The sequence below is a fragment of the Echiichthys vipera genome, assembly GCF_963691815.1.
Source record: "Echiichthys vipera genome assembly, chromosome: 3".
In the NCBI taxonomy this organism is placed as follows: Eukaryota; Metazoa; Chordata; class Actinopteri; order Perciformes; family Trachinidae; genus Echiichthys; species Echiichthys vipera.
In genome coordinates this window covers 23,591,369-23,735,547 of record NC_139828.1, presented here as the reverse complement: position 1 = coordinate 23,735,547, position 144,179 = coordinate 23,591,369, and the positions used below count along the sequence as shown (strand labels likewise).

The 144,179-nt window shown below is 40.4% G+C and overlaps 2 protein-coding genes across 2 annotated transcripts; one reads left to right on the top strand and one right to left on the bottom strand.

Annotated features, from left to right (window-relative positions):
* Nucleotides 1-38,223: 38,223 nt before the first annotated feature.
* On the bottom strand, nucleotides 38,224-48,484 carry oma1 (OMA1 zinc metallopeptidase). The gene is made up of 8 exons (XM_083940573.1): nucleotides 47,726-48,484; nucleotides 46,896-47,124; nucleotides 46,031-46,204; nucleotides 45,795-45,902; nucleotides 43,261-43,389; nucleotides 42,924-42,998; nucleotides 42,225-42,374; nucleotides 38,224-39,699 (listed from the first exon to the last, which is right to left on the bottom strand). The coding sequence occupies exons 1-8, from the start codon at nucleotides 48,103-48,105 to the stop codon at nucleotides 39,361-39,363; spliced, it is 1,584 nt and encodes a 527-aa protein (XP_083796699.1). The 5' UTR covers nucleotides 48,106-48,484; the 3' UTR covers nucleotides 38,224-39,360.
* A 5,845-nt stretch (nucleotides 48,485-54,329) lies between these two features.
* On the top strand, nucleotides 54,330-138,041 carry LOC310945491 (ephrin type-B receptor 1-like; the record flags this gene model as incomplete). Its single annotated transcript, XM_083911591.1, has 20 exons — nucleotides 54,330-54,423; nucleotides 85,745-85,809; nucleotides 86,427-86,717; nucleotides 89,188-89,406; nucleotides 89,520-89,700; nucleotides 97,781-97,936; nucleotides 101,169-101,431; nucleotides 104,556-104,631; nucleotides 106,064-106,188; nucleotides 115,143-115,308; nucleotides 115,597-115,702; nucleotides 117,429-117,490; nucleotides 117,577-117,774; nucleotides 124,655-124,902; nucleotides 128,012-128,079; nucleotides 128,549-128,696; nucleotides 129,801-129,950; nucleotides 134,625-134,821; nucleotides 134,945-135,103; nucleotides 137,930-138,041. The coding sequence occupies 20 exons, from the start codon at nucleotides 54,330-54,332 to the stop codon at nucleotides 138,039-138,041; spliced, it is 3,084 nt and encodes a 1,027-aa protein (XP_083767717.1).
* Nucleotides 138,042-144,179: the final 6,138 nt, after the last annotated feature.

Sequence of the window (144,179 nt, the reverse complement as noted above, 5' to 3'; positions counted from 1 at the left end):
AGCCATCGGATTAGAACACACGTACATACATGCAAACACACACACACACACACACACACACACATATATACTGTACTCCCCCATTTATGGCAAGACATGAGAAACCAATTCCCCTCCGTCACACCCACCTACAGGTCAAAGATAATCATAAAAATTAATTGGTACACACTCTTGAATATATTAGTGTTTGATTTGGGCTCCATCGAACTCCCACATATTCGCTCTCTATACCATCGGACTGGCAATACGGTAAAGTATGTTAATCGAGATAGTCTCTTTTCCCAAGATATTCCCAAATGATTTCCCTATGGGGAAATGTATAGACAATCATATGTCAATCATCATGTGTCTATTTTAATTCAGAATGTTTTAGACCTAATTTGTAAACCATTTTTTGACATTACTGTGATTCAGTTGCATCACTGCTCTGATTATTCCGACATGAAATGATGATATGAATAAAAATGGGATATTTTAGAGTACTATTGTGTAGGATTTTAACTCTGATTTTAACTCCCATGTGCGCAGGATGGCTACCTTCCATTCAATCTGAGTGTCGGTTGTGTGTTTCCTCAGAAATAAATGCCATAGCAAGCATCTGCAAGTAAGCCCATAAGCAGTGGGGGCAGTATATCAGTATGTGAAGTAAGAAAGTATGTGAAGTAAAAAAAGGATGCATGTGCATGTATTTCGGGCCTGTGTGTGTGTGTAACCTACATGCAATTAATGGAGAGATGTCAGAGCGAGGGGGCTGCCAATGGAATGCCGAGCAGTGGGGTTCAGTGCCTTGCTCAACATCACCTCAGAAGTGGCCAGAAGATGAACTGGCACCTCGCCACCAGTCCACGCAATTCGTGGTCCACGCAGGGACTGTAACCGGCAACCCTACAGTTTCCAGCCGAGTCACCTACAGACTGAGCTAAGCAACAATGGCAGAGACACAGTGTCAAGAGACACTAATACAGCTTGTCGTCACCACTGCCATGATCGTAACTTCAACCACAAAGTAATCTTCTTAAGTGTCAGCATGTTTAGTTGTGCACATCTGCATTTTGCAAAAACCTAAATTCTTAAGGAGGATAATTTCAGTTTTGGCCACTGATGAATCAGGCCAAATGTTTTTCTCTGAAGAATGTTTAATTTACCAGATGCACAAATTATGCAGGAACCACAATGCCACTTACATTGCAGCCTTGTATATGCATATGTGTGGATAAAAAGAAAGTAAGTCATGTGCTTTACACCAACATTTTAGTCTGGATATAAAAGTATACTTGTATTTATGTCTACTTCATGCAGCATATTAAAACAAATAAATCATCAGCAGATTAACTCTGAGCCAGAATGTCTGTTAACAAATACTACCATCACCAAGACACCTATACACTGCATTTTATATTGCATGGCGTCAAGTCTAATTTTGCAGAAAAAGGACGACTTTGAAGTACAAAGGGGACATTACAGAAGGAAGTAAAGGTTTAAAGACATTTTTGTCTTATTTTGAGAAACACTAACATTTATAATAGCAACCATTTATTTATGTCAAATCTACCAGGGAATCACAACACACTTGCCAATGATATATTCTATGTGCAGCACATTTAAGTACCTCTCAGCAATAACTCCCTAAAAGAGCATCTCTCTGTTTCCCTCTATTTAATCTCCTCCTTCCTCTCTCTACTTCCCTCCTCCTCCTCCTCCTCCTCCTCCTTCTCCTCCCAGTGCCTTCTGTGATGTCTGGGTGTCATTAATCTGATGGTGGTGGAGTAGTACACATTACAGTTGCACACCCTAAATCAATGACTGATACATGAGGTATGTATGTGTGCCTACATGGCTGAATAATGCAGTGAAGAATATTAGGATGTTCCTCTTAACACTGTCTTTGATTCCTCTCTCAGCATTGCTGATGATCTTACACTACAGGAGGGCCTAATGAGCTGACGGGCCTTCATGAATAAAGAGAGCAAACCCACATACACATATGTGTACGCGCACACAAACATGACTCAGACCGTTTGTTTAAAGAATGAACAGTGGGATAAATCACAAATGCTAGTTAGAAGTAAATATTTGCATGTGCTAATTGTACTCATTAATGGCAGAGATATGAGTGGGGGTAGGGAGGGAAAAGAGATGAGTGACTACTTAAATATACACCACTGATCAGCTATCTAATTGGAGCTTTGTAATGCACATGCACACACACTCCAACTGTGTGGTAGGCTGTTTAATGATTAATACCTTTTTTAGACATAGACGCAGATGCGCGCGCGCACGCGCACACACACACACACACACACACACACACACACACACACACACACACAGGCGACGACTCTTCACTGAAGCTCCGTCTCCAAAGAGGCTTTTAAGTAAATTGAGTTTGGGTTTAGGGTCCTGTTTATATTAATGAGTCCACTGCCGGTTGAGTTAGACCCAGTGCTCTGTGTTATTACCTGCTTGATAATGAATGCCAGCTTGGCTAGCAGCAGTCAATGGAGGCTGCCACACATAGAAGATAATGCTGCAACTTGCAAGAATAATTTAGTTGCAATCTCCCTAGACTAGCAATGATGGCAAATAGCAAATGCAGAAAGATACTGTGGCCGACCTTGTGGCTTGAAGGACTTTGGCAATTACTATATACTAGACCTTGATCAAATAGCAAAAGCACATAATTGAACACATTTGTTTTAACCTTCCTGGAATAGCAAATTGGTGGCATTTGTCACACAGGACAATAAAATGAGTGCCTGGAGGTTTAAACTATTTTAGAGGTAATTTGGTAAACACTTCAGAAATTAACTTATCCCACTATAGAAAGACCTGCTCATCACTAATCCTAATACAAAACATTGTTACCTCTCTAACTCTCTATGGGTCAATGCCAGTGTGCTTCATTGGTATTCACTCTACTCTCTGAGCAGGAACACAACCAATCTGGCCTATAGGCATCACACTGTTGCTCAGTGCTACAGTATGTACATATATAATAACAAGAGCATACACAAGGGTTCAAATATATGTATAAGAGTCAGGTTGTCACAGATGTAAGTGATAATGAATAGCCCATGAATCAACTTAAATAAAAGATGGTTGAAGGATGGGCATTTTCAGCCTGCAATGCAGCAGTGGCCAACATTGCAGGCAAATAGTAGATGTATGGAGCTGGGCGTTTAATAGACTAGACTATTAAATAGACTACTCAGTTATGAGAATGGGTGTGTAGATGGCACTTAGAGGAATCACCTGATCATCAGCTCATCTAGGTGGCACAAATTACTTCATGTTTCTGCTTTAGACCTACACTCTGGGCTCCATTTTAGCAGCTTAATTAAACCACTGGGCATGCTAAATCATGGCTTTATTCTCTCTGTGCTCATTGTATCTCAACTGGAAGAATTTACTAAAACATTTTTCTAGTGATTGCTTTTTCCACCTACATGTTTTTAGCACAGAGAGGGTCTCATACAGTGGCAATAGCTCAGCTTTCCCTAAAATGTCACCAAAAAAAAAAAGGTTGAAGTATACTGTATACTGCTGTGTGTACATTTCATTGACTAAATACACGCTAGAAAGCCTTCATATTTCGTTCTGAATCAGCTCCTTATCAAAGGTAACTGGCACAACTTCCTTCTCATTCATCCCCACAGCACCACAGCCCTTTACACAGTCAGATGCTCAGCTTCTACTGACTTCAATGGGGAAGCGTAGAGCAAGTAGTTCCACTGCAGTGAAACTAGACGGTCATTGGTTAAATGCTGAGCTTTGTCCCGCCCATCGGACGCTCAGTGTGTCTGGGGCTCTATGGGCAGTGGGCTGGCCCGGACGCTCGGTGATTGGATGAGCTGTCTGAGGCAAAATCCTTTTCTGATTGACAGCTAAATGAGCGAATCAGCGATCTTGAAAAATAAACATCCAACAGAACATTTTCCACGTTTCTCATTCCGTTGTTCTGCACTGATCCGGAGACTTTACCGATCCCCAGCGACTTTGTCTTTGTTAAAAACGACTAGCGTTGTGTTTGGCGACTCTGCTCTGTCACTCTGCGGTTTCTTTCCCCAAAGAGCAGCAGCAGTTTTCATGCTCACGAAGACGATACTGTGTTGATTTGAGAATGCAGGAATGTTAGATAATGACCAAAAGTCAAGGTAACTGAGATTGTAGAGGTAGGAATGATTCAAATCATGTCAAACAATTACCTGACAAATAAGCCACCTTTTATCCTCAACTCTAAAGCGATCATGAGCCACACTAGGAAGAATCACACTGTGTACACAGCTATGAAGAAGGAGTCAGGCAGATATTTGTAGAAAGACTCACTGGGATGGACAAAGAGGCTCTATCTGGTGGATGCACTTTTTAAGAAGCTAGAGATTTTATTTCTTCTGGCTTTGCTGCACACAGTAGAAAAGTGCTGTTAAATCTCCAAGATTAAATTTCTTCAACTTTAAATAAACCCTGCATGCACTGCATCATTTCGCATTCAAATTTATAACAGCCGACATCAGTATGTCACTGTACCAATTATTACAGAGATAGGTTACTATTCAATTCTTTCCTATTTATATTGTTGATCCACTGTTTATCTAATAAAGCATAAATGCCAATGAATCTTTAAAAGGTAAGTGAATGAAAGCAGCAGCAGCTCTTCATAAATCTTGTCTGGCTCTTGAATTGGGTTTAGACTACAAATGCTTTGGTTTATATTTTTCCTCCTGTAGTGAGCTGCCTGGCATAACCTAAGACTACTCACAAATGCTTATTAGTCTGGGCCCCCCTCAGCTCATGTTCGATTTCTACTGCCTGGTTTGACAGTTTGAGCTCTGGTAAGGTGCGCTGGGCTGAACTTACAGACTGGATGTTGACCCTGTCCGTCATTGACCTAAACCTGCCCCAAATGAGATAAACGGTTGTGATTGGTCTGCTTGATCTCAAGCTGCTGGAAATCTGTTTCAATAGTAGAGGGGCCGGACATATCTGCCAGAACAATCTATCTATTTATCTAGGTATCTATTTTTTCATAACTTCCTGTCATTTCACTGGGGTATATGGTATATGATGGTATTTGTGAAACACAAAACAACTGAGCTGCTGGTGATAGAAGGCATTGTAGCATGTATGCCATTGTTTACCCTACAATGCTGTGTGTTTAATTTGCAATTGGCCTACTTACACAAGTCTTGCTGGGCTTAAGTACTTATGGCCAGTATTATAATAGACGAGAAATAAGCATCCCTCTTTCATTGATTCTTGCTGGATGTGTAAGTGTGGCGCAAACGCACTGTCTGTATTCAGTACCTAAGTACTGTAACTACGTAACACATGTACAGTATATTGTTGGTTGTCTCTATAGGCGCCACAGATGGACCACCATTGGCTGGGATTGGCAGAGCAGCGAGCTAAAGCTCTGCACCTGGCTACAGGAGGAGCCGCTGCTGTCTATCTCTCAGCTGCCTCCTGCCAAAGCTCCAACTGCAGGTCAAAAGCGGCAAGCCTCGACTATCTTGAACCAAATAGTGCACACAGCTTTGCCCATGTTGGTTGGCTCACCTTTACTGTCAACCCAAAAGATCTAAATAGGTGCAGTGGTAGGGCTTAAAACCAATTAATGAATTGAATTTAAATAAATTTCATCATCAATTAATTGGGTCGATGTTATGACACACGGCATCATAAATGTTATGCTGAAAACACACCTGTCCTGTGACTCCTGTGATATATTAACCTTTGTTTACAAAGGATTTTTCCTTCCTGAAACCATGAAGATCAAAATGTGATTAGTATGGTGACAGGCACTTTGTCGCTATTCGCTGTGTTTTTGGCATAGTCCAGTGTCTCTCTCCTCCGACCTCATGGACAAATACACAATTAAAGGTCGATATGAAAACAAATCTAATAGACTGCAATGCCTTCCATCTGTTTTTTCTCTCAGTTTTGTGATGGATCAATGTTGCCGGGCCCATGATAAAGCTATTTTAAAGTTAACGCTTGATAAAGCTACGCCTGGCTACAATGATCCATCGCAAAATGAAGAGAATAAACTCATTCCCTGCTGCTGCAGACACCATGAGGATTGCGGACTGCAACAGCCGACAAGTAGTCTCTTAGCGGCAAGGTGTGAGGGTGTGGGACTGCGGACCCAGCGTTCCTTCTGGTCCCCAGCCTGCTGTTCTGCTCATTTTCTGGCTGCTAACTAGCAGGCAGCTAGCAATTAGCTATCTTGCTAATTCTGCCATGCTTTAACTTATCTTTAACTTTCGTGAATCAGATTCGTCTATGAACATTTTTAGTTGGGGACACCCCTAAAAAATAAAATACTAAATACTAAAAAATACCGTGGTTCTAGTAATACCTTGGTATTTCCCGAGCCTAAGATTCAGTAAAAGTAGCCTATAGCTGGATGTTTGAACGGCTACAGTAGTCCATCTGCAGTTGCAAACAGTAAAATCCACCAGCTTTGCTAAGCATGAGCAGTCAACATTCTTCATGTTGCAATTGAGAGTATGGTTCCCCGTGGGTATTACATTGGACTGGCCTCACAGTGTACAGTATGTGTGCGAGTTGTAGTGTCTCAGTGCTCTGCTGGTTCTCTATGAGTGAAGCTTCAGCAAGCTTTAATAATTCACCGGTCTCTTTTAGCTCCCAGACAAACTGAGTTTTCACCAACAGGGGATTCAGAAAGCAAGCACAGAGGCAGCTTTGATTTAACTGGAGTCCAGTCTCAGACACACACACACACACACACACACACACACACACACACACACACACACACACACACACACACACACACACACACACACACACACACACACACACACACACACACACACACACACACACACACACACACACACACACACACACACACACACACACACAGGCTTATACAGTTCTCAGATATGCTCCTACAAATACTTGCTGCAAGAGTAGCCTATGTAACCCTGGTGAAGAAAAATGCCATTATCTGTGGCAAAGTCTGTATTTCTAGGCCAAACGCGTTATAATGGGCAGACAATGGCTTGTCTAGTTCCTAGTTCCTCCAAATGCTGCCTTCTTTCACTTGACTTTTTAGGACACAAACATTGCTCACCCTCAATATCCCACAGTAAAATTCAGGCCAGCCACTTGTCTAATACCGTAGTGCATTCAGGTGTTTGATTTGTGTCAGATTACTGTTTGTATTACTGTACTGTTTTAACAATTCATGGTTCACAGGTCATGTTCACTAATTTTTTTCCCAGAATATATTTTTCATGCCACTAAATTAAATGTGACACTACAGTCCTCATCAACACCTTAATTCTTGAAACATCACATGACCATGTTGTATTTACCATATTTCACAGACTCATGTTGTTTGAAATATATGGGGGGGCAAATTGATGGGCTTTGTAATCAAAATTCTGACTAAATATTCAAGACTTTTCTTTCTAGTTTTTCATAATTTCATTAAGGATTTGCAGTTTGGTCACAACTCACGAGACTGGAACATTAACTGCGTGTAAAAAAAAAAATATAACAATGAGCAGAGATCCAACAGAAACATTTGGTAAAGCTAAATATCACAGGGCTCATAAATGCGACCTAACTGTGGCCATAGACAGTATGATCAGACACCTCTGACGAACTCTTTCTGCAACAGTGGAAGCTGTAAAACAAAATAAAAACCTTACCACATAACATTAAAATAACAAGAGCTTGACACACTCTCAGAACAAATCAAAATTCAGTATTTACTCATAGAAACAACCGACATTGACAGGGAAGAAGTAAAATATGTCAGGGAATGTGACAACCAATGTGTCTATATTGAACTTTAAAATCTGGTTCTCCTCTATGGCTCTCAACATTTCTATTTAATTCAATTGTTCAACTCTTTCGATTCTATTTTGAATTATATGCTTTTAACTATCTGTTTATCTTTTATTATTTTACACTGTATTTTTGGTGCCACTCATTCCGTCTTTTTGTAACTAGGCCTTCAAGGATCGGAAGATAAAAATGTGAAGCACTGCTTTTTCCCATATAGACCTTACAAGACAGCACATATTATACAAGCTATATTTAGCTATTTTGTAGTAAACTTGAATGGTAAATGTGGTTTGTAAATGGATGGCTCGCTGACTGAAAATAAAAAGAGGTTGGAGAGCTGTTCCATCTTGGCTAACAGATTCTTTTAGGCTTGAGGCAGTCCTGCATGAAGGAGCGTATTGGCTTTGAGCATGAGGCAAAAAAAAAAAAAAAAAAAATCATGTCTTGGTCCATAAATATACAGTATATTAGGATGGTCTCCTCATTTGCAAACCCTGAATTAAGTAATACCACAGAAGCTCACTGCCTGCTCACAAAAGAACTTAACAAAAAGAAACAGTCTTCTTTAACTCTCCAGAGTAAAACGTGCACGCACACACACACACACACACACACACACACACACACACACACACACACACACACACACACACACACACACACACACACACACACACACACACACACACACACACACACTTGTATGACAGTGATCAGTATTGAAAAGGCTACATTGTAAACCCATGTCTAATTTCACAGATGCTGAACAAATTGTCCTCTAACCTAAAGAAGAATGTGTTCGTAATTTTGTGCAAGTGTGTACGTGTGTTTGTTCGTGTCTTTGAGTGTGTATGCATCGCAGATTCAGACAATGAGAGAAAGTCAGGGAGGCGTGACGAGAGCTCAAGTTGCAGGGGGAATATCTATGTGATTGTGTCTGTTCGTACATCTTTACACTTTGGTGTGCGCGCGCACACACAAGGGTAGGGGGGTTGCAACCGATACAGTACATCTCTGCATTAGGCTGCAGTGCAGAACGGCCGACAAAGCTACACACACACACACACAAACACGATCCCCTGCAAGATTCAGAGGCTGTCACGTATCTGCTTGATGCAAGTTGACAGTTTCACTTCTAAACCGATTTACAGTGAAATGACACTCACACAGCCTCGCTCACTGCTGCAGAGCCAATGAATAGCCAAACATGTCATTTCTTTCCCTTTAACATCAACATGCTATAAAGTTCATTGAATGTGTATGTATTTGTGTATAGGATCAGTATCTTTCTCACATTCTGTGGACCTTGGAGCATTTATTGTATCTCACTCTTTGAAAGCCTATTTGCCTCTTGGAAATCCCAGCATGAAGTTCACTGAATCAAAGAGACATCCATACATTACCATTATAATATTCACAGACATTTAAATAAATCAGCATTTTAGTCTCCAGGATAAGATCATGAAAGCCCTACAGAGCTATCAGGTGACAGAGTTCAGGTGAAGGTTTGTTGTTTTTGAAAACTGGGCGTTTATTTTTTTCAGCCCAAAATGGGTAAATCTATTTAGCGCTGATAAGAAAATGACAGCTCAAGAGCTTACCTCAGTGACTACATCCAGGGCAGAGTTTAACCTTCTTACAAACAACAGCTATCTGGCTGGGTGTGACACGTTCTTCTGTGTGTGAGCATGAGTGTGTGTTTGTTTCCTCTTTATAGTGTGTATCTCTGGATATACACCTACACCTCACACACATCAATCTACCTCCCAATAAATGAGCTGTCAGAAAAAGTTGTTCAAAGAGAGGCCAGAACGGAAGCAGGAAGGAAGGGGATAGAGTGTGTGTAGAAAAGAAACAGAGCGACAGAGGTCGAAAAGAAGCTGTGAGCGTGCGGGAAAGAGGCAGGAGATTGTGCGTTTTGGGTTTGTACCCCATCTATAGGATAAGTGATTCCCACTTTATATTTATGAAATGATCCTGGCATTGTTTTCTCAGGAGAAAACAGTTATAATAATTTGATATTAACTGTGCGGATTGGATTCTGCTATGACATACTTGATCCAATCTAAACTGCCAGATTAAACTAATTTCTTCATGTGTTCTCAATGCAAGATGGCAACACATTGTGACAGGCTGATCTTTCCCAGTCAGTTTCCATCACACCCACACATTCCATCTGTAAAGAGCACAGAGGCAGTCATTGAACATTACAGTCCGATGACATTTATGCCATGACAGGAAACTTTTAACATATTCTACACTGAATGCGTGTATGTGTGCACATTTATGTGTGAATGTACGTGTAGGAGTAGTATGTGTCGCTGCCCGGATAAATGTGACACTTCCGTGATTAGGGCTTGTAAGGACGATGCCTCATTAAAGGTTATCTGTTAATTACGAGGACAACTTGAGGTCAGTATTGAGGTGACAATCCCCCTCTCTCTCTTCCTGTTCACACACACACACACACACACACACACACACACACACACACACACACACACACACACACACACACACACACACACACACACACACACACACACACACACACACACACACACACACACACACACACACACACACACCACACACACACACACACACACACACACGCACGCACGCACAGACACAGACACACACACAGACACACACACACACATAATAGTGGCTTGTTTAGCCTGACCCTTTACTGTCTGTAAAGCTAAGGGGGGCTAAAAGAAATCGCCACAGTAATCACACAGTTGCTTACCTCAATGCTCAAACACATTGACTGTACACATATCCATTATACCCTAATACAGATAAGGATATAGAGCCAAACTAAAGATGGTCTCAGTATAAAGCTGTATTGTAAACTTGTTATCTGCTCAGCGAGATCAGCTGTAGCAACATCCCAGCTCTCAGACAGAGAATAGGAGGCCACCAGCTTCACCAGCCTTTCTACCATGCCCACAGAGAGCACCACCAAGACGGATATAATCACAAAACAATCCTGGAAGCTTCAGTATGGGTCGGCAGTAGCTCAGTCCATAGGTGACTCAGCTGGGAACCGGAGGGTCGCCAATTCGAGTCCCTGTGTGGACCATGAATGGAGCGTGGACTGGTGGCTGGAGAGGTGCCAGTTCATCTCCTGGGCACTGCCGAGGTGCTGTTGAGCAAGGCACCAAACCCCCAACTGCTCGGGGGGCTGGTCCACTGGAAGCCCCCTCGCTCTGACATCTCTCCATTAATTGCATGTATATAGGTCCTGTTTGTGCATGTGTGTGTATTTCGGGCCTGTGTGTTTGTGACATGAATAATAATAGAGTGAATGAAATCTAATTTCCCGTTGCGGGATTAATAAAGTAATTCTTCTTTTTTCTTCTTTCTTCTATAAATATTCGAAGATGCACTTTCAAACTCCCCTATGCATGTTCCCTAGACTTGGTTGACAGTGGTGTTATTTAGGGATGCTCCAATTTATTGGCCTAACATTGTCATCTGATATTCACCTTGTTGACTGCAAAGGGCATATTGGCAAATAAGATGACATTCACCGATGGCAGCGGCCGATGTTTATCTGTTATGTTGGATCCATTTTGGGCTGGCTAAATGTTGTGTAAAAGGGGACCTATTATAATCACTTTCAGATTCACACGTGTTTTTCCTCAAACATGTTACCGTGTTTAAATGTTAGAAAAACACTATTTTTCTCATACTGCTCATGGCTGCTGCACCTGTATTCACCCTCGGTCTGAGACGCTCTGTTGCAGCGCTTGTCTCCTTAAGACCCTCGCACGAAAAGCCCACTCTGCTCTGATTGGTTAGCACTTCCTTGTCTTTCGGTACTGCTGCAGAGGAATGACTGCCACAGAGTTGGATATTCTACCGTCAGTAATCACCAATAAAGTCTTTTTAACCAAACACTACATAACTGAACATGTTACGGCCGGAGTGTGATCTGATGGTTGAAATAAAGCCATTTACTGTATCTGACTGGGTGCACAGATGTACTGTATGCTCATGTGCAAATCGCCGTTAGCAGCCTATGGATGGGGCTTTGCTTAGCTGTACTTTGTGTCCATTGCCGGCATACTGTGCCTGGAGCAGAGATAACCATATACAGAAACTTGCCATCAATTCACGTCAATCAGAGCTGAGAGTAAAAAAAAAAACTTGAAAACAGCGAGTTCAGGACATTCTGAAATCTGAGTTTTTGTCGCACAGGGATTACTTTTGCATACGCTTTCGTTTAATACAAACTGACATTTAAATATATAACGTTTAAATGTCATATACATATATATAATGTCAAAATGTTTAAAAGAGGTCTGGTTTTTTTTTTAATGACGATTTCTTTGTTTCACTGGCACAAAAGGGTGAATAAATAACAACAACAAAAACTCATCGGTATGGGCCCCAGAATTCCACAATCTGTGCATCCCAAGTGTTTTTGGTGAAATTTCTGGAGAATGCTGACTTAATGTCTTACAGAAGTGAAACAATAACTGCAAACTAAGAAGGTAATTTCTCGGATACTAAACTTTTATGATCTCTGTGGGTAAACTGGGTCATTGCATCAGCAATTAATAGGAAACAACAAAGGAACAAAATGGGAAAAAATAACAATAAAACAACTTGGGGTATCATATATTAAGTAAAAACTACATCAAATCAAAAGTATACAAATAATTGATAGATAGTATGCTAGAGAGAGGGATATGGTGGGTGCACTCAGCACAGACAGGTGATGAGAGCAGAGGAGAAATTAGCAGTAATGGTGTCAAGTAGTAATAAATGAACAGTGTAAGTTTCAGTCTGTTTATGAACAAATGCTGCAGCGCCCCAAGACCAAGTAAAGTTCCTGTGTCTTGCTTCCCAACTGCTGGGTAAAGGGAAGAAGTTTAGCCCTGAAGTAAGCATCAAATACAGGCCTGGAGGCAAAACAAAGTCTCCCCTTTGCTTCCCGACCACGGTCTGGAAGCTGAAGCAGGAACAGTTAGCAACATGTTTATAGCAAGGCTATTGAGAGTTATCTCAATATTTTAAAGGGGAAGAGACATGCTGTAGTCAGTGTGCACATCAGTTTGTTAGATTTGTTCCAATACTGTTACTGACAGGAGAACAGAAAGATTCATATTTGATTTTTAATAATTAAATTAATGTTAATTACACTGAGCCTGTGTGCCTGTCTGCTGTGTTAGGGGAGAAAGGGTTAATGAACATGTTTGCATACTACCATTAGGCTTTAAGTTATAAAAATATGTTTTGAGTGACAGAGCCATAGTCTGGTGTGTTTTTTTTAGATTTCTGCACTTTAATTTGTAGGAATTGTTCCTGTAACTGACTGGAGATCAGGAAGATTCCCATATATTTATCATATATATGTTTAAACCAGGCCTTTTGCTCTCTAGTGTAATTTTAAAATTGTATCTAATTTAAGTCGTGATGATTGTACAGTATTTACAAGGTTCCAAGGTTTTTAAAATTCAATATCTGAATAAAGATATGTTATTCTCATTCTTCTTATTCTAATCTCATTTCATAACATGTGGGCCTGGCCTACATCAAAGTGAACTTTATAAGGTGAATGGTAAATGGACTGCATTTATATAGCTCCTCTCTGCATTACCAGACAAAGCGCTTTACATTTTGCTCTCATTCATGCACACATTCATAAAACGGGGGTGGCAGAGCTGCCGTGCAACCCATTGGCCTGCCCACTGCGAGCAACCAGTGTCTTGCTCAAGGTCAATCCAACAAATAGACGTGAGGAGCCAAGGATTAAACCATCAACCTTGTTATTAAAAGATGACCCACTCTACATCCTGAGCCACTGTAGCCAATGTATCCAAAATTGTGTGTGTTGCAACTGCTATGGTCTAAATATAATCATAACTGAATAAGTCTTAGATATCAAATATTACGACAGCTGAATGGCTATGCATTAAACAGCCGGCATCGCTGCTTTCCTTTCATGGTTTACTATAATACTCTGTAGTGTCCTGCAGTGGTTTGTATAATATCCACAGAGCTTAGGAGGGAATTTTGACAGCCTCATTTCAACCCAAGCATTAAGAAAATACAGATGTTCAAATTCAGAACATTAATTTTGAACTACAACAAAAGCATTCAGCAAAGTAAGATGTGGTGCACCTGGAAAATGTTGCGACGCAAAAGAACCTCAACTCAACATGCTCTGCACACATTGCTTGTGCACAATGTCATATCATGATAGCAGGTTATTTATTTATAGAAAAAAGACAATATATAATAACATAAGAAAAAATGCAAAGGTGAAAAATGGAAAAAACCCTGAGGGCTTGTAAAGGAACCTAACTAAATCAAAACAAATAAATTACTTAATTCTAACGTTCAGATGAAATAATGTAAAATTATTTCTTTTTAAATGTACATGTTTTCCTAAACAAGTTGATGTGTGTACGTTTCTGTCTCACACGTTCAGTCAAGTCCTCATTGACATAGATCATACTGTCCTTAAGTTTTTTTTCCTCTCTTAAGGATTTCTTCTTTATCCTTACATCTTAGCAATGAGATTGTCAATAGAGGATTCCTGGATTGCACATGCAGAGACCTGTCATAGACGGTCTTAAGATTAGTTATCACAGAGCTTTTTGTTTGACTCATCCATGTCTTTCTGAGAGTACTGCAGGCTATTTTTAATATCCTGTAAATCTTTCAAAATGTTGACAACCCTTTGATTGGTAGAGTCAACAAAGATTTGGACAAATTATTTGAAGTTTTCTTCTTGTTGATCCATCAGGTCTTTGAAGAATGAATTCTGTTGGGCAAGCTCAAGATCTTGACAGTAAACTTTCAGATGAAACTATAAGATGCGACTATACAGTGGAGATCAAAAATAGAGAACGCATTATAAATACTTGGTTTCTTTTGATATACTGTTGTGTTTTTATTGTTCAGAATTTGATAGAATATCTACTGTGGCTATACCACTGCTGTACTAGCATGTTTTCTTAAATAACCAAGACACTTCAACAAAAACCTTTATTTTGTGAAAAAAGCAGTGACCATTGTGTCAGAAGAGAAGATTTAAACAATGTTACTTAGGTTTATAGGATTAAAAAATGAACAGGAAGTGTAGAGGCCCTTGCTTTGAATGAGTTCAGCACATCTGCACCCACAGGACATCACTAGTTTCTCACACTGCTCTGGTTTGATCTTGGTCCATTCTTCTTGCAGTGTCTACCACAGTTTGGTAACTGCAGTGGGTTTCTTAGCCATTGCTTTGTTGCCACTGATTTTCGAGGGATTCTCCAGAGGCTTCAGAGAGACCTGCACTGCTGCTCACTGCAGCAGGTGAGTTAATAAGGGTGCTAACAATGTCTATTACTCTTACCTTCATGGTTGCAATGTGCCTCAGTGGTAGTATCATTGCCTCCACTACATTTGGGCCTCAAGAATTGACCTGAGAGAATCCACAGAAAAACAGAACAGAAACAGGTAGTTGTAAAATTGTAAATACAAAGACAAAAATAAACTACTAAGCTCTCGTTTGACAGTGGAAGATGACATTTGTGTTTGTCTCTATTGTTAAATGCAGCGAAACAGCCATTCAGGGAGAAGCCTGTTTGATTTGAGCTTTCTAGGAGTATCTGGCTCCATTCCTCCATGTTACTGTAATCATATTACCGCACAGGAAAGCTATTGTCATATGCTTCTGTCAAAAGAGTCATGGAAATGCTAGCAGGCTTTTTATAAGAGGGAAAATGGGGTCTTGCATAAGAGCAGTAGCAGTAGTGTAAAAAGCCCATATGCAGGACCTAATTTCACGCAATCAACAAAGCCACTTTGTGTCAAACCTTTGCTGTTTTTAAAATCCTCTTACGGAGCTTCAGGCCTTTTAAAGCCAAAAGTGGCTTTTAAAGATTTTAGTTCCCCAAAACACTCAGCGTGTGGGTAAAATGCGAATATGAGGATGTGTGTGTGAGTTTATGTGTGCGTCATAGGTAAATTTCTAAAGAGAGAGAAAAATAATTCATAAAATGGTCATGATAAAAATCAGCCTTCATTCTATTTTACTCGCAGATCAGTCTGTTAACTTGTGGCAGAGAAAATTTGGAGAAGGTTGCCCAGGCGACCGAGCCAATCAGCGGTGGTTTTGAGGCGGCTCGAAGTGTGACCAAAAGAGAAGCTGCTGTTCAGTGTAAACAACGGTGGCTTTCACGGATGAGATGAGCGCAGCTATCAAGCAAGCTGCTTGCTAATGCTTTTTTCTCTTGGATCCTTCTGTTGGAATATGGACCAGGCACATGAAATTGTGCCTTTTATCCGTAAATTCTGGTTACACAAACGGCAAATATCCTTTACGACATGCTGTCTACTTTGCCTAGACGCTCTGTTAGCACGTCATACGCTTCGTTGCTCTAATTGGTTGATTTGCACTGTCTATCACCAACATAGGTGGTGATATTGAGCAAATGCGATTTATGCAAATCCATCCATCTGGCGGAGTCAGGTTAGATAAAAATAGCCTTATACTTTAGAAAATGACCCAGTAATGCTCCACTGCTGGATCGTCCTTTAAATAAAACAAATATAAACATTTATTTGTTCCCTTGTCCATATCACTGCTGAATCAGCACAGGAAGGCAAAGAAGTGACAGTTACCCCCCAGATTATTTATGACCACTCCTTCAGGGCTGGACCACCATAATTCATTATTCATCGTTGTTGTTTATGTTTTTTATTTATGTTGTCTCAAGTCTTCATGTATAATTGTTAGAGCTTGTGTTGCCAGTGAAATTTCCGTGCAAAGGGACAATAAAGTGTTATCTTATCTTAATATGTAATTTCATCTGAAGCCAAGCGTTTCCTTCTCACCATCACTGCTAATAGAGTGTGCCTGAACATCGGAGACAAACAGATGGATGAACCAAGCAACAGATAACTACCTCACCTGCTTCTCCCTGTCCACTTGTTTGTTTCTGTTTTACTTTTTCTTAATCCTCTATCCATGTGTTTGCGCTGCCTTAGTTTTAGTTGGAAAAGCAAAGTTCAAGTTTGACATGGAGCACAGAGGCTATGTATTTGTTGATTGTGTTGTTGCGGATGTTGTAATTTACTTTGATGACAGTTGGCAAGGATACACGCTTGTTTTGAATGTTTTTTTAAGTCTGACTTAATTTCTTAAACTCTTGTTTTTCGTATTGCATCTATCAGCTCTTCTCTCTTCCATCTATCTCTTCCAGCTATTATCCATAGCGAAGCCAATATATTTAGAGAAGAGAGGATAGAGGGAAGGAGGACAGAAAGCCAGGGTTAAAACAACAGAGGGAGAAACAGGAAGTCAATCCTCTGTGTTTGCTGCTGTGTGGTCCTGGCTGTGGTCCAGGAGGGCCTGAGGACCCAATGTTGCAGTTCTGATGAAGAGAAAGCTCTGCAGCCCACTCTGCTCTCCCTTCTTCCCCACTTTCACACATACACTGCAAACCTGAAATGATCTAGACATTGCCCGGAGGAGCTGTATGTGAGAACACAAATGTCAGAAACTGTTGAACTGGACATTAGACAGACTTTACCCTGCCAGCTCCCTAGTACAAATTCTGATCAATGTCTAATTGAGCCCATGTGGTGAATGGAGCAGAGACTTCACAGTGATGACATTTCTATCATGTGGCTCACACAAAACTGGAAGAATACAAACATCCGAGGGTTAAGGAGGGCCATTTGCACATACACACCAACGAAAAAGTCTATCTGGAGAGTCAAGGTTTTGGAACTTCTATCGGTAAGAGCCAACACCAAAATCGTCAGACATATTCAATGAACCGCAATAAACTCGGTTTATGCAGAACTATGAACTGGCTACCTTACCACAGTATAATCTGCATCATGTCCAGCTCCTCCTCTTCCTATACCATACCCCTCGCCTAAACCAAACGGAGTATTTCCAGTAAGTGAGAACACGTCTGACACAGACAATCTCCTGTTGTGTGCTGCATGTGTAAAAGGGAAACTTTGGAATCCTAACCGGATTCTCCAGACATTGTCCGCAGTTCATATGAGAGAACAGCTTTACACTCCACTCCTACATTTCTCCAGTCCCCACAGCTTCTCCCTACCTCCCCTCACATTCGCTTATACTTGTTAGCTTTCTCCACATCCCCTCACTCCCTCCTTGCCTGTACCCTGCCAATGTGATCCATGTGTTGTGCTCCAGCAGAGACTGCTGAGGCAGCGGAAAGAGGGAATATTTACAGATCAGTCAGATGGGGTTGAGCTCTGCTCCTACTGCACACTCACAGTTCCTCGTCAATCACTGCTACAAGAGCTGCAACACACAGGCAGACACTGCAACACACATATGTTATGTGTGTATTTTCCTGTATGCATTTTAGCCAAGCTGAATGTAAGTATATCTGTGCACTTACCCATACGTTCATATAGTATATACAGTACATGCATTTTGACATATGCACTCAGACGCAGATGAAACTGAAGAAAGAAAAAACACTGCAGTCATCCAAATTAGATTTAAACTATTTCAAATAATATACTACAAATAATATTTCAGTCCATTAGGGCTTTTGATTGATTCAATTTATTAATATAAATGTTGACATAGATTAACAACATAAATTAGCATAAGCATGTAATATAAAATGCAAAAATCAAGGTTGGAAAATACTTTAGAATGTTTTCTATAAAATCCTTTTCAAAAAAAGTGCTCAACTTGTGTTTTAATGTCTTACACAACTTTTTCTATATGAAAAACGGTCTACAGTATAGTTATTGAGACTAAGAATCTTACCCCCCATTTGCTTCTAACTGAGAGTTTAAAACTACTGTAAATTTAATACAAGGGTTGCTGTAAAAATGGTGCTGTGCCACATATCCTGGAAGATTTCAATGTCCCGGACAAATGGAAGAAATTCCAGTGAAATATAATCTGTGTTTATTGATCTTAAAAACAATTGATAGGTAGACTATAGAATGATACGATGGAGGCATGTAGATTCAAACACCCCAAAAGGTGGAACACTGTGTAAAAGTGAACAGAAACAGATTGTGATGATTTACGAAAGATTGAAACCACATATTTATTTGAAAATATCACAAAGACAACAAATCAAATATTGGAATTGAGTTCACCACTCTGAAAGACCTGTCATTTGGTCCTAGGGGTCAAAATTTGAAAAATCTTTTTGGGAGTCATGGACAAAAACTATTTGAAAAAAAAAAAAAAAAAAACCTTAACCTATGCTGGCTCATTTCATTTTAGATCTAACCTTTTTCTCAACAGTGTAGCGTGTAACTTAGAGGTAATTATTTACACCGGCCATAATGGCCGGAGAGATTAAATATGTCGGATTTCAAAAGATTTTTCCAGTCAAAAACGGCAATTATCGGTAAACGGAAACCCCTGTTAGAACTGAGCATGGATTGAGCTTCAATAAACTAACTGTCAATGCTCTGAAAAAAAATCTGCCTCATCCAACACAAGACTAAAAGGTTGAACCTGCTGTCTGAAAAAGAGGAACAACACATTAAACCAGTAATACAAACATTTGCAGGTTAACTCTGGATGCTCTGTTCACAGCATAATGGATTATGCATGTCCAACTAAACTATACCTGCATACATACAACTTGTCAATTTTGCTGTTAGCAGCTCAGTTCAAAGACTGAATAAATTCAATCTCTGCACTTTTAGCCAATGCTGTTCTCCAAGATTCCTCTAACATCCACTGAATGCCTACGGCAGACAAACTGAAGATCTACTGTTGCTTTTTACCCTCTTTCTTCCTCTTCTCTTGTTTACAGGCATCCATTCCTCAACTTGTGGGTATGTAATGGATGAATCACAGGGGCCAATGGGAGTTTAACCAAAACTACACAGGCAGTGCAGACATACACAGAACCTGCATTGCTCTATGCAAACAGATGATGCTGCCAAAGAGAGGTGTTGCTCCTGCTAACTCTGTCAGCCCAAAAAGGTCAACATTCAAAATAAAAGTAGTGTGTGTGTGTGTGTGCGTGCGTGCGTGCGTGTGTGTGTGTGTGTGTGCGCGTGTGTGTGCGCGCGTGTGTGTGTGTGTTTGTGTGTGTGTGCGTGTGTGTGTACATCTGTTTGTGTAAACAGCATTGGAGACCTTGGCATCCACTCTCTGAGTTCTCATACTCAGCTGGGGCAAATCTCCTGCATCCCGGTCACCATGTTGCTGCGCTGAGGTCCTGCCAACACCCCGTCAATCACACTGACTCAGCCCACCCTCCAGCTACACACACACACACACACAAACACACACAATTTAGCACCTCTTTGCCCACCTTCTCCTCCAACATAACTCCCTCACCTTCTGGTGAGGTCAACTGGAGTCAGCAATCTGACTGGCGTCATAGTTACTGCCCAGTGATTGCATCACTCACGGATATACAGTCACATTGATCATGACCATATTCAAAACTTTATTTTTATGCATGCATTACACTTATAGAGATACTTTACCCATTTTAATCCAGGTCTGTGTCATGGCAATGTGGGCATTGTGTTCAGATGAAGGTTGTTTGGCGTGTCTCAGAAGTTCCCGCAGAACAGAGAATCGGAGATCTACCGAAATCTGCCAGATGACGAGTTTCACAGCAAATCTCCGATGCAAACCACAACACCAAACACCATGCATCTGCACACAATGCCCACATTCCCATGAGACAGACCTGGATTAAAATGGGTAAAGTATCTCTTTAAGGTTGTCAGCTCTCACATATCTGATGTGACACTCACACGCCCAGGTTTAATTTAACGCTTTAATGCCTTTAAATAACACTTAAAGCAAATTGGAAATGACATGAGTTATCAGTCATTTTAATGGTTATCCTTCAAACAGCCTGTGTAATTTATGTGTGGCATATCACCAGTGTAGCCAGTAGCACATAGGTCGACAAGGTCATTTTGCCTTCCCTGACACAAGGATTGACTGCGGTAGAGTAAAGCCTGTTGTGACACCAAATAGCCCCTACCTCACAGGTCAATGCACTTACACCTGTTGCATAGCTGACTCACCCTGACCTACACAAGTTCCCCTTACACAGTTTCTATAATGACTACTTAACATTTTATATTATTATCGGGGTTCGGACTTTGAGATTGATAGATGATGGCCCAGTCGACAAACTTCAGTGTGGTGATTTTTTTATTGACACCAAAAAAGCCCAAAGAAAAATATCCATAGGTGGCAAATCAAAAGTAGCAGGATTATTTACAACAAGAGGGAGGAAAACTATTTACAACAGGACACAGAGAGAAAAAATATTTACAACGGGATTTCACAGACGCAATCAGGACCCACATGCCTCCCAGCCAAATGCTCTCTCCCCAAGTGAGCAAAGCTTCCTTTATATATACCCTTTGGCCCCTCCCCCAGGCAAACCAATTATCCCAGCACAGGGGTTTCCACACATAAACAGGGAAATAGAATACCCAACCACAAAAACCCCCATTAACTTTCATGTCAGTGTGTGGCACTAACAACCCTCCATACGGCTGAGCCATTGTTCACACAAAACATCTCAATTCCCCATACATTCATCTTAAATCATAATATTAGTATAGTCCGTGGTCAGCTGACCCATGGAAGCGCGCCAACCAGCGCTATTTAAATCAGGATCCGGAACTGCCTCGGTTCGGCCGTGAACCCAAGACAGACCTCTACAGCAACAACATGTGAGCGTGTGTGTATGCGTCTGTGTGTATGTGTGTGTTGCGTAGGCGCCAAGTGTGCACCCTCGACGACCTACGGTGGGCAAACAGAGTTCAGGGAAATGGGCGAAAGTTTGTGTCACTGTTGGACTGCGAGATGCGGTCTGTGAGCGGACAGTTTGGGTGGAGCATGGCTCCACCGGAACAATGAGAGCGCAGCGTGCGCTCCCAGCACCGGCACTCTCTGAGAGAATATAATTACTATGGACAGAGACTCAGAAATACTATGCATGTAGCCTACATTTTAAACCAACACTGTCAAACCTTTTTGAACCTGATATACCCCAAGCACCATTACACCAGTTTTGATTTTCAAAAAAAGACCTCCAGCTGTAGTTTCTTCTTAACCCATCAAAGGGATTTAACATCAACACAACAGTGAAAACGCAATATTACAGATATCTTGGTATCAAACATGTTGCCTCAAACTAGAACGGTCTGGCACTTCTATTTTTAAGGGCGCACTCACACTGTCCTTCCGTATGGTGCCCAAACAGGTTTTACGGGTAAAGCCTAGTTCGTTTGACCAGTGTGAGTGCAACCGTTCCGCGCCTAGCTGCGGCCAGCTGGCCGTCCACGGCCCGTGTGAGAGAGGTGGGCTTTTGTAGAGCGTGTTTGCAAATGTACGAGCACGAGCGTGCGGCCTACGGTGGCTCTGACGTCGTTTTATATGCGCGTGTTCGGACATAAAAAAAGACGGACCATGTGCGGACATTTAACAACAACAATGGCAGCGAAGGTTCACGTTGGTGTGATGCGGAGGTGGATTCTTTACTGCAGATTTGGTCGATGAAAATATTCAATAACAGTCGGACAAGACGCACAAAAACTCTGAGGTCTATGGAAAGATTTGTAAACAAAGCGACTAGGGATGTCCGATAATATCGGCCCACCGATATTATCGGCCGATATTGAGTTAAAAATGTAATATCGGGAATTATCGGTATCGGGTTTCTTTACAACCGATGTTAGTTCTGTAGGCTTCAGCATTTCCGAGTGTACCTGAATGCAACACGGGCCGTTTACAGGCGCGTGCTTGATGACGTATAACAACAACAACACGCTAGACTCGTAGGTTGCTAACCGTGGCTAACAAGCTTCAGCTCTCCCGGTGCATGAGATGTCCGTGGTTTGGAAGTATTTCCAAGTGTCACCTACTAACAGTATATGTGCGCTTTGCAATGACTGCAAGGCGTTAGTTATGAGAGGAGGAAACAAGGCGTCTTCCTTTAATACATCAAATTTGATAACCCACCTCAAGAAGATTCATGGGGAGTTATACGCTACATCTGTGCAGCAAAGTGATGAAAAGAAGCAACAGCCGACACCGAGAAAAAACCTTTTTCTATCGTTCAAGATGCCGGATTCACCAAACTTGTCTTCCTTGAGCCACGTTATGTCTGTATAACGCCCAGGCGCAAGTGTTTCTCAGACCAGTGCTTACCCGAATTGCACAGCATTGTTTACAGTCACGTCGAGAAGCTAATTTTTGGTGCTGTATCCATTAGATCCAATACAGGTTAGCATGTTGAGCTTAACTGCTAATTTATTGATTGTATTATTTGCCAAGTTACGGCTCAGTCGTTACTCAGTCTGGAAAAAGAGGACTATGTTTGTTTACTACTCTGGACTGAAGCTATGCATCTTCCTTGTTGTGATGTTGTCTGTAATTTTGTTTGAGGCAAAATATTCTCTCTAAAAACACAAACAAATAAATGAATGGCATTTTTTTCAATAACTTATTTTGTACAGACTGTGTTTACATTTGAAAAGCCATGTTGCATTTATGTTTGCATCCAGTGGGGCATCACATAAAATTAGGCATAATGTGTTAATTCCATAATAGGTGATATGTGATGAATTTTGGTGTAAAAAGGCTGCATATATCGGTATCGGGTGATATCGGTATCGGAAATTAAGGGTTGGACAATATCGGAATATCGGATATCGGCAGAAAAGCCAATATCGAGCATCCCTAAAAGCGACGCATCGCGATGACGTCATCAATGCGTGTGACGTGTTACGCCGTGATGACGTATGGACAGGCAAGAAGCATTTGTGCGAGGCCCAGGCAGTGTGAGTACAAACGGGCTGGCCAGGGGGGGAAAGGGAGGGGGGGACAAGTACCCTAAAGCCCGGGGCATGGTACGGATGGACAGTGTGAGTGCACTTAGCTAATGACTTAGCTTTGGAGAAAAAAACGTTATACACACAGACATGCATGCTCTGAACTTGGCAGCCTGTATATCTAAATCTAGTAATAAAAGTTATGAAAATGACTAATATTTGTGCAGCAGTTTGTAGAACACTGTGATCATGTCTATGGCGGATGATTAAGACCTTTACTTTCATTTGGATTGTTTGCATTGACAATGCATAGCAGAAAAACAGTGAACTGAACTTCGCTTGAAGAAATAAACTGAGTACGAGTATGAGTAGATTAACCTCATCTCATTGTGCTCCCTGCACGCTGGGCCGTACATCTCTCACTGTATAGTGGGCTCTTTTTATTCCATTGTGCTCATGCCTCTTTGTCCATCTGTCTGTGTTTCTCACTTTTTTTCAGGAGTAGTGGAGAGGCCTCAAGTTAAAGTTGAGCCAACTCTGAGCCATACATTAATAATTGAGGAGGGCAGGAGGAGAGAGAATGGCTCCTGCAATATTCATATGTCATATTGACTTGACTGCCAGCCACTCACCCATGCACCCAGTCCTTAAGAAGTCTCACAGATGACTGAGGATGCAATACTGCGTCATCCTCCATTCTCCTACAACACAGGAACAGACAAAAGTAACACATGCACACACTAGACACACCCAAGGGTTACAACCACACATACCAAGACATGCACATGCAGAGGCCAACAGATATGCACAGTTGTGTGACAGTGTGGAAAATCAACGCAAATCATTGACAAGAAAATGGACTGTCATTCAGGTCATTTCATTTAGGGACGGGTTTTAAGTAATTTCCATATTCGAGCACTCTCAAATTATAGTACTATAGTAGTACTATGGTAGTATTAAAGTACTTGCAAAACATATCAAACATAAGAATAGGGTCCAAAAATGAGTCTTTGATGATGTTGTAAATAGCATGAGATGATGAGAGTTGTTGTCTTAATTGTTAAACAAAAACCATTGCTGATGAAATCTATCCAATATGACTCATGCAGAAATAATGTTCACAGGCGAGTTAAAATATTTAAGTTTTATTCACATTACATTTCGTCACGGTTGTTTAAGCTATATAATTTCATTATATGTCAGAAATGTAATCCAATGTTACATTAACTTACCTTTAGATGAATCAACTAGTTATCATAGCAAGCTATCATTATGTGGAAAATTCAATCGCAAGGTAGTCAAGTGCTGTTATCCATGGTCAAAACAATACTAATACTAAAAATAACTTACATTAACTAGCATTATTACATTACCACATGCATTAGCTTGGTGCCGGGAATCAGCCAATTGCCATAGTAGCACATTGAAGTAAAAAGCGGACAATTAAAAAGCAAAAAATCTCGACCTCGAATATAGCCACTTCCCCAAGTGTTACATCGCTGATAGCTGAAAGCTTTCCCACTGTTGCTCACTAACAACTCTCTCCATCACTCCAGGCCCCATATGCAGTCTTTAATTAGCCATGGTAATGGTAACATAGCTGTAAATAAGTAGCCAGTCGCTTGACTGGTCCAAATTTGACTGACAAAATCTGAAGAATTAGACAGTAAAGGGGGGAGAACCATCGTTAGTACCAGCCGTCTGCATTTTAACATCAGCCGTAAAATATCAAATCTTCAAAAAGAGTGTTTCTGGGGTCAACCAATTATCGAGCGCTGCAGGCTACACTGGCTGCCTTTCAACGTGATTAGATCTGAACCCACCAGAGGACATCCGGTCCACTTGTTCTCTTGTACAGAGAGCTAAGATTAAAAAGCTCAAAATGAAATAAAAATATTTTTTCTATGCTGTGAATTCAACATTTGCTACTCTTTAGCAGGAATATCTGGTCAAAGGGGAAAGAGGGATTTGATGTGAGAGTCCCCTGCATCTTCCAAAACAGCCTCAGGCTGAAAGCGAGAACCACGAGCATGGAGATGTAAATAATACCACTGCTGTTGTTAAAAATACAATTTTGGTGATTTGCATGTTTTTACTTGAAGGTCTTTAAAAAGCAGAGCAATTTTTGTGATCTCTGGGCTAATTAAATTCACTCAAAACCCATAATAACATTTTTTCAAATGCATAAATTGAAAACAAGAGCGCTTTCGCAACATTCCTTAAAACCTGACTTTTTAATAATGCAGGATTGCGTTTGGTAATGGAACATTGGAAAACAAAACAGTAAAAGTTCCTATGTCTGCATGTAAATATGTTACCTCATAATCATGTGTGAGAAACAGACAATATATTTTATATTTTTTACCAAAAGGCCACAGAAACCATCTGGTAGACCAGTTGTTTCTGGAATTGACCTGGGTGGCATGTTAATGGCTGGTAAATGCATACACAGGGGAAGACACCTCTAGTCTGCATAGGTGTGTGTGTGTGTGTGTGTGTGTGTGTGTGTGTGTGTGTGTGTGTGTGTGTGTGTGTGTGTGTGTGTGTGTGTGTGTGTGTGTGTGTGTGTGTGTGTGTGTGTGTGTGTGTGTGTGTGTGTGTGTGTGTGTGAGAACGTGGCAGGAAGTGGTGGTGGGTGGCAGGTGTTGCAGTATGTCCCCTCTGCTCTCCCTGAGGATAGATTAATAATAATTCTCCACCAAGGTGAATAGATACAGCCTGAGGGCTCACACAGTACACAGGAACAACAAACAATTCTCTCACACACACACACACACACAAACACACCAACTTGAAAGAGCCATAAACCACCAGCTGCCCACACTGTCCTCACTGAACAACACTGGCCTGTAACATTACTCTGCACCAACACCCAGTTAATCACACACACAATATCAATTTGTGGAGCACAAGCACAGCGCAGTAATAAATATGTAAATAACCCCACAATTTGTGCCTATATGTATGCATGTGTGTGTGCACTGGAGGAAACAAACAGTTCCCACAAGGAGAATAGGTGTAAGCTTGTATCATCCTGTGATGAGATGACACACCCAACAATGCACAAGTTCACGCCAAACACAGAAAACTCACAAAATGACCTATCCATGACAGGAACTGTGTACAAATGAATCGACAAATACAAATGGATCAATTCGATACTGCATCCAACAACCCTTACACACACACACACACACACACACACACACATTACATTGTATTTTCACAAAAAGTATACATGATCAAACACTCTGTCCATACACATGCACACCTTGGTACTGGGTATAGCCTGAAGGTGAGGCTTGTGGTTGAGATGCAACACAGCAGTTCTGTCTGAGAGGGCACATCCATCACAGAGACAGCTTTAACTCTGTGTGCATGTGAGGGAAAGAGTGTGTGTGTGTGTGTGTGTGTGTGTGTGTGTGTGTGTGTGTGTGTGTGTGTGTGTGTGTGTGTGTGTGTGTGTGTGTGTGTGTGTGTGTGTGTGTGTGTGTGTGTGTGTGTGTGTGTGCGCGCGCGCGCGCGCGTGTGTGTGTGTGTGTGTGTGTGTGTGTGTGTGTGTGTGTGTGTGTGTGTGTGTGTGTGTGTTTTCAAAAGTTAGTTAGCTGTGATTTTGTTGATAGAGCTACCAAAGCCAGGCAATAAATTGACTGAATAACTTATTTGAGTATTATATTGTTTGTCAACATTAGGCAGTGGGTAAATGTCACAAACAAAATGGAGACATAGACAGACGAAAAAGAGGAGAGAGGGAGGGTGATATAGGTTGCAAAGTGGAAAATGTCTTCATGTCTGTCTGCAGCAGATTATTGCAAGCAACACGACAAGGACAGTAATTCCAGTCCCACAGTGTCTCATATACGCACTACAAGTACAAGAATGAGTGACACGCACTTCAAAGTGTACACAAACCCAGGAGAAAGAACACACTCACCTACACTCACCAGTTGTCAATCCAACTTTTTGATAAATGGCTTTTCTTCCACTCTCCCTCTTATTTGTCATGTTTCAATAACCAGGAGGCATTGCTTTCATCTGAGAAAGGTACAAAGCGAGGAGGAAAGATGGTGGCATTAGGAGGTGTTATCTGTCTGGTAAGCACCTGAATTTTGCTCATCATTTTACTTTTGAATTATTAAACACTATCAACAAGCAGTCAATCAATCGGTCAGTCGTCCAATACAGAGAAATGAAAGGAGACCAGCCAGAGGGAAAATGGAGAGTGGGTTTGAAGTATTCCAGGTTTAGGACTGTGCATCAAGAATTTATGGGATCTAACTGATGCTGGTTTGAGATTACAGCAGGGGAGGGCTTCACTCAGCTGTAGAGTGATACTGGTGCTTGCGGGGACTGCTGAATTGTGGGCACCATTTGACAGTAGGGGGTGTTTCTCAGTTATACACACATACAGGAGGAGGAGGAGGAGGAGGAGGAAGCACAATAGTGGGGGGTAGACAAACTATTGTTGACAGAAAACTACTTCTACCCTTTATTATATTGTTATTTTTTGTGTCTTTATCTTTTTATGTTGCTGTACATGCATACAGGCATTCCGTCTTTGCAACCTACGTTACCCTAAGCCTGTGAATGTTCTCATTCGTCCAGGTCATCGTTATCCTCAAAGCAATTTCAGTCAAAAACAACCAGTCCAGTTGTTTTTGACTGAAATTGCTTTGAGGGCTACGTTACCCTACTTTTCTCCTCTTGTCAGTCTGTCCATGTCCCCATTTTGTTTCTGAAATATAAAGAAATAAAGAAACTACTCCACCTACGTGAACAATGCCATGAAGTTGGGTCATAGTGGACTGCGTGATGATTTCAGCAAGTGTAACGGAAATTTGGGGACAGGTGACAAAATGTTTCGATTGTACGATTGAGACATCATGTTTTTGTACAGGGATAGCATTTTTATCAAGCCATACACAATCCAGATGACTTTGACTACTGACACGGGATATAACAGTACTCAATTGTATAATATAAATAAACATGAATAAAATACTGTTAAGAAAATATAAGATATTTAAAGAATGAAACTAGTTATACCAGCATGAGAAGCTTATGGAGTACACCTGCTCTTAAACGTTAAAAGAAGAACAGTCAGGAGATTATGCACCTGTACTCTTGCACCCTGCATACAGAAAACACACTTGCTCACATAACATGTCTGGTTCCTTAAACAGCATGTGTCTGCTTCCCAAGCCCTGGAGTAATAGCAGTCATTACTGTGCACAGGCAACATGAGCGCACACACTAGCACAGATTGTCCAGCAGGTTATTACAGCAGCAGTGTAGCTTATTACCCGGCCTCAGCACCACTCAATTATTCAGCCAGAGTCCACGGGGATAAGAGAAGCAGCTCAGTGTGCTACTTACAACACGCCTAAGTAGGCCAAAGAGACTGAAACTAAAGTATGACACACAGACGCACCATAGCGTCACCATGAAGACAGTGGAAACTGGGAACTCCAAGCACAGATAAGAAGTTTAAGGAGCTGATTTAGTGATTCAACGTGTGTGCACAAGGGGTTGACTCGCTTTTAAAGGAGACCAAACATATCACTGGCTGGAGGGACAATTAACAGACTAAGTCTCTACATGGCCTTATTCTGACTTCACCTGATTTTTACATTTCCAGTGGGATTGTCATCAGGTCATAGATTCATGACAAAATATGTCCTCACCATCTGCCCTTCATAGCTATAAAAACCGAGGCGTTTCATTTAAAAACATTCCTGTTGATCCTTCTTCATAGAAAGAAAATTGGCTCATCCCGTCATATACCTTTGCTAGATTGCCTACACACAAACCACAGAGGACGATACAACCTTGCTTGATCCCCCAGTAGTGTATTAAATACTTTTACAATCGTGTGGAGAAATACAGACAGAGCAGGCAGAGGGGCTGAGAGTAAGAGAGTAGAGAGAGCAGATCTATTTTAGAGTGAGATTAAGCAGAGCTGTGTTGAAATAGAAGCCCTGACCGACCAAGCCATGATCTGGGGACTTATTAAAGACTCTTATTAAAAGTTAAGGAAGGCCCTAAGAACCTTACAATAAGAAAGAGAGGGGGGTCACACAGCGAAGGGGGTGATGAGGTGGTGAAAGGATTGAGTTTAAGCTCACCCTTTCCTCCCTGTTTTCATCAGCACACACTCCATGAACATCTCCCTCCCTCCTGAATTGTCTCCACTTACTCCTCCTCACTCTCCAACCAGGTCAGCTAAATAAAGTCCACAGATTTAGCCTAATTTCTGACAGTCTGAAGACTTCACACAGGCACACACCCAAATGCATGCATTCACAGTCAGTCAAGTGACGTATTGCTGCATACAGTGTGCAGCACATTCATTGAGCATAACACAGTCCTGGTGCAGGCTGATTTGGTTCTGTGCGGTCCAGTGTGACTGCAGTCTATCCCATAGGGAGCAGAGGGAGTGCAGTACCACCTGCTTATTGATCAGTTAAAAGATAAGACTTGCCAGAGCTAAATATCTGAAGCCAAAGGGGGTGTTGTCGTAGAGCTGCCTTCCTACCCTCTCTGGAACCCTGGAGAGGCGGATCGAAGAGCACAGTCTGTGTGTGTGTGTGTGTGTGTGTGTTTGTTTATCTGTGTTTGTGTGAGAGATTACACAACCAGTGACAAAAAAGAAAAAAGTATATCATATTCTACTTTATTGTTTTGCCTCTTTCTCTCTCCCTCTGTATCTAAAGACTACCCATAATCAGCGCTTTGTCCTTCAAACTAGAGCAGGCAGGAAGCATAATGGAAACCATGACAACGAGACAGAGAACAGACAGCACTGCTTAAGCTGAGAGAGGATGGATGGATGTAGGTGGGAAGACTACTTAAGGGGAGGGTGAACTGAGAAGATATTTGGGGGAACAAAAATAAGGATTCTCAATGCTAGATTTGAACAGTCTCCCTCTCTTACAGTACATGCAGGTTTGAATAACACCCCCCCCCACACACACACACACACACACACACACACACACACACACACACACACACACACACACACACACACAAACCTAATTTTCTTCTGAAATCTGTAGGACTTTGAGGCATAATGTGAGTCAGTGCTTTGGTTGAGGCCTAAGTGGGGTTTTCTTTACACTTTCTAAGTCTCAGCTATCAAAGTTTGTCATTAAACAGGCACAGCCCACAGAATTAAGCTGGACTCAAACCAATGGAAAGCCTGGAGTCACTAAAGTTTTGGCACTAAATCTGTTTTGTGAACCTAAGCAAATAGCATGTAGTGGCTGTCTGGCATTAAGGTTTCCTCAGATGCTATGCTGGCTTCCACCGACAATAAAATGGATTTATGATGTCAAATTTAAAACAAACGTCACAGAAACAAACGTACATGGATTAATGTGAAATTATTGTAATTTATTCCTGGCTTAATCCCTCATAATACCTCTGGTAAGTAGCTGTAAGCAGGCAGTATACATACACTCGGTCTCCCATACACACAGCCAAACTACTGTTAAGTCCCCTTTCCCTGACTAAACACCATCCACATCATTTATACAAGGTTTAGCCTAATAACTATGACTTTAACTCATAGCATTTTTCTATCCTGAAAAACTTTATTTTCTAGCATGTTTAGCATGTTTTAAGTAAATGGTAGCTTGTAGCATGTTATAATAATAAATGATATGAAGCATTATGTTTTAGCCTGATGCATTTTAACTTGAACATTTGTTTTCAGCCTAGCCCAATAAATGTTATAGTCCCACTCCAGACATGTGACATGTGATTAATATTTAGTTTAATATGGATTTCCCACATAGAAAGTCTGGCTGACAGCTATGATGGCAGTCCTACGCAGTGGAGGCTTCAGGTTTCTTTGCTGGTGTTGTGCCGAAGTTTGTCTCCTGTCAAACAGGGTTTCACATATTCACAGTGATTGGTATATTTAATAGTGAATTCCAACTGAAGCTTGCCCAGAATCAGAATACTGTTGAATCTCAAATTTCAGAGAAGTGCAAAGACATGTCCTTTAGGAGAGTAATGTGAAAACACCTCTAGTGACAAAATGTGCTCATTTACAAGTCACTAAAGTCAAGGTCAGACAGTTTAGAGGAAAGAAACGGAAGAAAAACACTTTGTTAAAGTGAAGGGCATTTTAACTTGCAGCATGGTTTAGCTAACGTTAGCTCCATAAACTAAGTTAGCTAGCTAAGTTAACTGTAGCCTACATTTGAACCATTGACTGTATTGTTTTAAAATGTTTTGCAAGTAGCCAAATAATGTTTTCACCAAACTTGTTTCAAACCATAGACTATACAGTCGTTGTTTCAAACTCACTGAGTCATCATTCTGTAAGAATCTTGAAAATATTCAACTATTTTTACTTCAAATAAGGCATAAATTATCTTACCTGTGGATAGTTTCTCCAAGTACCATTTTCTAACGTCGTTTCTGCCTCAATCTTACTGCAAAGTCTTGGTGAACTCTCTGGTGCTCCCCTGTGTTCAGTGTGGGGAAATTGCAGCTATTGCTAATCAGAGTTGGAAGACGAAAGACACCAAGGCTAATGGAAGGAGGCTGGGTAACAAAACAGAAAAAATGTCAGGGACAGCAAGTCACTATAATCTTACAATTTGCATATGATTAACGATGAAAAAGCTTCATCTTTCTTGGTAGGCTATATGGAGTTATGTGCCTAGAATAGCTCTGCCAAACTTAACTGCGTGGAAACACCTGTGTCACTGTGCAGGGCAATGAGCTACAGGTTGATAGAGGTATCTATTAACAAATAAAGCATTTTTAGTGGCAGTAAATCCATGCAAATGTAAGTTAAAAACTATTTACTAACTACTCGGCTGTGGCTCAGTGGAGAGTGGGTCGTCCTCCATTCGAGAGATCGGTGATTCGATTCCCAGCTCCCCCGGTCTGCATGTCGAAGTGACCTTGGGCAAGACACTGAACCCCGAATTGCTCCATGTGCTGCACATGGTTGTGTAAATGTGGTGTGAATGGTTAGATTAGATGGTATGTAGATGTCCGCCGCCACCTGTAGTGTGAAAGTGCCTTGAGTAGTCAGAAGACTAGAAAAGTACAAGTCCATTTACCTACCATTATAGACCATGGTGTAGGCTATTATCAGAGTTGGCTGCTCTGTGAATGCTCCTATTCTACGGCCATTACAATAGGCCTTATAGCAGGCCATTAAAACATACCTCCTTTGCTTGCTAGTTGTACAGTAGGCTGACAGCGACAGTGTTTTTGTGTGAATTCTTCTCTCCCATGTTGTCTTGTTGGATTCACAGGGATCACAGAGGAGGTGAGAGGAATAATTTAATGCACTGCTGCACTGAAAGATAGTTAGAGGTTAGAAAAAAGTCTGTGTTGATTTTTGTTTAGTTTATGCCAGTAGAACACAAATTTCTCAGCTTATGGCGGCCAATCAAAAGGGCTATAACCAGTAAAAAAAATAGTAAGAGTTAAATGCAATGTGGCAAATGGAGGTTCTGAACCAACAACATGCATTAAAGTTAAATTTTGATGATTCATTGTCATCAATCTTTAATCTGACTTTTTCCGCCAGCTGTCCTTAGGTAAACTGTATCGTTACATGCTGTTCATTTTTCTCATAGGCTCAAAAAAGAACTTGCTCACTATCTTTATACGCTTACCCCGAGTTGGGACTTGATGTATGCGCTTAAACACTGAAAGCTACCAGTGTCAAAACAGCTGAGGAAGACTGATTTAAACCATTTCATCTCATCTCATTTCCACATCCTCTAGTCCCCCTCTGCTTCTGCAATCTTCCTTCCCTCTTACCCTTCATTAAATTCCACCGTCTCCTTGTTGAAAGACGAGGATGAACGCTCGTTATTCAAATTCAAATCAACACTGACAGAGAAGCAGATGTAAAAAGAGAGAGAGGGGTAAAGAGAGCTACAAAGCTTGTACCTGACGTTGTTAGTATTAATGTGATTCCACTGCGAGGGCTGGGATCGATGCAGTCAGATGAGGGACTGTGTTAACATCCTAATCTCTAATAGCATCAGAACAGCCAGACTATAAAAACCTCTACCAGTTCAACCATGAATACACACACACACACACACACACACAGACAGACAAGCGCAGATCAAGATGATAAGACGGGGAAGACACAAGGAGCCATTAGAGGAAAACCTGTATTGTGTGTTGAAAGAGAACACACCCAGATAGCCTTGATGACCCCATGCCAGACAGAACAGTTCACAAGGAAACCACTGACCAAACCAAAGACCATGCAGATTTATAAATCATTTTTAACTAGAAAGTGGAAATCAATTTTTCATTGGGCGCCTCCCTAGGGAGGTGTTCCAGGCATGTCCAGCTGGGAGGAGGCCTCGGGAAGACCCAGGACTAGGTGGAGAGATTATATCTCCACACTGACCTGGGAACACTTCGGGATCCCCCAGTTAGGGCTGGTTAATATGGCCCGGGAAAGGGAAGATTGGGGTCCCCTGCTAAAGCTGCTGCCCCCGTGACCCGACCCCGGGTTAAGCGGTTGAAGATGAGATGAGAGATGAGATTCAGGGTTGTGTTCATTTTCTGCAATAAAATATGTAAGCTTCTCTGAGTGAAGCCTGGCTCTCTCAGGCTAGCACTGGATGTACTGTAAGACCAATGCAGACATTAGCTCACACATTAGTTCACATTAAAGGTCCCGTACTGTAAAAAGTGAGGTTTCCGTGTCTTTTTTATAAAGCAGGTCGATGTGCTATATAAATACTGTGGAAGTATCAAACACTAAATTCACAGAGAAATGCACACAGCCTGTATTCAGAAACTGTCTTTAAACGAGCCGTCAGGACTTCTGTACAGTTGTGATGTCACAACTATACTATATAGAGAGGTGAAGTCCCTCCACTTCAGCAGGCCCACAATAGGACCCGGCTGGAAAAAAATATGTAGGGCAAATATGTCTCGGAAGGACAGAGAGAGAGAGAAAAAATCCTATCACCTTGGAACCGCTTACCTTTCACAACTGTCATTAGTGACAGATGAAAATATAAGACATTTGTTTGACAGTTTTGTAAAATACAAAGGAAGTTTACATTTTACACTTAGTCGAATGGTTCTAAGCTATTATAGACACTGATATGCAGTAATAATATAGGGCATTTCAGAATGTATGTAAACAACAGGCGTCAAGACCCTTCCGGGTGGCAGAACGCGAGCAGCTTCCACTGACCTGAAGAGATCCAGCTTCTACTGTAAACAGTGTTACAGAGTTAAAAATTAAAATGTGTTGTGTTAGTGGTTGAGCCGCCCGATATAGAGCAAAAGGTGCAGGGTTTGTATTGATTTCCTTCAGTATAAAAAAAATTATTTATCCAGCGGGACCTGTGGGTGAGGAGGTTAAAGACTGCCTTCTTCTAATGGGGCAGACTGGGAACCAAACCTCCATCATCGTGTTTGTGGAGACATTTTCTCACAGAGAACGGATCTGTGTCACCAGTCGGACAGTTTTTGTCTAAATTCTATCAAACTTTCTGTTAACCTACAGATATAAATGATGGTGTAATGTTTCGAGTTAATTTAATGTCTATCTTCTTATATTTGTTTACAAGAGGGGTCAAAAGGACGCTAACGGATTAGCCGTCTGCTCTTCTCGGCCCTAGTGGGACACCCCGATCTCCTCGCTGTAAACACTGGGAGCTGCTGGTCGTCCACATTAACATCAATGCTGTCAAAACATCTGGAAACATACTTCAGTCCTTCACAATAGAATGACATGCTTTAAAAGCTCTAAAATATACCGTAGAGTCTTAAGTCATTTTTAGTGTAAACCACCATCAACGTAACTTTCATTTACTAATTTTACATGTAAATACCCATGTACAACTATGAAATTTCACTTGTAGATTCTTAGACGTGTGTAAATAAATTCTACTTCCACTTTGGTGCAGATCAACCAGTAATTAAAGCCATTTAGTCTGACACGGTAGGGCCTGTTTACTATCGGTGCCATCAGAGAACGCTTCGGCTTTTGCCACCCGGAAAAATGTATATTATTGTTGTGACGTCATGGTGAATTGACGTATACTGTAAGATTTAACTGCAGCGAGCCCAACACTCATCTAACCATCACACAGCTTAAAGAGGTTGTCTGTAGTTCCTGGCCTGTATGAAAAGCTTTTTGCTAATCAGAGTTTGACAAAAGAAATCTTTATTTTTCTGTGGGCCCCATTGATTCTAAACATTCCAAATCTAATTTGACTCATTAATAATCCTCTGGAGTGTTTCCGTCTCATACTGCAGACACAACCTCTGAGACTTGCATGTGTGCATGTGTGAGACAGCATCCTTAATTATCCAGGTAACACAACCATATGCTCCATCACTCTGGCAATGGCAGTGATTAAAAGCAGTAAAATATTCATTTCAATCAGACACCCACATGCCACATGTATAATTAATGCTGAGCGGAAGGACCCAGCAACTTTTACCACAACTACACACACATTTCCATCACCATATTCCCTCTACACGTCACAGCCAGCTGCTGAATATATGTATGTGTGTGTGTGTGTGTGTCGGGGTTGATCCAAGAAATGGAACTGTGGATGAGCCACTTCGAGCCACACTCCACAGGGAGGTCCAGGGGGCAGCCAGACTGCATTCTGGGACATCATTCAGCCACCTACACAGCAGATGTATTGGGTTGCTCTCCCACTGCCCTGATTCTCTCTGGGAATGTTTTGGTTGGGGAAACAGCATCTTGAGTTTGCCGTCTATCGTGCATTCGGCTTTCTCTGTTGTGGGTGTGCTTTTCTTTACCGTCTTCTACTTTTCAACACTGCTCTGCTTGTCAATACTTTGAAATACCTGCGAGCTGTTTGTCAGAGGTCTCGGAAGCAGTCTGTGATGTCTCTAGTGGGCGGAAGAATATACCAAAATGAAACAATCTGAGACTTGAGGTGAATTTGCAGACATAAAGCAGACACCTGATTTCTGACTATCTTCCCAAGGCTATGCATTTATAACACAGAGAATAGGACTTTCCCATCCAGCCAGAGTTAAAATATGTTAATAATCAAATGTTTGATTTAAATGTAAATAACACCAAACATATGCTCTCTTTCACATACCTGAAAAACATCTTTTCTCCCGTCAATCCCCATGGTTCCACTTTGTCTGCTTTCTATTTCTGTCCTTTCAATCCCTCTGACTGCTGTCTCTTTGTTTCCCTTGATTAAGCCCTCTGTCGCAGTATTGTTTAGACTCCAGCAGTAGGCTACAATTACTCAGCGCAGTGTGTTCGTGTGTGTGTATTGTATCACGCTCATTACAATTACCTCTGGGTGTGAGTGTGTCATCTGTTGCCTGCTCATGTTCCAATTTCTCTCTCAGTAGTGAGGGAGCTGCATCCAGATGCTTCAGCATGCACACAACAATGTGACCAGGAATTGGGAAGTCCCCATTAAAATGAATGAGAGCTGTGGATCCAAAAATCCTGAGAAGGGTTAAATCTGTGACCAGGAAGAGCAACATCTTAATCAACCTCAGTTTTAAGTAGACATCTCAGAGGTCCATGCTCAAAAGGAAACTTGGATATTGCTCCAATTGTTTTTAATAACTCAAGATTGATCATGTATTCAGAAAGCACTGTGGTGATGATGACAAATGGTTTTTCTAGTAGCTTTCATTTAATTACTGGCTGGGGTGATCTTGTGCATATGATTTTGTATGTCTGTCTGATCAGCTGAGGCCAGCAAGGGTTTCCCCAGCAGCCTGGCATCAATAAAAAACTGCTGTTCCAACCACCAGCAGGTGATTTGAGGGGGTATGCCAAATGCATGCCCCTTGTTAACCTGCCACCTCCTTTCTCCATCCCCTCGTAGTAGGGTGCAGGAGCAGAGGGGTTGATTAGTTGAGTATGTTGGTCTAGTCTACCTTACTCATTGATCCTTTATATGACTGAGATTTGTGCAAGTTAGAATATATGGCCCTGACCACGGCTCTGAAATGGCGGTGGTGGCTTTTTGTCATTGTTTTCAACGAGTGAAACGTTTTACTTGCTGCTGTTGAGTTGCTGAGTACTTCACATTTTTGAGGGAGTGCCCTGGACAACTCAGAGTGGAAAAGACCCTGACGTCTTTTACCTTTTTTTGACTTTTTCTCTCCGAGGTCTCACCCTTCTGTCAGTTTCCTCTTGGATCCATGATCTTCTTACTGTTTAGCTGGGTGGAATTAAAAAAACCCAGAACCCAAAGAATCCTTCATGGGGCGGTTTGCTAGTTGTGATGTAAAAATGAACTGGATCCATCCCCCCGTTAAAAATAAACAATGATCCTACTGGCTACCACACATTCACACACATATAAACACTAGAACCCACAGTCTTTACATCGACTTGTACTTACTATCTAATTGGTTGGTGTGAGAATAAGAGGGTTTTGATCTTATCCAACGTCACAAGCTGATCATTTTCTCTTACTCTCTCACAGTCAAACCCACACAGAACATATTACAATGCGTTTCCATAAACATAATTGCTGCTGTTGATATATTTTTTGATTTCAGTGGATCTTGCAGGGGAGGAGGGGGGCAAAATAACATTTATTTTCTACTGATGTTTTTATCTTTTTGCCTGCCCCTTGTGAACAGAACACGGTCGTGTTCAGTTATTGATGAGCAAAAAAAACATATTCCCGTGGGTTTTCATTGCTTATTTTTGTGCAACTTGTAGACAGACTCTAATATAGGCCTTCCCTGTTTATGAAAATAAAACATCCACAGAATGTGCAAGGCCTGCTGTCTGATATTTTTTAAACTGATGCGTACCCTGAACCTAAAATGCATGACACAAATAAAATGATTTATTCAATATGAAAACACAGCAGTACTTTTCTTATTTCAGTTGAACCAAGTGTGCTATTTGGTCACACACATACAAACCAGGATACGAAACATAACTGATCTCCCCTCTTCATTGTGCGATGGCTCCTGCAGGGTGGTGTTGTACATAAGAATGTTTTCTCAGTCAACCCGGCTTGTTAAATGAGATTTTACAAAATCCCGTGAAAGATTTCTCAAAGCTTGACGGTGGATATTGGCCTTGTGCAGAAGGCTGTGTTTTAAAACCTGCAAACCACCCGGCATAAATTTACACCAATAAGTCCCTGAGGGCAGAAAATGCATAAAGTGCTGTGTGTGTGGCATGAGAATAGTACTCATAATTAGAATGTAGATGTCCTAAGCCTTCCGTGGACGAAGCCTTCGACATGCACACACAAAGTGCTTACTCTCGTCTGTTGCCGTGTGCTGATGAATAATGCACATATTAATCTGCCAATGTACGGAAGCTTTACCAAGATTTCCTCGTTCGAGGTTATCTAATTAATGTGGCATCTTTGTAGTCACCCGGCATGAATAACATTCTCTGAAGCCCACTCAGCAGGACGTTGTAGATGAGGCAAAGCTGCTTTTTCTAATTTTTTTTTTTGCTTCTTTTCACAGTACCATCCCCAGCTCCACCCTCCATTGTGTTGGCAACCAGAATGAGCCTCTGGTGCAGGGAAAAGGACTGACCCTGGGTCTCTGTGATGGTAAGTTGAAGGCCCCAGTATCACCTTTGCACCCAAGGTCTCTGAAATTTAATAGACGATGAAAACAGACTTTTAGCAGCTGTAAAGAGTTCGATGAATATGCTAGTTGACCAATATACCAATCATTCACTCACTCATAAAAAGCCATTCTAAAAAACTAGAAGTTTGTGAGGATTTAGCACCCCTGTCAGCTAGTGCTCTGCGCCATAGACTGGGATTCTTCCCCCTCAGCAGGGGCAGGGACAGAGGCTGCTACACCTGTCTCTGCAGCTACAAATGGGATTGGGCCTTTCATTTCTTGATTTGAGGAAGGAGAGAGGGCATTTTGGGCGAGCAGAGCTGCAGGCAGTCCAGTGAGGAGTGAGACCGGGCTGTGGGTGAGATTGGGTTTGCGTGCCCCTTCTGGCCCTCCTCTCTCCTGGTGCTTAGAGGTTTCCAGCAACACACGTACACTTTTTGAAAAGACAGCACGGGGATCTGTAGCAGGTAGGGAAGGGCAGGCGCAGCTCTCCCTTAACTCCAGAGCCTGGACAAAGACAGAGTGAAGAACAGACACATAAGTCACACTAACTTCAAACAAGCAGTACACAAATGATCAGCCCTATGATTAAAGTCTGTTTTTACAGTGGTGGGCTTTTTGTTGTTTTTGTTTAAAGAGACGTAGAACAAGAAATCCGTTACTTTTTCTTTTTAATTTTTGACAGGTAGATAAGATATTTGATCAAAACTGAAATGAATGCAACAAAAAAAAGGCAAAGAGACTGAATGACCAAAGGCAAACAAAGACAAACACACACAAAACACAGAGTTGTTCCAGTGTGAAATGCATTGTACTCAATATTCAGAACATTAATATAGCAGCAAACAAATATTTCCTATGGATGAAGTCACTCTCCCTCTGTGTGTCAGCATGTGAATGTTACGGCATGTGAGCGCCTTGTGTGTCAATATCAGATGCCAAAGGATGTCCCACAATGTTGGTAGTTGGGGTTTTGGGGAATAGTCGGTGAGAACCGTGTAGAGGCACCCTTTTCTTCACTATTTAGAGTACAGCACCTTTACGCTGGCAACAGAGACAACAACAGAGCCGAATCGAACACTGTCTCACATCTGGGGCAGCATTAAAAAAGCAAAGCTGGCATAACAGCAGATCTACCGTATATATCCACTGGAATATTGCGGAATCTCGTCGTGAAATAGGCTTAGTTAGCATTCTCACATTTACTCATTTACACTATACACAAAGTACAGCAGAGGATGATGGAAATGTTTATTAGTTTTGCAAGTATTTGGTCATAAACCAAAGAAAAGCACAAGCTAAACTTTTGACCTGATGATGGTGCTAGAGGATATCAGGCAGTCACAAAAGTCACACTCTGGGGAACATGAATAACTGTACAAAATGTAATCTTAATCTCTTTAGTAGTTGTTGAGATATTTAGGTCTGAATCAAAGTTGTGGGCTGAATGAAGTTGCCATCCCTAGTGGCATACTGTGTGGTTAGAAAAATGGCTAAACCTCTCTTATTTAAATTAATCCCATACAGGTTGAATGAGCACAGCTGGTACTAAATACAAGCACTCCCTAATAGTTAGAGATACTCTCTCCGTCTGTCTAACACATACAGCAAACTCATTAATCTCTCACTTACACCTACAAGACTCATGCATACATGCACTTGGCTTCCCACTCTAAAGGCTCTCCCTCTCATGCTACCAGTGGACTTAATGCTCTTTGCTTAAGGATGATGAGCACACTAGTGGAGGCGGAGTGCCCTCAGAAGAGTAGGGTTAAGTAGCTTGATGCTGTCACCTATCGCAAGGTTAAAAACATCACATTATGCACCACTTTCACCCGAGTGAGCTCAGCTGTTAACTGGCTCATATGTGCTGCCATGCTGGATTGAGCTGTTTGAGGAGGGTATATACCGCAGAGTTTTCTCAGCACACACACACACAGAATCCCCAAACAGTCTTCATCACTTCACTGCCTGTGGGGTGGGCTACCCTCGACAACGACTGCTGTTAGAGGTCAATCTACCACACAGGGATATGATTTCTCTCACACACACACACACACACAGACACACAGACACAGACACAGACACAGACACACACACACACACACACACACACACACACACACACACACACACACACACACACACACACACACACACACACACACACACACACACACACACACACACACACACACACACACACACACACACACACACACACACACACACACACACACACACACACACACACACACACACACACACACACGATGGACAATTAGTGGTTTACCCATCTGTTCCATCTTTCGTGCCTAGAGCATCTGACGGTGTACCAACAGTCAAACTCACACTCAAGGTTAAATCTCTCTCTCTCCCTCTCTCTCCTTCCTTCCCTCTCTCTCCTTCCTTCCTTCCCTCTCTCTCCCTCTCTCCCTCTCTCCCTCTCTGATTGTTGATGCTGACGCTTTCCATAGACGTTGCCGTCTTAACCGCATGTTGGTTTCCTTCTAACCTTAAGATACCATTGATTGTCTCGCTACAGTGCCGGCCCAGTATATGAGCCTGTTGAGATTGAGCTGCCACTTTGGGGCCGTTTTCTTTCAGGTCCTGAACTCCAAAGCCTCAAAGACATTTAATTAAGCAGGCATCCAGACCCCTGTGTGGCAAAAATGTTTTTCCTGTCTTCCTAAAACCTTGCATCTTTTCCCTCTCCTTCCTGAGTCTCTTCTTCCTCTCTGCCCTTCTTGCCAAATGCCTGCAGGTGGATATATATCTCTCCCCAGACGCTTCATTAGTTCCATTAAGACTCCTTCCAACAGCTTCTAAAGCAACACTGTTTCTTCTAACAACAGACAGGTGTAGGCCTCTCTCCTCACACAGAGATCAAAGAGTCTTTTAATTTAGACAGACACTTTAATCAGAGCATCAAGGATGTGTTTACTTATATAACTGAGGTAAAAAAAAAAAAAGAAACTAACCCCTGCTGTTACTTGAACTGAGCAGGAAATCATTATTGTGTGTGTCTGTACCTGTGGTATGAGGCGGTCCAGCTGAGTGAATCTGTTCCTGTGCGTCGGGTGTGTGGATAGCCATTCGGGCATGGTGGGCTCTCCCATCAGCTGGTCTCTGATTTCCATTTGCTGCCAGAATACAGGTCCTGCTCGCACATCTGCACACGCCTGGAAAGGATGCACACACACACACACACATCCCGTCTTGTGTTGAGATGAAAATCCTAACTGACAAATCATCTGAGTTTAGTTTAGTTTGACAACAGTGCCATCTAGTGCCCTGCAGACAGCTACAGCTACATTAAAAGAGCATAATTTTTACAACATTAAAACACTGATTACAAGGAGTAAAATGGTTTCAAGCTATTAGTCAATCATGACCCAAAAATGCACTAATGTCTTTAGTATTGTCATATTATATTAAAGCAGTACTCCTATGAAGTTGGGGAACTGAAAAAAAAATGGCCAAAGTCCATTCAAAGTTTGTAATGTGAGCTTTCTGTTACATTTTTTAACATTAAAAGCCCAAGCCAAGATGACCCAGATGTCATTAACATTGACATTTTTTTCAAACTTTTGAGATCTCCTCCAGAGCCACAGAACACATTATACAACCATTTCTCTTGCTGTATTTTAGTCCTTGTGATGATTAAATGGAACTTCATACGCAAGATCAATGGAGTGTTCCTTTATGTACTAACAAATTGGAGATGATACCTTTGCAGCCAACTGCAGTCCGACTTGATCTGCCTCAGTTTCCAGTTTCCTACTGAAGGGACGGCTGAACATCAACTGAGGGAGAGACAAATGATGTATGTATGTGCATGAGCTTGTACAAACTCTGAGTTACATTTCACACATTTAAAGTCTAAGTCTATTCCAGCGCTCTTATTTTCAGACTTCAGACGGATCTACAATAACAATGGCCCTACAATAACTTAGTAAAACTGTTGTCTGTTGTAATGACCATTGTATGGAAAATGTGATTTGTCTGTGCGTTTCCTCAATTGAGTGACAACCGAGAAAAGTGTGTTATACAGTGTCTATGGCTCACCTGGGAAAGCTTGCCCTGTACCCACTGTCCCAACAGAGCCAAGCTGTCTCGAGGACACACAGCCCAGATGGCTGTCAGCAGAATAAAGGACAGGAGGTCCACGACATGAGACAGACTGGCCTGTTCTGCCTGGGGAGAGACGTGAGATGACAGGGAGGTAACAAAGGATACAAGGAAGGAACGTAGAGAGTAAAGAATTGGGATAAAAATAAAGAAGAGAATGGGATAGGGAGAGAAAAATTGAGATGAAAAGTGTCTGGGAAGTGAACAAGGCAGCTGGAACTTATTGATTGTTCCCATCTATTTTAGTGGAATTTTTACGCAGTAACAGATTTAGGGGTTTTAACAGCCAATCCAATAGAGCACACCTACTGGGTAATACCAAACCTATCGATGCTCATGCCCTTCATCTAATTAAAATCTCCTTCAAGCATTTCCTCAGAGGACATTTAAAGTTTTGAAATACCACAATTTCATTAGGCCCTTTTTTAGAACAAGAAGAGGGCTTTTGCAGTCAGAGTATAAAACAGCCATCTGTGGAGAATTAATAAAGCATGACAGTGCCCTAGGTCGACAGGACTCTGGTCGTCATCACACGGGATTAGTGAGTGTTTGGAGTCGATTGTCAGTATTATCACTGGCTGATGCAACAACACGGCAACTAGTGCCATTTCAGCCATTAATGTACTGGAGAGGGGAAGAGGGTGGTGGTGGTGGTAATGATGAATAGTCAGGAGATCTCAGATCTCTCTGTATAATGCACACACCTATAGGAGGTCCACATACATATTTTATAACCTTGTGTGGGAGAAACCTGGAAGACTTCCAGCTGTAACATCTACTCTGTGTACCAAGGGCCTTTAAATGACTAAACGTTGTTCTTGAACATTATTTGCACTTTAAGTGTTTCCAATGACTCATCCATATGCACAACAATCTCTGCAACTAACAACTAAAGGGCATTTTTGAAGGCAGGAACTTTCCCCAGGGACAGGGGTACTTTTTGAGGAATTCATTGCGTTTCCACTGCAGGGACCAGAATCTAAATGAAGTTCTGGGGACAAATTCTGGGGCTATTTTACCCCCCAAAAAGAACCCGATCGGAGGGTAGTACTTTCTGAAAGTACAGGAACTTTCGAGATTCGGTTTGCAGCAATGAACCTCACTGATTGGTCAAACACACTCTCTACCGCTTCATTCATAAAACAAGAAAGTACTCTGGTATCAATCTCTGACTATTTTAGGCAGAAGAAGAAGAGGAAGAAGAGAGGGAGAGCATTGCTCTTTGTTTTATAACATTAAAAGCAATATTATGGCCAAAATACATGCTGCATAGCTACCGCAGCATGCCAGCTGCAGGGCGAGTTTGTTAAACCTAACCATAGCTGAAGCCGTGTCACTAAACTGCGAGTTAGAGAGAGACAGCAACTGCGACAGCGCAGCAGTGGTAAGAAATAAAAAAGCCAGTGAATGAGAGAAATAAAATGCTATTTTCTGATTGTTTCCCAGCAGTTATGTTCAAAAGCATAAATATATGTATAACCAACAAACACTCAACAGATGAGGTACTGTGGAAACAGACGCTCTTAGTTTAATGTTCTTCCTCATTTTATTCATTACACCCGACACGCAGCAGTAAATTACGCAGCAGTAAATGTCATCACAGTTTCTTTTTGTTTTTAGATGAAAAGGGCGGGCGCACACACTGAACTGCAGGCTGTAGAGCATGGGTGTCAAACTGATCCAGTAAAGGGCTGTGTGGCTGCAGGTTTTCATTCCAACCAAGCAAGAACACACCTGACTCGACTTACTCAATCACCTGAACTGCCTTCACACAGTTGACTTGTTGGACCAGGTGTGTTTTTGATTGGTTGGAATGAAAACCTGCAGCCACACAGCCCTTTACTGGATCAGTGTGACACCCATGCTGTAGAGTGTGTTTACCTCTGTGACCATCAGCAGCACTCAGCCCATCATGTCGCCTTTCATACGTCAGCAGACTCATTTGCCCAATGTTCACAGGTCTTCAGAGTAGGCCGCGATCAAAACATAGACAATAATGGGCTGGAGTGCCCAAATAGTTGTTATTGTTTTTCCATGGACTTAAAAGTCCCTTGAACCTTGGGTCGAAAAGCAGCTTAAGCCTGTCAAATGTCAGCACACTGCACATCATTATCCACACAGCTAAACACGTTTCCATGTTTTCTGCATCAAACTCTGTCTTTGTGTGTGGCAGCATTTAAAAAGATAAATTAATTAAATAGCCCTACATACAACTGCTGATTGCATTGAATGAAGTAATGCATGCCATAAGAGGATTCTTTCTGTAAATAAATGTGGTATAATTTCCCACCAAGAGGATTGCCAATGTAGTCATCAAAGCAAACTCCTGAATGGATATTGTCTTTGAGAAATGAAGTGATTAACTCCAGTGTCAGGTCAAGTACTACAGTAAATAATATGACGGTATATGGTAATATAATCAGGGGTATAAACTATGCACAATTACAGTCTGCAGAGGGTTATGTACTTACAGAGTGTCCCAATAAAGCATGAGCCATCTCGTGTCCCAGGACAAAGGTGAGTTGGTGAACATCCGCCACAGCCTCCAACATCCCTGTAAAAATGAACACTTTCCCGTTCTACATAAAGGAAAGAACAAGCCAAGTCTGAACAGGTGTACAATAAAATGATCTCATATGACTTTACCATAACATGACATGAAAGACATAGAAATCACTAACTCTGCATCTGTCTTTCTTTAACTGACCGGTAGGACAAAGGCATTGACGTTGGGACTTTGCACCACATGGACGCTCCAGGAGACTTCAGACACTTCAGGGATGTCTTTGTTTCTTTGTACCAGGTGCTCCACCACCCGCTCCACCACCTGGTGACGAAGGTCAGTGACTGGAACCAACAGCTCTGCAAACTCTTCCATGTACTGAACACACACACACACACACACACACACACACACACACACACACACACACACACACACACACACACACACACACACACACACACACACACACACACACACACACACACACACACACACACACACACACACACACACACACACACACACACACACACACACACACACACACACACACACACACACACACACACACACACACACACACACACACACACACACGTTTAATAATTGATCAGAGCATGTGTGCCAACTTTAGACAATTGTCATCCACACACTATGTGACTCAACACAGCTGGGTAAAGGCACAGAGAGAATAGGGAATAATATTTTCCTCTGTCTTTGTCCCATTTTAACCCTTTCTTTCTTTCTTTCTCTGTAACCTCTCTGTTCTTTGTTTCTCTCACCATCCGCATGATTTGCATGATGAGTTTTCTGCCCAGTGAGCTGCAGTTCAGTTCATCAGGCATTCTCATTTTTGTCTATTATATTCACACCAAATTTGGTAAATGACACTACAAGAATTAAAGCAAATACATCTTTACTCTTTACTTTTGCACCAGTGTCCACATAGTTGGCACACACATTTTATTTGTATTGCACTTTTCATTCATTCATCACTGTGTCATCACTCAATTTATCTTTCATCATTTGTAACTTTCTATCCATTTGCCCCCCTTCCTTCTCTCACCGCCTCTGAAGTCAGAGCTGCCAGCTCCATGTAGTTCTCTCTGCTGAACACCAGGAGGCGAGTCCGTCCCGTCACTGGGGACTCATCCAGGTGGGTCAGGAGGAGGAGGGCTACAATCACCATAGCAACAGCCGCCCCTGCTGCTAGATGCCAGCGGTGCTTCCGGACCCATTCGCGCATGAGCAGCCGGCGGTTGGATGGTAGAGCCACCCACCACTTCCTTAAACTCCTGTGCACAGAGGAGGACCACAAGGTCTGTGATATCTGTTTATAGACTCACAGCCTCATGCAGAGCATTTAAAATCAAAGACTGCCATACAGTGGTAAAAAAAACATTTACAGCTCCTTTATGTCTGCAAATGCAAGACCTCAAAGTAGGTCTGGCAAAGAAAGCAGCATCAAAATATGTTCACAACAACATGCACAATATTCTCAAGTAATTGTGTGTGAGTTTTTTGGAAGTTAAACTGATTTCAAATGAGTATAACAAGACCCAACACACAAGACGACACAGGACACAACGAAACATAAGAGTGACTGGTCAAGGTTGACACGACAGGGACAAACATGAGCATACTGTAGGGTACTGTACATATGCATGTTACGTTGATGTGGTGTGTGCGTGTGTGTCTATAAGAAAAGGGGTGGGCAGTCTATTTTGTAGTTATAATTGTCTGAGTGAGTGGGAGGGCAGTCTTCTTCAAATGACACAATGAATACAATTGTTGCAAAATTGTACGCCTCTCACGTGAAGCATAATGACATAATATTGTGCCATAATGCAAAGAACACACTTCTCAGTTTATGTACAGCTCTAGTGTGTCTCCTACCTGCCCAGTATTATAGCCATGAGCTTCTGCAGAGGTTTGAGCAGCAACCATATCAGAGGAGCAGGCAGGGCCCTCACAGGGGCTGAGGTGTGAAAGTGTTGTCCACACTGTGCCCGGACAGGACCAGAGTGTGGAGGGAAAGGGATTCTGGGACTATCGTTAATCTGGAAACGAGCCGTCCTCCCATTGCTGCAGAAGACGAGAGGTTTTGCTGTCGCAGTGGCTCTAAAGTGAACAGAGTTTTTTGTCAGGGAGGAAACAGACGGGGCCTGACTCACAGGATGTCCAGCTCGTTTGCAGACCTGGAAGTTACGCGTCAACTGTGCAGAGGGTAAACAGAAGCGACTGCTCCTTAAAAGATTGACACAGAGTAAAACCATTGTCACTTCCTGATTTAACCCGGTCGCCTATTATATAAGAGTGCTGGAATTCATCGTGTTAATGTTAAACTGTGTCAGACATGTTAAACGTAACCTAGCCTTAGATTATTTTATATCGGAGTCCCCAGCTTTGAATGTCATTGCTACAGTTTGACACTTTCCGTAGTGTCCCCAGCGCAGTGACCTTGGTTACCGCTTTCCAACAGCCGTACACCGAGACGCCCTAAAAGTTTGCTTCCTAACACCTTCACACGTCAAGTTAAAAAAAAAAACCATGTAGGTTAGTTTCCTCGTTACGTGAAACGTCAATGCTTCTAATCACAGACTGAACGGAACTCGAGTTGTTTCGGGACTTCGGAGCTCCATCTCCCAAAATGATTCCCCGTAGAAACAACTCCACGAAACATGTTCCGGTGTCGTGCCCCGAGATTTGCATGCAATTCGCGGGTGCGCGCTTCTTCTTCCTTTGGATTTCCGGCAGACTAGATGTCTAAGGGCACACTGCTGCCATCCGCAGGTCATAGTTCTATCCATTTAAATCAAACCATTTTAAGTTCATATCCATAGGAACCATGGTTTCCCCCGTAGCCTGCTTTTATCGTTCGCGGGTGCGCACACAACGTAAACACATCTTCTTCTTCTTCTCTGCTGCTTTACGACACATTGCACCCATGGTGTTTCACTACTGCCACCTTCCGGAATTATTGAAAACCTACAATGTCCAGTTTTCACATTCTTTCCATTAATGTAGTTCTCTTTAGAAAGCTGTTCAGACACTCTCTGCATTGTTCACATTGCCCACAGTCCAGTATGTCCTTAACCATTCTCCTGTCAACCCTGCTCTTCTCAACCAGTCCATCATGTCCTTTCTCTCTGTTGTAGCATATTCTTGCACCTTATGCTCAGGGGTGTAGATTAGCTGCAGATCCAATGTCAGAATTTGGGGGGACACAAAAGTGATATATTTATATACATTTTTGCCCGTATGCAACTCATACCATGCTCGCCATATAATTCAGAAAGTACTACACATGGAATCATTTACTGTGCTAACCTTTCTTGTTTATTTGTCCTAAACAACCAACAGCGCGTATCACTGTTTACTTAACTGTCATATTTGTAGCCTAAATCATAATTTAAGGGTCTGGGACATGTAATGTATAAACACCCCCAATTCTTCTCACCATTTTCCTTTTCTCTCAGTGTATGGGACTACTTTGTGCATGATTAATTGATATCGAAGAATATCAAAATATGAAGCCCTTAAAGCCTGCTGATCATCTGCGTCTGTGTATAACACTACCCATTCATTTGGGTTGTAGTGGAGGAGAGCAGAGATGGAATGTGGAGTCAGAATTCAGACTCGTCAAACAGGATTTGTTCCACCATTTCAATCAATTATTTTTAGATGTGAATCTAAAATGTAAGGAGTGTGAAGTCTGAGGGTACTTTTATGGGGGGAGGGGCGGTAGGGTTAGGTTTTTTCAGAAATTGCATAAGCACTTTCTTATGCTTGACTTTTTTAACCCACCCATCGAAATGGCATGCAGCTCTAGTGTATATAGCCTACACTTAGGCAGTTAGATAAACACTTGCACACTGCAATGTTTTGGCATGGAAGTACAACTGCAGGACCTGTTGTAGGATCTTTGGCTCCATCTCTAAACACCTGTTTAAACTCATTATATTTTGTAGCTGTATAATTATACAACTCATTTACTAAATCCTTGTTCTTTGTCTTAGCTTGCAGTAATTGTAGCTCTACCACCAAGAGATCTAGAGGTTGTAGGCCCAACTCACTGTTGGGCAGAACCCCATTGCATAAACCCCTAGTTCACGTACAGCTGCATCACCTGTCCAGCCAAAACTTTACAGTCCTGTTCCCTCCCTTTCCCAGCATGCCTTTAACACTGATAACATATATAATGATGTTGTCTTGTTCTTATTCTTGTTCTTGTTCTTGTTCTTGTTCTTGTTCTTGTTCTTGTTCTTGTTCTTGTTCTTTTTCTTGTTCTTTTTCTTGTTCTTCGTCTTCTTTGAAGTTTTAAGGCAACCGGTATCCGCAATATTGCATTGCTGCACTATAGTCACATCTTCATACTTGATCCTTTTTTAGATAAATAGTTTGATATTTACTTTTATTTCTCTTCTGTTTCTCTTTTTAATGGCGTTTTGCCAACTTATCCACCTTTTCATTGCTTGGAATACCAATATGCACTGGAAGCCATAATACATATACTATTACTGCCCCTCCTTGTTACTTTACTTGATACTAGCAGGAGATCAGACCACCTCTGGGATGCACTAGCCCCAATGCTCTGAATTGCAGACAATGAGTCACTACATATTAATTCTTTATAAGGCTGAATCTGTTCAATCCACCTAACTGCCAAAAACAGCATACAGCTCTACTGTTCTGTCAGATAGTTGGTTGTTCTTTTTGTAATGCAAGCATCTCATTACATTGTAGCCTTTTTTTATGTGGACCCTCCATGTTAACCTGGAATCAAAATGAACCTCCAGGAACCGGAAATCTTTATCTGCTTCCAAATTGTTACCATCAGCATTGAGCGTTCATGCCAAGTAGTCTGCAAAATATATGGGAGACCATCCAATTCTTGTGGTCTATGGTCAAAACACAAGAACTCAAACAAGAGAGGAGCCACACAATTGCAGCAATGGAAGTAAAGCTTTTATTTAAATCACAAACAGGAAAAAACCCCACCTGAGGATCAATGTGCCCTCTTTTTGTTCATTTTAGACACTACCTCATTTATATATCTGGACATTTTTTAACATTTTTCCTTAGTGAATGAAAATTAAATTCAAGTTATTTTTTAGTTATTGCCAGTTCATTTTAAAGAATAATGAATGAAATGGGTTTTATGGGTACCTACAAGTCACAACTTTACACACATGTCCATGCTAGTCCCATGCAGTTTAGGACGATAACAAAGTTATTTTTAGCCTATTATAAAATGGTGTATTTGAATACTAAACATACTTGGAATTGCATAAACTGGCTCTGACTGGAAAGCTGAGACTTTGTGGAATCAATGAGCCCAAATGTATTCATGTGTGATGACGTTATTCCCTATATTAGCCATTTCATTAGGACATTTTTTTAAGAAGATGCTGTCCGAGGTAAATTGATAATAAGGGGGTTTCAAAGTAGTTCGCAGAACAGAAGTGCTCACCACCTAATCCCTGTTGAATGCAAACAATTTTAAACAATTTTGAACTGTTCACAAGCGATAAAGAATTGTAACAAATGGCATCAACTGAAAAATTGCTGCAACAACGTATGAGACATGAGTGAGCAGGCATCATATACTTCCACCATAATGTTGTTATCCCTTGTACACGTTCACAATTTATTTTAATGAATGAATGAATTCAATCATATTTCTAATTTATGACAAGAAAATCTTAACACACAATGCCTGGCTGCATCTCAGATTAATCTTCTGGTTCAGGCGCTGTATACCACTTCTATGTGGTACACAGCGCCTATAGCGTGCTACTGTTGACCTGTTATCTCCCTCGTGAAATCTGGATAAGAGCATTTGCCAAATGTCATTTTTCACAAGACTTGCATCCTGTGTTTTTTTTGTAGTTTTAGTGTGCAATCATTTCGAAAGACTGACTGGCTGATCTAGATACAGGTTGATGGACAGGAAACATGACCTTTGTAACCTAAAGTCCTCTTCCAAACATTTGCTTTGTATCTTCTCTCGGTATCTCACTATGTGTACAGTACAGACTTATGTAGTCCCATCTGAAAATCATTAGGCTAATGAATTACAACCCTCAGGAGCCCTGTGCCAAAGATCCTGAACCTCTTGAATGGGGCCAAGAACTATATTTTATAGGCGGATGTATTACTAGCTGTTCACAATCAAACAAGGCACACACAACTCCCCGTCGAGTTCTATTTCTCCAACCTTGCCCTAGACCAATGCGTATGTCCTAATCTTAACCAAGTTAAAGGCAGATTTAACCAATGCTAAAGTTAGTTACCTGGCAAGACGCTTGGTGCTAAACTAGGTTTATGGTCACCATGGCGTCCTGGCGTGAGGGCTTGTGCACAAGAAATGACGTCACTGCATCTTTAGCCTCTGACATGAAGGCTCCAAAAGGTGTCCCCTCAAAACGGCGCTTGTCATTTCAACAAGGATGACTGGGAAAATTGGCCAAGCACATTCAACTGTACAAACATCTTAATGATTGTTCATGTGGGGACAGTTAAATTACCTTAAATTTGTGGAAAGAGAGAAAGCCAAAGTCAGTGATTGCTTTGTCAAAACTCTAATGAAGAGGATGGCCGTCCAGTTCGTTAAACATCAAGAGGTGGACAGTCATTTTCAACTTGGAGGTATAAGACAGTAATGGTCATAATAGAGTATCCTATACAATCGTGCAGATGCAATGTTTGGTGGTTCGTTGGTTTACTTCCCTTGCCAGGCAGCCTTCTGTCCTTTGCTTCCAGGACGGATAAGCAAATAGCTCTGCAATTGTGTTAAGAGACTTTGCTGTCTGAGGGGAAAGCGAGAGGAGCTAGTGCAAGAAGTATATTTGGCTTATAAGTAGCGCTTTTTATTGACATTATAGACTCAAATTTAAAGAGGGATGGCTTGAGGGCTCACCAAAAGTAAAACCAAAACATCTTGATCGCCCCCTGGTGACTGGCTGCAGTAGCCGGTCATAGATCCTGTCCACTCTATGTTAATGGATGGGACATAGGCCTTCTTATTAAGTCAATGTTTGTTCAAGTGTTAATTTTTGTGATAAGTTTGGTTATAATTTGTCATTTGATGTTGTAAAAAATTGGGGGAAATGTCATGATTGACAGCTATGATCGATATGTGATTGGTTGGGCAGTGCATGGATGGGATTTTGAGGAGGAAGGGATGCGTCGTCCATCTTTACAGTCTGTGAATGAGATACCTAAAAGAAAAATGTAATCAACCATTCTTGCCTTAAGAAGTATACTTGATTCATAGTTCAATCAGGAGAGACTCATTATCTTAATGATTTATTTACACGTAGCCTACATAATAGATGATACATGAGAAAGTCTCTACCGATTAGACCCCATTTTGACGTCATATTTTAAGAGGTAAAGGAGCAGTGAGTGTTATAGCTACATCCCTGATGGAGTCTAGACAGTGGTGGTGGTGGTGGTGGTGTTGATGGATGAAGAGGATGCTGAGATCTGGATGATGAGGCTTCTGGTGAGCTCAGACATGAGTGCTGGAACTGAAGGTGAATGGGGTGGAAGAGGGTTGCGATGATTAACACTGAAATGACAGCTGACAGCAAGGAGCAGACACCAGATTTAGATATTGACAGCATGGATGTGATTGGCTGATAGAGGTTGTGGCTTAATCTGATTGGTTTAACTATAGGTTTAAATTGCCCTAATCAGCTGATGACAGAAAGCAGGAGGAGATGATGAGATGATCAGAATTAGATATTCTTCCTAATCGAATTTACACTACCCTTAATTTGTGCTTACTCTTTTGATCAATCTTACATGTAGAGGGGTGAGAACCATAAAAATGTAAATGTAAATGACATTTGGCCAACTTAAAGGGGGGCCATAACAAAAAGTACATTTATTTAAAAATATATTTTTATTTGTATTTATTTATTTTTAATGGATGACTTAAGTTGTAAAAAGTCCCGAATTAATCTTTAACTTGTCAGTTTACCTTTTGTGTAAAGGACTTACCCTTTTTTACCAGTTACCAATGATATTATCGCACCAACCACGACTCCATCCGTCCTGTCATAAAGAGGTACGAGCCGTTCACACCTGCACGTCCCTGGGGGGATCAGCATCAGCCTCTCCTTAAAAACAGATTAGTTGCTATACTGCACTTTCCCCGCTGGATGTCGCTAACCCCCCACGTTTGCCACCATGGCGGGGCGGGGGTGGGGGTGGGGGGTGACCATTGGGCGCTCTGCCTCGGTCAGGTGGAAAAGAACGGGTGATTGGTTCACGATTCGCCATACTGTCTCCTGATTGGACAGAAAGGTGTGAGCGGCGAGAGAGCGGAGATCCACCAGCAGTGTAGCCACTCACGTCCCCACTGACTCTGCCGGTGCAGCACACACATACACACACACACGCACACACACTGAGGGCTGAGATGTGACTGTTTACCAGAGGAATACAGCGTGTTTTCTGTGGGATTGTTTTACTATCTCTCAGCCGGATGATGGGAGAGGACAGGCGGGGAGTCGTGATGACCATGCGGGCCACTTTGGTTGCGCTGTTACTCTGTGTGATTACTTCGGTGTGCGCAGTGGAAGGTAGGTGTGCAAAGAAGGGGGCATATGGTGCAGGGTGAAAGCCTGAATCCGTTGAACTGTGGTTAAAGCTTCCCTGTCATCTGACCTGTTTTTTTCTCTCTTCTTAATGATTCTTGTATAGACTTACAGTTAACTTGGTTTTAAATAGCTCTGTGCAGCTTTCAACTAGAAACTTACACTGTGATAGGCTATTTAAGTGATTATCAGCAAGTTTTCTTGTTCGTCAGGGTGTGTTTGTGGTAACGTTAACGTCAGTGTTGTAAAATCCCGTGAAAACTTTCCAAGCAATTGTTATGAGGAAATGAATGGGTTCATTTCCTCATTTCCTCTGCTCAGGCTGTATTTATCATGTCATATGTAGACAAAAACAAGCATTTTACCCTATTATAAGAAGACATTATCCGTTATTTTGCCAAATTAATCCAAATAAATGTGGTGCGTAGCTGCACAGCAAAAGTTGTAATAGGGAAAGGTACTTAAAGAATTTGAGCTGGGAATGTGGTCTGTGTGCAAACTTAGGGTTTAAAGTGATCAATGAACTTTAATATATTTTTTAAAAACACAAACATGAAAGGGTACCAGATTGATAAAAACTCCTCAGTTAGCATGCTCAATCAATCTAAAACAGCAAAGACTGTATATAAAGATGGAAGGCTTGACTGCTCCCCAAAATTGAAGCCAAACCATCTTCTGCAGTATAGGTCATAAGCCCCGCCCCCTCCACATTAGCAGATGGGACATGGGGCAAACTAAAAGTCAAAGCAGGCCTTCATGTCACATACATTTTCCCCAAAGATCGTGTCCCTCATGTTAGGTTTTTATTATCAGGCTGGCGTATGTTCAAGTGTGGATTTTCCTGATAAATTCAGTTTTAATTAGTTATTTGAAACTAATTGTGATGGACTACCGCTACTGCGCAGACTGTACAACATGGCGGCGCCCTTTGTACAGTGGGAGGAAGTGGAGACGCGTCATCCATCTTTATATAGCCTACAGTCTTTGGGTGACAGCTAGCCCTAGCTAGCTAAAACCAGCAGACGTTGTTAAAAAGTTTTTAAACAGTGTACTTTAGGCTACCATCGTCTGGTCAACTGAAATATCATAAAAATATAAAATAGATTCAGTCCAGTAATAGAATCAAAACTTAAGTGAAATAATTTGATGTCCTTTGGTTGGAACAGTGCAGTGTTGTCATTCATGTGAGCTGCACGTTAATCTGACTCATTACCCTTATTCAACTTTCAGATGTTGAATTTTGGACAACTGTCTTATTGGAGGTTGAAACTACTGTCTCATAGCCCGTGAGTCGCAGCCCACATTTCTGCAATGAGAAGTTACATTAAAAATAACCTGCAGGCTTTGTGTGCAGCTGCTCCTCCACACTCTTCTGAAAATGTTGTTTAATCTACATTTATACAATTACCAAATTGTCTTACTAATCTAAAGGGGCATAATATACTTGTCAAGTACTACTAAGCATGAAACAGCATAACATTTGTTTCAATTCCATTTTTTGCATTAATGCATTGCATTATTACACGAGAAGCTTAAATTATATCTGGTATTCACCCATAATCTAATTGCACTTTGTAGTGTTCTATATTATGTGCCGTATTATGTGTTTTGTGGTGTTTAGTACCAAACATTGTCGTGTTCCTCCCTCCTGAGTGCATTCTACTAGCGCTATTAACACACTTGCTGCTGAACACCTGGAGCGAAAAAGTGAATCATGAATTTAAAAAAACACCTCCTGCTTCTCTTGCTACTTCTAACCAAGTGTGACCTCTTGTTTCTTCTCCAATGCATTACCAAATGATGGCCCTGCTGCCTCCACACAGAATTATCCCCTGCTCCTCCACAAGCATCACCCACAGCTGCTCCCTCTTTTACTACTGTAGCTGGCTGCTTTACCTATTGGTCCTTCTGCCATTTCTCCCCAAGCGTCACTGTGTTGTTGCTGATGCTGCTTCTTCTTGCACCACCTGCTGTTCATCCTCTCTAAACATTCACTTTACCTAAGATTCAGCCTCCTAGCCTGCCTGCTCTTCCTTCTACGCCTCCCCAAGCATCACTTACTGCTTATCCTGTTGCCCCTCTCCAAGCATCTCCCACTGACGATCCTTCTGCTCGTCCCCAAGAATCCCTCCTTGTCTTTCCATGTATATTACCTCCTGCTGCTCCTCTCTGACCATTACCTATTGATACCAATAGTGTTCCTCCCAAAGCGTCACTTACATTACCTACTGGTACTGCACCTCTTCAATTTACTCCTCTTCCTCTTCAAGCATGACCACCTGCTCTTTTTTCCTCTCCTCCCCCGAGCATCACCTACTGGTACTGCACCTCTCCAAGCATCATTTCCACCTGCAGCATCACGTTCTACTCCTGCTGCACTTCCCTTAGGCATCCCTTCCTCCTTATACTGCTCCCTTCTCTTCTCCTCCCCAACTACTGTTTCCCCGTCTGCTCCTTTTTCAAGTATCTTCCTCCTCCTGTTCCTCCCCATGCTCTTCCTGCTCAACCTGCTGAACTTTCTTACGACCAAACTACATCGTCTGCATAGGCGGCGAGACACGGCAGTTTCGGGATGCACGAAGCACAGTGCGTCCATTACACCCAATCGAGTTTTACGCAGCTCGTCTATTTTTCTCTCTCTGCGCGGCTACGCAGCACTCCAAAAATACATAGAACTGAGTGAAAAAAACAAGTACAATCTGTTTAAAAAAGGTTGAAGATGCATACCTCTTGTACCAGAGGGCAATGTGAGGTAGCACAGCTTCCAAACCCTGCAGAACCAACTGTATTAAAGCTCACACAGTAAAGCTGGCAGCAGCAATCAAGTATCAGGTAAAAAGCTCTGCTGCGCCACGCCTACGTACACTGCGCTTCCGTTCCCCATGTAGTCTGGCTGTTAGACTTAAACCGCTGCTGCTCCTGCTGCACCCCTTGCTCCTTCTACCTCTCTAACATCCCTCCTTTCTGTTCTTTCTGCTACTCCTCCCCAAGCATCTCCGACTGCTCTTGCCACAGCTGCTCCTCCTCAAGATCCCCCTTCTCCTCCTCTTCTTATTCTCCTACATCTTCTTCCAAGTCCTCCATCTCTCTGACTTCATCCTCTTCACATTCATTTTTGCTTCCTGCAGCATTCCCCCTTTCAGCCTCTACTCCCATGTCCTCTACTGTGTCTCCTCCTGTTCCTCCTGCTGCCGTCCCTTATGGAAGGGCTAGAATAGTCTACTGCTGGGTTTTAGTTTTGCACGTAATGACAGGCTCTGTAGTGAGTCTCCTCCATTACGAGACCTGTAAATATGTTGATGGGCAGGTCTATTTTGTTAAAACAGAACCCTCTCTGTGTGTGTGTGTGTGTGTGTCTGTGGGGGGGGGGGGGGGGGGGGGGGGGGGGTGAAGAGGTAGGAGGTGTGGGTGGTGGGTTGTTTTGTGGTCATGGTGGCCTTTAGATGGTAAGTAGGTGCTTAATGAACTGATGTATAAGCTGAGCTGAGTCTGATGGTGTAAAATGGACTCACTGTTGACACAGTCACTGCTATTATCTCTGCTCTGTATATACTCCAATACTTCTCCTCTGTAGACTTTCAGACTTTGTTTTTAGAGGCAAACTTATCAGTTTCAGTATTCACCGGGCCTTTATTGCTGGCTGACATCAGCTTCTCACAGATATATCAGTGTCAGCATATAAGTTTGCCTTCAAGTAACAGTACAGAAGTTCCAAAAATATGTTCGGAAAAGTCATTTTTGATTCGAGTTTAATCTTTTGTAGGGCTGCAGCTCACATTTATTGTCACTATTTTCTTCATCATTTGGTCTATAAAATATTTGGAAATTGTCAAAAATGCACATAACAATTTCCCAGAATGCAAGTCCGACATACATACTCTACTATTTAGAAAAGCTGCAAATTTGCATTTGAGAAGCTAGCAACAGTTTTTGTATTTTTTTCTTGGAAAAAGAAAAACCATTCATCAATTATACTGTATAAATTACTTTCTGTCTACCTACTAATCCATTTATCTTTTGATGCACAATACTTACTGATTGGAAAAAGCTTCCCAGTCAATTTGTTTTATTATATGAATTTAGTTTTGTTTACACTTGATATTAATACTAACACCGTCATCTAGTGTCTCAAGATCGTAGCAGCAACAACAAAAAATAATTCCACCACTCAAGTTGCGATGTTGGTCAGACCCGGCCCAGTAGCCTACAGGAGACGGTAGTCTGTTTGAGCTTGTTTGAACCCATCCCCTCTGGCAAACTGTATCATAAAAACAAGTATTGCAGAGGAGTTTGAGCGACAGTTACCGTTCTTACAGCTAAGTAAACATGAAAGTTTGCTTACCAATCAAGGAGAAAAGTAGCCATTTGAGCGTGCGTTCTAATGCCGTTGAACTCCTTTATCTCAGTCCACGGAGTGAATTCTTGTCCTATATTGACTCTCCTTTTAGCTCTTCTTCCGTCACTCAGCTGCTGGAACAAATAACTTCCCCTTCACTAAGGCTTTCACCACTGCCAGCCTGCAGTAGCTGAGCCAAACAACAGACAACCCTAGCAACCTGCAGTGCTGGCCGCTATTAGCTGATACAGTACAATGTATATTAGCTGATACAGTACAATGTAAACAGAAGGTGACAGAAAGTAATTTTCAAACCCGTCAACATTTAAAAAAAAATATAGCTTTTAATAAAGATTCTACATATTCAACCTTTAAAGATGCGTCTACATCAGGAATCGGTCGATGGCATGATTATGAAGTTATGAACGGTTTACAATGCACCATTAAAGCTAAAATCCTAGAAATGTAGAAGAAGAAAGGAAAACATTTATAAGGTCTGTAGAACAGCTATAAAGTCCAGCGGCTATAAATTAGCTTATTTTAATTTATCATGGAAAATGAAAGTCTTCATTGAACAAATGTTGAGAACTGTATGAGATTGCATCGTATCGTATCGAACCGCCAATCAGTCTTTGCAGATTTGGGCCAGAATACTTAAAAAAGTTTTCTCTCATGAACAAAAGTATAAAGAATACCTCACTCTGGCTATAGCTATTTGCTGTCATCGTTTTAGCCTGAAATTGCTGCACAAATAGAGCGACCTTTACATCCCCTCAGGATTTACACCTTTTCATAGAGAGCAAAAGCAGCACAGTAATCCAGCGTTTGACCCTGTAATTTTGAAAGTCAGTGCAAACCCTGACCCAGCGGATATTGTTGGGTATAAGTGCTACATGTTCCACAAACATGCCTTGAGAGGGCAAAGTCATCTGTGTCTGAACCAAACGTCAAGTCCTCAGCAGGCTCCGTCACTGAAATTGCTGATTTGTGTCAGTGTTGAGTTTTGAAGGGTCGAGGAGTTAATTTCTTTAGACTTTTCATGCAAGAGCTGCTTCTGTAGTCAAAGCCCAATTTAGAAATCCTGAATTCGTGTGCTGCTGAGGCATGGCTACATGTAAAATATGACATATGATTACACTGCACATATTGCTGCTCCTACATGTAAACTATTTCGGTCCTTTTCCCCGGAGCCTGAACACATGTATGCCATGCCCCATCTGTCATCTTGTGGGAATGCTAAAGGTTAAACATCGTGGATCCTGTTTTTAGATGCTGGTATTAACATGACAAGCTGTAAGTTGTGACTTTGTTCGATACGACACTGTGTTTTTGTGTGTGTGTGAGACTAATGATAAACAAATTATCTCCTCAGGGAAACCGATCACACACTTATTGCGAAGAGATATGCAGATGAGACACTGCACGTACACAGCACTGCCACCACACATATACACACATACTGTACCCTGCACCATGCTCTGCCACCTCATGTTTTAAAGATGGAGTTTCTATATTCATCTGGTGGCAGGTTATCAATGTGACGGACAGGTAGTTGAACTGGGGAGAAGTAGGAGCCTGGAAGAAGACCCTTCTCACCAGTCTTGAGGCTTTTACTCCAGTGTTCCCAGTCTATATTTCCTCAGGGCCTCCAGTCAGTATTAAATATTTATATCCACATAGCATTCAGATTGTTTCAGAATACATTTGCTTCTGTAGGTACTTGGGACCAGTGGGAATATTTACCTTTTGCTGAGAGACTCAGAGTCCTGGGCTTTGGTGCTGTGTTTCCCACAGCAAATTGGGCATCAAGAGGCAATTTCAGATCAGTCAGACTGGTATTAGATACTATGCTCTATTCTCTATACCCACAGGCTATCACAACTCAATATCACAGCTTTCTGTGGTTCACTTAGACATTTAAAAAAAAACATGCTTAATGTTTACTGAAATGTGATAAGTTCTATTAGTGTGAAAATACAGTATATCCTTAACTATAAATCTTCACACCTTGGCTGTGAATTTTCACACAACTCAACAATCTTCATCCTATGTTCAAGGAAGAACTTGTTCTGATGAGTCATGTCAATTACTGAGGAAAGATAGGTTGGCTTTTTTAAGCATTCTTTTGGCAGCATTTCTATATCAAATGTCCGGGTTACAATGTATGTATCCGTCAGATTTGGATTGTGGATAAGATTTGTGCAACATGATCTAAAATGATTTATACTATATGTGCAGCTGTAGCTAGTTTAAGAGTGGTCTTTAAAGGATCACTGTGTAGCTTTTTCGCTCATCTTGTGGTCAAATTGTATATTGCATTCGAACGAATAGTGCTCTCTAGCGCTCACTATTACCAAGGCCCGGCTTATATGATTATTTGGATATCACATAAAGGTAGTTCAAATGAAAAAAAAAACAGACTTTATTAATCTGGGAAGAAATCCTTATGCAAGCTTGCTCCAAATAATAAAATATAGCACCAATAACATAGGGTGTATACAAGTAAATATAAATATAAATATATAAAATAAAGTTCACAGGTGATTGCATAAGAAATAGTACTTCTACCAAGTACTAACTAAATAAAATACCACAGATACCACGGCCTTTTTAGTATGTTGAGGTTTAACTACCCCCATAGTGATTGTAATACACCTAAATTGTACACTTTCATAGGATACATAGCTAAGTGTAGCTTATCAAGTTATCATAAGTTTTAGATTAGCCTCTTAACAATGTTAGGAAATTACGTACGGTCATCTCCTATAGTCAATATGTCTGTGCCTATAAGGACAAATATCAATTGCGCCTGTCCTGGGGACCTGCTTAAAATGCAGAGAATGCATTACAGTGTCTCTACTTACAATGTGAACCATAAATCTGTGGTAAGAGTCTTTTTGGGCAGCAGAACAATCTGTAAACGCAACATTCCCATATTATCGCCTAATAAAGTCGATATGCATTTGTTTGGAAACAGTTGCCTATTAATACAACCGGCAGACACGGAGCGACATTAGCGTTAGTGTTTCTGTCCACCTGATGAATATAAGTCCGATAATCACTTTCTTTTCGATCTGTTTGGTCCTATCCAACTCCTGAGGGAAATATTTGGCTTTCTAGCTACACAATACTCACCATTTCGCCAGATAGTTGCTCACTTCGTCTGTCTGTCATTTAGCAGGCAGTGTATGGTCATATTATCGGGGCTTTTCTGCTGCTGAAAACAGCTGCCTGATGGAAATGAGGCAGAGAGCGGTGAGAGTGAACCAAAAGACCAAAACAATGAGCTGAGAGACTCTAAAATTCTCAGCAGAGCTGAGGGGATTATAGCAGCTTTAGCTTGACATGGGAGATCTGTGGGGGTGTGTGACCTCTGAGAGGAATACTGTAGGCTTATAAACACCTAAAAGTGCTGTGGAAGAAGACAAGTGGTCCACCTGTATAAAACCTGCTCAGTGAATCTTCAGCTCACATCAACAACAGATAGTCAGCGTCTAAAGCACTTTTGTTACGAACATTTAACTACAAACACTATTCCTCCTCCACAGCTGCCATCGCTGACGTGTCTAAAAAAGCGTAAATTGATTTTTGCTGCAGAGAGAAGCAGAAGGCTTGCGCATTATAAAACACTTCACCAACCAAACTCCTCAGGTTATTCGCATAACAAACCAGTCTAAATAGCTTATATTTCCCCGATTATGAGACTATAATTGATACAGAGCATTGGTGGGCATAAAAGGAATGAAAGAATCCTTTGTTTTCACCTAATTCTCCCTTTCCTTTCACCTGCATCAACTATTCTGTCACTTCAGCTAATTTGCAGCTCAAAGAGTCACATCAACACACTGCTGTATTAGACGGCAAAGTCAAATTCCTTGAGTTGTTCTGTCTTCTCTATGTCAACATGCAAGGTGAGCAGTAGCATCAATCAATAAAAAAACGCCTTATTTTATCTTGACCTCAGGCCTCTTACTAACTTCTTAACCTGTGGGCTGTACAGAAGAAAAAAGACAGGCTGAATGACAGAATTTTAAATTTTAAATGCAAATTAGACATAAAAGGAAGAAATAATTGCTCCAGAATGCGGTTCGCACCATTATTCAACCTAAGAAACACAGTGTTTCATTTTCATTTTCATTATCATTTAATTTATCAATTATACATAGAAATAACTGATTAATCACATGTCCAAATTTATTGTAAATACCCGTCACTTGTTCCCAGTGCCCAAGGCGACAATTTTAGATCGATTTTTTTTCATATATTATTTGTTACGGCGATGTTGGTTTTGTTTTTCTTAGCATTCAGTGGACAGACTGGTCCGGGACGTGTTAGCTTAGCTGCAGGTGTGGGGAGGCATTTAGAAGAAAAATGCTTCTCCCGCTAACTCCAAAATGGTCTTACTTACATGTTGTTTTGTGTAAGCTGCCCACTGGTAAGCATACAACCAGATATCACAGCTGTTCAGAGTTGGAAGGTGTTTTTAGTCCTTAGCTTCACTCACTGAGTGCAGTAGCTTGGACTAATATTAAGTGCCCTGTGATATAAGCCAGCAGTTGATGGTTATACCTCCAACCTGACCTGTATACTGAAATTTTATTAAACCACATTGTTTCACATATGTTAAACACAGAAGATGTGAGTGTGGTACCTGTGGGTGCTGGGCTGAGTAATGTAATATGTTATGTAACTAATTACCTCTGCTGTTGAGCAGTTAATAGCAGTATCGTATCAGTATGAAAAGTACACCCTTCTATTTTGTTCTGTTCTTTTCTACTTCCTCCTGCATGCTGCATACTGCACACTGCAGCTCGGAGCTTTAGACCTTTATAGCTCAGCATATGATTGAACATAATGACCCATTATTTATTTGCTGGTTGAGAGTGGGCTCTCTGCCAGCCTCTTCAGGGTTCCTGCCGTGGGCATATGGTCTCACAGATAGCCCTGCTGGATATTAAGGACTGTGTCAATGTTGAAGCAAACGAAGGGGGGCACAATGCACATCAGTGAATTTGCCTCACCTTGCTTTATCAGGAGTTTTAATCAGTTTAGATTTTTAAAGGACTGTTTAACAGTATAAATGTGTTCAGTGAATGTGTTAAAGGATAGGTTGACACATTTTCATGTCTGTCTTAAAACATTATTCAGGTGCTCGTATAAATGAGGAAAGAGGTTTTGCTTGCTGTAACCGTCCCTCCTCTTGAAACAGACCTTATTCGTGTGTAATGTGCTTCCAGTGGAAACGAATATTTAAAATTTTATTTAAAGCTAATATAAGACATCAGCATTTTCAATTAGACGAATCAAGTTGATATGCATTGCAGTGACGAGCTTCACCTGCACAGACCAACCACTGCTGACTGACGTAAAAAGCGCCACTAACCTTGCGGGGCATTTGAATATAGAGAAGTAATGTCACCACAGACACTCAGATCGTATGTCGCGGCAAAGAGGCAAGTACAAGTGCTGTCATTAGTGGGTCATATGATCAATCACCATTTTTACTAGATGAAAATCTTACGGATTATAACTTTAATATGTGCTTTAAAAATATTGAACCTATCCTTTACACATTAAAGCCGAAGTTGGAAACTTTCTGTTAAAACATTTTTTTTTCACATTTGTTGAAACTGTGACTATATACCCACAACACAATGAGACAAACAGTCTGTGACAGAGTATCTCTGTCTGCTACAAATGTCATCCACTGCGCTTGACTGACAGCCATACAGAGCAGAGAAGACGCTGATGTAGTGTCAATAACGGTTCGTGAATGATCACTGTGAACTGTGAAACTAGGCAGAGTCAAATATGATTCAAATTCCTGTTACTGTATTGCATATTTCTGGGATGAATTGTTTTCAGAAACCTATTTTGGTGTACTGTTTAGCTGTAAAATGACAATGTTTGTCCAGCCGGCGAGCTGGTGGGCGGGGCTTGGTTTCAGCACGACTTGGTCACAAACGTTCTAATTTTACAGCTAAACTTTACGGTATGTTTCTGAAAACATTTTGTGTGAGAAATATGCAATGCAGAAACATAAACTTGATTCCAGTTTTTAATCAGTGATGCCTAGTTTCAGAGTTTAATTGGAGTTAAGAGCAGTCAGAGCTCTAAGTGGTTGTTTTTCTTTCTGGAAACTAGCAGGGAGCAGACAGGAACAGAAAATGGAGGTAGAGAGAGATTACTTTTTCACAGATCGTCTGTCTCATTGTGCTGTCAGGATATAGTGACAGTTTCAGCAAATATGAAAAAAACATTTTTCATGAAAAGTGAAAAGAAAAAAAAGTCCATCACGATTTCCCAGTGTAGGTTGAACAAGCGCCTGTGCTCTTTTATAGCAGCTTCACACTTGCGCGGTTTCATCCACACCTGCCTTTCACAGCCACAGGCTTTCTGTTCTGCTGGAGGCTAAGCTGCTCCACTGGGGCAGTGGGGCATTCAGTGGTTCTGCTCGGGAACAGAAGGAAACTGACCGCAGGAAAAAGAGGGATTATTGTTGAGTCTGACACGTGTACTTCGAGTGTTGGCTTTTGTCTGGCGAAATGTCAAACTGTGCACGTGTCATGACCCCACATTCCAGGCTTTTTTGGGCTTATAATTTTCATCACAAGACGAGAAAAGCAAAAACCAGGGCAGAGCAGAAAGAGTTTGACAGTTTTACTCTGTGTGACAGAGCAAATCTCCTGAGAGATAGACAGAGCAAAAAATGGTTGGAATAGGAAATTAGTTAAAGCAAAGAGAAAAGAAATAAATAGAGACGATGAACCCAGTGGTTAGCCCTCTGCAATTTGATGTATGGAGCAGAGAGTCAATAAGTGTCAGGTTCCTCCCACTAGGGAGCCATTTTAACAAGCTCTTAGTATTTGAGTGACTGTTAGCAGACTAGCAATTTCTGACGGCTGTGGAATTTAAATTTTAAATCTGTGAACACACACACACACATAGGTATATACATATAAGAAAAATATAGCAACCTCTTTCCATTAGCGGCTACAGTTGTGAGAGCTTTTGAGTCATCAATCAAATACTAGTATGTTATTATTCTTGAAGGTTTTGTCAAAGAGAGAAGAGATGGGAGCTTCAGGGGATGGCATGCATCATCCTGTTGGTCATGAGCCAGATTCAATCTTTACACTGTAAACATACATTGCACTGTGTGCTTTAAGCCACTGGTCCACCTGGACACTTCTGAGCTGTAACACATTTCTGTACCTCAGAATGAGAAAATTAAATTTTTATATAGGTCCTGGCCTGGAGTACACACACGAATGTACAGTATACTTGATTGTTTGGATGAAATCTCCTTCAGTGGAACACCAATTGTTGGCGTATACTTTATCTTGCATTTCCAGATCATACTGCGCTGGAGTATGGTCTGGAAGAATTGACATTCTGGTATAGGGGGAGCTATGCTGTTTGTATTTCTTTAACCCAATCATGATCATCTTTGGCAGCACCAAGCTCCAAAAGCGGCAGATACAGTAGCAGAGATATTGAAAAGGGCCTGACATCCAGCGTTATACCTGTACTGTACATCTGGTAAACTAGACTAGATTATACTCTATAGCCCCTGTGGTATATCAGAGTATATAATACCCAAATGATAACACCACTTCTCTTTCCTGGTTATGAAAGTTTTATTTCCTTCAGTTTTTTTAGCCCACACATGAACATAGAAACATGATTTCCATGATTTAATATCACTAATATCTTAATGTAGACAGAAAGTACCTAAAGGAGCATGTAAATATGTCATACCAAGAAGAATGCATATTGACTTTGGTACGATGTTAGATTAGTGTACAAATTTCCCACAGATTCACATGGAGAAGGGTGAGCCCCGCACAAGTCTCCACTGATTCCCTGTTTAAATTCAGAATTTTACACAACAGGTATCACATTAAAGTGAGTAATCAGCAAAAATAGAGATATATATCAATATAGACTTATATGAACAAAGACTGTAATGTGTTGCAGTCCAGTAGAAGACTTGTAGTGAATTTTTATTTTTTTAGACCCTAGTTTGTGATGTTGCATTGGATAACATTATATTGTTTTATTATATGGGCAGTGCTTTGAAGCACTGGGATGAAGTGCTCCCCATCGCCTCGCTAGTGTCTTTCTGACAGAGAAAAATGCCATGTGGACACCATGCAGTTACTGAATCACCGTCATGTCGGGCTAACAGCAATTGACTTTTGGGTATACAGCTGGCAGTTGCGGAGATGTTAAATCGGCAAACACGTTTATTTCTGTTGTCATTTTCAGATTTTAAAGATATATAGTTAAACATCTGATGTGTCTGTTTTTCTAGTGGTGATGGCAGAGGAGCTTGAGGGTGAGTAGGAATGGCTGGACTAGCTGGGCAGGGTGGAAGAACGTGGGCAGGCTTGAGTCGCACAGGATTGCAGGCAAATGAGCAGACTGGCAAAGGGATGATTCAGAGCACAAAGAAACAGCAGTCAGTACAATCCAGATATGAACCGCAAAGAACAGACTAATCAGAGAGGCTTGAAGCATGTCTCTACCTCAGTACCTGAAACCACGATCTCGCACTGGATGTGTGAAGACCTGGGGTTGAAATACTGCAAGGCTGATGTATGGCAGGTGAGTAGGTGAACAGGGAGTCAGTGAGTGGCAGGACAGGAATGACACACACACACACACACACACACACACACACACACACACACACACACACACACACACACACACACACACACACACACACACACACACACACACACACACACACACACACACACACACACACACACACACACACACAAACACACTAACACACAAGGAGAGACCATGGCAGGAGAGAGAAACGGAGAAACACAAGGAAATGATACCAAGGAGGTAGAGAGGGGCGTCCACTTAGAAAGGTGCCATCAGTGTGTGAATGTGTGTCTGAATGGTTAAAATTAGATCCTGATGAGCAGGTAGCACCTTGCATCAGTGTATGGATGTGTGAGTGAATGGGGCAAGTATTGTTGAGTGGTCAGAAGACTAGAAAGGCGCAATACAAGTGTATTATACATTTGGCCTACTGTTAAGCTGTAAAATTAGGAAGTTTGTAACCAAGTCGAGCCAGTCGAGTCATTAACACTGCCTCAGAGGCTCCTTGATTGGAAGTTTTCCTTCAGGTTTAACTTAACACAGAGGTTCACCCTCACACACAGTGATAGCAGAGGAAGGGCTATGTTTTTTATTAAAACTGTGGTTTTTCTGAAATGCAAAGAAATGTTACTCACGATAACTGTCGCTTTGTTTTGAGAATCATTTTTGCCATGATGCTGAAGACTACCAGATAAAAGAAGAAGAAGAAGAAGGAATGGAAATAATTATTTGTTGGCCTGGAGTAGATATGGAAGCAGCAGTAGTGACCACAAAGCTGTAAACAATTCAAATATCCATTTAGTTAGAAACTAAACAATTTGTCCGACAAACAGAATCTTGCCCTGGCTGGTGTCATTGATAAAAATATTATAACTATTATTTTGGCAGGATTTATTCTCTCAATAACGGTTGTTACGCGATGGTGGAGTCCAACTTGTACATCACTTACTCTACATTGCCTCTGTGAGTGTGCTGTATTTAGGGGACTTAGGAAGGCCACAGCAAAGAGTAACACTCAGTAGGGGACCCATTTTATACTTGAACCCTGACAAACTGTGCTCCAAGCCCCACCGGAAGTAAAAGACAGCGTGGAAGGGGACAGAGGTTGAGATGGAGTGGGAGGGAAGTGGAGAGTCACAGAGGAAAAGTGGAGTTGGATGCAGCTGTTTCGTTGGACCCCTCAGGGTGGATCAAGGAGAAGAAACGGGCACATCTCTATGACAGCAAGTCAACTCTGTATGTGTGAATGTGTGTATAAATGCACTCAAGCGAAGCAATGCGGTTGACTAGACAGCAACACTTGACTTTGACGACCCTCACACACACACACACACACACACACACACACACACACACACACACACACACACACACACACACACACACACACAGACACACACACACACACACACACACACACACACACACACAAAGGTGTACGCTTCACACTAACACCCACAAACACATCATCCTCAAGGCAGAGATGATGAGTGTGGTACCTGTCAAAGTGACATGGAGCCACTGCTGAGGGTTGAATTAAAATCAGAGAAAAAAAAGACAGGAAGGGGAAAACACTGACATTTCTTAAGGTGTATACTAACAGACCTTACTTTGTGACTTCTTCTGAGATTAACTGAACTTAAACCCCGTCTCTCCCTCCACCCCATCAGCAACTGATCCTCCTCAGGTTTCTACCTCGAGGAGCAAACTTAAATCTCCACTCTCATGACCACACATCCCTCGCATTGCTGAAATTGTTTAGATATGCTTGGTTTGCCTTAGCTTGCATGCATAATTTACATAATCACCCTCAATGACTCAGTAAATAGCTGTGGCATGTCACGGTACAGGTGACCTTTTGGCGAACTTAGCTACTTAAATTACACCTTCTTCTCTCAGTCTTGATCTCTTCAGCTCTGTGGCACAAATGTGCAGGGTTTACGAACAGAGATATTGATTTATAAGAGTTTTTCATGTGTGTTTGGTTAAAGTGACCTCTCAGCATTTAAAGGAGTATGAGGAGATATAAAATGGTATATTGTAAAGCATTTCATACAGCAATGACAAACTACTTTTGCACTGCTTGGAGCAGTCACAATCCAATTTGAAACTTTAATAGAAGTAGTTTAATTTAATTTACAAGTGCATTTACAACTATTGGTAAAACTCTATTGGGGTAATCTTGGAGTTGCCCTGAATTCCCCATCTATGATTTGGGTTAAGAGGTCATATATAAAAAAAAGGCTTGTTTACATTTATATGTAAAGTAAATGTAATTACTTTTAATCTCAAATAGGTTGTGTACAATAGAGAGCCACATTGACAATAGTGCAAATACTTACTCAGACAAAAGAGACTAAAACAGACTTACTCAACAGTATGTCTTGTGGTTCCCACAGCCATTTAAAATATGGACAGTAACGAAAACAAAACTATCAAATAGCTTTGTTTATTTAGTATTTCTGTTTTATATTTGAACCATCTTGGGGTTAAGTGAGCTAGTAGAGAAGCTAGTGGAACAGAGGCGAGAACGGATGTGAAGTCAGGACTTCGGCTCTCTATTTTGGAAAGGATCAACGTAATACATTTTTGGTCTGATTAAAATCTTCCATGTTGTGTTATCGGGTCTTTTTTTTTTTACTGTGTTATGTTGGAAGGAATTGCAAATTTTGTTGTTATTCTTTTATCAAATTGATTGTGTAATCACTGATAGACCAAATTAATTTAAATTGAAGTTTTTGGAGGGCACCATTCAAGGTCACTTATCACTTATTATTACAAGGTTCACTTATTTGTCGTTTTACAACACAGGGTTGCACAATGAAATGTCAGTTGTAGCCGCTTCACATGCAGAACATACATACAAGCATTTAACTTAGAATAAAATAAAATAGAGCAATATATACAGTAGGGGTGCAACGGATCAAAAAACTCACGGTTCGGATCGTTTCTCGGATCAGAGTCACGGATCGGATCATTTTTCGGATCAGCAAAAAAAAAAAAAAGACAAGACAAATAAACATAAGTTTGTCTTTTGTTTATTAACACTTGTTAAATTAAAACATATAAAATCAACTGAAAGTGCACAAGGCATAATATCTTCTTTTTAACAAAAACAAGTTAAAGTGCAACATTATAAGGCATATCTCCTCCCTTTAAACATGGACCAATGACCATTAATGAAAAACAACTTAAATGGTGCAGCAAGGGGCTGCTTAAATGCCGCGGTGATAAGCGGTTGTTGAGCAGGCTTCATTTTCACTCCGGTCAGTGAAACACCGGGGTGATGTCGCTTCAAATGCGTGGCCATGCTCGATGTGTTTCCACTGTCATATGGCTTTCTTGTGCCACAGTGCCTACACACCGTCAAGGTTTTATCCACCAACCTCTTTCCTTCATCATTATAATTGACAGGGAAGCCAAAATGCTGCCATACAGGGGATTTAAATGACGCAGGGTGTTCAAGCTCCTCCGTTCCTCCGCTCGCCATGACCGCGCTGCTCTTAATAAGTGTGTGGACTGAACATGCGCACAACTTTTTTTTTCACAAGTCAATCCGCGGATCACGTGTGTACCGAACCGAAGATAGTGATCCGAACGGATCACGGATCAATGATGATCGGTTGCACCACTAATATACAGTTACTTATCAACATATACGTATGTACATATCTAATCTATGCACATATACAGACAATTATTTGCATTATAGTGCAAAAGAAAAACTGGTATATAGTGAGGAATGAGGGTAGTGCAAAACATAGTGGTATGGTTATTTGAAAAAGCAGCATAACAGAAAGTTCCATGTCATTTTTCGATGGTGGAGTGCGGAGGATGAGGTGGAGTTGGGTCTCACAGCCTCAGGGAAGAAGCAGCTCTGTAGTCTGGTGGTACAGCAGCAGGAACTACTGTGTTGCTTGCCAGACGGCAGCAGGGTGAACAGCATGTTGCTGGGGTAGGTATTTTCTTATTTATTTTTTGTCTTTGGAAAGAATCACTTAGTAATCAAACCGTTTTCTCAGCAATGTGACAGCATTGGAATTACTGTTGATAAAGGTTAAGTTCCTCTGCCAAAATCAACCTGCAAAGGTTAAATCTTTTATATACTTGTTTATCGTAAAAACACCAGAGATGCACGGATTGGCTCTGACACCATCCGAATTAGCCTGTACTCTTAAATCATAAGCCTGCAACCCATGCACCCAGATTGTTTTTGTTCCCTGCTTTGGAAACCTGCATAAAACCAAAAATATCTGTCTGCATGATGAAACACTACATTTTTGTAATTCAGTGAACTTGCTCTTTGGAAATTCTGATAGTTCTAATAGACTTTCTGTATACTAGAGGTGTATCTCATGATACAATGCTATCACGATATGTTGCTCGTATGATAACGATGGTATCACTATGCAGCGATTCTGAGATACTCGATACATAGCGTGACAATCATTTACGATCCATCACAATATCTGTGTAAGTGGAGAAGAAAAAAATACCCTTGAAAGGCAAAATGTATTTATTCACTGCATTGTGAAGTCACAGAATTTGACAACTGAGATTAAACAACAAAGAGCATTTACATACTCTTAGTGCTTTTTTTAACACACACACACACACACACACACACACACACACACACACACACACACACACACACACACACACACCCGTACTGCATCTAATTTACAGAAAACTAAATAAACAGATACATAAAGGCAAAAAAAAAAATCGATATTTGGTGGCAGCATTTTGATAATTTATCGGAAGAGGAAGTAAAACGATAACTTTCTGTATCAATATTTTGTCCCAGCCTTGTAAACTAGACAACACCAACCCATGCTGCCTCATCGTCGGCAAAGGTTTCTTCCTCTCAGGGGTTGTGCCAGCAGCTGCGCCACCCTCACCCTGTGGTCTACAGTGAGTCTGGTAGCGTGCTGCTCCACGCTGACATGACCAAACTTCACACTGTGCAAGCATGTGTCTCTTAGGCATGTTGCACACTCTGAGTTAGCATAAGGTGTCTCACTGAGTGAGCGGATGTCTTCTAGGTCGGCTTCGGCAGAACATCTGTCCACAGATTGACCCACTGATAGATTGAGAATGTCAAGGGAGATACAGCAAAGGCACGGTGGCATGTGGTCAGTTTATATCACTCTCTTTCTTTGTTCATTTATGTCTTTCTCTGGCTGTCTCCAGGGAGACAAGTGGAGACACATGCTGACATGTGATAAACAGATCTGTGACTAATGGTCGGCCTTAACAGAATACAAATTAGATGATTAGACCACCTCTTTTATGCCAAGCAAGGAAAAGCAGGGTTCCCAATATAATGCTTAAAGCTGGAGTTGGATTGTTGTTAATTATCTTCTTATAACCCATCTGTATGGTGGGGGATGGTATAAGATTAAAACTGGTATGTCGGATTGGTGGTGTACTTTGATTTTGCGAAATATAGACTGGCTTGTCAGGCCACGCCTGTCCTTGTATACACTGTCAGTAAAGTAAATTATATATTCATGTTTAAATTACCTTGACATTTCACTGCTGGGTACCAACAACACACCTGCCAATATTTCTGTTTTTCTTGGAAATTCAGTGTGTACAGGAGGCTTGTTCTGGAAAACCAAAGTGGATGGTTTCAAATAATTTGCATTAATAGATCAGGCAATCTCACTATGTTTTCAATGTAACCTGGCAACCCTAAAAACATTGGAAAAGGAAAGGAAAAGAAAGCGTGGTCATGTCATCTATGGCAGCCGTGGTGTTCAGAGACATTTTTTTAGTGGGAAAAGCATGTCAGTCAGAAATATTAATCATATATTGTTTTTACGTACTTGTTTGGAAGGTTTGGTTTGCTGGACGTGTATTATAATCTGGGAACCAGATGAATCTGCCAAACTCATGTTTCCTGTGTTCTGGCAGGTACGTCTGCCCCCTCTCCCATTAAGGCAGTTTTCTAGCAGGTTAAAGACGATGACTGTCAGAGGCTCATCACTGTCCATTCTATAGATCCATCCAGTGTGGTTTAACACTGCCATAAAACGGTCAAACTCGGCAGCACCGATCAAATGTGAACCAAAATCTGTTACTGTATTGCCTTTTTAATGTTTTCAAAAATGCTTTTGAGTGTATTGTTAGCGGTTAGTTGATCAAAGCTTTGTTTAGTCTTTTTAGCTGTAAGTTTTCAGTTAGTGTTTAGCTGGTTAAACAATTAGGTCATTTACAGAAAAGTAATTGTTAACAGTTTTTTAAACAGGACAATTGTTTACGTAATTTTAAATGTCAGTATTTGCAATTTAATCATAAACCAAATATCTTGTTCGTTCTATTAGATAGACAGAAGCAATGCGAATATGAGACCCTGGGTTTTTTCCTACTATTTTCTGCCATTTTATAGACCAAATGACTAACCAATTAGTTAAGAGATTAATCGGCCGATTGATAAATAATGGATTAATAAATAATTAGTTGCAGCGTTAGTGATTTTTTTAAAAATTTGCTTTTTGTCCAAGTCCAATGTTTTGTCAATGTCAATCACATTCAGAAAAATGTGAATGTTTTTTTTTATACAAAGATTCATAATTGTTGGCTCCTGAAAATGTTGTTGCAGTCTTCAGTATGCTGGAGATGTGTATTTTTTTTTAGTAAGACTTCTTTTTCAGTCACCACATTGCCTTCTCAATGCACTTATATAAACTTAAGAGGCTGCAATGCTGCTGTGGGTGTATTCTTTGTGAATAGGATGAGCTTGTCACCATTTGAGATGCAGTGTAGATGTACTTAGACACACACAATACACACTGTGGCCCATTTCCTTTCTGCTAAGTTCTATTCAGCTACTGAGTCCTTTTCCATCAGGGTTTTTCTAATCGCAAGTCACATATAAAATGATTTAGACGTCCAACTTTGATGCACTTCTGTGGGTTTCTGAATCATTGTCAATTTACATGTCAAAACGCATAAGAAAATATGAAATGTAATTATATTTACTTAAGATTGATTGGATGAAAAATGTGGGGGATTAAGACTTTGATGTTGGGGGCCTTGGAGATTAAATGTTGGCGTTTGGAGTGGTAATGCTTCAACATGTAGCTCTCAGTACTGCCTCGTCTGATTTCCTGTCCCACTCATCTTTCATTTTTGAGTGGCAGCTCTGAGACACACACAGTGAAAACATTAGAAATCCCTTGATGCTCTTAAAGCACTGTATGATGTTGATGCATTGTTTTGTGAGTTTGTGAGTTTCATGACAGTGGAAGTCGGAGTTTACAGTGTACACTAGATGTCATCAAAGTGAAAGACTCTGACTACTAAACATATGCCAGCAAAAGTTCACTTAAGGTGCATCACTGCATGTTAGGGAGACAGTTATTTTAAATTCAGTGATAGCGTCCTAAAGTTATAATCCTTGAGATTTTCATCTAGTTAATTGTCTGTTAAGTTACTACAGTATCTATCAAAGAGTGAGTTAAAACATTGGTGTTCTATCATATGACCCATTGATAAAAGCACTTCTACTTTCCCTTTTGCCGAGTATTCAAAACTATGTGTCTGTGGTGACACCCCATCCCTAGTAATACGCCGCCATGTTAGTGACGCTGCTGACAGCGGTTGGTGTGCCATGGGAAGCTCATCACTGCTGGATATGCCGTGTTCACTTCCGGGCGAAATCGGACCTTCCAACTTCTGAGTCAGGCTTGTAGTTAGGACAGAAGTGTAATAGGTGAATGTGTGTGGATGTAAGAGGGTAATGTATAGGGGACGGACTGGAAGTAGAGAGGTAAATGTCTTTCAATAAAGTTTAAAAATAACACAATACAACTTTTGAATTTTTGATATTTATTAAATGATATTATATTGAGAAAAGTCAAACTGAAATTGCATGAAAAACCAATATGCAGAAGCACAGACATTAAAGGGCATAATGTGCATTTCACATACACATTTGTTCCTTTAGTTTCATGTAAGGAAACTTATTGGCTATACTTCTGTTCAAGAATGCGACCTGGGGATTACATGGGCATGCTATTCCTGTTGCTACTTGTTGACTCATGAAAACGATCTGTTTCCCACCGCTCGTTCTTAAAAAGTTTTCCCTCCACACGGTTTCTGCTCAAGAAATATCTGCGTGGTACACATTCCAGGCCTGTTTTTGCTGTAACAGTTATGGTGTTATAACAACGGGAAGAGTAATCAATTAGATTACTCGTTACTGAAAAGAGTAACGCCGTTAGTAACGCTGTTATTCCCATCAATGCTAGGGACTAAAAATTAAGATCTGTTTCAATAAATGGGTCTCTTACTTTATAGAAGTAAAATATTAAATCATTGAGGTACCTATTTAGCTTTATATATGACCCTTAAAGCATTCATCAAACCCCACTAAATCACAATCAGACTGGTGCAATAATCACCACATTATAATGTAAGAATTAAATATTCAAGCATGTGCTAGGGACATACCGATCCACCAAACCCTAAACTAATGGCATTTTCTATTAATACTATTTTTGACTAATAATATTACAATTCTAATAAGGTTTTTTGTAAAGCACTTTACAAAACACAGTTAGAAAGTGTTTTTACAACAGCAAAAAATAATCTAATAAATTGACAACAAAATAACAGCATAATGAAAGAGCATATAAGTAGAGCATAAGAGTGAGAATAACAAATGGGACATACTGTATATATATAAAGATACACATATGTACATACATACATGCATAAATCTAGACACAAAAACAAAATCACAAAGATCATTAAAAAAAAACGATATAATCTGTCAGCAGTTGAGAAAAGTTTTTCTGTAAAAGTAGGTTTTACCGCGACCCTTAAAAGCAGCAACTGCTGCAATCTGCTGCTCAAAGGACGGCTCTTGGATCGCTGAGGAGCCAGTACTGCAAAGGCTCGATCACCTTTTGTTTTAAAAGCACTTTAAAATGGATTGTAAAGTGACTGGAAGCCGATGCATTGAGGCCCAAATAGTGGTGTGTGTGAATCGCTTTGTATTGGTCAATAGCCACATCATTTTGAAGAATTTGGAACTGCTCTGTAGATCAGTTGTTAAGCCAAGTGAACAAGGCATCACAATAATCAAGGCGGGACGATATCAGAGCATGTATAATCTTCTCTGGGTTACTAAAAGACGACTGATCTAATTTTAGAGATATTGCCTCATCTGATAAAAACATGACTGGATTACTTTCTTTAGGCTGCTCCAGGCCCACGTTTTAATCCAGGATAACACCCAGATGTTGTGTAGCTGACTTTAAGCTGCGTTCAGACTGGACGCGATGGCTTGATCATATTTGGACAAGGTTAGAGTGATGGAAAGCCAAACGAGGCAGTTAAGTAGCAGACGCCTATAGCGAGACCGAGCTGCAGCTGGCTAGCTGCGGCGCCAGAGATCTGAATGCTTCTAAAAGAACAGAAATTAGCTCTCCGGTGTGTGGCTTTTAAAAGAGCTGTTATGTTGTAGTGATATCAGGCCGTCAGTGTTTTAACCTCCAAAGCTGTGCAGGATGCAGGGTGCTGCACTGCCTCTTCAGCACACCGTGGGTCTCCTCGTAGATCAGACCGGAGATACGCTTCATTCCGCGAGCCAGATAGCGAGTTTGGTGATCCCTGGAAGTTATCAATTAAAATTACATTTCTTTGGGGATGTATGTAATCTTGTCACTTCCATCACGTCCGGTCTGAATGCAGCCTAAGAATACCAGTCCTTACCAATGCTGTTTTTGTTTCCCTTGCTGCACGGAACACTCTTGGATCAGTTAGGTTAAGAAACACTGTGCGTACATTGTATCTATAACTATAACTTTGTGGTAACGTTGATAACCACAAATTGCGTTGTCAACTCTTCAGGTTTAAAAGTAAGCCCCTGCCTACACATCGCACATGCATTCATTGTGAAGGAGCTGCACATCAAATCTGGCAGATACCTGATTCGCTAAGTAAGGCCAGTATCTGGATTGGTCCATCTCTTGCTTCATTGTGAATTAAATAGTCCTCTATGATAAGTTCAACAGCTGTTCCCTCGCTTACCTGGTTATTTATATAACCATCAGACACATCCAACTGACATCTTCCTACACGTCTTCAAACACATGGAAGAGACTGTGTTCAGACTTAACCCTATAGATCAAGCATACTAACAAAGTATATATCTATTGTCCTTCAACCCCACCACACATTCCTCCCTCCATTTTTAATCGTATCTGTTTATAATCCCATTTCACAAAAGAGGACAAATAGCTCACCATCCCATTCACCATATGTTCCAGAGTGAGCACATAAACTTTTATTTGTGCCTACAGAAGCTATGTCACCCACGCCCGCTCATGTATAACCCTTTGAATTGTACCTGTCCGATCAATGCACATTCACGTTAACAAATGATTGGGCATGTAATGATGGCTAATGTGGCGTCTACAGGCGCCACTCTCCTTAAGAAATACAGCATGTCAGTTCGAGGTCTGTTCCCCTTGTGTAAGTCACAAAAGCACAAAGGATTCTGCCGGATTGACAGACTGGATGCTTCACACAGCGCTTGTGTCTCTGAGCGAGCGTGTGCACGCGTCTGTGCACGTATCTTTTTGTTATAGTGGCAGTTTCGTGTTAAGTTTTCTTCCAGAGAGAAAGAGAGGCTTCATTGGGGCGCAGTTCTAAAAATAAGAACCCCAATGTGATCTCATTTTATTGTTGTGCGTTCCTGTTTTTTTAAAAAGACAATAAGTTAGTTATTTATTTATGCCACAGTGAATAGCACACCCTGTTTTCTAAAAACTCAGTATGTTGCAGTTGTATTTATAGTGACAAGCCTCTACTGTGACAAGCAATCATATCCTGGAGAACCACAGTATATCTGTGTTTTAAAACCACAAACCCGCACTGCTTCTTTAAAGATAATGTATTTTCTTACAGGTATGTCTGTTTTCCTGTGATGTCTTGATTTGACTAACATTCAATATGTTGTAGTTAGTGACAAGTCATCAAACTATGCTATTGGATTTAACAGGCCTTCAGACTGAAGGTTTCTTTAGGCAGAGCAATGATATGTTGTTTTCCGTCAGTGACGAGCATGTCCTCTTTCATCAAGTGAAATTATGACAACGCAAATTTATTGGGTCAAGGAGGGGTGAAATCAGAGGGTGAGGGAGAGACACGGAGGACAGATATAGAGAAGGAAAACAAAGACAAGGGCCACCAAACCCGAGATTTAAAGTGTGTGCATGTGTGTTTTGTGTGTGGATGCTTGTTCAATAAGAAACTGTGACACAGATAAGTGCTCATGTGTGACAGTTTGGTTGTTCTTTTTAACGCAGTGGCCCTGCGCCTCTCCCACTTTCCATCACAACAATGAGGACGTGTCAGCAATGAGAAAAACAACCTGATACCTCAAGGCATTGGTTACACTTGTGCACACATCTGATCCTACAGATCTGTAGCTGTGGGAGCACACTGTGTTGTGGGTACATTTGGCCTGAAAACGTCTACAGTGTGTGTGATGGATGGATGGATGGATGTCTTTAAATCTATGCCCATTTATTATCTGTGTATCACGTCTTGTCTTTTATTCATAGATGATGTTGCTTTGGCTTGGTGATGTTGGAGGATTAAAAGTTTTACATATTTTGAAGATATGTTATTAACATTTAGAAAATGTTTTGTACAATTTTGGGGAGCTGAACAAGCTGTAAAACGACCCTAACATCAACTCATAAATTTGATCTAATGAGTGTGTTAGTGAAACAACATATCTGGTAGACACTGAGCAACATTAGCATTCATTCAGAGCCACGCTGGGCAAGTAGTGTACAGTGGGATTATTTAAGATTTCTTAGTTCAATTTCAACTAAATTATTTGTTATTGTTATTATGTATTATTTTAATGATAAGTAACAATTCAGTAAATTTATAGCTATTTATGTTTTTACATTTTGTTCTACAAAGTTAGGAAAACAATGTTTATGTGAAGAATGCTGTTGCCTTACACATGAAACAATGATCCAAGTTACTTCCACACAGTGAGGAAAACAGCTTATCAATTAAACACTGGTATCAGATCGGTACCCGGTATGGGCCAATACCCAAAAATCAGGTATCGTATCAGGACTGAAAAAGCTGGATCTGTGCATCTCTGCTGGTGCATGTTGCTGTCATGTAAGACAAGAGATCAACTGGGGAGTTTTAAAGTTCAAGGTGTGTACTGCAGATGAGAAAAGAGAATATCACATTACTACATATATGAAGTGGTAGTGGAAGCTAAATAAGACGCATGTGAAACACTGACAGGCTTACATGTGAGATCAAGAGAAGTTTTTTTACAAATAAGTTTACATCAGGCCTCCATATTATATCTATCTACAGCTACAGAAGTTAAGCAAGATATGAATATACGCAGGAGGTGACATATATTGAATGAGCAATTCACCAAATGTCTTATAGTCAAAATCAAGAAAAATTGAATGTTCTGTTATCTTTCTGATGCTTTTGCCTGTTTTGTCGTAACACTATTATGTAACTTCGTAATGTATTGCATGTTGTTCCCCTCAGCTGCTCTATTCAGAATGAGGGATGAAGGTCCTTGAATTACCCCTCTTGTTAAAAGTTTAAATGTGCATAAAAAACAGTAGCTGAAACTAAAAATACTTAAAGAGGTGTAGAAAACTAATTTAGCAGCTAGGAACACCACAAAGAGCAATTCGGCAACTGTGACAGACCACATTATTGTTCATGGACTGACAATGAAAATGACAATGACAGAAAAAAGGATAGGAAAAATCTCCTGCAGGCGATGGACTTGGCCCACTGTGACGTAGGTGTGGAGTCTTGTCAAGGCTGGATCGGGCACAGCAGAGGGGTTTTCCCCATTTCCTGGAAAGGGAGAACATGATGTGCAGCCTGTGATATGGACAAAGTCCTCTGGTTTGTACAAAGACATGATGCTGAGGCAGAATGATCCCTGGTCTGTACTGTGTGCAGTAGGCCTACTCACAGTATACAATATGTACTAAGTTAAGAAAACACATCTTATATATGTAAGAAAAAAGAAGAAGAAGAAAATGCATTTATACGGTACACATTAGAAATGTGCTTATGCAGTTACATGTCCTAAACACCATTTTTTGTGTGTAATGACTGCTCAGTAGTGTTCATGTACAGACCGGCTGTGTGTATGATCTACTGCTGAATTAGCCATTTAAAAAAGATACTTTTGTTTTGCTTTGTGATTTTCAAGTCATGCCCATAAATTACTTTGCATTGTACAGGAAAGAACGACCTAACCTGTGAACCTTTTACGATTTTAAAGGGTGATACGTCACGACTTAAAGACCGGATAACTGTGAGAATAGTTACGAATACATCCTATCAGTTGCTCATTAAGTGTGATACTATTGATAATACAACTGATTCAATCTCAAAATTCATAGAAATACAAAATATAAATATATAGATTACAAATGTAGTTTAATTAGACTAGTGATACAGTGAAGTACTGTAGGTGTATTTCCCCACTTTTGAAGTGGAGCTGCTACTGATCCCATAGACATCCAGTAAATGAGTTAGAGGTTTGTAAAGTGAATAAAAAAAGAATGACCTAAAACACAACTCTCTCTTTCACTTATGACACGATGGTGTCATGATATTGTAACAGAATTGCGATTCTGTCCACAACATCCATGGTTCCTCATGTAAATCTTGTGTTGCATAGTTATGTCTATTTTTTGCTGATAAAGTGTGTTTTTGAACTGCTGAGTGGACTCTTTTAAGACAACAGGCGCAGCCCATTAGCCACTACACTTTAGATTGATACTGAATGTGAAAATGATCAGGTGAGACTTTACAGGCTGTGTACTATAGCTGAAGGGAGCTGCGTTGCAAATAAGTAGCAGTTTTGAGACACTAGAGTACAATAGAGTCTGCTCGAACTCCTGTGGGCCTAATACAGCAAACCATTTTTGACAGGAGCTAAAACTTGACAAGACTTCTTGTATACTTGCTTTTTTCTTCTTGATCTTTTTTGTTTAGCTGTTAAAAGGGTTACCTGTGTGTAATAGTTTTTTTTAGATTGGTAGAACAGTGTGCCCGGCCTCATAATTGACTTCATAATTGATTTGGGGGGCATGTGAGGTTGAAATAACAGAAAAGCTGCTCAGCATGAGTCCTGCAGAGTTTATATTAATGTGTGAAAATGTACACATTTGTGTCTGTGTCTCCATAGTCTATGTGTATTTGATTTGTGGAAGTGCACATCTGCGTCTGAATGTGTGTATGCTCTTGACTGAGCTGTCCTTCCGTGATGCAGAGCCATTTAACTTCTACGCCTGATTGGTCAACGGCTGCCTCTGCGGGCGGTATGACGTCTCTCTCTCCAGGAGGGCTTAGACCGTGTTTGGCTGATGTGTATGAGCACGTCTACGTGTTAGTTTGGTGTGCTTCCTTAACCACGAGTATGGTGCTCCCAGGCGTACTTTATTTCTTTCTCTCTTTTTGGCTCTGTCTCGCTCTCTCTCGTGCGAGCACGCGCGCTCTTGCTCTCTCTCACACACACACACACAGACACACACACACACACACAGACACACAGACACACACACACACACACACACACACACACACACACACACACACACACACACACACACACACACACACACACACACACACACACACACTTATTCAGAGGCATATAAATCAGCACTAATTTGCAGTCTTTGAACAGTAGACTAATCTGGTAAGAACACACTTGGCTAATTAGCATTGCCATTTGACCACCTGTACTTATACATCTCACACACACACACACACACACACACACGCACGCACACAGACACACACAGACACACACACACACACACACACACACACACACACACACACACACACACACACACACACACACACACACACACACACACACACACACACACACAAAGGGGGAGTAGGCAGTGAAACAGTAAAATTACTTCTTATTCAGCGTCTGCGATGGAAATACTTTATTTCTCCCTCTTGGGCCACAACAAGAATTTAACAGCCTCTTTGACTGCAACAATATCCCACAGATTTACCTGCTGTTTCCTCTGCCATAAAATGGCTTTGGTTTTGTTCAGTGGTGTAGCGTTGGTTAAGGAGGTGCAACACTGCGGGGGAGGTGGGAACACACAGCTCTCACAGCCTCCAATATGTCAAAAGTAATTAGGGTGATCGGAGAGTATACCCTATTATGCACGGAAAGGTGTGTGCTGTGCACTGTTAATTAGGCTGATGAGGAGCTGCACTCTAATAAGCCCAGCGTAGACTTCTTCTCTTTAAAACAGAATTCACAAAGACTGTTTGTTGATATGCTTTGGTTATCGTGTTCTCATACTCCTGGTCCAGCGGTTTGTAATTGTACCAAGATGTGAAGAGAATTCAATCAGTCAGTAAAATAATTAAAAGAACATTTCTGCAATTAATGCAGATATTTTGTCAGTAAAGGAGTGAATTGTGTTTTAGCCAAAAATTACAAACAGTTGCTGGTTCAAGCTTCTCAAACGTGATGATTTAATGTTTTTCTGTGTCTGTTATGACAGAAAGCGAAATAATAATGATAATGATAATAATGAATTGAGAAAAAAACTTGAATCAATAATGAAAATGATCATATGATCCGTATTATTGTTATTATTCTGCAGCCCAGAAATATGATCAGATATTTGGTAGAATTGGTAGAAATCTCATTTAATATGTTTCCCTATAAAATAAGTTGGTTGTATATAAAAAAAAAAGCATTTTAAATGTTTTAAAGTTTAAAAAAAGTTAAAGCTGTGAGCGGGATGTAATAGCCTAACATGAGAGATGTCCCAAGAGTTCCTGTGCATGATGGTACAATTAATTCTCACTACAACCAGCAAAGTTTGTATATTGTATGCCTGAATATGCCTTTAACGCCCTGTTTTTGAAGTAGCAATATGGTGGTGTGACAGTGCACAGCTATTGTTCTGTTCTTTAAGCAAAGCCCTGAATCAAATCCCTTCTTACAAGACTTTGCTGAAAGGTATCATTTGTAAGATGACATCTCTTCTGTCAACATTGTGGATTTCTCTCTATATTACCATTTTTATTTTTAGTCCCATTTTTTTAACCCAAACTTCAAAGACCTCTGAAGAGGCAGAAAAAAACGGTGTCTATATTCTGTTGTTGATCAGTGTTTGAAAATCTCCGTTGACAACATGCCACTAAACGCACTGAAGCTACAAATTAGATAGTGAGAATTGTCACCGTTTGAATACGCTTTTAGTCCAAGATTTTGATAGTCGGCTATATTTTCGCATGACAAGCATTTCATTTTGCCAAACGACCTTAACTCCCAAGGGAGAGCAGAAAAACTGGGTTCTGCTGTAATTAGGCTTGCTTGACGGCAAAAGGTATAGAGGGTGAGATAAAAGACAGGGAGGTAGAGTGAGGGAGAGGATGAAGGTGGGAAGGATGTGAGGAGGAGGAGGGGAGGAAATAATGAGAGGCAGGGTGACAGAATGAAAGAGTGCAAGAGGAGGAGAGCATGTCAAGAATCAAGGGTGGTTGTTAGCCTGTGGCTGCCTCTTGGTGTGATGTCGTTGAATCTTCTCACCTTGTTTTATTACAAAGGGCTTTGTGTTAGGATCTGTGTTGTCAGCATGCCAACTAATTCATGTTGGGTCGAGTGTCCACTCACTTTGGCAGTTTATTTCACTCACATGTAACGTAGGAGAGCTGAGAAACTGTCTGAGCAAAACTGTGTTTAAAAAGACATGAACAACAAAGGGGAATTATGTTTTTTAGCCTTCTGTGTTGTTCAAACACAATGTTGGTGGCCAAAACAATGCATCATTCTTTTATATTTTTTTTAGCCACAGTGAAGTAGCATTTCATGCACATATTTAAGATTTTCATTTTGCTCCACTGTACTACATTTCTGATATCATGGGGTTTCCTTTTCCACTTACTGTACTCTACCAACGTTAACATGCATGGACATGTTAATGATTTTAAAAATCCTATAAAAGTCTTTATTTCTGTCTCATTTTCCAAATTCCCAGCCCTCCAGGTTTTGCACACATCAGACAGGAAGATACATAAAAATATTTCTGAGGGCTGCTCACATAGCAAAATGTCCCTATTAACGCAGTAGGGTGTATGTTTTTTACTTTTAAAATGAATGTTACCATCTGGACTTCTGCTGTAGTTTAGGTTTGTTGCTATTTTGCTATCGGGGAGCATGCTCTGAGATGTGTTTCTGGTTTTTGTTACCTGTTTGTGATTTAGTTAAGGAGGTTAGTATCTGAGCTAATATCAGATAGAGTTGATGGTGCAGGTCTGGGTGAGAACAGGGTTCAGGTAGGGACACGTGTCACCAGGCACCCAGATTGTCTACAAATATTCATATGATAGAGTTATCTATTTAATTGTTTTTAATGTCACTGGTCTGATTTCACTGTGTGTTTATTGTGTAATTAATGGCTAACTACTTGTCAGTAGCCAGTTATTGAAACGGTAGCCTACTCTACTAGTTTACTCAATCTAAGACGCTGTTGCTGCAATTGCTTTCTGTTGCTCATTGTTAGTGCTCCTGCTGCCCTGTGTTGATTACTGTGTTATAGCTGTTGCAAAGCTAGCTGGTTTGTTGCTTTCTGTTGCCTATTGCTATTGCTTACTGCTTTCTGTAGGGAACTGTTCTCTTATGTTGATAACTGTTATAGCATTTCTTAAGTTAGCTGTTATAAGCTGTCTGTTCCCAACTGCCGTCTGTTGCTAACTGTTTTAGCTGGTGCTAAGCTAGCTGTTATTAGCTTTCACTTTCTAACCCCTTTTACTGTTTTAAACTGCTATTTAGAAGGCAGCAGCCTCATTGTATTCTTATTTATAAAGTATAACCTTATTACTTTACAACCACTGGATTTCAACATACTATTTCATTAATAGTATGTAAACTAGTAGGTCATATGGGTGCATGTGCACAGATACCACTGAATGATAGTGTCATGCATTGGCACTGTTCAATATGAGATAGATGGTGACATTATAACCTTTGTTGTCATTGTGTTATATCAGTGTCCTTTTCGTTCATACTTTGTACGTATCTGTTTAGGTTTATTTGTGGCTATAATCTCTTTAATGTTTGGGTGGGGGAAAAGTAGACTGAGGAGAAGCATTACATAAAACAGTGTAAAGTGGGATTATATGAATATGAATAACACGCATCACTACGCAGTATACTTAAGTTTGTGTCTGAGCTGACTGTTAATTAAACTCATACCTTTCCTCTTCCTGCAGCTCCCTCTCTTTACCTCTCTTTCTGTCTGTCTCCCTTTTGTCTGACAGAGACAGTGATGGATACAAGGACAGCGACAGCTGAGCTTGGCTGGATATCGTTTCCTGCCAATGGAGTAAGAACAATGTGCAGAGATGTACTGTGCGTGTGTGTAGGTGTATGCATGTGTGAGTACCCTTGGGGAAGGCAGTTTGAGTACACTTCACAGTGCTCCGTTAAGGAGTCTGTCAAAATCTTAATTACAGTTGCAAGGTGACACTAATTTACTGCTATTGATGCACAAGAACCTGCAAGAGTCAAATTAATAGAATAGAATAAAATCAAATAGAGTATAGCAAAAACAGAATAGGGTTTCCCACACACTTTATTGAACTCTTTGGAAATTTGAAATGCTGGCTTGGCTACTAGCTGTTACATTGGTACATTTGCTGTGTGTGTGTGTGTGTGTGTGTGTGTTTGAGGTGAGCGTCTCTAATTGTGATGAATGGTTGTACCTCTTCAGAAAAGAACAAGGTAGAGGAGGGAAAAAAAGCGAATAAGGGAGAGGATTGTGGAGGTAGGAATAGAGAGAGAGAGACCAAATGGAAGGGTGGGAAAGAGAAAGTTTAATTTGTGTCAGGTCTTGGTAAACCCATTAATCATTTTGGCCTCTCTTCTACCCTCTTCCCCTACGTCTTCCCCTCCATAACCCCCTGCCCCTTCCTCACACACAAACACACACACATTCCGCAGTGGGAGGAGGTGAGCGGTTATGATGAAAACCTTAACACCATCAGGACTTACCAGGTTTGCAATGTGTTTGAGCCCAGCCAGAACAACTGGCTTCTCACAACTTACATCGACCGGCGGGCGGCACAACGCATCTATGTGGAGATCCGCTTCACAGTACGCGACTGCGCCTCCATCCCCAGCGTCCTGGGCTCCTGCAAAGAGACGTTCAATCTGTACTACCTGGAGGCTGAAAGGACGGTGTCAGAGGGCATCAAAGGGGTGGAGTACTGGGCCAATGCCCCTTTTCTTAAGGTAACGGGTCCAGAAAAGAGTGTGAAGAGTAAAATTTGGATGGGGCGGCTGCTCTTACCACTCAGCCACCAGCCGCCCAATGTAAAGAAGGTCTTTAAACAAAAAAGTTATTAGACATGTTATACATCACACAATCTTACATCAAAAGAATAGACAAGACAAAAACAATTGAGTAACATTATCCTAGAAAGTGCACAGTATTTATTCATTTATTTATCCTTTTTTTTAAACATATCTGGCAAGGAGCAAAGAACAAATCAGTGATCATGTGTAGTCTCCCTTACTGTTAACCAGATTCCCATTGTCATCGCAACAGTTGGGTAAAAGGGTCCAAACGTTAGTAAAGGTTTCTGGTTTCTGGTTTCTTTTGCTGTTCAGACTATAAGTAAGCACAGCTCATTAGCACAACAATTACTAATTTACCTAAGCCATTGGCCCACCTGTGTGCTCTGAATATTCTTCCATGATAAGGCGACCAAAATGTTTGCTTCAATTCATTAATAACTGGACATAAATGCAGACAAGAGGCTGGAAATCTGACAGGAAATAAGTATATTGGAGAAACCATTAGCTTATCTGAAAAATGCTTTCCCCATACACTGGAGAGCCAAATTAGAGAACAAGTTATTAATACTTGATTTATTCTGAAAATGTTCTTTTTCGTTATTGTTCCGAATTTGATAGAATATCAGCTGGGTTTATACCACTGCTGTACTAAAATATTTTTTTTTAAAAACCAAGGCATTTCAACAAAAACCTTTATTTTGTGGGAAAAAAACAGTGAGCAAAATTACAGAAGAGTAACCATTGTGTCAGAAGAGAAGATTTATGAAAGGGAAATAAAGTCAACACACCAGAAGCTGCTTATTCTAAGAAATGTTTTGGGTACCTGCCCTTCCTCAGATTTTCAGATATCTCCCAGTTATTTGTGTTTATCCGGCACCTGGTGACAATTTACTTTATCTGGCAGCTCTCCTGGTTACTTTGCAAGATGGCAAGCCTTTGCTTAGGAGCATGTTGTGTGGACAGAGGATAACTGGTCCAGAGTGCACTTCAGTGATGAGAGTATGTTCAATTTATTTGGGTCTGATGGAAAACATTATGTTCGATGTAGGACTTGGGAAAGACTGAACCCAAAGTGTTTAAAGAAGTCAGTTCAATTTGGAGGAGGAAGTGTCCTGGTTTGGGACAATGCCCTGTCACACAAAAAACAAAACGTGTTAAGCAGTTCCTTGAGGCTAAGAATATTGAAACAATAAAATGGCCAGCCCAGAGTTCAGATCTAAACCCTATAGATAATCTCTGGAAAATCCTTGGCTACAAAGTAATGACTAAGAAACCCACTACAGTTACTGAACTGTGGAAGAGACTGAAGAAGAATGGACCAAGATCAAACCAGAGCAGTGTGAGAAACCAGTGATGTCCTGTGGGTGCAGATGTGCTGAAGTCATTCAAAGCTGTGGCCTCTACACTTCCTATTCATTTTTGAATCCTATAGAAGAAAACACTGTTTAAATCTTATCTTTTGACACAATGGCTTCTGTTCTCTAATTTTGCTCACTGTTTTGTTCACAAAATAAAGTTTTTTGTTGAAGTGCCTTAAAAACATGCTAGGACAGCAATGATATATCCACAGTGGATATTATATCAATAGAAAACAGTAGTATTTCAGAATAAATCGAGTATCAATAATTTGGGTTGACAAATTTAAAAGGTTAAATGTCCTCACTGAAGCGGCCCGGGTTCGAATCCTTGGCTGCATGTTGCCCCATCGCTCTCTCCCATTTCCAGTCAATCTCGGGCTGCACTATCAGAAAATAAACAAACAAAAAAAACAAATAAAAAATGCTTTGTCACAAAGCTGATAGCAGGGTTCTATTTTTCTTAGTCAAACCAAAAGTTGCCATTTAGGGGATACATTGTTTTAACAGGACAAAACACTGCACTGATCCAGAAGAATCCTGACGCAGATTGCCACAAACATTGGGATTATTAAACAAATTCTATAAACACACTTCCTCCAGCTATTGGAATTTAACGTTAACTGACAGAATGTGTTTTCTCCAGTGCCCTTTGGGATTCATTGTTGACTTCTCCTGAAAAGGTCACGTAAACAGTTCTAGATGTTTGCAGATTTCAATCAACCAAATTTAATCAAATTTTAGTGTAGTTTCACACTGTTTGTGCCAATGTGTGTTGGTAACCATCCAAGTGTCGAAAATATCCTAGCAGCCTCCTCTGGTGCCATCATCGACATTCATTGGGGAAATTATGACTAAATTGTAACATGATAAAATGATATGGTCTGTGGTTACAAGTGCATTTATCCAGTTTTATACAGAAGATTTAAATATGAATCTGACATAAGAACCAAAGAACAGGGACAGAAGAACCTAAAATAATGATTTCTTTCTTTCCTTTCTTTTATCTCCTTTGCCTATCCTCCCCTCTGTCTGTACATCACTATCAGGTGGACACCATCGCAGCAGATGAGAGTTTCTCCCAGGTTGATTTTGGTGGAAGGCTAATGAAGGTGAACACAGAAGTTCGGAGTTTCGGGCCGTTGTCCAAAGGCAGAGGCTTCCACTTGGCCTTTCAGGATCTGGGCGCTTGCATGTCCCTTCTGGCTGTCAGAGTATTCTACAAGAAATGCCCCAGCGTGGTGCAGAACTTTGCTTTTTTCCCAGAGGTATGGACCATAACTACATGAAAACTGTGGCGCTCTTTTCATCAGACTTTGTTGCAGCTGTTGCCCCACATTTATACAGATATTCAGGTAGACATTTTTATGCTTCTGTGCAGACATTGACTGGAGCAGAATCCACCTCATTAGTCATCGCTAGAGGAAGTTGTATCCCCAATGCTGAGGAAGTAGACGTGCCCATAAAGCTCTACTGTAATGGAGACGGAGAGTGGATGGTACCCATCGGCAGCTGCAGCTGCAAGGCGGGTTATGAACCAGACAATGGCAACGTGTGTCGAGGTAAATCTGTGCATTAATGAGGCTGAAATGAAAACGGCTGCAAATACTAAACTGCATCACACCATGTCAGGGATGATGCCATGAATGCTGAATCCCTTCTTTTTAAAACCTGTCTTGATGACCTTGCTACACCAAATACGGTTGCATGCTGCACACAGATTTCATGTTGTTTTGTAGCAAAAGCTAACAAGCCGGTATGACAGCAAAGCAATATCCAGCAAACATGCTTCTAATAATCAACAGTAGCAAACATGCTATTGCAGCAGGCAATATATACAAGACATACAGTAGAACAAAAAAGTATCACAAACATGGTGAAATTAAATAGTTACAATCTGAATGTTTTATAATAAATGTGTGCGTGTTAAAAATATGTTATGGAAATTATCTTTTGAACTAAATGGGTACATTTCAGTAGTCTTTGTTTTCAGTTCACAATGCAAAATGTGCCTTATTTAAGTCCTGGCTTGGTTTACAAAACAAACTAGACCACTGAATGCTGAGTCAATTTTGTAGAAAATGCAAATGTTTTATTGTGTGCAGTAGAGCAAAGTGTGTCATTTCTGGCAGTCCTAGCTGAATAATCACATGCATGTATACATTTTCAGATGTATTTTTGCCCAAGGGTGCAGCCCACGATGTTAATATTAGTAGAAGCAGACTTGGGTGAACATGGCACAGAAATAGCTCCTCCATTTCTTTAACCTCCTTTTTTTATATCTGGCATCCTTCCCCATTTCCTCTCTGAAGTACCAGCCATAATTTCTTATTCTGCCTGGAGAGTCTCATCCATTTTGTGCGTGTGTGTGTGTGTGTGTGTGTGTGTGTGTGTGTGTGTGTGTGTGTGTGTGTGTGTGTGTGTGTGTGTGTGTGTGTGTGTGTGTGTGTGTGTGTGTGTGTGTGTGTGTGTGTGTGTGTGTGTGTGTGTGTGTGTGTGTGTGTGTGTGTGTGTGTGTGTGTGTGTGTGTGTGTGTGCGTGCGCGCGCGCGCGCGCGCTGCGCGCGCCAGTGCGTGCGTCTAAGAGAGTGTGTGGGGGCGTGTGAGCATTTGTGTGTGATGAATGTACATATGGTAAAATGAAAAGTGAGGCCGCTTCATCCCATGTTAATTAGTTTAGCATGTTCCAGCCAGATTAGTCTACTGCAAATTAGGCCTGAACTACCAGAGAGTGTCAAAGAGATAGAGTGGCATCTGGAAGGAAGGAAGGAAGGAAGGAAGGAAGGAAGGAAGGAAGGAAGGAGGGAAGGAAGGAGGGAAGGAAGGAAGAAAGGAGAGCCCTCTGGAGCGATGGAATGGCAAGAAAGTTCAAAAAAGGACAAAACAAGGACAGAAAGGTATAAGAACTGTGTGAGGGATAAAAGAGATAGAGAACACAGAAGGGGCTGATGAAAGGTATTTTATCTGTCTCCAGTGAAATACATTTAGTGTTAGTTTTGCCTTTGGTGTCAGTGTCTCTTTGCACAGAAATACTTTTCCCCTATAATTGAGTAGGTAGAAGGTAAGCCAGACACGATTCTGGGGAGACAGTGATTAGGTCTGACAGTATTCAATGATTTTTCAGTGCCATTGCAGAATGAATTACGGTGGAATTTGGAATTATTAAGTCCTTTGCTGTCAATCTCTTAAAATATATTCAGCGTGTAATTGGTGCCCTTGAAGAACAAAACTAGAAGGTAGATATGGTAAAACATTTGAACACAATACCTCTGCAAATTGCCCCACAGGGACATAAAAGTTTTTTGATTAATAGTTTTCATAATAAGTGATATATTGAATGCATTTATTATTTATGACAATATAGCTGTGTTGACTTTTAGGTTTCCCCAAGCTTAAATTTCCTATAGGAGATTCACAACCTGAAAATTGAAACGAGTATCATTTCAGTATAAGTATCAGTAATATGAGCAATAAGCAGAGTATCTATTTAAGGAAATAAATTCTACAAAAATTAGCATCAGTATCTAATCAATAAATATCACAGTGTGAAAGGTTTACAGCAGGGAACCCTAAATAAAATCCCTTATTTTCAACGGCATTTTTTGGTGCCATGTCTTTTGACATAAAGAAACAACAGCATGTCTGATACATTAATGGGGGAAACACATACTGTTACAGTTAGTTACCCTGGGATGAGTAATACTCTAATTAATGGTGAGAGCAATCTGCTTGCATTATCACTGTAGGTGGTGATGCTTCAGGTGATAAACTTGGTATTTCACACAGATTTTCCTCACCATACATCACCAATCTGTTTCATCTCAGACTTTAAGTAACGTTAGCCTAGCCCTTTTTGGAACCGTCTCATCCGCTGCGTGGTCAAACAGGGTTTTAAGTAGCCAAAATATCTCCACCCCACCAAATTCTTGTTACTTTGTTTCAATACAACAACTCTTTACATGTAATGTAACTGTTGTGATTTTCTCTCCCATCCAGCAGTCTAACTTCAGACATCAAATGAAAGTGTGTTTTTTAGTGACTCAACCAGTCCTTCTGTACAGTGTTTTGGAAAATGATCTGTTCCTAAGAGACTGACATATTATTGGTTAGAAACAGCTTTGTTTCGTGTTGAAATCAGGTTATTAGTATGTTGTCAAGCAATGTCACTAATTGACATAATATTGAAGTTTCTTATTTTGCTAAACTGAAAAGTCTGACTGGAAGCAGACAGGGGTTAGGCAATTTCTACCTGGCCACTCGGTACTATAAGTTTAACTGATCGATCTGTGATGAGGTGTTCAAATACAAATTTGATATATTTAATATTCAGGTCATGTTGCTTCCTGTAGGTGACTTGACAGTTTATGTCATGACATGTCTACCTACAACTGACTCGTGTGTTGTATTCAAAGCTTTTATGCTTGTGATTGAAGATGTCATAGGACAGAGCCTGTCCCGTCTGTCTCCACTGAGCTGGCATCTTTTTGGTGCGCCATTCTGCCAATCAGCTGATAACAACTTGGCAGGAAACTGGACTCACTATTAGAACAGATGGTTGTATTTGTGTGTGTGTGTGTGTGCGTGTGCGTGTGCATGTCAGGCCACAGAGATGGTGTTTATTTTGAACCACAACAGCATATTGCGCAAACCATCCAGCCAAACTGGCTCAACATCAAAGTGCCATGTATGGGTGTGGGTGTGTGTGTAAAGTAAACATATTCAAATAGACCCTTACTACTTGAAATGCACCACACTACAAATGTCAGCACTACCACTGAATACACACAAACTACCCCTGCTGTGGACCCCGACAATGCTCTAAGAGTTTTCAAAACCTAAAGCCTTTTACCACACACACACACACACACACACACACACACACACACACACACACACACACACACACACACACACACGCACACATGCACACACACACTCACGCACACACACACACACACACACACACACACACACACACACACACACACACACACACAGACACAGACACACACAGACACACACACAAACACACACACACACAGACACACACACACACACACTCACACACAAACACATGTTTAATAATTGATCAGAGCATGTGTGCCAACTTTAGACAATTGTCATCCACACACTATGTGACTCAACACAGCTGGGTAAAGGCACAGAGAGAATAGGGAATAATATTTTCCTCTGTCTTTGTCCCATTTTAACCCTTTCTTTCTTTCTGTCTTTCTCTGTAACCTCTCTGTTCTTTGTTTCTCTCACTATCCGCATGATTTGCATGATGAGTTTTCTGCCCAGTGAGCTGCAGTTCAGTTCATCAGGCATTCTCATTTTTGTCTATTATATTCACACCAAATTTGGTAAATGACACTACAAGAATTAAAGCAAATACATCTTTACTCTTTACTTTTGCACCAGTGTCCACATAGTTGGCACAGGGATGAAGCACTGTCAAGCGCTTCATCAAAGTGCTTTGAAGCACTTTGAAGGCTTTGTTTCTATGACACTGAAATTAATGTTATAAGGAGTTAGCTAGGTAGCTAACGTAACGATATGTCAACAGGGACCTACAATGTGACCAGGGCGGGGACCTACCAGCAACATTTAGTGTCAATAACATTTCTATAACAAACGTACAACTACTACTCACTAGAATATTACTAGTAAAGAGTTGGATTTAAGCAATGGAACACTATCTAAATTCACAGACACCAAATAAATGTCAATCCTTGAGGGGGATGTAAGGCTGATCAAAGTGACACTTTACACTAAAATTATCTTACATTAATTAATTGCTTTGTTTGAGAGAGAGAGAGAGATAGAGAGAGGGAGAGAGAGAGAGAGAGAGAGAGAGAGAGAGAGAGAGAGAGACTATACAGAGAGGTATCTCGAGATAACTAATAGAAAGAGGGCAAGACTTGTTGCCATGGTGACACGTCCCATGTGTATGTTGAATAAATGACCTTGACAAGTCAGATGTCTATCTGCCTATTCAATGCACACACAAACACACACACACACACACACACACACACACACACACACACACACACACACACACACACACACACACACACACAAAGAGGCACAAGCTAATGACACTCCTGAAAAGACAACTTTAAAGAAAGGTAGAGGTGAATATAAAGAAACTAACAGAAAGGAGGAGTGACATCAACAGGCAGAGAAAAAAGTGGGTTAGGGTGTCTGACAAATAGAGAGATTGAGGGAAACATTGGCTGAACTGTAGCTGAGGGTAGTTTGAATGTGTGCTATTATATATTAAGTAGTACTTACACTTTGCAACAGGTTTAAAGCACAAGCCTCTAAGAAGGGGAGCATTGTGCTGCTGTCTGGCAGAAACCTTGTATCTCAATAATGTTTAATTTTTATTTTTCATCATAAGTCAGTGGTATTAGTCACTCTGTACTTCTGTGTGTGAGTTTTTATAAAGTTTTTAACCGATTTTAAGTATTAAAAAGAGCTTGTGACTTCATCTTGGTTTCAGCAACGATCGTTTAGTTCATCCAGTTGGATAAGACCACCACAGCCTCTAATACAGTCTCACAGCCATTTTCTATTTCAGTGTTTTTGGTGCATTTGTATGCCTTTATTACAGACGGGTAGAGATGACAGGTAATTAGGGATATAGAGCAGCAACTTAGCATCTGGCTGGAGTCAAACTGAGGACTTTGCAGTTTATTGTCGGCATCTTTACCCCTAGGCGACAGGTTTCCCAAACAGCTTTTTACTCTTAGACTCTTCAGCAACTGCTTTCTGTATCTACTTGTTAGCAGCAGAAGTATGCTGTAAGCACAACATTGACATAATTATTATCACCTCATAAAGTTGTCGAATATTTAAGCAAACAGTTTTCGGGTTATGAAGCAAAATTAGCATTAATATAGAGTCTTTTTTCTGGCCACTTGCTGAATGCAAGTCCAAGATTCCCTCTCATTTAGCGCTGTTTTTTTTCTCTACCAACTCCTGAGGGAAATATCTGATTCTTTAGCTTCTAAATGTTCACCAGCTACTCTCTAACCATGTCGGTCTGCTATGTGGTATGTGCACCACATTTAAAAAGAGTTCCTTCAAAGTCCATCGAAAAACACCTCAACATACAAACTCAAGATTAAAAAAAAAAGTTATTTCAGCGTAACTGGGACTCACCACCTGAGTGGCATTCACTGATGTTTCATACAGTAATTATAAAAGTGGGGAAGCGCTTACTCTATGCTTTCATTTGGGTCCAGTGATGTATAAAGTCATTTAATACAAGCTTGATCAAGTCTTGCAATATGATACAAAGTATTCTTCAGATCTGAGATGTAGCAGTAGAGTAGTTTCTTCAAGCTCTGTGGTTCATGTTCAATGCACTAAAACATTTGGCCGAAGAATAACATTCTCAATTATAAATCATGTTAAAACAACGCATTATTAAAACCCAAAAATAACAGCATAACATTTCAGGAGAGTGAACACAATAGAACATTACTGCAGACATTATGATGTTGAGAGGGAAGAATAAAAACAGCAGTTTCATTTTGCCCTTATCTTCTCCATTTTTTTTCTCTGAGTATTTCTTTGTTTCCGTCTTTTTGCTTTTGCTTTTTTCTCTCTTGAACAATATCTGCCTGACCCTTAATCTCTTTAACATTTGATTAAGTGACACTCTGCGGCTCTTAACTTGCTGGTACTTTGTCTCATTTATGTCTGTCGCTCACTTCATGTTATCATTTGGACTTTGTGTGGACTCCATAAAAGTCTGCTTGTGCAATCCTACTACTGCCTTCCACCATAAATCTGTTTAACATTTGCATTTTAGTCTTAAAGCATCTGAAGCATCTCCGAGATAAAGTGAACATTCATTACAGCTGAGGCCGAGAAAGCTCAGCGCTAAAGATGAATAATAAAAAAAAAAACATTAAAAAATCTCATTTGTTTTTCCTCAGCCTTTTGGCAGAGCTTTCATTTCAGTCTAATTTCTCATTTCACACCTCTCTGTTTTGCTGTTTGGCTTTTTATTTTACTTGTAGTCATAATTCAGAATCTGCCCTCACAAAAAGGGCACTTATAAAATCCCAAAAGCAGGCGTCCTTCTACCTGATGCTGAATTTTGTTTATTATTTGTAAACCGTGCTAACATTTTGACAAGGATTGAGAAATTTGATTTTCTGATCATAGAAGACCCTCCTTATAAATTAAAGGTTAAACAAATATTCCCAGCAAACACAGAACAGAGACATAACTGCCATTCATCAACAGCACTTTTTCTAACATGCTGTGCTTATCTTGTTCAAAGTGTCAGTAAAATAACATACACCGATTGTATATTTAACGGAAACAGTACCAGCCATGATTCAGGTCTATGACATTACATGCAGAAAAAGCTTCATTGCTATTAAAAAATTTAAAGAAATGCAGCACTACATCCAGTAGACCAGCTTGAAAAAAGTGGCCTCACAGAATTGTAGTGTTTTTTCGATAAAAAATACGGGGAGCTGTGTAAATGGGCAATTCTGAGGAAGTCCAGTAATGGTGATGAGTCACCAATTACTTCACTTTTTTTGTAGAACTGTGTGAACCTTTCCTGAAGATTCCCCCTGAATACACAGGGAAACACTGCACAACTAAGACAGTTAACTATCTTGTGTTCAAGAGCTTTGAACTTTGTGAGGTAATTTCGTAACAGATGGGTATTAAATGCACATGTGTAATTGCTTTAAAAATGTGCGCTATTGGTCCTCAAATGTATGGCTGCTGAGGGACACATAAAAAGACCTGCTGTGGCAGTTCATAAACTGAAAGAGAGGTTCTTCATGCAGCCTATGGGAAACAGGCATCGCCTTAATTTCACTACAGAACTAACACACAGACTCTGACCTTCCTTAAGAAGTCTTCTGTTTTATTGTGAGCAAAACTGAACACGCTTCAGCTGGAAACCATCAACACTCTCACTCATCTCATCTCACTCATCATCTGCATGTATTCTCTTTCCCAAGATCGAAAACATGTGACAAGAGACAATATATAAAGAGCTACACCATCCAGATTAATAAGCTCACAGTAAATAAAAAGAGTTCTTATTTGTTTGTTTGATCCTAGCATGCACCCCGATACAATATTCAAGATTTGGAGCTGAACGCGCTGCTACTTTTCAATATAAAAGCTGAATAACAAGAACGTACTGTATGCTCAGAACAAGCTGTTCCTGGATGAATAAAAGTTGGATAAAGGGAGACACTGTCTTTAATCATTGATATACGTGTTTCATGTCACAAAGAATAATTGAGTTAATATTTATGGACAGAAAGAACTCTGACCCAGATAAAGGAAGCAGAGGAATTAAACCATAATCTACACCACATCATCATCATCATCATCAGTGTGACACTGTGGACGTACTCACATGTTTTTTGTCTATCTTGTCTAAACAAGATCATCCCCAATGCTGCTATTCCCAGAAAGCCCCTCCTGTGTCTTATCAACCTTATACTGCCAGTGACTCCACTCGTACGCTGTCTTTCTAGAACAGTTTGCAAAGATGCAGACCATTCCAACCCACAGACACTTTGTTTTGTTTCATGTATGTTCATGAGTTATATATATTTTTTCATGCGTTTCCTCTCTCTCTTTTTTTCAGCTTGCCCTCAGGGCACCTTTAAGTCATTCCAAGGGGCAGGTTTATGTCAGCAGTGTCCGCTCAACAGCCGCTCCACCATCGAGGCCGCCACCCTCTGCGGTTGTCGCAACGGCTATTACCGTGGAGACATGGACAAGGCGGAGGACGTGTGCACCAGTAAGTCAGTCTCTTCTGTCAAACAAACAAAAAAGACGTTTTATTATGCCTCAGGGTGACCAAGACTTTTGGATTGAAGATACCAATAGCTGACATATTATAGCATACAGTATCAGTGGTTTACATCAGTGACAGCCCAATATCTCATCACTGAATTAAAATGAAACTGCTTTGATTTATCATTCCAACCCTAATTTCATGCACCTCATTCAGAGCGAGTGTGCCGCAATGTTCCCTTCTTTGTTTGGGGCTTTAGGGAGCAGTAAGTAATAACACTGTCACACTCCTCAAGCTTTCCATTGAAAGGAATATGTGTTTAGTATGTCGAAGAGGCTACATTGTTATGCAAGACGAGGCACAGAGTTTGAAAAACGCTGCCGCTCTGTTCCACAGAGAGATGGTGTAAGTAGGTTGAGACATGAATCATTTTGGCTAGTCTCAAACTCAACTGTGAAACTGTGTGTGTGTGTGTGTGTGTGTGTGTGTGTGTGTGTGTGTGTGTGTGTGTGTGTGTGTGTGTGTGTGTGTGTGTGTGTGTGTGTGTGTGTGTGTGTGTGTGTGTGTGTGTGTGTGTGTGTGTGTGTGTGTGTGTGTGTGTGTGTGTGTGTGTGTGTGTGTGTGTGTGTGTGTGTGTGTGTGTGTGTGTGTGTGTGTGTGTGTGTGTGTGTGTGTGTGTGTGTGTGTGTGTGTCCTAGTGACCTGGATACAACTTCATGTTTCTCAAGGCTAAAAAAGCTGTGGTTCATTCATGGGCGGATCATTATTTGAAGTGAATGAATTTGCAACATTATGTAAGAAGAATGCATAAAAAATTCATTTAAAAACCGTCCTTGCACCAATTTAAAAACTGACTGTAAAAACTAATTTTTGAATCACGACAGTGAATATTGGAGTGACGCTACTATAAGTCCTGTTTAGCCACGTTAGAACTTGTCTCTGTTAACTAGTTTGTGTTTGTAGCTTAACTAACTATACTCATTTATCTAATTGGTTCAGTTGACCATAGACTGTATAAAATATGGACGTAGTCTCCATGCCATCACCCATTGGTTTCTGAAGAGCGTAAATAAAGCTCAAAGTGGGCGGCTCCAGCTGTCACCATCTTGGCACTGCCTGACTTCACCTGCTCCCTGCTAATCTAAAGAGTGAGAGTAAATGGAGCTGAAGCGGGCCTAATGAAGCCTACAGTCTAAAAGATCAAGAACTGACTTTTTAGGCATTCCCCTCTAGGCTATATAAACTGAACCAAAAGGTCAAATGCACCAGAGCAAAGGTGTGAGGCACAGTCAGTGTTGTAAAATATCCATCCACAAAAACATCCATCGGAACAGCAAATTAAATAGTGATTTGTGACCCATAGATGTAATGTCTGACACTAAAAACAATCATTATCATATATATTGTTGGGGCTCCATGCTGCAATATTTCAGTTGTTGTTATTCCTTTACTGTTATTGCAATCGAACTGTGTCTCTACTGATCATCTATTGCAGTTTTTTTACAAAAGGATTATAAAAAGTGAATTTGGCACATGTGGTTATGGAACAATTAATGGGGTTAACCTCATCTGACAACAAAGAAGTTACATTTAAAGCCTAAACTCAAACAAGCGGCAGCACACTGTCAAATTAATACTGACGGAAGAAGAAAAACAACTTTCCCAAAAGGAAAAGGTGCCAGGTGTCAACTTACTCAGCCTACAATGCTTTGTGAATTACCTCGGTGCTTTGAATTTAAGGGCAAAAACAAATTGAGTTACAAGTTTTTTTTTTTTCAACTCGAGATATAACTTCAAAGTAGGAAGGAGCTTCAGTTTATTTGTCATAAACCAAATCAGATATAAAATCAAATCAGTGAAATGTAAGAGTGAGCGTGCAGTGTGTGGATAGATGCCTGACAGAAAGTCATTCTCTTAGCTTGCCTTGTGGGCTGCATCAATATGAGGAGGTGTATGTGTGTATATGCATGTGTATGTGGGTGTTTTTGAGTATAGGTCAGATTAATACTGCATAAGTCACTTACAGCACAGTGAGTAAGTTCTTGTTGCAGCAGTAAAAATGGTCAATTAAAAAATGATCACTACCCTTATCTTGCTTTTTTGCATTTTAATGTGTTTGCCGTGAACTTTGTGGTTGTCTGACTTTCTGTAAAATAATTTGTATTTGTGCTAGAAGATCAGAAGTGAGATTGAGTGTTTATTTGTGTCCATTATTGTGTGAGTATGATAATGAATGCGAAGTTTCTTTGTCAGTAGTAAAGTTGAATGTGGAGATTGTGCTGCTTAGGTTTTCAACCCCTCATTGAATGTGAGCACTTTGATTCTGCAGTGTGGGTGTAATACACACATATTCATATTCTACAGGGCCTTGTCAGAGATTACTTATGATTGTATGATTTAACATATGCCAAGGTTGAATATCCATTTCACTTGTTGTTCCAACATGTAACACACAGACACGACTGTGGGCCTGTGTGTGGCGAGGGTCTGTGTGATGTGTGTGAACAGCCAAGGAGAAGTGGACCCGCTAGGTTTAACCTTGGGAAACCTCTGGGTGTGCGTTTAAGACTCACTATAACACCAAAAAAGCCAGAGTTTCTCCTCAGATCAAAGGGATGAGCTGACAGAAGAGAGAGAGACCCAGCAAGAGATAGAAGCTGTGTGACAGACAAAAATATTCTCTGGCTGTTAGGCCAACTTCTGACTGTTGGAGACAGGGTTGGCAGAGTCCCATACATCTGTACCAGCAATACTGGTTGGAAACCGCACTTGGCAGTTGATGTCAATAAAGTAAAAGTAAATTAATTCTCATAGTCACTGGTCAGTGCGCAGGAAATTCCATTTTATTCTTGACATAGAACTTACTCTATGCTAAGATGGAATTCACTTTTTCTGTGGCCAAGATTGTGTACGACTGTCCGTACTTTAAAGTAGAATAGAACTGGCAAATAGGGTGAAGCTAGGGTTCCTCAAATAGACTGTGACGACGCTCTGCTTTAACAACAGATTGCTTAGCTATAAAATACCAGACATCCTTAGATAATGAAAAAATGCATCCATGTATAAGTTATTAGTAGGCACTGCTTGAAAAAACAAATTATTTTCTCAAGTTTATTTTCTTATCATAATGAAGTTTGGTTGGTATGGAGCAGTGATTTGCATTAAATTGACACACTCAGAAACTGGAAAAGTAATTTCAATGTCAATCCCTTAACTTTCAATCATCTTTTTCTAGGTGTCCCTTCAGCTCCTCGCAACGTGGTCTCAGTCGTCAACCAGACATCGGTGAAGTTGGAGTGGAACCCCCCGCGTGAAATCGGGCACCGTGAAGACCTTTCATATAACGTCTTATGCCGCCGGTGCCACAGCAGTGAGCGCCGGGCGTGTCAGCCATGTGACGACGGTGTTGTATTCCTTTCAGGCAAGCAAGGGTTAAAGGAAACGAGGGTGGAGATCAGCAAGTTACGGGCCCACACATCGTACACCTTTGAAATACAGGTTTGTGCAGAGAGCAGTGCCTTTTTAAAGCTGTATTTATTCAGTGTGCATGCTGTTCAGTGTTGTTAAAGGAATACTCCAGTGGAGTATCACACGCTTACTGCCTTTAGGCTTGAAAGGTATGTTAACTCGTCTTTTCTGTTGCATTGGAAAACGATGGCTAAGTAGAATCACAGCAAAGAAAATGTGTAAAAGACCTTTAAGAAACTTTACAAACCCTTCATGCAGCAAAAACCACTCCACTTCTGTTGATCTGTATCTTCCTAGTTTCTTGATAACATCCATAGCTTCATACACGATTCTTCATAACACTATTGACTCTTCACAACTCTAAAGCTATGCAGCCGGCACAATATTGAACAAATGACATGGCCATAACTCAAGGTCGTCAGTGGAGTCCATTGTAACTGTACTGAATCCAGGATAATTGCAAAGAAGCAAGTAACAAACCTTACAAAGCCACCTTTTAGTGTATAGCCGTAAAGTATTTTTGTGGAGAATTCCTTTAGTTTTTCACACTACTAGTTACACAATGTTGAAGATGTTTGAAATGTACACATTTTTACAAAGTTGGATCACTGTACAATGTAAAGTTTCTCCTCAAAAGATTACTTGAAAACTATACAAAAAAATAACAACCTTGGTTCTGAATGTGTTGTCAGCTCTTGTGATATGCAGATCCAAGATTGTCACTGTGGTGCTCAAGGATACTGAGGCTGGATGCCTGCTGACATGGAGGCTTTTATGCACAATTTCCAGTTATATCATGTTCTCTCAAACCACAAGGCCACGCTGATGCCTATGACGTCAGTATGATGGTGGACCTTCAATCTTTTGCCATCGGACGCCTTAACCATCAAGGTTGGGTGTCTAAATCAAGGTCACCTGCATTGTAATTGTTAAGGGAAGCAGGCATGTTACTTTACTTCTCCCATTCAATCCTAGATTGTAAATTCTAATCTTATCTTTTTATATAAATATGGATCTACAGATCTACTCAGTAGGGTGGCCGGAATTTATGAGTTGATTCATTTTGAAAGCAGTCTTTTGTTGAACGGACGGATCAATAATGATGTATGAATGAAAGACTAAAACCCTGACCTTATTGTCAAAGTATTGATTGTAATTTTATGTGTTTACTGAAGACAGCCATCATTAAATATAGAGCTGAATATCCATTGTTATATCCATTCACTGAAATTATTCACCAAGGAAAAACAATGACAATAACTTGACCACTATTTTAACAAAGTGAAATTCCAGCGTAAAATCATCCCAGGGTCTTTTTCGGCAAATACACTCATTAAATAAGCCACGGAAACAATTTTTTCTCCGTGTAACAACTATTAACAGAGATATCTTGGTGAGTCGCTAACAGTCGCTGACAGCCGGATGCGGCTAAAACACTGATTAGCTCGGGGCAGCACGGTGAAGGCATTAAAACAGCTTTTTTAACCACTAATACTGCTCATGATAACACCAAACCTCTGCAGTAGCATGATAAGAGGCCTTCACATTAACCAAAGCACCAACAACATAGTAAGTGAACCCGGAGTTTATTAAGAGTGATTTAAAGACTTACCAACTGGCCCTGGTAGCAGCTCCACGCATAGTTAAGTCCATTCAAGTCAATTACAGAGGTCAATTCAAAAGGAAGGAGCCCACTGATGCTTTGTTTGATGTGTAGGGATACTTATCATGCTACTGCAGAGGTTCAGTGTTATCTTGTATTAGTGGTTAAAAAAGCCGTTTTAATGCGTTTACCGTGCTGCCCCTAGCTAATACCTTTTAGCCTCATTTGGATGTTAGCGACTGTCTGGGATTTCTTCATTAATAGTCGTTACATGAAAAAAATTGTCTCAATGGCTTATTTGATGAGTGTATTTGCTGAAAAGTGTCACTTTAACATGCAAAATAAGATTGTGACAGTAAATTTACCTGTGTGTATTACCCGCTGGTTATATTTTGGTAAAACTGTTATTTTTGCATCCTCAGTCACTCGAGGAATGGGAAAACTCTAAATAGATTGTGAAAAGTGATAAAGAAACAAAACAAAACAATATAGAATTAGAGTTTGGAGTAAGCTATTAAACTACTGTCACTAATTACCATGCCTTTGCTTTGACTGAAGACTTTGTTTTGCCTGTCAAAATGATTAACTGAACTCTTGACAAACAATAATGTGGCAGCTAATTAGGTGGTCTTTAAAACACTCTCGAAACCTGTTAATTGTGTCTTTGTGTTGGTGAGATCAGAAAGACTGAGAGATTTCATGAAGGCATTGGCAGCGCTTCCACACCATGTCATTGTTGCTGATAACTGACTTGTTGTTAAATCCCTTCCTCGAACAGTGGTTGCCTAATCATTGCTTAGCAATCGTCAAGTGGAGTGCATGTAGCTGCAAAAGAGTGATACACTGTACAGTAAATAAAGATTTTGGAGGGTGTTGTATTTTATTTTGAACCTTTCTAAATCCCAAAGCACAAGAGCAAATTTGTAAGGAACTAATTAAGCAGTGTGTTGTATTTCATTGTTGCGTTAATGTAAGCTGCACAAGTATTAACCTGTGCATAAATCGAACTTCCAACTTGCTTGTCCAAGTATGTAAGCTAAGCAACCAAACAGGGTTATGTTAGAAGGAAAGTACAGTTTGATCTTACATTTTCCTTGGTAAACTTAGAAAACTAAATAGCTTTACGAGGAAATAACGCTTTTTCTTTTTTTCAATATCTCAGATGGCCATGTACATGTGGCTTTAGCCTTATTCTTTCAGAAAAACATCATGCATTTATTCTTCAAGTGCATAGTTAAGATCCATTTATACGGTTCACCCTTCAAAATGAGTCTGCTGGAAACATTAAAGCCTAATCAGTTGTTGGGTCTGCTGGTGAAGTAAGTTGCCGGTTAGAAATGAGAAGCCTGCTGTTTTGTCTATCTCTGTCTTAAATCAAGCAAGCGCCTATTGTTTTTAAGAACTATTAGAGTTTTGAGTGTAAAAATCTGCCACCGTTGTTAACTGCATTATGTGTGAAAACAGCAAGGTTGACAGGCCTAGCAACAGTATCTATGGGGGTTAATGTCTGTAAGGTAGAATAGCTGACCGTTACACTTTTTTACTCCTCAGGCAGTCAACGGAGTATCCAACAAGAGCCCTTATCCCGCCCAGCAACTGTCAATCAACATTACAACCAATCAGGCTGGTGAGTGCGAAAAGCTGTGTGCATGTGTGTGCAAGAGTCTGTGTTTGTGTGTGTAAGCATACCCTGGGGCACAGTGGATTATGCGAGGGAGGAATGGCTGGGGGGATAAAGGAAATTGAGCTACAGCTTTTTAATTCATAAAACATGTTATAAGCTTGTCATCTCTCTCCCTCTGTCTCCCTTTCTCTCCACCCTTCTCTTTCCTGCACATCCACAGCTTTCATCCTGTTTTCCCTCTTTCCCTCTGCCTCTCTCTTCTCTTTTTCTTGCCTTTATCCCCTCTCCTTGCCCCCCCTCTCTGTACCCCTCTCTGACAGTGTAATTCTTAGAGACTATAAAGTGAGCTGAGTTACTGCTCCATCAATACTTTATAGAGACAGACACAAGTGATATTTCCACCGCTTCCCAAATTTAGATTTAAAAGCCGTTTTCCTCTGATGGAAAACACATCATTTACCTCATCTACGGTAAACCAGGCTCATTCCCAATCGAAACATGATACATTGTCACCCTGCCGCTTTCTGAGCACATTTGTTACTGCTGCCAATGCAGAACTCTATCTCTGGAATCTTTTTGGACTCAACAAGAATAAATTCATTTCTAGGTTGACTGCACTGGGGGGTTAGGGGTGGATGGGGAGGGGTATATTATGCAATACGTTTTAGCGTATTTCATGATACCTTAGGATATGAAACTCACCCGTCATATAGAGAACCCTGTAAAATGTCAATTGAGGCAATATCAAAAATGACTTGCTCGCTCATGCTGTCATATTATGACTACAAAGAAAGTGTTAGGCTCATGAGGTATCAAACATTTGCTGAAGACAGGCAGTCCTGTGATGTTCTGATGAGCCTGCTGTGTGAGATGCTTACATTTATTCTCAATACATCAATTTGATACTTGTTACTGGTGTAGTATCACGTCTTGATTCCTTCCTCTCTTCACTGTACGCTGTCAAGAGAAATACAAATTTGATGAAAACCATCTCATAAAAAGACCTTGTAAGTAAAACCATGAAATGCATCATAGCCAAGAGCTTCTGGTTCCTAAATTTATCTGTAAAATAATGCATTGCAGACATAACTCTTGCTTCCCCATCAGGTGACAAGTGTAGTTATTTGTTTTCATGAGCCTGGATGAGGTAACGTTTTTTCTCTCATTGGGTGTAAATAATCCTCGGCAATATGTCATTACATTGCATACTATATTTCCATATTTATGGAATCTAGCAATTCTTTTAACATCCTAATTGATCGTTTGTGTGTGTGTGTGTGTGTGTGTGTGTGTGTGTGTGTGTGTGTGTGTGTGTGTGTGTGTGTGTGTGTGTGTGTGTGTGTGTGTGTGTGTGTGTGTGTGTGTGTGTGTGTGTGTGTGTGTGTGTGTGTGTGTGTGTGTGTGTGTGTGTGTGTGTGTGTGTGTTTTTTAACAGCGCCCTCCGTAGTTCCCATAATGCACCAAGTGAGCTCAACAAGCCGCAGTTTCTCGTTGTCATGGCCACCGCCTGAACAGCCCAACGGAATTATCCTCGACTACGAGATACGATACTTTGACAAGGTAGAGTTGGATGATAAATCTCTGTGTGTTTGTGTGTGTGTGAGCTTCTTTGGTGTTACAGACAGTAATCCCTTAGAGTCAATATAACCGGCGAATCAATATCAACTACATCTAAGTCATCTATTAGCAGGATTCACTGAGAAGCAGAAGAAAAGTCTCACTGTCTAACTTGAATAAAGGTGCAACTTGTGCATGCTGTCTCGCTTAATGCTGCTTTGTTTATTGACAATGTTTCATCCTTCACCATCTTCATCAGGTACTACAAGTATTCACATCAGTATGCACAGATAAATGGGTAAATAAACTAATCAGAGGACCACAACAAATAGGTCAGTTGCTTATATAGTAAATATATTAAGTAAAGTTGCAGCCTACATCCATGTCTGTCCAGACTTACAAAATATATGAAGTGAAGACTTTGAAGATATTTAATAAAAGGAATTAAGTGTACTTTTGGCAAAACATGGATGCTTCACACACATCATCAACCAGGCAGCACAGAAGATCTCTACAATCAGGACAGTTTCAAGAAAAGTGTCACCACTCAAGCATCTGACCGAATGTCTCCCCTGAGTGATGCCATTGAATAATGGACAGAAAAGTGTTTGAAAAGCTGATCGTTGGATATAAAGTGCTATCACTTCATCTTTTATCCTATTGTTGTCATTATTAACGTAGGGATTGATGGGTTATTGCTAAACACACGTTTTGTGAAGTCACAATGACCTTGACCTTTGACCTCCAGAATCTGAACAGTTCATCCTCACGTCCATAAAATGAGCCCTTAAATAATCAACACGCATGGTTGTTGTTTTTTTAATATCTAACAGCACAATGTACTGCACTGTACTTGATATTCAGAACATTAGTATATAAAACAACTATATTATATGTAAAGTTACAGTATAGTGGAGTTATAGAATAGAATAGAAATACTTTATTGATCCCAAGCTGGGAAATGGCAGTGTAACAGCAGCATTACACACAGACAAATCACAACAGTAATATAAAATACAATATAAACGAAACCTAAAAAATAAAATGTATAAATAAGCGGTCTAATTATAGTGCAAATGTAAACATCTGATAATATAAGGTGCAGTGGACAGATTATGAGAAAAACGTATGGCATCCTGAGCAGATAATGAAGTCACTCTCCCTCTGTGTGTGTTGTAAAACAGCATCTCTACTGTTTGTTGTGATAAAGACTCTGGCTTTGTGTGTACAGTATGTAAGTGCATGTGGCTGTGAAAAAAAACTCTTACACTTTTAAGTATTTTGAGTAGAGGACCTTTAAGTTGCTGCTCTCCAAAGCACCTAACATGATTCCGATATGCATATTATGAATAATTTTTTCAGCTATTTGAGCAAATAACTAAACTGAGTAACTGACCCAACACATGTACGCGCACATACAAAACAGTGACACCATGAGTGCGTTTACATTGATGTGAATATCCCGGTTATGATTAGGGCTTTTGAAGTATCCTATTTATTGTATCCTATTTTACATGTGTTTGATCATGTAAACATCATATCCTGATGTCAGAAACCTACCATATATAAGCCCTTTTCTCGATTATGACAAACCTGAATATGCTAGCTAGAGTATTTGGAAAGAGATTAGGATGCTGTTTCATGTATACACTATATTGAATTTTATGTATGGTGTGTTTGAGATGTGTGTTTTTGAATATCCATTGACCACAAAATCTCTCAAAATAATAATGATTGTTCAATAATGGTTGTTGGAACATTCCTATTGTGATTACTCGTCATTTCCTGCGACTTAGCACTAATGGTTGGTAAAAAAAAAAAATCATTATTATTATTAGTTCAGTGGCTGAAATGTGGTAAATTACCTCATAGACATCATGTGATGATTAATGAAGGACTGCTGGAGACAGAAACGACATCTTTCTTTGATTTATAATTTGTATAATTGATGTATTTTCTTTCTCTCTTGTGCTCGATGTCTGTTGGGTTGTTGGGTTCATGCATCATCTTTTATACAATTTCATTTCCTAATAAGTCTGGATTGATTTTAGAGCCGCAATGCATATTTCATGGAGCCTGTAATCGTACTGACAGAGTTTTACAGTAATGGAGAGCAACTCTTCATTCCAGCACACAAAGATTGTTGATCGAAGTCATGCAGCAAAATAAATAGTATCTTTTCATTGATAAGTGGTAACAGTGGGTTCCTGTCAAACTGTAAGACTACATCAATTGTGAAAGAAAGGTTCACTGATTTATTGAAACTAACAAAGCTGTGTGTGTTTCTTCCATAAAAACTAACTGGTTTCAGGTTCCACAGTTTCATCAGCTGTGAGACACAATATGGGATCTATCTAAGATCTGTAGGGCTCTGAAAGAGCCAATTAAAACAGTTTAATTGGTCAAGTAACTCATCCTGTGTGTCTTGTGCAGGCCACTCTTCACTTAAATAGCTAGTAGAAACAGAACCCCAGACAATTATGGACAGTCATTTAGACAAACGTAAATTAAACCAAAGTTTTCGTGTCTTGCCATCCTAGTTGAATCATTAAATATCTTCACGACAGCAGGAGATTTTTATAGCCATTTTATATGAATTTAATCACATCACAAGTCTTATCCATTTTCTCAATGATATCGTGATATATGTTTTTACAGCTTGGAAGCGGTTTTTCATAGTCTCGTCATGTGACGGTTGCTCCTGCTCCATGGGGGGGATTGTTTCCCTGATTGTGGACTGCAGCCACTGATATTGTTGTATTGTTTGATGAGTGAGTTTATTACCTAGATTCATCTCCTCAGCTCACTGTTGATGTGGCCTTCGGGGCTCTCTGTGGACTCAGGTGTCTCAATATGTTCCATAAGAAATCACAGACAACCATTTTTTTATAGTTAACTTTATTTATGAAGGATAGAATCTTTCCTACCAAAGAGATAAACTCACTGCCACAGAGTTTCATGCACATTCATGCAGGAGGCCATCCATTCATCCAGGCTTGGGTGTTGAAGAACTGTCTGTCCCAGGCAGTTGAGGTTAAAGGGAAACAAAATATCAATTGCCAATGATCAGCAGATGTACTGATGGACAGAAAGGATGCTTATTGAGAAGTACTACTATGTTTTTTGACCAAGTTTGCTTTATCCTTCTCAGTCTTGACCACCGTACAATAGTACTTCCCCTGCTTCTCCATTCATCCATTTTTCTCTGCCCGTCCGATTTCAGTCAAAGTAGTCCCACCTCCATCTCGCCAACAATGTCTTTCAACTCCGCCTGAAGGATCCTGAGGCATTCCCAAAGCAGATGAGATATAAAATCCCTCCAGTGTGTTCTGTGATTCTCCAGGGTCTCCTGAAGCCAAAACTTTCTCAGCTTGCTTCTTTTTTATGTAAAGGTGCAGCGGCCCTACTCCGATTTCCCTCCAGATCTCCCTGTGAGCGCCTTACCCTATCTCTAAGGGATGGTTTTCAGTGTTTTGCAAAAAAATAAATAAAGAGGGAATGTGATGATAACAGTGTCACTCCACTGCTCTTTGCTGTGTATGTCAACATCTTAAGAGCACTGAAAGATCTTTCTATCTCCCTGGCTGAATCACTTAAAGACAAGAAGACCAATTTATTCGCTACTGGATGCTCCTGAAGTCAAAACTCCCTCCACTCGGCTCTGTGATGCTGTCTGACTGAAGCAATCAAGCCTCCAGCAGTCTTGTAGTGGACAAGGTTCTAATGTGTATGAACCAGGAGACTGAGGCACAATGATCAAACCAGTCTACATAAAGAGTGTCAAACCCAGGGCACCAATAAAGGCCTCTGATTCAGGGGTGAAACATGCAGGGCCTGATTGCTTTCCCATCAAAGACTGCTGCTCCAGGAGAGGAGGGGAATCCAAAGAAAGGAAAAACTGTGGCTGCATGTCTTCTTTGTAATTCAGTCGGCAGGAAGCAATGCATTTGGAGCTGCAGCAACAGCTGCAGAAACAGATAAACTTTCACTGCAGACAGATTAAAAACAAAGAGCATCGCACCTACAAGGGATTGTGTGAGATACACCAAAAAGAACAACATGCCTTCTCATCCACCGCCCACATTTGATTCCCTGCCATGAAGCTTTCTTCTTTCTTTTTTTTCAAAACAGAAGAAAATAGTTTTTGGCGTATTTCAGTACACCACTGCTACTGCTCTGTGCTCATTTCTTTCTTTTTAATACCTACTCACAACTCAAATTCTGACACACAATCTAGACTACAAACGGTAAATGCAGAATACTGTTGTCAACTCCCTTTCTTATCTGTTGTCTTTGATGCAAACACTCAGGCAGTCCTGGAGTTCATGACTCCAGAGGGCTCCCTCACAGATTCCAATTTTCCAGCACAACGTAGTGTATGGCTGTAATTTCACTGAGCTGCACAAAGGAAAGACAGTGTTTTGTTTTTATTATTGTGGTTGCTTCTCCTGATTCAGTGTGTGCCACTGTACGTACTAATATGTAAATCCTATAACAAAACTTAATACAGCGCTGATACAAATGTTCATCATTATATAAGTTCTTAAACTATGGTTATTGAGATTATTATCCCACCCATGTTTACATATTATATGCAAACTATGCTCCTTCCTGTCTTTGGGTTGTAACCATCCTTGTTGCTTTCATGAAATGTGTTTCAAAAAGATCTTTCAATGCATATTGACTATTATTACTCTCCAATTAATGAAATGCATTTATGCCATTATCAGGATGTGGTTCATGTGTGTTCAAACAAGAAACACTGCAGATTCAGCTGTGCAGAACTCACTATAGTTCAAATAGTAAGTGTTGTCATTCCTGAGAGCTAACCTTTTGTGATCATGCAGTGACTGTCCTCTCTTAGAGTACTGTGACATTGTTTCACTGCCGCAAAACCTCTTAGGAAGGAGCTCAAGTGGAAAGTTGGCTTTGCAGAATGTCTGCCTGTGTCAGCAGAAACCACAGATACATCAGGTCTCCACAGTCAACATTGGTTTCTTATCTGTCCGTAACCTCAACTATGGAGGTGGTGGATCAAATAATGCTCATATGTCATTTTAGAAGGCAGTGAAAAATAATGCTGTTGCGAATGATCATATCCACTAAAATCCTTAGTTGCTTGAACAAAAAAAATACATTTTATTAGAGCAAAAAGACATATTGGAACATTAGACGAACGTTTCACTTTACAGGACAGTATGGTGTTCTTACAAGATTGTAAATCAAATTTTCACATGACTTCATAACGTAATGTCAGCTAAACAAAATTTCAATATGAAAAATGGCAAATGTACCTTAGTCATATAGATAACTGCACTGGCTGCACAGCAGAGCAACCACTCTTGAAAAAGCCACACTTTTTAATTTAAAAAACGTTATTTAAACATTAATATTTTCCATGGGGAGTCTGTCCTTTTAAATGTGATTTACAATGTTGTAAGAACCCCATTCTGTGCTTTTCTGGTGTTGGGTGATATGTTTGTCTAATGTTTCAATATGTCTTTTTGTTCAAGTAAAATTAGCTGTTTTTGTTCCAACAGCTAAGGGTTTTATTGTATTTGATCATTTATTTGAACAAGCACATCATAGCATTATTTTTCACAGCCTTCTAAAATGACATATGACCATTATAAGACACTGTACACATAGGAAACCATCTGGAAAGCTCATGTTGCTAGTGATAATTGAAAATAGCCTAGATTTAGCAGGTAAGGGGTGTAAAATGACAGAAGAAGGAGGTGCTACTTCCCACAGTTTGGGTATAAGTGAAGTATTAATATAGTAGAAAGATTTGATTAGATTGGGCTATTTCTCCAAGACTCATCATACATAAAAATCATCCATTTAATAGACACAAACAGAAATCTTGAATATTATATAAATTTGTTCGAATAAAATGCATAAAACCCACAAATAGCCCCATGAAAGGAGGAGCCAACAAAATGACAGAAACTCACATTATATACAATGAACCATATCATCATGAACTACGTATTTCTATTGCCTCACATAAGATATTATTGTAAAACCATTTCCCTAATGGTGTCAGGTAGTTTATTTCACCTGCTCTGATTTTGGCCTTAGCAAGACATAATTTGTACTTGTAGTTCTCGTATTGACAATGTCCATCTATCACCAAATGGAGTCGAGAGAGAAAGAGAAAGTTAAGATTCTGCCAAAGAGCAATTAGAGTGAGTTCAGGACAGAGAAAGAAGAACTGCACTCGCTTAGAGATGTACTGTAGCTGCAGTCTGACAGTCATAGATAAAACACTTACTTTGTCAAAATCAGGGCAGTGACTTTCCTCCAAGACGGCCTTATTTGCTACCGCCTTTGCTTTAACATTATTTAACATGGAAGCCAATTAAGACCCAGAATCAAAAGCTGGCAGTTACGTTCCTACATTGTTTCTTCTTTTCATGCTTCTGCCTTGATACACATCTTAAGCACAGAGAAAAAAAACTGCATTTTACATGGTAGACAAGCCAACCACATGAAGTTACTAATTTTAGCTCATGGCTTCAAGTGAAGAAGTCCTCTGGGAGCAGTTTGATAAGCCTGGAGAGAGACGGAGAGGACAGGTTCAGACAGCTGTACTGCACCTTATTTTCTGGTACTTTTCTCCAACTTCCTTCCCTCCATCTCCTCCATCCATCCCTCGCTCACCTCCCCCTCCCCTCATAGTCACTCTATAGGTAATGAGGTTTTAATGTTGCAAATTTGATATGGCACAGGGAGGCAGGATTTTCCCCCCACTACTTATCTCTGGCTTCCAGACATTCCCTGATGGGTTGCCCCCTAACCTTTTCACTGTGGCAGGCATAGAGCCCCCCTACACACACACACACACACACACACACACACACACACACACACACACACATACACACCTTTGCAAAATGTGGTCACGGAGACAACCACAGAGGCGGTATTGAGTACAGATGTTTATATGTCTGTCTGTCTGAATGTCTGTCTGCAGCGATTTTGTCACCACGATAGCGTCCCTACCGGGCTAGATCCAGTCACAAAACTTTACAGGTGTGCATTTAAGATCAAACCGTGGGTCGAGTTTGAAAATGGATGTGGTCCAAGCAGCTGCATTGCACAAACCCCCACAACACACACACTTTACTCCCCTGGCCTAATTTGGCATTGCAGGTGGTGTGATGATTTTGGTCCATTTTCAATTCATGCGCATGTCCTCTTTTGATAACAGTCCTTCTTCCTCTCTCTTCCACCCCCAATCCTCACTTTCTTCTGGCTCTTTTCCCTCCTGAATTCTCCTCTACATTACCATCACCATCTCTCTCCCTCTCCTCTTCACTCAGCTGACGATTCCTCCACCTCCTTCATCCTAACTGCATGATCCCTTCCCCCGTCCTTTCATGCCCTCACCACACCATATCTGTCGTTCCCTCTGAGCCGTTTCGATCTTACCACAGTAAAAACCTTTTTTATCTGAAAGAAATGGGTGAGAGGAGACATAGAAGACCGGCTGGAAGATAGAGGTAAAAGGTTGTAGCCTTCAATTTATAAGATAGACCTGATAGGTCTAATTCACCTCATGAAGAGGACTGGGAAGAAAGAGGCCCAAGTGCTCTGGTGCACCTGTCTCTGTGGGCAATAACTAATTAACTGCATTATCACTTGGTTTTATTGAATGAGACGGAGGAAAGAAGAAGGTCAGAGAGGTCAAAGAGAAAGAAGTTAGGGATTGAAGAGATTTTATTTTTTACAAAATATAAAGAAGATAGTGGTCAAACTGAATGAATGAAAACAAAATTCATTTATTTGTTCAATTCTAGTGGTGTCTTTATAGCTTTGGTTTTATGTACCGAGGCTTTTGAAGTGACGTATTCCCTCTGTCTCTAATCCAGTAAAATAGGAGTAAATGGATTGTTTGTACTGCAATAAAAACTGAAAAAATACATTCTGTAAAATTGAATGGATCCAGTATTTCTACAGAAATAGGGACGGCTCATTCAGTAGACTGTAGTTCCGACCAAATCTGTTCACACCAAGGCTTGTGGAACTCCAGGGTACTGCTGGCTATGTCAGTGCACCCTCACATGACCGTTGGGTGTGGTAACAGACGCAAACCTCTGGCCACATCCATTAATGATGCTGGATGTAGTTAGAGCAGCAGCCGAGTTGACAACTGAAAATCTGCGACAGCCGTGGCCGGAAGCATTATGTTTTTTCTGTACTTCTCTACCAATTCTTGTGAACGCGATGCCTCAGGAATGCCTTGAGGGAAGTGTTCACTTGGATTTAAGGATGAACTGATTTTAGTGGTCAAAGGTCAATTCCTACACTAATTATGACAACATTTCTCACAAATATCTAATAGGATAAAATTATAAACTGATTATATTTTATATACAAGAGGTCTTCTTCACAGTGACATCCTAATTGAGAAGATTGTGACCATTTTTTACATAAAGTCAGATACTAATCTACTAATTTAGTCAGGTAATTGGTGACTTTAATTATGGGTGCCCACCTTGGAATCATACTTGTCAATTTTTGCCAAAAATAAACTTAATATGTTTTATTAAATTCCTTCAAAGGTTTCACTACATATATTATATCGTGTCTGGACAGACATGGCTTTAAACAGAAGCTTGACTGGTTGGCTGAGGCATACAACCATAAATTGGTTAATCCTAGTTTACTGTTGGAAATGTAAAATGACACAGAAAACAGAGACTGGCATGGTGTGGCGAGATGAATGAATGAATCACCAGATAAATTCAAACTCAAGATGTTGCAGTCACAACTTCCTGCCAGGGTATCTGTGGATTGGACTGAAGCATTGGAAGAATTAATCTTGTCTTAGCTGAAGGCCAAAACAGAGTACTAAATTTAGTTTCTCTTAGTCTGTGACTGAAGAAGTGTTATCGTCTGTCTTGGCTCGCTGTGAAACATATTCATCTTTCTCTCAACCTTCTCTTCAGTCCCTTTCGTCATTGCTGAACAGTTCAGTGGTCCAGAGCAAAACAACCAACGTTGTTCTGGAGGGTCTGAAGCCAGGAACCGGCTATGTGGTCCAGGTGAGGGCCCGCACTGTGGCCGGCTATGGAGCCTACAGCAAGGACATGCTCTTTCAAACGCTCACTGACGGTAAGAAGGTGGGCGGTTGGCTGAAGTGTGTGGAGGTGGAGGAAAGAGAGGAGAGGAATGTGCAGGACTGAGAGGGAAATGTGAGAGGTTGAGCAAGAGTGAAGATCTGGCTGTGAAGTCATTAAATTCTGCCCTAGTGTGTGTGTGTGTGTGTGTGTGTGTGCGCGCGCGCGTGCTTGGAGTCATGTAAAATGTAAATTATATTTTATGTGTTGGAGACAAATAATAACTCTCTTTTCAGTGTATGTGTGTCTGACTGTTTGTTTGTGTGGGTGTCTGTTTCTGCAGATGAGTATAAGTCAGAGCTAGGACAACAGCTCTCCCTGATTGCAGGCTCTTTAGTAGGTGGAGTGTGTATCGTCTCACTGGTAGCTATCGCCATCATCTGTACCAGGTAACGCACAAAGACACATCTACACACACTTATATACACATACAAAGACGTAAACAATGCATTCCTGTGTGTGTCAAAGGAATATTCTAACTGGTAGAGGTAATATCTTGTTAAATACATACTTTTTTGAAGATAGGCATTAATCATATACTAACAGGCTCATTATTTCCCTTTTTTATTCTGGGTATGTAGTTGGAATGTATAATTTTTATTTTTTATGCGAGAAAATTTAATAAAAAATCAATGATAGGGAAAATAGGGTTAGAATCAGATAGAATATTGCAGTGTAAACACATAAAGACAGCTGATAGCACTATGAATTGTGCATCATTTGTAACAACTATCTGCCCCTTCTCATGGATTTACAAATGAATTGATGATTTTACAGTGCAAACACACCCATAAAGTGCTGTAAAAGAAGATAGCCCCTTGAAAGCTCCTTATGAATACCCTTTAGTTACCTCCAACTCTCTGAAGATGCTAATAATTTCACTTAACTGCCCATGTCTATTAGCGCTCATTAAGGCTCATTTGCATAGAAAGGGGCACATTTTGTGCTAACTGTATTTGCATTACCCATTTTAAATATGTACAAATAGCACAGCAGCACTGAGGTGCTATATGCTTGGCAGCACAGTGAGGGTTGCATTTCTCCCTTTGCATTATTTTGAGAATTACACGGTTTCTTTTTATGTTATTTGTGCAGGTTTGGCGGCCACAAAAGCTGCACAACCCTTTTGTGAATTTGCCCCTCATTATCCCAGCCATTTATTGGCCCTTTGAATTGTCATAGTAAAAAATGCAATAGCTCCTTCCTATTAAAATGTCCCAGTAAGTCCTGTCAGCAGGCACAATACTAGGACCCTGAAAACTGATAATTGGAAATCGGCCATCATTCATTTGCACAAATTGTGACAAGAATATTGAATTCAAGTTTCACTGACTAGCATTTTCCAGAGCTTTCAACCGCACCTCACAGTCATGTGAAGCACCATACTTTGGTCATCAGACAATAACTGAGCAAACTATATCCTTGCAACAGCGTCTCCATCAATACCACTTGAGAATGCTCAGTGGGTGGAAAACTTATCTGTTACCACTTTAACCTGCCAGGTAAGAATTGCTAGATGTACTTTTTGTGCAACCATAATCAACTTTAAGCTATATACGTAGACATTACATAGGACTATACTGTTGATGCATTAAACAAAAAAATTTTGACAGTCAATTGGTACTAAATTTGTTACTAAACTACAAAGGCATTTTTTTAACAATGACGATATGGCATTGCACAAAAAACAAGTATTTTTTATTCCACCCAGGTTTTAAAGTAAATCAGGACTTCCTGAAGTGCCTGAAGTTTCTGTGACCCCACAAACTCCCAGAAATAGCAAGTGACAAACTGTCTCTCCCGTATGCGGTGTAAAGTGTCTATTGTGAAGATCAGTTGACGTATTGAAATATTGCAGAGTGCATTTCTTTGGTTCCATCTTCTAATGAAAGAAGGATAGAGCTGACAACACAGAGTAGTAACAAGCCACCTAATACTAATGAATTCCTGAAAGACTTTTATATGCTCTCAAGCTGACTTTTTTGACGTTCGAAAGAAATATTTATTGAACTCGATTCAGCTGAAGAGAAGACAACCAATTAACATTTCTAACTTTTGTGTAACATTTCTATCTTTTGGCCCCTTTCCTCAAAATCTCTGTGTTTCTGTCTGCAGAAGAAGGCAGTTGAAGGAGAGTGTGTACGGAGACAAGCTGCAACAGTACAACGCAGGGGGAGGTACGGCCAGTTCTGAAACTTTAAATGAGCTCTACCTTACACCGAACTTCTCGATGTATATTTACACTTTCTAATTTTCTCCTCAGAGGTGACTCTGAGGCCTGACATGTTCAGTGGTCCCACCCCTACTGTGACCTTTCCCACAATGTCTGAAGGTCATAGTTCACCGGGGGTCAAGATCTACATCGACCCCTTCACCTACGAGGACCCCAATGAGGCTGTCCGCGAGTTTGCCAAGGAAATCGACCCATCCTGTGTCAAAATAGAGGAAGTCATTGGATCAGGTAGAGATTTTCGTAGACTTCAGTGTTTTTGATGCTGGTGCATGTTGAAGTGTTAATTTTTCTGTTTTTTTTAAAGTTTGGTTTGTGATCAGTTATTTGATGCAGTAAAAACTGGGTGATACGTCATGATTGACAGCTGTGATTGACTCACAATTGGTAGGGAGGCTGTATGGACGGGACTTCATCCAGCTGTTCCCTCCTGCACAGACTCTGGTCAAGGCGCCCGTATCAGGGATATTTTGGCTTCACTTTTGTACAGTGGGAGGAAGCGGAGACACTGTCCATCTTTATATACAGTCTATGGGCTCGACTCCACACATTGGCCTGAAATCACACTCTTATGTCATGTGGACTGTTTTGTGTGACCGCCATCCTTTGGATAAACAAGTAGTGGAAATTTTGGTTTAATAGATGTAATATTGTTGTGATTAGTCTTGGACAGAAATTACGCATGTTCATATATCGTTAGGACTGAAGCATTGGAAGAATTAATCTACACTTCGTACTTAAGTCTGTGTGGGACTTGAACCAGACACCCTCCGGTCCCCAAGCCAAGTCCCCAGAGACTAAGCTACTGCTTCTGCTATCAATTCTATTAGTACAAATGATTTTGTCCAAGAATAAGATGAAGAAAGAAATCATAGTCCATGTTCATACGACTTTATAAGGGAATGTTGGAAAAGTAAACCTTGGTTTCTTCTAATGAGACTAACTGTCACTTGAAACAGCAGATATTATACACATTTGTGTCAATGAGAAAGATCTGGAAACGTGCGATGCTAATTTATTATTTTGCTTTATTTTTTTCCTTTGAAGTCAGAAGAATGTTTTATTCATGCTGAAAACTTTCACAGGAATAAATTAAAACTGTCTTCGTGCATTCTCTTTGGCTATGTGAGCTGAACTGTAAAAATGCTGTGTGATGTTTGGCAAAGAGAGAAAGTTGGATGTGTAATGGAGTCCCAGAGCATCCTCTGAAATTTGTGAGGGCACAGTTTTAGCTGTCGGAGGGATAAAATATAAAAAAAACAACAACCAAGGACACATTTTACATTTGCTCAGATCAAATGCCTTGTTTTACCACTGATCCCTGAGTACTGAAACTATGCAATACCTTAAATTATTGTATTATTCATTGAATACTTTTCCCCAAGGGAAACCATGTCAGGTGCCAGTGGAACACACAGAACTGAGCATAATACAGATTAAAAATACATACATACTACTTAAAGCACAAAAAGAACACATGCTGAAGCCCACCACACAAGGTCATGAATAGGTTCTGAAAAATGCAGTGACAGCACAATATAAAACCATAAGTACATCCAGCTGTCATCAAATGTGGGGCTGCATTCATAAAAAGAAACACCTAATCGACACCCGAACTTTATCATAAAGGCAAAAGTGCATTTCAGCTCAAACTCGCATTTGTTCATTATTTAATTTGCCTTCAAAGTTATTGAGAAAACAAACAATACTGAAGAATAAACTCGAGTTCTGTAGATGATATTAATATTTGCATCAAATTTACAAATAAATGACCCATTCAAGGTCTCAAAGACAGGCTGTATATCATATCTGCACTACATTTTGAAATCTTTTTTTATGAAAGCTCAGTGCCACCTACTATAGGGGCAAGGCCACAGCATTGAACTGCCTCTGGGCACTACACCTCTTAAAGTCCCAGGTTTACTGTCAGTTGTTTATTGGAACTTTAATCAAATTAACAGAACCTAATTGACACACTAAAAAACTAAAAAAGCAGGGTTAACTCAGGTAATATTTTCGCTTGGAAGTACTGGTTGGTTTTGGGTGTTAATTCGTAAATGCATATTTGTCTGGAGCCTCTCAGAACATTTTCAATCAGAGCAACAAAAACAATGTAGCGCTGAGTGACACATGCACGCTTGGATGGTGCTTGATCTGTTTTTGAAACACAAAAACAATGGCGGCCAGGTCACAATCTTTCTAAAGCTACAGCTAAACACGCGATCGAGAGTGAGGGAATCACAGAAGTCACACTCAACGTTACCTCAGCCAGAGAGCGTTAACACTTTGGCCAGGTCTAAAGAGGGTAAACAGCCCCCCACGCAGCATTCCCATCCCTATTTTCATCTCTGTTTTACAGTGTAGTTCAAAGACACATGGTGCATATTCCTAATACAGTGTGCATATAATCTTATTTCCAGAAACTAACACAATTGAAGTGTTATTCCAGCATGTGAGTACTGGTTGTACCGGGCTTTATGGGAACTTGGGGGTGATTGGTATATTCACATTGCACAAAGACCAGTAGATGGGGAATAAAAAAGGGTTCAACAACTAAATTTCTTCCGCAGGTCCGCTCACAATTAAGTTGGCCATGGGTTGGCAATATAGATGAAAGAGTAGTGACAGAATTTACTCTCTTTTTCTAACCCAAATGACAAATCCAAGGGATAGTCACTACACTATAATGTATGTCTAAATGTATATTGTTTCATAGTATGTATTGTCATATCACCATCCGTCTGCAATGCATTGATATATTTTTTATGACCGGTTTGCTTTGCTTACTTATAAATAATGATTTATTATCTAACTATCTTATTTTCTTTAATAATGAATCACTAATATTTGTCATTTAGCTCAAACCGTACTAGATGGAGGTATGTTTACTCCAAATATTATCCCCCAGTTATCTTTTCTTTTTTCTTTGGACCAAAACCAATCAAACACCAAATGGCCATGGAGCTCTGTGTGATAAAGGTCAGGAACCAGATTCAGACCTCAACGCTGAGAATATGTGCTCTCAGCTTTGGTTTGTTGAGCCACTCTGAGAGGCTTTCTGTAATCCCTCCGTTTCTCGCTTTATTTCTCTCAGGGGGAAGGTTTCTCACCTCAGCCCGAGGTGACAGAGGAGGGATATAAACGCTGGGGAGAGAGTGGAAAATATGAGCCTTGGTGATATGAGATGTGGCCGAACTTTGAGCCCTTAAACGGTTGAATCTCTCCCATTCTGCTGCGATAGAAACTAAAAATGTATCCACAGCGCTCTCTCTCTCTCTCTCTCTCTCTCTCTCTCTCTCTCTCTCTCTCTCTCTCTCTCTCTCTCTCTCTCTCTCTCTCTCTCTCTCTCTCTAGCTTCCCTTCTCTGAGATCCTCTTTTTGTTTTTCTTTCTCTGTAACTTTGATACTTCCTCTTATCCTCATCTCTCTCTGTGATTCATCCCCTCTGGAGTTTTAGAGCTTGTTTGCGTATAGAGACATGCTAAAACAAAGAACCAAGGGGCGCAAAAAAGCAGAACAACAGATTGAGGAAGGGAGATAAAAGAAGAAAGCACCCTAAGGAGATGATAAAAATATCTCACCTCACTCTCTCTTCCTCTCTCTCTGATAACACACGTGTATTTTCCGCTTTCCTCACTACTATCACTCACACTGTTAGAAATGTCCTAAAATATTGAAATCCTGAAACACTTTCATTTACAATAGAAAGGAGTTACAATATCTCACAGTTAAGTTACGTACAGTCATTGTATTTATATTTAGTGTATGTACTGTACATAGTGTGTAATGAACATTTATTCTAATGCTCCATCTTCTCCTTGACCACCCACGGTTTCCCCAGTGTATTGCCACCTCCGTGGCCCACTTGGCCTAAGTTGACCCCCTGTTACGGCTTCTCTAAACACACAAAGGCTCTAAAGGAGACCGAAACATATTAAAGACAAGACCTTTTGACAGGAGAATCAACAAAAATTAAAAAACTTTATTATTTTTAATTTAGATCATCTTACTCAATCAGATAAGCGGTTGAAGATGAGATGAGGTGATCTTACTCAAAGTTCAAAGAAACCAAAACCTAATCCCAGCCAAAAAAAACAAAAGATTGGGAAGTCACAGGGCTAATCACACAATGGGCCGTCGTACCCAGCCCATCCCCCTAAACTCACCCACAGTAGAGTCTAACTAAATCAAACAAAAACAAAAAAACAGAGATCTCCAACCAAAACTAAAATAACAAAACCCAACACTAAATACAAATGAAGAAAAAATTCTCCAAAAAGAAGCCGTGCTGCAGGCGGTGTGTGTCCACACAACTCAGGTCTCTGATTGAACTCCATTCATTGATTGCAGGAGTTCATAAAGGAGACAGGCAGAAGGGGCAGGAGAGCGAGAAAGAGAGAACAAAACCACACATCAATCAACCTACAGCATTCATGTATTTTAAGACGTTTAAACCACAGTTGCAGCGGGGTTGATCACCTGGAAACATATTCATAATTCTTTTAACACTGACTTAATATAGGGCGTTATGTGTTAAATTTGTGTTAAAGCTTTTTTAAATTTGCAAATTCCGTCCATGATGCCGTTATGGCAGAAACTATAAGACCCTTCTGTACCTTGATGTACCTTCCTTTCCCCATCCTCTCTTTCCACTCTCCTCCCTATTGTGCCCTCCATCCATCTCTTCTTCAGATGTTTACAGCAGTGACAGTAGATAGTTTTTAATGAGCAGTGAGATGCGGAGCAGAGATCAGAGTGAGACAGGACGACACAGCCTGTCATCCAATTCCCATCACTCATCCATTATTCACACATGATTTATATCTCTGAGATGAAGACTTTTATTTTGAAGTGATATTCAATTTTCATGTCCCCAAGCAGCATATGGCTGCATTTATTTTGACAAAAGACATCTGTGTCTCCAGCAGTGTAAGAAATATTATGTTCATTGAACAAGTTCAAGACAGTTCATCATTTTGGCACTGTAACTAGCCAATTCATAGATCAACATAGCAATGCATCAGGAAAGCGAAGATACATGAACAAGATAACTTTTGTTTAAACTGGGCCACAGTCTAGATTTTATTCTTTACAGGATTCATCACATAAAAAAGGTGTGCATGGATTGCCTTGTCTGCCTTAAATAATTAGTAAACACTTATGAAATAAATCATTGATAATAAATTCCACCAAACTGTAAGCACTTACTCATTTGCTTATTTGTGAAGTGGTGCTTGTCCCGCCATGGCTTCAGCCTGGGGTTGGTGCATTTATACATGTGTCACGATAATGCTTCCACTTAAGATGCACTCATGTCTCCTCACTTCCTTCTCCTCTGGAAGCCTCCTCTGTCCTTGACTCCCCTGAGTGCATTCAAGGAATTGAGACATCCTTCAAGACGGTGGAACCCGATCGATCGTTAGGCAATGTGATCAATGACAGATGATAGAGGAGAGATGGACCCACGTGGCTTTTGTTTTGAACATAGTGCATTCTGGGACACTGCACCGGTGCAACTGGAACATGTTGCTTCATGCTGCTCCAGTTTTTCTCCAACTGGCAAAACTTCCGGAGTTGGTCATTGCCAACTAGTCTATAGGATAGGTTAAGGGAGGATACATTCTGTTACAGTGCATTTCACTTCTGAGGAATGACAATAATGGATCTTATCTCATCTAATCTTAGTACTGCTTTATGAGCCAAATGGTTATTTTAAATGTGATGCTATTAACTAATCAAATTCATAAATGCAAAAAAGGTATGGATTAAAGGTACTACTTAAATTTTACAGATGAAAATCAGTTTACTCATCCCAAGGAAACACAATATCTGAAAGGAATTGTATACAGTATATTTTTACATTTTTTGCGAACCTGAAATCCTTCTGCAATGGATCGATCCCAAATGGTTGAGTGGAGCTAGGCGGAGTCAAGGCGGAACGAAAGTCATCTGGCAATAGTCAGGTTAATACAGTTTAACCATGGAGTAAATACTAATTAGTAGAGATGCACCGATCCAGTTTTTGCCAAACCAATCTGATACCGATACTTGGGCTGAGCGTATCAGCCGATACCCGATACCGATCCGATATACTATTGAATGAATGAAGCGTATACCTTGCCATGTGAGTGAAGGCATCAGGCTTGACATAAATATTTAAAAAGGTAACAAATTAACACAGATATAAATGTACTCAATATCATTTATTAAAAAATAACAAAGTGTACATTAGCAGCAAAAAAAAAAAAAAATGACACTTCCATTTAAAGTGCACAGATACTTTAAAATGTAATATAAAACCCTAACTGGTGTCGCAAACATAAAATTGAAGTGACTAGATCGATGTAGCTGTATTGCTGTGTAGGATGTTAATTAAAAAGAAATGACTGGATGGGAATACTGGATCGGCCTCATTCATCTGATATCCGATCCAGCTAATTAGTCAATATCGGAGCCGAAATCCAATCCGGGTATCTGATCGGTGCATCTCTCCTAAGTAGTCCAATCCCAGCTAACAAGTAAGGTGGCGTCCTATGTGACCACACAGACTTAAGCACAATAAACAAATCGCAGAGGGGAGCTATTGAGGGGATTCAGTTTTTGCTGTCTTTCAGTCTGCAAAAATACCATCAGTGTACCCTTGAGCAAAGCCCTAGACCTCAATCTGCTTGAGCAAAGCTGCTCAAAGGCATCAGCTTGAGACTGCATGAGCAGAGGGCACCTCCCATGATTGAAGGAGACAGTGTTTACGTATGTGTTTAACACTTCCCCTCACAGTACAGGCCAGCTCAGCTGCTGCAACGGACAATATGTTTCTTTTTGTCTGATAAATGGATGATTTTTAACCATGAATTATAGCCAAATTATATAAACCCATCTGATTGGAAATGTGATCCATTTTTACATCAGTAAATGTCATTAAAATTTGATTATTTATTTTTTTATGTAATAATTTATTTTAAGGGCTCTGAATTAAAAGGAGTATTAAAGAACCCAAGTATCCCCGATAATGAACTTGCTTTCCCTGCTGAGTCACATACTGATTTCTGAAGAGCTCAAGTGTAACAGACAGGATGCTTTAATTTCAGACACGTAATATCTTCTCCTTCAGGTGAGTTTGGGGAGGTATACAAGGGTCGCCTGAAGCCTGTCGGGAAAAAAGAAATTCCTGTGGCCATCAAGACCCTGAAGGTTGGCTACTCTGAAAGGCAGAGGAGGGACTTCCTGTCTGAGGCATCAATCATGGGCCAGTTTGACCAACCAAACATCATCAGACTTGAGGGCGTGGTCACCAAGAGCAGGCCTACGATGATCATCACAGAGTTCATGGAGAACGGAGCACTTGACTCGTTCCTCAGGGTAAATAACACATATATACTGTACACACAAACACTTCACAGTGTACTGCTGCACTATATAACAGTCATGTTGAAATGATGAATGAATGTTTTAATGTTGGGTAGATGCAGTGGAAGTGCATGAATGCATACTGTACCACTACAATGACCCCAACCTCTTTTTTCCTTGGAAAACAGCAGTTGACAAAACAATCTCAACTTAAAGACTCTAAAAATGCTGCATCAAAGGTACTCTCTCCACAATTAAATATCTGTGACTAGATTAGCAACAGTTTTTGAAAAAAAATAGTGCATTTATGTCAATTTCCATGACTTTAAGTAAGAAGAAGATATATATGATTAATCCCTGAGTTTTTCACATTACGCACACAAAGGCCCGGAGTACACTCACATGCACCAACAGGACCTCTACACATGCATTAAATAATGCAGTTGGGAGTTTGCTGACTTCATAAGCTACCAATCCTCATCCCATACTTGGTCCGTACAGGGACTTGAATGGGCAACCCTGTGCTTCCCAAGCTAATTCCCCAAGGACTGAGCTATAACCACCCAGATCCTAACATCGGTCCATGCGGCGGATGTCGGGCTTTATCCCAGCACTGCACACCAGGAACTTTGAGCTGCATCACGTGGTCATTATCAGATTGAGTCGTATAGGATGGTTGAAAGCACCAGAACAAGTTGAGATTGTTTTGTCAGCTAATGAAACAGGATTTTGGCACATTTGAAATGAATCTGAGCTATAACCACCCAGATCCTAACATCGGTCCATGCGGTGGATGTCGGGCTTTATCCCAGCACTGCACACCAGGAACTTTGAGCTGCATCACGTGGTCATTACCAGATTGAGTCGTATAGGATGGTTGAAAGCACCAGAACAAGTTGAGATTGTTTTGTCAGCTAATGAAACAGGATTTTGGCACATTTGAAATGAATTAAATTGTTTAAGGTGACTTAGTAATACTCATTTACACAAGGAAGGACAGGTTTTATTTTACACACTTACTAAAAGTAGGAGTCTGCCATTCCAGAGAAAGATTATTGATATTTGAAGTCAACACTCAAACAAGTACTGTACACCCCTCCTTAAGTGCATTAGCATGTGCTAGATTTACCGTCTCTCTCTGTCCCACTGCCTTTCTCTTTATACATTGATAGACTTTCCCATGTTCTGTGCATAAGCACAAATGGAATAGAGCCATTTTGTTTGTTTCCCATTGACAAAGCAGCTGCACACACAGAATGGACGGCTGAATTTGACAAAAAGTGTATTGGATCAGTGTTGCTGACTCCACCTTCAAGCTGTTGAGGAAAATACTATTGAGGAACAATTGTGACTTATGTTTTTTTTGTAAATTAGCTTAGAAACCGACATTGACACACTTTATGCGTTTATGTATTTGTCTACAGTATCTGTGTACACACTTTTCTTCAGTTCAGAATCACCTATAGTCCAAAACACATAAATACCCAAAAAGTGTGGGAGTTTTTTGTTTTTTCGAGAAAGAGAACCTCCTGCTCATCTTTTTCTCCTCTCTTTTCCTTCCTGTGCACTTTCCTCCTCATCCTGCGAGCATGTCTGTCCGTCAGTCTGTCCTTCTCTTTGATCCTGCCCTCCTTTCAAGGCGCTTCTAAAGACAGAAAGAGAAACTCTTTGATGTTTGGTTCTCACAGTCTGACCCCTTTTGACTCAGAAATCATCCGCTGACTCACACACACACACACACACACACACAATGATCGATCTCACTGGTGTTGCTGTCCTAGCGTGACCATCTTGCAGGAGCAAGACCCAGAGGATCAATATGCGTGTGTCTTTGTGTACCTAGAAGAAGGATTTTGCCTGCAGAGGATTAGGCTAGAGGAGCATCAAAGGCGTGATTTGATGTGCAAAGTGAATTAAAAGACACACATACACACCTTTGACTGCAGCTATGTCAGCAGGGATGTCAGTGATGTTAATAAGAGGCAGAAATTGTCTGGCCCAAAGGTGAGAAGAGTATAATAGCTTTTGGGTATGTCAACATGTCACAACAACAAGCTTCAACTTCCACAAAATGTGTTTTTTCACTTGATTTTTGTTATTCTGCTAAGACATTTTATGTTTACTCATACACATTAAGAAACATCTGCTCCTAATAATCTGATTTAAATTAGTTAAATTGTGTGATGAAACACATACTGCATGAGTATAATCAAAGTCGCTGTTTACTCATTCCAGCTTGAAAGAACATCTTTCCTTAACTAAACTGTTCTTCAAGGTGAAAAACAGCATATTAATTATTAATTTCTCAACTTTAAAAGCCTGTGTTAAAGGAGTGGTGTTTCGGAAAGTGTCAAAACTGTTGGACAAAGCCCCATTGTGTGGGCAGGAGGTTTTAGGGTTTAGTTTTAAATGATCTTATGAGCACTTTTAAGCAAACTGACTTCTTAACCCCAACCCAAGACCAAGAGACTTAATGAGCAGGATTTTCCTAAAAAACATTGTATAGCCTCATACATAAGTAATCCCCCTCAATCATCATTTATACCCCACTTGTTCATTTTGCTGTGTTTGGGAAATTTCTGGGTTTTCTCTGCCCTTCGCTCTGTCTCTGCCTCTAGCTGTCACTCCCTCACCCGGGGGCTCTGTGCTGGCTAACACTGTGATCTGTGTTGTGGAATCTTAATAAGCTCCTCTGAATTCTTCTGGACACAAATACTATGCCCATTAGCTAGCTAGAATGAAGATTGCTAAGAGCGCTGGCTAGTGTCGGCAAGCCTGGGAGGAGGGGCCAACTTTGAATGTTGTGCTTACAAACCGCAGCGGACAAATCCTACTCATTCTGTCTTTAAGTTGAAGTTAAAACATGAAAAACATATTTCCATAACAGCAGAAATATTCAGACTGTTTCTGTGCTACTTTTCTCATAACATCTTAATCAAATTGCAGTCAAGACTTCCTGTAACATGTTCTGTAAGTGTCATCTGTTGTTATACCCCCCCCCCCCCTTCGTGAAATTTTATGTGAAATACTGACAGATCTCTGACTTTCTTGAAATAACTACATTGAAAAGGTCTGATAATGGAAAATAAAAATAATCCTGTCATGGTTCATGGTTTTGCAGCAAAATGATGGGCAGTTCCCTGTGATTCAGCTGGTTGGTATGCTGAGAGGCATCGTATCTGGAATGAGGTACACACACACACACACACACACACACACACACACACACACACACACACACACACACACACACAGAAATCCATTTATTATAAAGATGAAGAGGAAACTTTTTCAGACATTTCAATGATTGTTGTGTGAAATTTGATTTTTATGTAACAATACCAATTCTCCCACATTGAGATTTCATGTGGTGATATCCAATTCTATCTGCTCGTGTGTTCTACTCAATCAGGCATCAGCAGCTTGAAATATTCTGCCTCCACATACTGCAGATTCTCTGTCTCACACACTCATGCACTAAAAAACAAACACAAACTCTATGTATTTGAGTTAAGAGCACCACTGCTTGTCGGCTTGGTAGCATGAAACATACACTGACACACACACACACTGAATCCCATTAGTTTTTTTTAGTATCCCAGGTAGCTGGCAATGGATAACACGCACATCCACACAATAAATCTTGTTGATGTTACAGGTACCTTGCAGAGATGAGTTATGTTCATCGGGACCTGGCTGCTCGGAACATCCTGGTTAACAGTAACTTGGTGTGTAAGGTGTCCGATTTTGGATTATCTCGATATCTGGAGGACGACACCTCTGACCCCACCTACACCAGCTCACTGGTGAGGACTTGCACACTCACACTCACATGCAATAATATAAACAGATAACATTCAAGGACAGACAGCGGCACATACACAATGTAACATGAATCATGATGCATAAAACAAAACAAACAAAGATGGAAGTTGAGTCATAATCACAATCATAATAATGACATTATGCCTTTAAAGGAGTGTTATGTTTCAGGGGAAGTATGACATGTTTATTTATATGAAAAAACTGGATATTGGGTAAGTCAGGTACAAGCTAAAATAATATACGTAGTAGTAAGTATACTAGCTACTTTTCATCTGTCAATCTCTCATATCTCAATCTCTTATTATTCATATTCCTGTTAATAAGAATAATGAAAAATAATATCAAAATTAAGTGCTTTATAAATGTTGTATCTGCCTCCTTTGTGTAAGCAAATTGATGCTTTTGGGTAATGCAGAAGGCGAGGGACATGTGGGGCTCTGACACAGCTGGAGCATGCAGTGTTCGCTTGGCACCGCAGTTTACAGAGCGTTATCACTCATCAGTGTGGATGCTCACATCGTTATCATTAACATTATCATTATCATTATAGTTAAAGTTCTTGGTGTGGACGACCGCGTCAAGAGTTTTATTTACAACCTATGAAAGCAGGCGTCGACTTAGAAACCAAACTAAGTGACATGTTCTGTCTTGTTGATCTCCGTTTCAGTACACATGCACAAACCCCAATAATAGAACACAAACAACATGACAATCAATGTTGATGCATAATGATAATGTTGGACCACTATTCCTTATTTCATAGGCCATTTGGGACTTTTGAGGTAATGCATGTGTAACCCCCCCCAAAAAAATCATAGTTGATTGCCATGGCAACGATTAAAGCTTTGAAGCAAGTAAGGATTGCAATGAGCATTGAATTAATAGTCTGTTGTCACCTTTATGTTTATGATGTACAGTTGCAGATATACTGTATGCCGCCTATGGCCTCTGTTTAGTACTGTGATGATGAATGCAAGGATGCACGTCAAGAGAGGAACTGCTGTATGAAGCAGAAGACTTCTTTTCTTTCTTTTCATCATTTATTTACCCCTCCCTTCTTCCCTGTTGTATTTCTTTTCTCTCAGGGTGGTAAAATCCCAGTGCGGTGGACAGCTCCGGAGGCAATCGCCTACAGGAAGTTTACGTCGGCTTCAGATGTCTGGAGTTATGGGATTGTCACCTGGGAGGTGATGTCATACGGAGAGAGACCTTACTGGGATATGAGCAACCAAGATGTAAGTCACTGCATGTTTGTTTGTTTGTGTGTGTGTGTATGTGTGTGTGAGAGAGAGAGAGAGAGAGAGAGAGAGGGAGAGATAGAGAGACAGAGCATCAGTGAAAGAGTCTTTCTTTTGTTCTTGTGTTCTCATTGAAGTCTGTGAATAATGTTGTGTATACGTTTACCCATTCTTTTTGTTGCTTACTGCCTTTCTGTAGTGTGTGTGTGTGTGTGTGTGTGTGTGTGTGTGTGTCTGCGTGTGTGTGTGTGTGTGTGTGTGTGTGTGTGTGTGTGTGTGTGTGTGTGTGTGTGTGTGTGTGTGTCTGCGTGTGTGTGTGTGTGTGTGTGTGTGTGTGTTGGGGGTGTGCTTGTTTGTTTCCTTTGCCGTCTCTCACAGCAGGGTGTCTACATGTCTTGGAAAACACATGGAAAATGAGGACATCAATTTTAAGTGTCACAGAAATGTTTGTTGCTTGGAACATCAGACCACAAGGCATCAGGATTTTGTATTCCTGCTTATATTTTCTTCTGGGAATACTTCATTGTCTTGACAACTTTATTCCAATTACCTGCACAGTATTATCAATTTGCTACAGCTTTTTGAAACCTTAGTTTTGTCTCTGTGCTGGGATCACAGTGATGTTATTAAGTGGTGTGAGGTTACAATCATCCCTGTGTTTTCTTGGCTGGAAATGATAGGCAGTTTGTTTTTTGTTTTGTTTTTTTAAAGAAGTGTACACTTCTCTCCCATTCTTATGATAAAATCCATCATAAAATCCACTCTCTCATCCTTTCTTTAGACTTCCATTTTACTGTTTAAACCTAGAGGGGATCACGTACAGTACATGAAAAAGGTTCCAGAAGATCGGATTGCTGACATTTTTATTTCTAGGTTTCTATTTCGAGAAGAATTGAGATACTCAGATTATAGTTAGTTTTGGCACTAAAACCCACTTCAAAGCACTGAGGCTCTAAATCCTTACTCTTGCTTTCTGAATCTCTATATTTATAATAGCTTTGACACAGAGGAGCCTTGGAAATTTTAAAGCCTTCGATTTGTCTTGAGTTTAAACTTAAAAGTAAATTTTGTTGCTGTGTTACTAATTGTCCTCAGTTGTGTTCAACTTGGAAAATATTGCTAATAACTTTCCTTTAGGAAATATATGGATGTTTTGTGCCATTTCCCTGTCTGGTTATCTCTCCCACTGATGAGGAGTTAATCAGTGGCGAGATGCTATTCCAACTGTAAGACAGTCGCACATACTCAACCAATAGAAATAAATAATTCTATTCTATTTTTGACAGTAGAGAACCATTTCCATGTCTAGCATCTACATCACCTTAACCATCTCTTTCCTCGTGTTTCACACTTTCCCCCGTCTCTTACCTCCCCCCTGCTGTCTCTCTTCACCTCCTCCCTTGCAGCCTCACCCCTCATTCCCTTATGGTTGCTCCTCGGCAATAGAAGCAGTCTATGCAGCAGTAATGACAGAGAGTTGATATAATGACAGGGACAGTTTTATAATGGCACAGACAGTGTATAATGATGGGGAAAGTGGGTGTTACCACTATAGCTAACGAGGGTCTGGTGGGGCATTAACTATGCATGAACCTCACACAGATAGGCACACACGTGATTTCAAAGAATGTGTAACGGTGAAATTGTCAGTGGAGCCACCACAGGTGCTGTGTTCAACATGAATTAATCATGAAAGAGACCTGTGATGTTTTACTACACTTGCTGCTTTCTTGATTGACAGCGATGCTTAGAGAGAATTTTTGCAGCACAAAGCCTGAGAAGTGTGTCGGGGTCAAGTAGAGTTCAGTCAGCGAGCAGACAAACCACGGCACAGAATTTACAGTCATAGAAGCACTGCATTCCCCCAGCTTACCTTTAGGTAGGCTTACAAGTACACTGACACAGGCTAGTAACTTTAAATTTATGGGAAGCGCTTAAAAAAGACACGTTGAAGTGTTATTTCAAGGAATTTTATGGCACATCTGCTTTCTTAAAGTCGCTCATTAAAAACATAGCAGCACCACCAAGACTCTAGATACAGTGCTGCAGCTTAGATTTAGAAACAACGTTTGGTCTCTAAAGCTCCAATCCCAAGCAGAACAGGTGGAGTTCAAACAACATTTATTAGGTCAACAATAAAAGCAAGGTGAGGCAGATAAGTTCTAGATGGAAAAAACTTGTAGGCAAAAGTCCAGAAAAAAGTAGAGGTCATTAAATGAGTAGGAAAAAAGACTGGAACACTTTTGCAGGCACAAAAGAAAATCTGGCAGAGTAATGAGGCTACAGTACAGGTCAACTTGTGAAGATAATGAACAGGTGGATGTGGAGGTCAGGTAATGGGGAATGGTGGGAAAACAACAATGTAGAAAATTGTTCATGTATTTACCTTAAAGCTCCAATAGGTAAAAAGCAAAAAAAAAAAAAGGCCTCAACTGAAGTACAGTGAGCCCTCTTCAGGCATCTTTCCCTCTCTTTCAATGAGATTTGAAGAAGACCAGCCAACAGCCGATTATCTTAACTGGTAACAGCAAACAAGATCATGTACTGTAGAAATGGAAGTTGTGGTTTTGCAGGGGGGTTTAGGGTGTGACTTTTTCTTGGAAGGGTGCGATGATTTCCTGGAATCCACTGTTTCCGTGCCAACCTCATTTGAAAATCTGTCTTTGTGCTGAGTTAAACTAACCAGCTGATGGTGGTAGCTTCATATGTACTGTACAGAGACAGGGGCATTGGTCTTTTCATGTAACTCATGTTAAAAAAGCAAATAGGCTAACATATTTCCCCAAATTACCTTTGAACATAAATGGAAGGTTAAAGTAGTACTTTTCAATATTCAAAATTATAGTTACATTCAAACAATAGTGATGCTGACACCTTTCCATCTTGTCAACACATGGTAGTAGCCCCTCTGATTCCTGGTGCTATAAAGGTTTGTTCGCATGAAAATAGTCATTGGGAGTGTGAAAGGTTAGAAGAAATATGATAGTATCTGGATATGTGATGTGTTGAAATAGCTGAAAGCACTCAGCCACTTCATCCATCAGATTACACAACAATGAGAGTTTTTAACATTGTAACGACGATAATTTGAGTTACGGCGACATTAGAAAAATATTCTCACATTGCTGGCACAGGGGCAGAATAATTTGAAGTAATGATCATGGAACTTCTTCCTTCCTTTGATTATTTTTCTTCTAGGTGGCAAGGCAGCTAGTTACTCTTTCAGTCAAAGGATTTTTTTGAACTCTGTAATGTTCAAGATAATTACATTCTGCACTCAAAGGTATGCCAGCATATTTGACGAAACCTCCCTGCAATACAAAATTATTGCCTCAAAGTTGTCACAGGAAAGCCTTGACAGATCCGTATCATTTGTCAGTACCTGCATTGGTGTAATTAAATCAAAAGCGCCTCTGTGTAAAAAGACCTGCTTGACATCAGAGACTGCAGCAGGCGTCACTGCTGCTTTGCGATGAATAACTGGAGATACTGTGCGACTGCATGCTGTGTCCGGATGAAGTTCTCACATGAAATTTGAATCTTCCTAACTAATCCGAGTTTTCATCTTTTGCCTGTGGTTTTAATTCATGCTGAACGAGGCAATATTCTTCTGTAAAAATACACCTTTCAAAATAACAAAGGAGCAGAGAAGGCTGAACTCTTCTCTGCCAACAGGAAGTCACAAATCAAAACTCGAGTCCCCTGACAGCAGCGAGAGAGCTGGACTCAACTTTGGATATGTTTGCCTCTTTCATCTCTGTGTGCAATTTACTAATGTCTGATCAGAAAAATACATTTATTTCACAATATTTTCCCCCGTCATTTATATCTTCCATTTTCGATGCTAGAAAAAGTGGGCTTGTTTAAAAACACACTTTGAAAAAAACTTTCATCTTTTTCATGTTAAATAAATGTCAATTTAATCCAATTAAATGTGAGTTTAGAGCCCCTTTCCAACATTTCCTAAATGGCTGGTGGAAGTTATTAATTTCTCCTTCTTACTCTGCCTCCTCATCCAACAATGGATGGCTGATAGAGGAGTGGGTTGAGACACTCCTGTACAATTAAACCCAGTTTCAAACTGTTCCCCGGAGACTCAGTGCTCACTAAATCACTTTTCAGCAATCAAATCCCTCTCACAGTTATACCCTGCCCACATATTCCATCACCTCTGGGACTCTAACAATATGGAAGCTAAAACAATGTACAAAATATGATAATGATATAATAAGAAGCTGTTTAATATTATTAAATGGTGCGGTGTAGTGCAACATTAGAATGACACATCACCTTATAACGTTGATAGAACGAATGTATTAGCAGTTACTAACAATAATGTTGCTATTTTTTAAGCAACATTCATTTTGGTCTCCACCATCTCCTGAATGAAACATCGGTCTTTGTAGCTGCTATATGCTCCACTATATTCACCAGCTAGTTGATATTTTTGTCTTTCTGGTGCTGAGCTGGTAGTGTACAGCAGGTTTATCCGCGCTTTTTTTGCTGCTGCGTCTGAAAACAATACTGATAACAGCAATGAGAGTGAACCACAGTAAACAGTAAAGTTGCGAGCCATAAAACCAAAGCAGTGAGCTTAGAGTCAGCTATTAATCCTCTGTGGGTTTGTCCTTTCGCCTCTTTTCCCTGCTCCCATCTCTCGCTGTGTCCCAGGTGATAAATGCCATCGAGCAGGACTTCAGGCTGCCAGCTCCAATGGACTGCCCGGTAGTGCTGCACCAGCTGATGCTGGACTGTTGGCAGAAAGACAGGAACGCACGGCCAAAGTTCCCCGATATTGTCAGCATGTTGGACAAAATGATACGCAACCCTGCGTCTCTCAAAGCCGGCACCAACAACATCGCCCCCGGGTGAGGAGAGATAAAACACAAATTTACATACACAAACACACTCTTCCTGTCTGAGTGAAACTGTATTTTCTATATTTTTTGCTGACGTGTGCTTGTCTCTCCCTGTGTATCTGCTGTCTGCAGTCCTTCCCATCATCCTTTGTTAGACCGCGGAGCTCCAGACCTGAGCAGGGTGAGCTCTGTGGAAGACTGGCTGGCTGCGCTGAAGATGACCCAGTATCGAGACTCCTTCCTGGGCTCGGGTTTCACTTCTTTGCCCCTCGTCACACAAATCACAGCCGAGTAAGTCTACCTGTTTGATTGTTACTTCTCACACTGCTCATCTGCTAAGGCGGTGTCTTGTTAGTTGGACAACTGGCAGTGTATCTGGTTGGCTGACTACTGGTCCATGTGTACGCCTATCCATTTCTTTGAACAATCTCCAAGACTAACTTACTTCCATCTTTTTATCATGATATAAAATACTTCGAGTACATTAACAGAGCATCATTGTAAACTGAAAAACTGTAAAACATTGCCAAATTACGGTGATAAGAAGCCTTGTTCCTCCAAGAGATATTGCTGTAGTTTCTTTAAAGTGTTTTAAAGTGTAGCTATACCTGGCATCCCAGGTGTTAATTAGCATTTCACTTTCTTCACCATCTGCCATTATGAGAAATTCTGGTAGTTTTTAGCTATTTAAAGAATATATATATTGTTGTTTTTCCTGCTTAAAATAGCCTGTAAAAGAAGGCAAACTGGCATCACTCCTCTTGTCTGAGAGCTACGAGATGTGGCTCCTGCCATTATCTTTGACCAAGGCACCAGTCTGAGAGCTGCAGCTGGTCCCTGTACATTTCACTGTGGGTCAAAGATAGAGCATGAGTTTCCCCATGGGGATTAATTAAATCTACTAAAATAGTACCAGTGCAGATAGAGCCACAAAGAATTGGCTATTTGTCAGTGAACTTTTTTTAAAATATTTGCTATGTATGAGACATTTTCTTAGTTATGTTATTAAACTAAAAACAAATCCATGGTCTGTTGTTTGTGGGTTAAATTATATTTTAAAATTCAACGTGTGTACAACCTTTGATGACGAGATTTATGTGGGATCCTACCAGACCCTTGCACACTCATCTGCCCATATAGCCCATAAAAAGTTATCTATATGACCTTGTATAGGCTAAATAGGATATAGGATAGGATTTTTTTCAGTGTGGTTAAAAGCAAATTCTTCCTGACAAAATATTTGATCAATAAAAATGTATGATACATTATATTTCCCCTCACTGTGGATATCGCTGTAGTATACGTATGCACACAGAGTATGCCAACGGAATAGACAGTTTCTAACATTTAAATATGAACACATTTGACATTTCTGTGCTCAAAGCAGTTTATCCACAACAAAACAATGGGTCTCATTAAAGAATGTTTTCGTAATCTTTTCTTAACTTACTCTTACTTTTTTCATACGCTTGTGCCATGTCAGATTCAGCAAATGCTCCTATCTTCAGATAATTGTGTGAATGCTTAACATGATAAATACCACCTGTGTGTAAATGAGCGCACATTCATGAAAATTGTAAATTAGCATAATTAACACCCCAATAATACCATATTAGACTACATGTCCTGCCCCATATGTTCGGAAATGTTCATGAAAACGGCACCAAAGAGTAAAAACAGAACTTTATGAGCTTTGAGACTGAAGTCCTGCTTCCAGAGATGCATAAAGGAAAGTCCATACTTTTCAACAGTGTCAGCCGTGGTGAAATAAAGGGTCTCTTAAATCTAAGGAATGGGAGAAAATAAAGAGTGCCATTAATGCCGTGTCACCAGAGGGTCGTAGTGTCAAAAAAATAAAGAACGGCAAACAATGACTGCAACAGGAGGGGGTCGAGGGGAAGTCTCTGTCACAGAGATGGAGAAGAGAACACGTGCCGTAATAGGTGATGTTGCAGACATCGCAACGGAGGATGTCACTTTGACAGCGACTTGCATAAACCTGTATGTGAAGATACGGCCAATAGGTATGACAGTAATGGTGTGTAAAACCATCTCATGTTTTTAATTTATAAGTGACCAGCGTAAAATAAAATTAGATTTATCTCTTTCTGATCCCACCCACTTTTATTCTCCCTCGTCCAAATATTGTAAATTTACATTATGCAAATTTAAATAATAACATCATTCAACATAATTAATAACCATTATTTTATAAGTGCGCACAGCCGCACACTATTTATTGATTATTTATCGACTAATTATTTCAGTCAATAATAAAATGTGTTTATATCTGCTTTCAAACTTCGGCCTCCATGGGCAGGTAGCTATGCTAACATTACTTACATGTTTAGGTGGTAGGTCATGTTCTTAGTGGACGAGTGAGGCAAAGTTGCAAAGTTTGCATGTGACCTTCTTGGGGTCATGCTTGTTCTTTTCAAAGTGATCCCATACTTTAGACTTCTTTCCTTACATGATTGGATATTAATGTCCTGCAGGGACCTGCCTGCCATGTTAAAAAAAAACAACACTGACACTGAGTGAGTGTCACGACTTCCTGTATCTGGCCCTTCACATTAAAAGCACTCCAGCCGCTAGTAACATAGATTTTCACTTAATTTTGACAAGAAATGGCTCAAAATGTTTGTTTTTTGGTGACCAATAGACTAGAAATTTTGGTTGGCTAATGATTTTTTGGTTGACCAGTGCTTGGTTGACTATTTGGGGGCAGTGCTAGTCAGGACCACCTTAAATTGTGTTCTAACCTCAGAGAAAATTCAAAATCCGAGAAAGTTGGTGAATGCAGCAAGTTCTCATAAATCACTCGTACAAGCCTCTTAAGGATGAGTGGTTCTTGCATGAGGACCAGTGTATCTCTAAAAAGATGAGCTTGATTTATGTGAATTATATTTTTCTCTCTCGAAATGATTAGTTAAACATAGGCTACTGCTTTGTCATTATTTAATCAAACTAGTCAAAAACAGCAGTTACACAGCATGTTCTTGCTGTGATAATTTAGAGAACCGGCACATTTTTTTATTCCAATTTCAGCACCACTCAGTACCAATGTCGTAATGATTTATTGGTGTTTAAAAAACCTCTTTCTGTTTTTTTTTACAGAGATCTTCAGAGGATTGGAGTGTCTTTAGCCGGACACCAGAAGAAAATCCTGACCAGTGTTCAGTCGATGAGTCACAACATCGATGACCAGTCTCCTACTGAATCTGTGTAACCACACAGGGGAGTGAAACAGTATGAAATATTTGACAAGTGTACAGTCTGAGGGAGCAAGCTGTCATCATCACACTTCTGTTTTACCTTCATAGTTTGCTGCCCTTAATAATGGAAACCACTTTACATGTTTTTAATAAACACTGTGGCCATTTTTGTGTCTGCATGGCCTCAGTAGTCACCAGGTCCTTCCTTCAGTCATTGGACAGAATTTTTGTTTTTACACCATTTAATAAATTGTAAAATAAATGTTAAAAACGATAACTATGGTAGTAAACTTAGGTTGGGGAGGCCACGCCTCAGCCAAACCTCTAATCACCTCATAAACCTATCCCGTACTGTTAGTTTTCTTGACCCACTCTCCCTTTCCATCTCCTTCATCCGAACCTGTCCTGTTCCCTTCATTCATCCCCTCATTTTCACCCATTTCTTCTTCTCCAGGTACTGTCTGAGGCCCATGATTGGCTCTATGACTCCACTCCAGAGCCTCCTCCTCCTCCAGCCTTAATGGACAATTTCCTCCCCCACATTCTTCCCCTTATCGCATCTATCATTCATCCCCCTCAACGTCTTATTCTTCCTCTTTCCATTTAAGCTTTACAAAATTGCATGGTTGCAATGTGGCCCTTGAAGGGAATTGTGCAGGAGGAAAAACAAGGCAGACATGATTTTTGACTGCAAAACAAAACAAAACAAAAAGCTACAGTCTGAACTTCTGCCTGACTATAACAGGTACACAAACTTTCCCTCTTGCCCAAAATCTTCCACCAATGAAATCCACAGACCAGTTGACTGTATGATTCAACGCCTGTTTTTTATGTAACAATAAATCACACAACACGCTACTGTGAAGAGGAAACCAACTAAACAGACAAACTGGACTGAAAGCCTGACAAAAGGGTCTTTTAAATCGGTGTTTCTGGAGCAGGGGCGGGGTATCTGCAGCGTGTTTTGCTGAGACTACTTCAGTTTGTTGGTGAAAATTGCTACCATTTAAATTCAGACAAGAGCCAACAGTTAAATGGGACTTTGTGAATCCATCTTCATATTGAAGAGTTTGTAAATATTATGATATGGAAAGTTTTATTTCCTATTTGCTTTCAGTTTTACCAACAGCATCGAACATTTAATTAAGTATTTTGTCAACTCTGTATGATTATCTTCCTCTGCCTGACTCACCTAACTCATCACTGGAACAAATGTTTAAGTGCTGTGTACTGCGGACAGAAATAACTTACTTTTTGTGATTTCCATTCAGCAAGAATGGCAGAGAGCTAGCAAAGCCTGGCGTACTTCAAATACTTTATTCAGAGGTTGCTCATAATGGATGAGGTTTTACAATCAGCTCTTCTGTCTGAGTAAAGGCATTTACAGAGCAGCAAACGTAAACAAAATCAGATAAAGAAATATCAAACCATCGCAGTGTAATAAGTATTTTTCCAAGCTAGGAAGCAACTGCAGACTTGAAAGTATAAAAGAAGAGGAGAAACAGCGTAAGAGATGATAGATACTAAGTCATTACCAGCTGCTGAGACGCACCTGTTGTGAACACACAGTTGAGGCCAGAGAATCTTGATAGGCATAAAAGGTATTCTCTCATCCAAGGTTCTTGTGATTTGGCTGCAAATCCTAAAGCTGAGTGCCAGTCAGGCATTAATACGGCGCATGAACAAACCAGAAATGCTCATCATGAACTATCAATGCATGAAACAAATCTAATTTTCAGACAAAACTGTATGGCTTCCATCCAGATGGTAATCATCACTCTACAGCAGGCAAGCAGGCGGACCTTTCTTTCCATTTTTTTATTCATTGGCCGCTGGATATGTCATTGTTGTTAGAGTCTGTTTTGACAGCCGCATTTCTTCCCGGTTTACATCAGTGATTAATACTGTTGTGTCAGATTGCAGATGAAATTAACTTGAAGTGACCTATCCACATTCACATGTGTGGACAGCAACCTTTTCAGTGCTGGGCCTTACGCAACTCCCATTTACAAGCAACAGAGATTGATCTCTCAGACATGTCAGAGAGACATGTTTTGGTGAAGAAATGTAATGTACTAGTCTTCACAAAAAATGTTATCAAGAATGCCTGATCTCACTCTGGGGTACAGTGGTGGAAAAACACTGGGAGATCGCTTTTATCTCAATGCTGAGCAGATTACCAGCTGTGAAACAACAGCAGGCTCGCTCTGCCTTTAGCCCAAACCTCTGGTCATGCGTGTGCCCCCACAACCCAAGGATTACCAGTCTGCAGCACTGATTGGATGTCATGATTGTATTTGTCATCTTGGAGGCATGCTCACAGTGACAGAAGTGACAGTATTTAGTTTTTTGCATTCGACAGGTTTTTACTGCTGACATGTTCTACAGGACGATGTGTTTGTGTTTGTCTCGCACCACTGCTCTCCACTGTCGGGACTGCCCAAACTCTTTTATTTATGAATGTTGTGACATTGAGAGCTCCACAACTATGTTAAACCTCCAACCATTTCAGTTTCTACTTTTTTGGCAAAACTCTGCTCTGCCGGCACAACTGGAAATGCATTTGTTGCCTGGCAACAATAGCTTATTGAGCATTTTATCAGGAAGTACTAAGATCAGCTGGGAGCGTGTCAGTGGTTCAGAGGCATAATTCGTTGTAAATAGATGCCAGTTGGAAAAACAGTCGGCTCGGGGGTTTAACAGAGACTGAGGCGATGAGTGTGCCTAAAAACTCGTATTAAACACCATCTAAAAAGATGTCATGCAGAAGAAATACAAGCTATCGACACAGACAGGCTTCTTAATACATTATATGACACGCAGCTAAGTGTGATTTATCTATCCTTTCTTCATATCTTTTTCCATCTATTTAAAAAGTTTAGCTTTGAGCTTTTGGAGGTATTTTACATGTTCCTATATCAGTGTTTGAGAAGCCTAATTGGTCTACCGCACATCTTATATTTTTACTATGACATGTATTGGTTTAAGCACAAATTTATACCACAGAGAGGATACCTCAGGAACACGACAGATGTGAGTCTACATTGCTGCAGAAAATAAGTCTGTTTCTTGGTAAATCATGTACTACAAATATCAATAGAAGATGAAGTGCTTCAAGAGTTCATGGAGAAAACTGTGTTTGACGTTTGTTTTCTGGAGTGCTAATTAAAAATTAAATCCACCCTAAATCAAGCCCCTCAAACATAGGAACAACTTACTAAGTCCTTTTTCTATTTGTGTATGTGCGAAACACTTTTAAGCAATGAAGAGTTAATACACTTTCTGATTTACACATATTTTGTGCTATTTCACTGTTTACTTTTTAGCCACTAGCTGTGCTCCAATTCCATACTACAGTACATAGTGAATCTAGTATGAGTATGGATGGAGGAGTGTGTTCATGCCGTAAAAGTATTATTCAGTGTTACTCACTAAAACTCATTGTTCATATCCTTGAGGTCTAACAGTCATGCTAAATAAATGTCTGTCATAGTATATATGGGAATGTGAATCAGGTCACCCATGTCCCTGTGTAAGTGCACTTGAATGTGCAGAAAAAATAGAAAACACTCATAAAAACATAAATATATAGTACTACTAGTGGTAAAAAAAAATGCAGATAAATTAAGTTGGCCAGATTCTTGGTTTTCCTAGGCTACATGAAAATCAAGTTCAGACTTCCTCCAATCCACAAGGAGGGGGGAACAAAGCTAAAACTTTTTTGGTAACAAAAATATGCCAGAAGTAACGTCAGTACTTCAGCAGTATAGTCACAACAATAACATTTTAGATGGTGTTAGCAACTGTCCATAACCTAACACAGACACCTGAATGAGTTTTATTTTCGAACCGCGAGTGAGACCACCTTTTTATTTCCCTCACCCCGCTTACTCACCGGCATCTCCAGCGTTTCATCAATAAAAACCTGTCTCGAATGCTTCTTTGAACGCACTATACTTAGCTTAATCAAAATCGGATCCGCCCAAGAAGAATAAGTACATCTGGACTCATTGTCTACTGTAACATTTTTTACTTGCAGAACCAGGGATGTCCAAAATAGCTCCTCTCTCTTCCACTTCTTTATATTATCAGTTTGGGACACAGCTACTGTTCTGCTTTAAGGTAGCTTTCCCCTGTAAAGAAGGAAAGATCTACCCATAATTACCTTTAGGTTTCACTATTTGTACTGTATGTTGTTTATTAGGACATCATTTTGTTGATGAATTATTGCATGATACTTTAGTGTTGTGTGGAAACTTGCTGCTCGTGCTCACGTATATATGTGACCACAGTTTCCCTGCAAAAACTCAACATTGCATTCTGGTCTGCTGGGACTGCTGTCAATGGGGACCACTATGAGGAGTTGTCATTGTTGAATGGTGGTACAAATGGCAGCTCCAGACAAAAGCCCCCCTCTCCGATTCTGAGGGAATGACACCGAAACCTGACATTAACTGCAGATGTTTTCGATAGAGAACTCAATTTCAGACTCCGCTGTAACTGTGCTGGAAGTATATCAACATTATGTCACATCATGTTTGGCCAATTACCCACTGAGATGGGAAAAATTTGTCAATATACAACGAAATAGGTCCAGAAAGGATCTCTCGTGCTTTAGGGTGGATTTATCTTTTAATTGCAGTTATTTTTTACCGACTCAACTGCTTCTCCACTCTCCTGTTGCTCTGGTGTAATAGATACTGTAGGTGAGGCTGGAGATGAGAGGGAAAATTGAAAGGGAATAGGTAATAGAAAGGACAAGGGGAGAAGGGAAGGATAACAGAGGAAAAGAGGAAAAGGAGGGGTGTAGACGCGAGAGGAAAAGCTCGACACTCGTGTTTGAATAAAAATGAGGCTGGGTGTGGAGAGATTACTCTTTCTCTTTTTGTCTCCCTCACTCTCGCTCTACCCGGCTGTCCTCTTTCTTCTCCTAATGCCCACAACCTCTCTGTACAACTCGCTCTGCTTCCAGTTTGCATCTCCACTGAATAATGGTTTAAAGGCAAGCAAATTCAGCACTCGTTTTATTCTTAGATGTACTATTCTCACAGACATTTCTACTTGCACATGTTAAAGATGTATTGGCAAGTATCACTTTTACATTAAATAAAAAACAACCCTGCAGCGTGTTGTTGTGGGTTTTCAGGAGAGCATTTATCCCAAAACCATAAAGTGAAGGTCTTTACTTCCCAAAAATGAAGGGTTTGTTTGATCCATGTGTTCAGTCATTCCCAGTGTTTCATCAAACTAACCTGAACTGTAAACACTCTGTGGACATGCAAAACAGTTGTCTCTCCTTTTTAATGTATTGATTTTAATTTATTTTCCTTTCCTTTTGCTTATCAAACTTTCCAATATGTATGTAATTTAAAGGTTTATCTTGAAAAAAAAGAAAAGAAAACAGCTCAGTAATCAGCTGACTTTCTCTGTTTACCTACAATACTGTTATAGGTGTTACTGCTCATATAATGTATTATAATGTTGTAATATAATGTGAGTACGCGTACGCACGTGCATCTTCGTACGTGTGTGCGTGTGTTTGTGTGTGTGTGTAATATAATGTGTGTGTGTTGTTCAGTGTGCAGTAAAATGTTTGTACATCGTGCGTGTGTGAGTTTATAGCTGTTAACTTTCTGAGTCTTACATTTACACTGCACTGTTTGTCAATAAAGAAGACAAATCAATCAAACTGATCCACTTTGGTTATCAATTCACAAGCAGTCGAGCTCAAGATAGAGACAGAGAAGAAGGGTACGTAGTCTATATATTATGAAATTATAAAAAAATACTTCTGATTGGTTGCTGTAAAATATGATTAATAGTATAGGTTTTTATCTGCTCTACAGAACATCTGTGATTGGTGTTTAAATTGTCTTTTGGAGTTTTGAAAAAGTTTGGTCATAATAAGTCTAACAGGGAGTTAGACCTCTCTAGTATCTTATTTCTATCTGGTTCATGCAAAGCATTTATAAAATATAAGATATGAAATAATTCCTAATTTAGTGTAGCAACAAAGCTTTATGGTCACTTACTCACACCATATAACTCTCTCTCTCTCTCTCTCTCTATATATATATATATATATATATAATGTATTATAATGTTGGAATATAATGTGAGTATATAGAGTCCCCCTATATATATAAAGGGGG

What these genes read in the sequence shown, in the direction of transcription:
- oma1 (XM_083940573.1), bottom strand. Translation starts at nt 48,105, where the DNA reads ATGGTTTTACTCTGTGTCAATCTTTTAAGGAGCAGTCGCTTCTGTTTA. An exon ending in TCAATGCCTTTGTCCTACCG is followed by an intron (nt 45,903 to 46,030) that starts GTCAGTTAAAGA and finishes TCCTTTATGTAG; the next exon opens with AACGGGAAAGTGTTCATTTT. An exon ending in TACAGGGCAAGCTTTCCCAG is followed by an intron (nt 42,999 to 43,260) that starts GTGAGCCATAGA and finishes TCTCTCCCTCAG; the next exon opens with TTGATGTTCAGCCGTCCCTT.